Source organism: Perca fluviatilis, chromosome 10 (genome assembly GCF_010015445.1).
Source record: "Perca fluviatilis chromosome 10, GENO_Pfluv_1.0, whole genome shotgun sequence".
Lineage (NCBI taxonomy): Eukaryota > Metazoa > Chordata > Actinopteri > Perciformes > Percidae > Perca > Perca fluviatilis.
The window spans coordinates 26348494-26492672 of NC_053121.1; the positions used below are offsets into that span (position 1 = coordinate 26348494).

General features: G+C 39.8%; 8 protein-coding genes and 1 long non-coding RNA gene across 11 annotated transcripts in view; 5 read left to right on the forward strand and 4 right to left on the reverse strand.

The window, feature by feature from the left end:
* The first annotated feature begins 9308 nt into the window (after nt 1-9308).
* Nucleotides 9309-70471, forward strand: glra4a (glycine receptor, alpha 4a). Of its 2 annotated transcripts, XM_039814480.1 has the most exons (10): nt 9309-9618; nt 50547-50677; nt 54614-54681; nt 56070-56293; nt 57911-57993; nt 61333-61470; nt 61823-62037; nt 64343-64492; nt 66112-66222; nt 69501-70471. In XM_039814480.1, exons 1-10 carry the CDS (start codon nt 9551-9553, stop codon nt 69810-69812), a joined length of 1500 nt encoding a protein of 499 aa, XP_039670414.1. In that variant the 5' UTR covers nt 9309-9550; the 3' UTR covers nt 69813-70471. The 2 variants fall into 2 exon arrangements, with proteins under 2 accessions (XP_039670414.1, XP_039670415.1); XM_039814481.1 differs by lacking the exon at nt 66112-66222.
* A 32819-nt stretch (nt 70472-103290) lies between these two features.
* gla (galactosidase, alpha) lies at nt 103291-109419 on the forward strand. Its single transcript, XM_039813373.1, has 7 exons — nt 103291-103541; nt 105702-105876; nt 106689-106863; nt 107174-107265; nt 107770-107931; nt 108482-108679; nt 108928-109419. The coding sequence occupies exons 1-7, from the start codon at nt 103381-103383 to the stop codon at nt 109258-109260; spliced, it is 1296 nt and encodes a 431-aa protein (XP_039669307.1). The 5' UTR covers nt 103291-103380; the 3' UTR covers nt 109261-109419.
* An 89-nt stretch (nt 109420-109508) lies between these two features.
* Nucleotides 109509-112239, reverse strand: rpl36a (ribosomal protein L36A). Its single transcript, XM_039813376.1, has 5 exons — nt 112114-112239; nt 111342-111447; nt 111125-111192; nt 110896-111018; nt 109509-109600 (listed from the first exon to the last, which is right to left on the reverse strand). Exons 1-5 carry the CDS (start codon nt 112114-112116, stop codon nt 109580-109582), a joined length of 321 nt encoding a protein of 106 aa, XP_039669310.1. The 5' UTR covers nt 112117-112239; the 3' UTR covers nt 109509-109579.
* A 555-nt stretch (nt 112240-112794) lies between these two features.
* On the forward strand, nt 112795-128077 carry btk (Bruton agammaglobulinemia tyrosine kinase). Its single transcript, XM_039813380.1, is given in 18 exon segments — nt 112795-112907; nt 116761-116919; nt 117062-117166; nt 118428-118509; nt 118759-118884; nt 118990-119054; nt 119144-119349; nt 119808-119870; nt 119978-120032; nt 120167-120246; nt 120560-120687; nt 120903-120974; nt 124923-125094; nt 125314-125533; nt 125704-125768; nt 127119-127237; nt 127358-127515; nt 127637-128077. Coding segments are annotated over 17 exon segments (1929 nt in total). The 5' UTR covers nt 112795-112907; nt 116761-116778; the 3' UTR covers nt 127709-128077.
* Nucleotides 122118-123074, reverse strand: LOC120566756. The gene is made up of 2 exons (XR_005640459.1): nt 122769-123074; nt 122118-122669 (listed from the first exon to the last, which is right to left on the reverse strand). It is a non-coding gene; the product is annotated as an uncharacterized LOC120566756 (long non-coding RNA).
* Nucleotides 128078-128302: 225 nt separating the features above from the next.
* Nucleotides 128303-130367, forward strand: timm8a (translocase of inner mitochondrial membrane 8 homolog A (yeast)). Its single transcript, XM_039813378.1, has 2 exons — nt 128303-128533; nt 129703-130367. Exons 1-2 carry the CDS (start codon nt 128423-128425, stop codon nt 129862-129864), a joined length of 273 nt encoding a protein of 90 aa, XP_039669312.1. The 5' UTR covers nt 128303-128422; the 3' UTR covers nt 129865-130367.
* Nucleotides 130368-130397: 30 nt separating this feature from the next.
* Nucleotides 130398-135270, reverse strand: zgc:101583 (uncharacterized protein LOC494104 homolog). 2 transcript variants are annotated; one of them, XM_039813375.1, is made up of 6 exons: nt 135154-135270; nt 133957-134089; nt 132892-132948; nt 132495-132585; nt 131832-131992; nt 130398-131713 (listed from the first exon to the last, which is right to left on the reverse strand). In XM_039813375.1, exons 2-6 carry the CDS (start codon nt 134087-134089, stop codon nt 131079-131081), a joined length of 1077 nt encoding a protein of 358 aa, XP_039669309.1. In that variant the 5' UTR covers nt 135154-135270; the 3' UTR covers nt 130398-131078. The 2 variants fall into 2 exon arrangements, with proteins under 2 accessions (XP_039669309.1, XP_039669308.1); XM_039813374.1 differs by lacking the exon at nt 135154-135270 and adding an exon at nt 134348-134469.
* Nucleotides 135202-138338, forward strand: mars2 (methionyl-tRNA synthetase 2, mitochondrial). Its single transcript, XM_039813372.1, has 3 exons — nt 135202-135511; nt 136122-136456; nt 137021-138338. The coding sequence occupies exons 1-3, from the start codon at nt 135226-135228 to the stop codon at nt 138197-138199; spliced, it is 1800 nt and encodes a 599-aa protein (XP_039669306.1). The 5' UTR covers nt 135202-135225; the 3' UTR covers nt 138200-138338.
* A 340-nt stretch (nt 138339-138678) lies between these two features.
* Nucleotides 138679-144179, reverse strand: part of med12 (mediator complex subunit 12) — a 30308-nt gene continuing 24807 nt past the window's right edge. Inside the window, exons 34-42 of the mRNA XM_039813379.1 lie at nt 144116-144179; nt 143847-143988; nt 143003-143217; nt 142670-142744; nt 141255-141484; nt 140882-141044; nt 140194-140469; nt 139193-139274; nt 138679-139086 (exon numbers count right to left, since the gene is read on the reverse strand). The exon at nt 144116-144179 is cut by the window's right edge and continues 302 nt beyond it. Of these exons, the coding sequence (XP_039669313.1) occupies nt 139049-139086; nt 139193-139274; nt 140194-140469; nt 140882-141044; nt 141255-141484; nt 142670-142744; nt 143003-143217; nt 143847-143988; nt 144116-144179 (1285 nt within the window). The 3' untranslated portion in view covers nt 138679-139048. The remainder of the gene's footprint in view (nt 139087-139192; nt 139275-140193; nt 140470-140881; nt 141045-141254; nt 141485-142669; nt 142745-143002; nt 143218-143846; nt 143989-144115) is intronic.

Here is a 144179-nt window from a genome sequence, read left to right on the forward strand (position 1 = left end):
GTGCAGTTACGAATCATACTTCAGAGACTATGTGAACTTCAGAGCATCCATGATGGATCATAAATTCCTTATTAATTTGAAAAGATGAAGGACATGGGTTGAATAAAACTCTAAGTATACAAAGAAATGATGGCACTGTATCTCCCATAAGACCAAAAAGATTCCTTGGTGTGAAGGAAAACTACAACCAAGAGGAAGATTTCTTAACTCTTCACTGCTTGTGTTATCTAATTAAAATGAAATGCATTACCACGTTGCTTTGCATTCTATTCATTTCTGTCACATACTCACAACAGCAACATGAAAGAAGCCACAGGGCACCTTATTGTTGCCTGCACTTTTTTCCAGCCCTGCGAGTGTCACAGGCATAACGTGGAAAATGGGACAGCCATTGAATGCTCCTTCAAAATCCACTTCAACCCAAATGAGTCGCACAGATGCTCTTCAAAAACTGCGATCTTCAACAACCTCTAATGAGCTGTCTCACATTAAATAAAATAAAAATGTAAATATTTCCTCCAAGAAATGGTTCCACAGCCAATTAAGTACATTTGCCTCAGTAAGTTAAAAGGAGAACAAAGGCAGTATAGAGCACCTTATTTATGGCTGCTGCAGGTTCCTGCCCCATAAAGCTGAGCGCAGCTGCACATTCAAGTCAACACATATAGAATTGTATTTCATGGTTACAACTGTTTGATACAGCAGCTTGTGTGTCATAAAAGACGTTGCAATTAAAACCCACCATCATAGTTGGAACATGACACAAAGCATTACAATGGATCTATGGAGGATGGTGGGTGAGTTATGTGTGTGGAAAAAACACAGCAACCAAGCATGCTGTTTATTCTTGGTTTCTGCAAACACTATTGAATGCCATTTACATGGACGTGTAAGTGTCTATAGTTTAACAGGCAGAATCTGTGTTTTTGTAACCATACACATTTGAGTTATATTCACAGATGTTATTGAAACATAATTGAGCACTTTGTTTCTCCGGCAATCATAATGTAAAGTTGATTTGTTTTACTTAAATGCTAAAGTAAACAAACCTTTTAAACAATAACTACATTTAATTTAAATATCAAAATACGTTGTTGCCCTCTAGAGCACACAGTTCCATCACAGATTGTTCCATTAAATTGCACATGCATGTGTGTTCATGTGTGGGCCTTCTTGTTTAAAGACAGCAGTTGGGAGGTATGGTCATCATCGTCGTCATTCCTATCTTCAACACGAAAAAGAGGAACGTGGTTTGGTGCCTCGAAATAGAAGGAATGGAAATGCAGGTGCGAGGGGTTACATGGTGTCCAGTTTGCCATTTAGTCCTGCTTCACATGTGGCTGGGGTAAATCATCCTGAGAGGCAGAGACAGTCTCCTCCTGAAGCTGGAAATAAGGCTGTGAGAGTGTAAAAAGGGGCACAGGTGGCCTTTTCTTGTTTGAGAGATGGAACAGAGTTGCTGTTTACGTTTGAAGATCTTATCTCGAATTGAGCAGTGTTTGCTTTACTATTCTATGCAAGACCAAAGCACCAGCATCTGTCAACTTTAGAGGAATGTACCACAAAGCACTTGTTGTTGTTGCTGGAGGAAAGTGTTCCAAACAGCAGGCTATGTTGAAGACGCACACAGCAAAGATACAATAAATCATCGCTTGTTCAATGCCTACTATAGCATGCAAGACGGAGAGCACTGGAATGCAAAACACTAAACGGAGATCCCATCTATCTTGGATCAGGCCTCCAAAACATTCACTGGTGACCTTTCCCTCAGTGAACTGCCTAACCTGTGTCTCTATATCCATGTCTGTCATTTAAGTTTAACCTTTTATTTCCATTTTAGTCTGTCAAGCTATTGTAGTACTGTAGTTTAATATTACAGGCCCTCAGTCAAGCTTTGACCAGCCTTTGTGTAGCTCGGTGCAGGTGTTTGGCAATATCAGCAGATCCCGCACTCCCCTCATTGGAGTCTAGACTGGCAGAAGGCAGGTCAGAGAGAAGGAGCAAGGAAACAACAGGACATACTATATTTTCATTTTTATTCTATCTGGGTTAATGCATCTTCGGTAGAGTCTAGAGAATGCAGCGTGAGTTTTCCTTATAATTATACTCTATGTCAATCAAGTGATAAAGGCTGTCTGCCTCAGTGGAACTTTGAGTTAGAGCCAGTGAGGTGAATTAAACTGCAATAATGTGTTATTTTTCTAGTGCTTAAAAGGCTTGTGTTGAATGTGTGGGGGCTTATTTTGATATATTTGGCTATTATTCACTCCCCAGTTTCATGGTAGTAATACATGAACATGGTGATACTGCTAAAATAGCTTTACAGCAGGCATTCCCATGTGAAGGATTAGACAGTAAAACGTGGGTAAGTAGGTTAGGCCAAAGTTTAACCAGGAGGCAGCCCTGCACAGCAATGGATTACAATAGACAATAATGACATTAACTTTGTTTTCAACTCAAAATCTGTGAACTAGATAAGTTTTAATAAGGAACTATTTTAAAAGCTGTCTCATCACTAATTCTTCATTCTTTGTGAGACTAGTATTATCATTGTTTTACTGTTTCTCTAAATTAAGAATGCTATCACAACTGATAAGATGACCGAAAGTACAACATTTTTCCTTTAAAGTAATAGTTGGACATATTAGGGAATATGCTTATTTGTTATCTTACAGAAAGAATGAGATGAAAAGATTGATAGCACTCTTATGTATGCTAAATATGATGCTGGAGCCAGGAGACTGTTAGCTTAGCAAAAAGACTGGAGCATAACCATCTGCTGGCTCCAGTTTGATATTCATCATATTTATTGATTGTCACATCTAACTCTCGCAAGGAAAGCAAATCATGTGTCTTCAATCAATTAGTTTTAATTAGTTTATTTCCAACAATTTCAAAGCTTAAATTTGCAGGAAAATGTATGTCTTTGTCACCTTCCTAAAATAATTGCCTAAGTCATTTTTTCAGGTTTTTCAGAAAACACAAAAAATAAAACTGCCTAAGTCACATGCTTGACAAAGGCAATTATACTAAAGGTTTAGAATCACATGACCTGTTCAACTGAGGATTTAGGCAATTTTACCAGAGATGGCCAGCACCATGAGGAGATGATTTAGGCAACAAAATCATTTTTGTTAAAAGTCATTTTTTCAGGTTTTTCGGAAAACACAAAAAATAAAACGGCATAAGTCACATGCTTGACATAGGCAATTATACTAAAGGTGCAGAATCACATGACCTGTTCAACAGAGGATTTAGGCAATTTTACCAGAGGTGGCCAGCACCATGAGGAGATGATTTAGGCAACAAAATCATTTTTGTTAAAAAATGACATAGGCAATTATTTTAGGAAGGTGACGTTTATATAACCTTATTACAGCAACAACATTCACCACACAATGTAAAACACCACATCCATGTTATGTCATGTTTTACTCGACGAGAGGATACACATCAAATATGTCTGCACTCTAGACGAAAGTGTTAAGAATCTAATTTTGGATTAAATCAGCATGAAGATGAGGCTGCATTCTCACAAACAGATACAAAAGTTGGTGTCTAATGCCATTTTTCAGCCAGATTTGTGTCTTGTCCACAATCTAATCATAACAATTGAACTGCCCAAAGCAAAATCAAACCCTAAACCTCAAATAATACTAGTGGAAGTTCCTTTTATACACTTTTTCTCCTCTCATAAGTTCTTTGAAGGAGATTGCCTCTGAATGGAGGGCTGCAGTGCTGAAGTGAACTACGTGCTCATGAATCATAAAACAGTCTTTGACTACCACTAATATGAATAACATGTAGAGCCCCTATTGTGTTAAACTTACTTTGACATTGTAATCTTGCAATAATTTGGCTGACTGACTCTGTATTGCCTTGTCATTTCCTTTGCGGCTACCGTGTCCGTCTGTCAAAGCCTATCAGCTTTCTATTGGATTGACTGTCTACTTTGGTTGGCTGTACAAATTGAATGGATGCTTTATGCATGCAGACTGATGGTCATGTCTATCTGGATTATTTCTTTACTTTATACATCAGTGAAGACCTGGGGAGGGTCATCTCTACACATTTATGTAAACACGGTGGATTCATTCCTGTGTCACACATCTAATCAAGTGTTTCACAACTTTTGACTTTTCTCCTGAATAAAGTTGGTCTGAAGTCAAGTTTTTGGAGCTGAAAACATGATTGAGCAAACAGCAAAGGCCATGAGGATTAGGCTGCAATGGGTTGAGTCCCATAATTATGTATGAGGAGGTTAGATATGACCAAGCACGTTCTTCATTGAATGGTGTGTAGTTTGTGAATAGGTTTATCCTCGTAACTTTTAGAATACCTTATCAAAAAGATTCAAAACACTTATCTAACACTGCCTCGTTTGACGTATAAGTCCACAGAAAACTACAGTACATGATTTAAGGTCCAAGCATTGAAAAATGAGACCACAGAACATTTCAAAGATCGTATCAAACCAAAAGTAAAGCCTTAATCAATGAATCTAATAAAAGGAGCAACAAAGAAAAAAAGGTTTAGCAAACTAAACAAGATAAAAACTAAATTAAATTCTTTTTAAAATCGTACTGTATTGGTTCTGCTCTTTGTGTGTTATTGTACTACATTGCAAGTGCATTTCTGAAGCACTTAGTAAGTGCAATTTTTTATGTTTTAATTTTAACAGTCAGATTTTATGATTATCAATAGTACTAATAATACATTTGATTTAAAGCACCTTAGCAGTCACATAATGCAAGGACACTAAATTAATAAAATGCTTGGCTGAAAAGCTAAGTCTTAAGTCTAGATTTATAAACAAAACTCAGGTAAAAGATACTTTTTAAACTCAGAATTAAACGCGACAGAGAAGAGATGAAAAACATCGTTAGCGTCCTCTAACATCCAGAGACTATTATGACTATCGTTAGAACAAATGAGTCAGTGATTTGTGTAATTGATTTATTTTTATGAATTGTTTTATCATACTTAAGGGAAATTAAATATTTTAAAATATGTTTACTGACCATTTTCTAGTGGATATAGATAACAAGCACATTTGCCACCTTGCCAATGACAACACCTTGACAATATAGACAAATCAACATTTACAGACAATATGCAGATACATTGATGGAAGAGGACGCTTGTTTCCAAAGTCCTATCAAATCCAGACAGCTGAGACACAACAAGAGAGGATGGCACCTTGACCTTGTCTCTATGTAAGTTTCTCTAAACATTTTGAGGATAATCACATCTTTAGGCCATAAACAACATGGACCACTGCACAGAGCTTTTCGTATTCACCCAGACCAACAGCCATGCAGAATGTTATTTACTCTGCAGCTGAGGATAAGGAAGAGGTTAGGCCACAAACTACTGCTCCAGCCGCAGGTCAATCCCTTAAGGGGGGGGCACCAGATTGGGATTTTGTGCTAGGCTGAGCAACCATTTCTCGGGGACTAAAAACCTCTGAGGTACAACTTAGGCAGCTAAAAACCACTTTCACAGCAAATGCAAGAAAGCTGGACACGATGACAACATAATGGATAGCTGATAGTTGGAGAATTACATAGAAATGTTCTCTCTATGGGAATATTTCTAGTATAAATCATGGTGTCAGGATCTTTCTTTCTTTCTTCACAGAGCATGGTCAAGTAACGAAACAAGCCTATGAGGCAACGTGGGGAAATATTAGAGCCAATCTCAAACACGGTCTCTTCAGGTTACTGTGTTAAAAGGTCAAGTTTGGTATATGACCATGAATGAAACCGAAGCATGGCTCGTGGTTATATTAAGGTAGGTTGGTCAAAGAACACGTTCCATTCGGTTGTAGGGGTTAAAGGGGAAAGAGGCTGAGTGATGACCACTGTTGGAATCTGACCTTTCATTGGCAAGCCACCCATCAATATACAAATCTGAGATCAGGGCAGGTTAAGAGGTTATGGAGTGACAGGCAAGATAAAAGGGTTGAGATTTTCAGCATTCGCTTCAGATATCACTTATTAGCAGCTTATTTTCTTTATGCAGAGTTGTTTATTTCCATGTTGAGACATTTAAAAACTTGGAGGTGTAAGTGGTTGTCTGGACCGACACATTTCTTCATTACCGGCAACATGGGCACTGTAGTTTATTAGGGAGTCAACCCCACATACACTGTCCTGCTGCTGTAAATACTCACTAGCAAACCAAAGTTGTATTAATCCGCTGATGAAAATAGTCCCCAACAAATGCACCATTTACTCCTGTTTGAAGAACTTTTGCTTTTTGAAAAGTGAAACTATGTATTTGTGACGTTTTAAAGGAATAGTTTTGTAAATATATTTGTTTACCTTCTTACCGGTAGTTAGATGCAAAGATTGATACCACTGTTCAAAAGTGTAAAAACAACACTTTGTGGTTTTATGGGGGAATTATATACACTACACTATTTCTTGATCTGGTACAGTCAGTCTTGACTTCTACTACAGTGGATAAAGTCTGCCTGCAGCTCATAGCAGAGCCAAAAACAAAAGCAGCATTTGATTGATACAGTATTAATAAAAACTGGTATAAATTAATTATCAGAGTGAAAAGTCAAAGAGGCTTATGATTTTCAGTCCTTAATAAGAGATAAATCCAATACATGTTTCATAGCCATGCTTCACTGAAGGAGGAACAAGCAGATTGAGTAATTGTGTAAAGCAAAGGTTAATCTGCTGTGTCTGCCCACATAAAAGAGTGACACCTCTGCATGCCTAGGAAACACTGGATCTGCTAGGGGTTATGCACTCGGGAAGACAAATGACAACAGATGCAATTTGATGGTCGGACCCTGTGAGTGATGTGTCACAATGTGCAACTGCCCTGTGATCTCTAATACGCAGAGACTTTAATGAGTCCTAAAGTGCAGATACACTGATCCATAACCCAAAACACATAGCGGGTGTCTTTTAGACATGCAGTATCAGATTGCTGCAGAGATTTATTCAACATATTCCCACAAATAGAGTGATTATGGGAATACTGTATTAGAGACATCCCAATGCTTTGAAAAAGCTAATGTAATTCTTAAATAGGTTACTGTTGAAGTCAGTGAATTAGTGACAAGTAAAAGCTACATTTTTGTATAGTCATAAAGGACTGATAACTACTTGTAGGTACTGTTAAAATCAGAGTGACTATACTGTATGTACCAATAGCTTTTTCTCTGATATAAAATATACCATGATTCAGTTCAAAAAGTGGTGGATAGGCGTGTGACTTTCATGATGCGGCCCGGAATTGGAGACGAATCTGCAGCAATTTTAGTAGGCCCAATCAAGTCCTTATGCATAGGATTTGAAAATGTCTCACTTTAGTGACTACTAGTGGTAGTATCATGAAATAGACTAGGTCTATATTCCGCCTGGTTTAAAACTAAACTTACAACAAGATACACAAGTGACTTCAAAACAATAAAAAAAATGAATGTTTCAATAACTACAGTACACTTCCACTAATACTGAAAAATAAATTTCCTTAAAAGTTACATGTTAACATATGTTTTTTTACCACTTGGGGGCAGTGCTACAAGTAGAAAACACACCACTGACATTAGCCTTCTAATGGCGCTTTTCCATTACATGGTACCTGCTCGACTCGCCTCGACTCTACTCGCCTCGACGCGCTGTGCGTCCGTTTTCCATTGCAGATTTTAGTACCGCCTCAGCGTGGCTGGTCGTCATAGCGACTGCCGTGGGCGTGGCTTAGTAGCGTTGCTTTAATGGCTTTTCCCCGACTCATTTCCTGGTTTTCCGTCTCCGTAAACAACATGATATCAAAGAGATAGTTAACGTTTACTGCTCCAGATTTCCCACCGTGGTCAGAAAGAACTGGGGAGACACTTTGTTTCTCTCACATATATATGACTCTAGAGTCGCTACTCGCTGCGGAGATAATCGCCGTCACTCTCTCACTTCTCCCTTGCTCACCAGCTCCCCACACACACCAGCACACAAGTATAAACATCAGGCCACGTGTATGCTACGGAGAAAGCTCTGCGTGGAGCCTCTGGCAGCAAAAAAACACCGCTGGCTAAACTATTTAAAAATGCCGTCTCTCGCTAGCAATGCAGTGATCAGTGACGATTCTTTCCGACCAGTCAGCAGCCTGCAGGATTTCACGTCACCTTTTCGGCTCGCCTCAGCTCGCTTGGAACCTCGACTGAAAAGAAAAAAAGTATCTGTTAGCAGGTACCAGGTACTTTTTTTCGTAATGGAAAACCAAAAAAGGCGAGTAGAGTTGAGGCGAGTCGAGCAGGTACCATGTAATGAAAAAGCGCCATAATATCACATGCTAAATGTTCTGTGTTAGTGGGGCAATTGCCTATTTAAAGCTATAGTGCGTAGTTTCTGTCGCCCCCATGAGGAATACTAATGACATCAATATACTAATGACATCAAAACTGTCGGTGTCCCCATGATACGAGCCTTCCGTGATCGCGCACCGCCCCCACCTCTCCTCCATGCAGTTGCTAGTAGCCAAGGAGGACACAGAGGATAAAAAAAACAAAAAAAACTTGATGGACTGGGATGACACCATTTTCTAAACATAGCCACACTGAGAAATACAGAGAGAGTTTTGTGGACCTGAAAGTCTTAATTAGCTTTGTATCAGCTGATTTAGCGATTGCTTGAATGTAACAGACGTTCGATAACATAAAAAAATTACGCAATAAAGCTTTAAACGTGCTGCAGACAGCTGCAACATTAGCATTTATTTTAAGTTGCGTTTCTGTCCACCTGATTAATGTAAGCCCAATTATCCACTATGTTCACCAACTTCTTTCTCTCTAACTTAGTCTGTCTGCCATTTGGAGGTGCACAGGTTGTGCACTGTGGGTTTATCAGAGCTTTTTCGCTCAAACAGTTGCCTGCTGCGGCTTAAAGGAGAGTTGGAAGTGACTCAAGAACCCCCAAAACTCAAAAGTTAGATTAATTTAGAGATAGCCTACTGATTCAATCGACAACAAAACTCTACTCTAGGCTGCATGGTGTCCTCCTAACTTAAATGTTTATTTGGATGTGTTTCACTCCAGATTGGTCATCACCAGAATACATTCAACACTGCAATTTAGCTCATCATCACAGCAATCACTCCCTCCATCCTAATTAAGCCTAATTACACATGAGGCAGCCATCAAAACGAAAGCTACCATTCCTTTAAATCTTCACCCCCTTTTTTAATTTTTTGATGTGATGAAGGAAAATACACGAGAAAAAAAATAAAAGCAGGCGAAAGCATAGAAAATACACACACTGACACGAAATCCGACACTCCCTTCCAACACAAGCACCAACACACTGACTGACCAGTGCTGTCCAGCCGTCTGAAGCAGTGAGCCTGCTGTGTGCAGCCCTCTGGACTTGGTGGGAGGGGGAGAAGTTTCCCCAAAGACAAGCTTGGATCACTGAGAGAGACGATGCCTTCCTCCTTCAGCCCAGTCTCACAAGCTACTCTGTGGATTTGCTGATTTCCGAAATTAATTTTTCTGCCAGTTATTCAACGGGACTGAGGAGAGATTTTAAAGCAGAGGATGCTCCCACAGGTCATTCGGATTCTGTATGTCTTGTCTTTCTGCTTTTTCCAAGGAGGCTTTATCAGGTGAGGCGCACTAACATGTATTATTCTCTCCGTGTGTTTGTGCGAGTTATTTTCTCTTATTGTCTCCTTGACATTAACTTTTCGACCATCAGCGGCGACGCTATACTTTGCTGTTCACATCACATCTGTCATGTCATAGACTTTTTTTGACTTGATTTGTACGCAGCTCTCTAGATAATTATCCGTTGTTTGTTGTTGTTTTTGTAATTCCTGAGGCGACGGAACGGTTTAAAGCTACCCTTAACTAATGTATCAGGTGTTGCTGCCATTTAATAACATGTAATTGAATGACGAGGAAAAAAAGCCTGTTAAAGAGCGCTACATGCGAGAGGTCGTGGGCAACAAAATAAAATCCATCATTTTACACACAGAGCAAACTAGGATCACTCAACTCACAATACAAAAAAAGAAATCACAATTTAAAATCATGGTCGCAGTTTGCAAACTGACAGCACATGCACATTAAGTAATAAGACTCCATGCAAACAATTTACTAAGGAAATACGGCAACAAATATCAAACCTTGTTTTAAACTACCTGTGGAATTGCCGCTTGTATTGCATGACTGATTGGTGGCTTTTGGGGGAGGTTAAAGGGTAACGTTAATGTAAGATATTTTATAGGGTTCATTAAAAATTTACCAACATGTGGGAAACATCCCATTCTCTGCTTGCTTACTGAAACCTGAAGAATTTGGATCCTTGTTTTCAGAAACAGCAACACACCACATGTCTATTTCCTCCCTCATTATCTCACACAGACCATCCACCAGCAACCAAGCTCCCTCTTCTCTCTTCCTTCCTCCCCCTCTCTATCCTTCTAGGTGGCAAACACTTTTATTTGCAGCGAACACTTTCCTTATTTCATGCCCTGCCAACCTCAGGTGTGAGCGAAAGGGAATTAAGATCTGCATAATCCTGGAGCAGAACAGAGCTGTGACTCTGTGAACCCAGGGGCGAGGAGAGCAGCTCTTATCCTGGAGAGCAGTCAACTGACAGCACCTCCTCTCAGAAATGATATGCTCACCTACCACCCTCTCCCCTCGCCACGTAGGGAGAGAGCGAGAGAGGCAAGGAAGGGATCGAGGAGAAAGAGGAGGGCAAGTGTAAAAGACAGGTAGAATGTAATGAAGGTGTGGAGAGGAAGGGGGATAGATGGAGGGTGAAAATGGGAATGGAGCAAACTGGGATGGAGAGAAATTTGAGAGGGCGATTCATTTAGCTGGAGGCGGCGTGGAGATTAGTAAAGTGAAGGATGGGGCCGGGAGATGGAGAGAAATGGTTCACATAGGGAAGAAGAGATGAGATGCAGAGAGAGAGAGAGAGAGAAAGAAAGAGAGAGAGAGAGAGAGAGAGAGAGAGAGAGAGAGTGGGTGGGTGGGGGAGAGACAGGAAGTGTTGTTAGAGATTTGAAAAAGATCGTCACGTAAAATAGTGCACAAGCTGGATTGGTATGATATGTTTCGGACAGGATGGTAGTCGACAAGAGGAAATGAAAAACAGGAATGAAGGGTGTAATAAATAAAGTTCATAGCATAGCTTAAGAGTGTGGTGGCTGAAGGGTTACGAGATCTGTGTGTGTGTGTGTGTGTGTGTGTGTGTGTGTGTGTGTGTGTGTGTGTGTGTGTGTGTGTGTGTGAAAGAGAGACTGTGTTGTATCTTGTATTGTTGCAACACTTAGAAAGAAACCCAGAATTCTGAACCTAACCTGCCACCCAGTTTAGCTGCATGTGTTTTTTTTTAGAAGGTTTCATTAAGAGACTTCTCAAGGGAGTAATATATTACAAAATAAATTAAAATGGGCGCATTTGTACAGTCAAAGTGTTCATTTTATGGCCAAATTGAGATGTTGCATTGGGTTTATTCGTTGCAGTGTCCACAGGCTTGTTGCAAGCTTAATATGTTTCACTTTTCCTCACGATTGCCTGCAGTCGCTTGACATTTTGCTCCTGATTGGTTGCATTTTTCATGCATGTTGTTAGGCTACATGTTACTGGTTTAGCTATTTCAGTGGTTTACATTGCGATCCTCTTTGTTTTTCAATATTAATTAGTTTGAGGCTGGCTATGTTGAAGTTAGGGCTGGGTATAGGACAGTGTTGTAATGTAACGGAGTACAAATACTTCGTTACTGTACTTAAGTAGAAATTTCACGTATCTGTACTTTACTTCGCTATTTAAATTTATGTCAACTTTCACTTTTACTCCACTACATTTCCTAGATAAAATGTATACTTTTACTCCGTTATATTTCCAATAAGCATCTTCGTTACTCGTTATTAAAAAATAAAATTAGAAGAAATGTGTGCGACTGCAATAAGGGAGGTTTGGCGAATCACTGCTCCTAGATTGCATTACGCACGCTCCGCACGCCGCGCGCTCTATTTCAGCGCTTGTTTGTTGCTAAAGGAGGAGGAGGACGCACAACTGAAACCGCCACGAAAGCACGAGCCCCTAATGGAGGACCTCCCGTTATCGTAGACGACCACCCCGACGATAGCGGTGAACTCGGTGAACAGGGTAGTGGTGAAGATAACGTCATACACCCGTGGCCGTATTTGCAAGAAATGTTTCTGTACATTGATGTCAGCTCTAAAAGTATGCTGTTTGGTCTTTAAATTTAAGAGAATTGTGCCTGAAAAGTCCTAGAAAAGAATGTGATTTGATGAGTGAGATTAAGAAGATATGGAAACCCTGAATATGCTTTATGCTTTACTATAAGAAAGCCACAATAAAGTTCACAATAAAAGTTCTAACCGCTTGCTTTAAAAAAAAAAGAAAATTACTTTTGATACTTAAGTACAGTATATATCAGATACTTTAAGACTTTTACTTAAGTAATATTCTAAAAGGTAACTTTCACTTCTACCAAAGTCTTTTTCTAGTATGATACTTGTACTTTTCCTCAAGTATTGCTTTCTAGTACTTTATACAACACTGGTATATTATATGATTAGTGCTGAAGAAGTCAAAGTTCTGAAATGTTAAATGTTCACACTGTTGGCGCCAATGTGGATGTTTTAAATTTTGGTGAAGTTGCACTCCAGGGCAGTAGAGGGCACAACACGGCTACGGTGGTGGCACTCACTATTACACATTGTAATAATTATGTTAACACCTGTGCTTTTCTACTGTGACAAGTAAAAATCTTCAGAGTTGTACATCAACATGCTAAAAGTGTGGTGAATTGAACGATTCAGTTTGCAACTTATGAACTTAAACTGTAAAACCGTTCAGTTCGCGACAGTTAACGACGCCCACACACTGTGTTTATTTATTTATATCTTTTATTTTGAACATGTAAATACAATACAACATCCAAAGAAAATAGTAATGTAAAAAAAGAAACCGTTGAAAAAATTATAACTCCATAATTTCCAGTACTTAAAGACCTCTATTTACACATTCAAAAAGGAGTAGGAAGAAATAAAACGTATGTACTTCTACCCCGTTATACTCTTTCTTTCCTATTAAATTAAATGTGTTAGCTAAAAACAATAAGTCAACAGAGATAAAACATTTGTAATCAATGAAAATTCATATATTTACCTATAAACAATAATTATACACATACTACACATTATTCAATGTATGCCCAAATTATTAATTAGCTGTATTTATCTGTACCTCTGGAATATAGTTTTTTTGAACATCTTTTTAAATTGGATTGGTTTTGCAGCACCCGAGGATTTATAGCACCCAGCATGCCGGTGTTATGTCCAAGACTGTTTCCCCGTCGATATGCGTTTACCTATACTCATATCTAAACAAAACACTAACCACAGAGGGAAACATAATTTTAACAGAAGGGGAACACTATTCAACCAGGGAACAGATTTCAACACAACACCTGTTTTGAAAAAATGAGACTGAACCGGACCGAACGTCAGCCACATTGCCAACGAATTTGAAACGACACATCGAGTAATTGAGCAGCTTAGTTAAAAAAAAAAAACTAGTTAATTTTTTTATTGTGTGAACTTTGAGCTATCTTAGCTTAAGTATGAACTTGCACAACACTGAAAATCTTAGCTGTGGAAAATGCTTCTTAGGCACATAGATATTTGCAGCAAATGGCTATCTGGTGTTGTTTTGCCTAAATGGAATCAGCCATACAAGAAGTTTGACTAAATAAAAGTCTAAAACTTGCAATTTATTTAAAAATTGGTAAATACCTGATCACTTAACACAAAACAAGATAAGGGATCTGACCAAACATCCAATGTCAGCTTTTGCTCATTACATGGCAGTTTTTAATTTAATGTTATTGACACATTTTGATCAGAACCAAAAACATAGAGGTGCGTAGCCCAGCCCCGTTTGACGTTGTGAGCACTCAGTTGGAGACTATAAAACTATGTCTCCTTTTTTCAAAACTCTACACACAATTCCTAAAACTGCACACACAAAATGCAAAATGCCTCATATCTCCTTAGAAATGAAACTGCATTCAAAATACCATAAATACATCTCAAAATGAAGCATTTGCATCAAATGGCAAACACTTTTTTCATAATATTAAATTTTTGGATATACCATGTACACACTGTTGTTCTAAATCTAAAGCTCTTTTGTCGTTCATAGGCTTATATCTATATTTACAATGTTCTAGAGAGAAAGTCATCTGCTGAGAGGGGTTGAAAAGTGCACTGTAAAAACAATGTAATGTTACAGTAAAACATTAAATATTGATTGGGCAAAACATTACGCTTGTAAGAGTAGCACAGTGTTGTATACAGTAGCATCAAACAAGAAAACAAAAGTATAAACATATGTAAACCAAAGGTATCATTTTTAGAATACAGTTTTTTCCAACTGCTTACACACAAAATCTTTTCATGTCACACGATTTTTAAAACCTCTCACTCAAAGTGCAAAACTACACAGCAAATCTCCAAAACCATAAGCTATTTCTCAGCCTTTCACTCAGTTTTCAATTGCATAAAACACTTTTTTCAAAACATTAAACACAATTCTCTACCTAAGACACAAAAATCTAACAAGAAGTGACTTGCTATCCATTTCTAAACACAACCAATCAAAAATGCTACACTTATTTACCAGGGCACACACACACACACACTCCTCACATGTGCAAACACATTATGTCATAACTGAACACTAACCAATCATTGCTTTAGTATAGGCCTATACAGAGGCCAAAGGTCAGATTACCTGTTTGGAACAATGGATGCCAGCAATAGACAGAGAGCAAGAGGAGGAGGAGGGAGAGACAGGGGATAACAACGAGGAGGAGGAGGAGGAGGAGGGAAGAAGAGTAAGAAGGAGAGCCATTTCTGATGAGATCAGGAGAGAGCGCCCATCTTGAGTAGCTTTACAGGTGGCGTCCATACTGCATGCAACTATCTAATGACTATTTCAGCATTACAAATCAATCAGACTTTGTTGTGCACAAAGTGCATACAATTCTGCTCCCCCACCCAACCACAAGCACGCACAAACACTCACAACACACACACACACACACAACACACACACACACACACACACACACACACACACACACACACACACACACACACATTCTTTATTCTAAAAATGATACCTTTGGTTTACATATGTTTATACTTTTTTTTTCTTCTTGTTTCATGCTACTGTATACAACACTGGGCTACTCTTACAGATGTAATGTTTTGCCCAATACATATTTTCTGTTTTACTGTACTTTTCAAACACTTTCAGCAGACTACTTTCTCTCTAGAACATTGTAGATATAAGCCTATGAAAGACAAAAGAGCTTTAGATTTAGAACAACAGTGTGTACATGGTATATCCAAAAATTTACTATTATGAAAAAAGTGTTTGCCATTTGATGCAAATGCTTCATTTTGAGATGTGTTTATGGTATTTTGAATGCAGTGTTTCATTTTGAAGGAGATGTGAGGCATTTTGCATTTTGTGTGTGCAGTTTTGGGAATTGTGTGTAGAGTTTTGAAAAAAGGAGACATAGTTTTGAAAACGTGTGTAAGCAGTTGGAAAAAACTGTAAAGAATATGTGTATGTGTGTTTGTGTGTGTGTGTATGTGGGTGTGTGTGTTGAGAGTGTTTGTGCGTACTTGAGTGTCGGGGCGGGGGGTTGTATGTTGGAGGGGGGGGCAGAATTGTATGCACTCTGTGCAAAACAAAGTCTGATTGATTTGTAATGCTGAAATAGTCATTAGATAGTTGCATGCAGTATGGACACCACTGTAAAGCTACTCAAGATGGGCTTCTCTCATGGTCAATCCGTGGTTGATCACATGATGAATAAGTGTGGCCTTGATCTCATCAGAGATGGCTCTCCTTCTTACTCTTCTTCCCTCCTCCTCCTCCTCCTCCTCCTCCTCCTCCTCGTTGTTGTCCCCTGTCTCTCCCTCCTACTCCCCTTGCTCTGTCTATTGTTGGCATCCATTGTTCAAAACAGGTAATCTGACCTCTGACCTATGTATATATATACTATACTATACTATACTATACTAAAGCAATGATTGGTTAGTGTTCAGTTATGACAATGTGTTTGCAAATGTAAGGAGTGTGTGTGTGCCCTGGTAAATAAGTGTAGCATTTTGATTGGTTGTGTTTAGAAATGGAGAGCAAGTCACTTCTTGTTAGATTTTTGTGTCTTAGGTAGAGAATTGTGTTTAATTTTTTGAAAAAAGTGTTTTATGAAATTGAAAGCTGAGTGAAAGGCTGAGAAATAGTTTATGGTTTTGGAGATTTGCTGTGTAGTTTTGCACTTTGAGTGAGAGGTTTCAAAAATCATGTGACATGAAAAGATTTTGTGTGTAAGCAGTTGGAAAAAACTGTAAACTCTGATTTGCAAGCTCCTCCATCTGGTGTGGAGTGTCATTAAAGGGGTGATAGAATGATTATATAGGGTATTTCACACTGTTCCTTATGGTCTCCTAATGGGGTATGTAACATTGGTTGGGCTTAAAAATGGCCTGGTGGATATTTTATTGCCCCTTATGCATCCCTGTGTTTTGGCCCTATTTGTAACAAGAGCTTTTCTTCCAAATATGGTATGCTCATGAATATTTAGATGAGCTGCGCGCTGATTGGTTGAGCGACTTACCATACACACACATTAGAGACGCACGCTGATTGGTTGAGCGAATCCCCAATACACACACATTAGAGAAGCGACAGAATCTCATATTCCAGACACTGCAATGTTTCCTTACCAAATTCACTTCTGAGACTTTTTTATGTGAGAAATCAACTATATAAAGCTCAAATATGGGCCGTTTTACCAAAATTGATGGCTAATTGCAAATTTGGTAAGACTGTGTGTGTCGGGGTTAAGCGGGGCGGGGCTGCCTGCCGCCGGCCTGCCTTCCGTCACAGACCCCGGCCTGCTGTGAGCTCGATTGAGCTCCGTTACGGCTAGCAGCCCTGACAGAGCTCCAGGGCCTGTGACTCCCCTCTTCCTGCTAACTAAATTGCCCGTTGTGTGAGAGTGAGAGCGCGGTCAGCAAGCTTGTTACACCAGCAATCTCTTACCACATGTTACACACATGTCACGCCACTTATACAACATCTAACTAAATGTCTTATAAAGCTAACAACGGTGTCCAATTTCAAGTTAATGAATATTTGTGAAGACTAGGTGTTTCGTCAGCTGTGACTGTCCCTTCAATCCTAGCTGTGTGTAGCTAGCTACAAATCACGGATAGTTAGTTTCATTTTCGGCCTAATTCGAGTATATTTACAGTTGGAATTTCATCATGCCAGTTATACAACATCTAACTAAATGTCTTATAAAGCTAACAACGGTGTCCGATTTCAAATTCATGAATATTTGTGAAGACTAGCTAGGTGTTTGTTTAAATAACTCAACACTATTATAATTACACACATTATAAGATTAACTGGAACCTGTGGTAAGAGATTGCTGGCGTAACAAGCTCGCTGACCGCGCTCTCACTCACACACACCTGGCATTAGGAAGAGGGGAACTGCAGGCCCTGGAGCTCTGTCAGAGCCATAGGCGCGGGAAGTAGGGTGCTGGTGCGGCAGCACCCTTTGTTGGTGGCAGCACCCTTGTTGTCAAACTCGCGATCAAGCCCGTATTACACAATGGGCATTAATCATTATGGTGATAATTATCCAATCAGAATAAAGTAAAAGTTGTTTAATGTAATGATTGGGAGAAGGCGCATGCACTGTGTAGATTGGCTAAAGATAAAGGTGGGTGGGCATAGAGCAGGTTGTTTACATCGCACTGAATCAAGATCAGTTTTCTAAGAACGAGTTGAGATTGAAAGAGTGGAATTAATTTGTAACTGATCCCCGGTCAGATTGGGTTGTATCAGCGAGTGAAAGTGTGGAAAAGGGAGAGAAAGATGCGGCTGCTATAAAAAATGTCCCGCGAATAAATAGCTTTTTAAAAAGAGCTGGGAATGACGAAGAGGAGGATGTCGAGGAGCTAGCTAATGTTAGCTTGGAAGAATCGCTGCCTTCTACCAGCTACACTCAGCCACAGCTAACGGTAGCTAACGTTAACTTTAGCGAAGTTGTTGTGGAAAAAGACAGAGATGAGGCCGGTCATCAGCATTACAGAACAAGGTAATAGCACCTCAGGTACCATCATCTCTGAAGACCCTGCACTACGGGGACCGATTACAGAGACCGTCCGGGAGGAAGTTATACCCAGAGGGATATTAGCCTTTCAGAATCGGCGGCTAAATATCCAGCATCTCGGAGGGGGGACGAGGCTGGCGGCAGAAAGACCCGCTCTCTCACTAACGAGGCACTGACCCGACACCTTCACCACGGTGAAACGGTACCACGGGAGTGGATTCTATATTCACTGTCCACCGGAGACATTTATTGCGTTGCCTGTAAAGTTACCAACACACAGCAGCGCATCTGTAGTAGGGTTTAGCGAGCTGCTAGAGCTGGACTTAGAGGATTTGATCTGCGACTTTGCAAAGAAAAAGACAAGAAATTAGAACTTCTAAAGGTAAGAGCTATTATGCTATCTGTAAATTGAGTAGGTTAATATAATCTGTTGTGACCGTGTGACCAGATAATGTACATATTTTGTTTAGTTTATTGAAATGCCATGCATATCAGACGTATTGCATAATAATTTTGTGATGCTGCTATAGGCCTGTGTGAGACTAAGTTGTCAAGTGCAGTAGCCTATATGTTGGCTTTTGCAGTTTGTGAAGTTGCAGCTGACTAAGTGACTGTTATTTTGCAACCCGCGCCAGCTGTGTTGTGTGATGGTATTGTTGTATCTTCAGTCAATCACGTTTCAGAATTACTATTGTGCTTTCTGCGTTGGGTGATTTTAGTGAGTACTATATCGCCATAGTCTTGAACCATACAACGCTTTGGTATGATTTAATTAATTGTAACACTGTCTTGTGATGTGTGAGTCAGATGGCAGTACTTGGTTTATTGAACTGGAAAGGCATACTTGACGCCTGCTCAGCTGGACTAGTCATTCATCTTTTTATTATTTTTTATTCGATAGTGACAGTGGATAGACAGGAACGGGGGAGAGAGAGAGGGAATGACACGCAGGAAAGGGCCGCAGGTCGGATTTAAACCGGGCCGCTGCAAAGGAATCTTTTGACCAGTAGTGATTGGCATGTGATTTAGTGCCTATATAGTTCGCTGTGCAGTACATAGCAGTATGTAGCCTACTTCATGTGGGGGGGAGGCAGAGGAGAGTTGTTCTCGCACCCCCCCCCCGCCAGCACCCCGCACCCCCTGCTGGAAATGACTTTCTCGCGCTCTGGTCAGAGCAGCTGCGTTTGGTAGTAGTCCATTAGCCCACAAAGCGGTGACTTTGCGCGGGTATGAAGTGCCATGGGCTGCCAGCCGTAACGGAGCTCAATCGAGCTCACAGCAGGCCGGGGTCTGTGAAGGAAGGCAGGCCAGGCAGCGAGCCAGCAACACAGGCAGCACCGCTGCTGAAGTCCGACACACAGTCGGACAAAATTTGCAATTAGACATACATTTTTGTAAAACGGCCGATATTTGAGCTTTACATAGTTGATTTCTCGCATAAAAAAGTTTCAGAAGTGAATTTTGTAATGGAATATCAGAGATCTGCGTGACCTAGATTCAGAAGACTACCTCATCTCAGGTCAGTTGTGTAGCCTATGTAAATGTTGGGGCGTGACTGTTCTCTTAATACACCCACGGCTGTGACAAAGGTTCCGGATTTTGAGATGCTTACATAAGCAACTAGCTTTGTTGAGATTTGCCCGTTTTCAGCGGGAGTTTCAAAATATGAGATTTTCATAGTAAAGGGGTGTTAATGGGATTTTGAGCTTATATGTATGTCCTATTTACCCACCGAACTGTCGTTATTCAACTATGACAGGGTAAAATCGGTTTTGCATTCTATCACCCCTTTAACACAGTGTTCACAGTGGGGTCTTAAACTGCTTTTTGGATTTGTGAAAGTTTGAGTTTGTTTCTGGTACACTGCTGCCCTAAGAACATTGAAAGACTTTTGTTCACTCTATTCGGAGGAGTTTTAGAAACTCAAAATGATCACACATGCTGACTTCACCAGTATGTGGAGATCACAACAGCGGGCAAACAAATTGTGCAAATGTATCCACACCCTCTGGTCATCTGATGTGTGTCTGTTCATTGGAAAATTGAGAGTGAAGCGTAGTGAACTGCATTGAAGTGAAGGGCATAGAATCGCATCAAGGATTCCTGCTGTCCTTGCCTCCAGTCAGTGAGAAATCATGAGTCAGAACTGCAATTATCAGAGAAGAAGTCTTATCGTTTGATGGAGCTGGGTCCTCATACTGTAGGCTTGGTTATTGGGTGTCCACTTGATAGTGTGTGTGCATGTGTTTGTGTTGTGTGTATGTGAAAGAGAGAGGTAGATTGCAGGGGAGGCCTATATCATGTTACCTTATCCCTCCCTGTAACTACTTTGTAATTAATTAAGTAAATAATGGCTTTATTTAAAGTCATCACATCTTAAAGGAGAACTCCGGCCAACTTTTACGTTAATCTTGATCGCTATAAATATGCGAGTACTCTCGATAGAAAAAAAAACCAAGCCAAATCAGTGCTAGCAACACGGAGTTGCTGCAGCCATGTGTAAAGCTCTCACTCAGCTAAAACGGCAGTTTTGGGCGCATGTTCTAACTAGTGCCTTTGTGCCTCTTAACAGAGACAAAATGCAATTAAAGCTGCAAGCAGCGTTGGACGGACCCTCGCTCCTCTGCGCACATTGAGGTTACTGGCGTACGCCACTCCTTGCGACCGCGCATTTGCGCGGCACTCAGACACCGCAAATCGTCACCAATGAAAAGGGAACTCCCTGCTGAGTTCAATGATAGCTCACACAAGACTCTACGTCATACAGTTCATTAGCTGTGAAAAGGGGCGTGGCTAAAGCATAGGAGGTGGTCCAAACCATCACCAATGAAAACAGAACTCTCTGTTGAGTTCAATGATACCTTACACAATAGTGTACAAGAAACGGGTCATTAGTTATTAAAGCGGCGTGGCTTAAGCATATTGGGCGGGGCAAACCATCACCAATTAAAAAGGAACTCTTTGCTGAGTTCAATGATACCTCACACAATAGTCTACATCAAACGGGTCATTAGTTATAAAAGGGGGTGTGGCTAAAGCATAGGGGGCGGGTCAAACCATTACCAATGAAGAATGAAGTCTCTGCTGAGTTCAATGATACCTCACACAAGACTCTACCTTAAACGGTTCAAAAGCCATAAAAAGGGTGCATGTCCTGAGAACGTGGGCGTGATTAAAGTATTGGGGGGGGGAGGGGGCTCAATATCACATGTAGACCACACATAAGTTTCATGTAAATTGGATGATGTTTGTCATGTAAGGCTGATTTCCTGTTGCCAGCGGGGGGCGCTATGACCAAAATTCACAATTTTTTAAGTTTTGCAGGGGGTGCCAGCAAGCCATTTATGTGCGCCTATTCCCGAAACCCTTAAAATACGTACATTTTCACCAGTCTTGATGCGACCGCCAATTTTGGTGAGTTTTTGAGTATGTTAAGCCCCTCAAAAAGGCGATTCATTTGCCAGAAGAAAGGAAGGGAAAGGAAGAATTCTTTCAGTTTCAATAGTAATAATTAAATAACTAACTAAAATGTCTGTGCAACAGCAACAGGACCATTAAAGGAGCATTGTGTAAGTTCTGAAATTTCTAACTGTTACTGACACCAGTGGCCGTTAGAGGAACTGCAGCCAGTCTCATGCTCGTTCTCGGTGCGCACGCTCGTACGAGAACAAACAACACAGGACTTTCACGCCGGAGACCGGGGATCGCGCCCCGCGTGTGGCAGTACCTTTGTCGGCGTGTCCCACGTTTGACGGTTCCTTACCCCGTTCTTTTTTTTACCTAACCCCAACCGTCGCTTTGTGACGTTGCTTCCCGGTGTCCTGCGAGTAGCGGCCCGTGCCGTTGTTTTGGCGCGGGTGGCGCCTCATTTTTCGATCGCGGTAGCGCCCATGCCGTTGTTTTGGCGGCGTGTGGTCTCATTTCCCCAATCGCGAGTAGCGCCCATGCCGTTGTTTTGGCCCGTGTGGGCCTCATTTCCCGATCATGAGGGGCGGCCCATGCCGTTGTTTTGGTGACGTGTGCGGCGCCTATTCTCGATCGTGGAGTGGCGGCCCATGCCGTTGTTTTGGCGCGTGTGCGGGGCCTCATTTCCCGATCGCGAGTGGCGGCCCATGCCGTTGTTTTTGGGGCCGCGTGTGGCGCTCATTTCCCGATCACAGGCGGCGCGCCATGCCGTTGTTTTGTGCCGGCGTGTGGCGCCTCATTGCCCGATCGCAAGTGGCGGCGCCGTTGTTTTGTCCGCCTTTTCGCCTCCCCGGCGTCCTTTTCCGGCCTCCGCCTGGAGCGACCCTTTTCCGCCTCCGGCCGTCCTTTCCCGAAAATTTTTTTCTTTTAAACTTACGAGGAGTTCCTGTGGGTGTGTGGATTGTGCTGGAGGCTGGTCGCTTCTTTCTGTCCGTAGAGTCCATTTGAAACACTAGCTACTGCTAGCGATTGCCGCTGTTTACTAATGGCTGCCGTACGGATGTAAGCCTAAGCAGAGCCCAAGTAGACGAGAACGCGCATGACGTCACATTTTGTGAATTTTCGCGCCAATTCGGACCCGACTCCTCCACACACAATTGAGCCTACAGGCTGATAGAGGCAACCGTGGTGGACAGTCAAGGTGTCATTCTTTCTATTACATTATGGTTGGCTCATAAATGTACAAATGAAAACTCTATCTTAAAGATTTTTTAAAGTAAAAACCTACATATAGCCCCTTTAATGTGACAACAAGACTCAGACAATGTTTAAATTCACCTGGCTAGCTGCCGTCAGGGATGAGTGTGTTGTTCAGCCAGGCTTTGGTAATAATCATCACGCAGCAGTTCCATGTGTATTTGTAGCATATATATATCCTTTTTGTGTGCGATCGATCTGGCGTTGGTGAGTAGGAGACTTAGAGCAGCTGCTTCATCTGCCTGTTGCCCCTCTGTCTGTCTCGTTCTTGTGAAGCTAGTTCTTCGTCTGTATACTCGGGTTCGAATAAATAAGGATGACCATCAAACTCAAAAGGCTCTTCCGTGTGTTGTATATCTGCTATAGTCTCCATAGTTACGTTACTCCAAGCTTTTTCCCTTGTGAACACCTCCGCTCTTCACACACTAAGCTCCGAGCGGCACACTACTGTTTACCTTTTCCTGCTACAACTGAATTCCCACGGGACAGCGCAAGGCTACAGCTAGCCTTCAGTAACACTATTACTGTGCAAGCCACAGACATAATTTATCCCGTTTCCATGTAGTTACATAGTCACTGATATGGTCATAACCACTACAGTGCTCAATTACCTATTTTTGAGTGGGAAATAAACTAAACTTTTTCGCCGCTAAGGCATGATCTGTCTGGAGGACATAGCCAGACCACCGGGCACTCTGTTGATTATTATCGGGTCCTGTTCATGTTGCACAGACATTTTAATTGCATTTTGGTTTGGGTCAGTTGCAGAATTATCAAAATAAACAAATTATATTACATCTTTGGAGATGAACATCATTCTCTAGTCCAGTTAGGGATTTAACAAGGAAAGTTATTTTCTACTTTAAAGAAAAGTAGAGACTTTATTGCTTAGTCATGTTCCGTTTCTCATATCTGGTTATAAATATGGGGAAATGTTTTAATGTACTGTCACTTGGCTTAAAGGAAAAATCCAACATGAAAGTTTGTTACACTGATTTTTAGTCACTGAACACACTGTTCAAAACCACTTGGGGTTTGCATTTCAGTGTCCATTTAGTTTCTTGTAACCCCATAGAAGCCCAATTAAAATGATGTAATGCCACTGAGATACTTTCAGAGTTACTGCAATATTTTAGTGCAACAGAAAGATGTTCAACTATATAAACAATCATCTTCAAATGTCAAATTTAAGAATCAAAGAAAGTATTCTAGACTCTCCAGTTTCTACAAATGTCCCAAAATCTGTGTTTAAGGCTGAGAGCTCATTATTTTCAGTTTAAAATCCCTGTTAACGGTCTCTTACTCATACTGCCAGAAAGCAAAACAACTTTCAATGCATTCTTTTCCAATTAAAATGACGAGCCTTACTATGAGTCCATTTAAACCCCATATAAGCTGCACCCCATATAAGCTGCATTATATCAGCAACATCTTATAACATAACAGTCATTTTGCTCCCATGTTTAAGCTTTTTTCCAGCTACCGCACAGTTTTAAAATTTCAGTGTGTGAAGTGCAGACAGAGTAATATGTTTCGGGACTTCAGTGTAAAGTTTTCTCTGCAAAGAAGTCTCCCTGCGGTGGGGAGCGGATTTGAGGGAGTTAGCTAACGTTGGCTTGCTACTTCCACCCACCTAACATGCCTTCATCCTACCAAAATGAGCCGAACAAAGGTGTCACTCTGGCGATAGCAATGTGTTTTACTATGATGTGACAAGAGGGGGTGAATGAAACATTAGGTTGTTACATTTAACTTATTTAGAGGCCGGCCGGCTGGCTAGTTAGCTGGATCGTCTAGCACCAACCACGGTTCAGAGAGGTCTAACGTTACAGTCTTTATATTAAATTTCACGTTAACACATTAGTTCTAATTTTAAAGTTTTTTGACCGCTCTTATGTGTATTGGATTGATCAGGTGCGATTTCACAGTGGTTTGTTTACTTTCCTCACTGCCGTTTTCAAGCTGAATAGCCAATCAGATGGATTGGCTATTTAGTCGACAGCTGACATGTTGAATCAGCCAAAAAAAGGCCAAAGTAGGCAGACACGTGGAGTAAAAGCTAGGGCGACCCAACTTGGACCGATGGCCAACATTGCCTTGGTGTGTTAGGGCCTTTAAAGAGCAAACCTTTCATTGAGATAAATTCATTCCAGTAATCTCTGCATGGCAAGGAGTTGACCAATGGCAAACTGACTTCATAGTGCCGTCCTTTGAAGAAACACTGAATCGAAGTATCCAAAAATGGAGGAAGCTAAAGTAGCTTATTAGCTGCATTGCAGGGCCATTTCCCATTGTAACTATTTTTGAACCATAACGGAATGTCTTGATTGGACGTTTAAACAACGGTCATTCAACGTCTCGTTTGCTGTGGAAATGATGTACTATTCGGAGAACATCATAACAGAAGCCCAGTACAGGAAAATTAAGAAGTTCAGAGAGCTATTGAGACTGACTAGCACTTGCATGTCCCTAGGTAACCCGTTCTCACTCGCAACTCTTAAAATACTGACGTTTGGTCAGTGGCTCTTAGCATCAGATACCGGCGCAAAAATCACCCTTTAGCGTCTGTATGGGACGCACCGGGCAGAGCAGTAAGATGTCGTAGTATTAAGAGCAACAACTGTAGCGAGTAGGCTGTATCTGTACTCTACTGGAGTATTATTTTTTGATGAGTTCAACACTTTTACTCCGATACATTATTTATGTGCTGCAATGTTACTCGTTATAACCAATCACCGTGAATTTGGTGCGACTCGCAATTTTGACCAATCACCGCAACTTTTCCGCAAATTTGACCAATAACCAGAGTTTTCCGTGACTTCAACCAATCCCAGCAGTCCCACGTGCCAGACTTTGTATCAGTATGTGACTCTGAGAGCCAATGACCAAGTGGGAGTGAATTCATTTCCTTGTTTCTGATATGAAGACGAGACGTACAACAAAACATACAGCGAAAGACCGTGCAAAACAACGGTGGCTGCAGGAAAAACAGGAGTGGAGACGTACAGGATGACCATTGAGGACAGCTACGCTCGTTATTGTAAGTGCAATGATAAGTTAAAGTCCTATAAGTACTTTATCAAACCGTATGAATGTGTGTCCCAGGCCAGGTTAGGAAATTAACTAACAATGTAAAGATCAACAAGCCACTGACACATATGTTCAAATTTGATTCATTCAATAAATTCTTATTTTTTGTCTTAAATCCACCAGCCATTTTCATATTATACCAACATTTGCAGCATGCTGAGCCTTTTTGGTAAGGTTACTAGGAAAACTCAGCCCAGAGTAATTTTATTCTCCCCAAACAAGTTTCCTTTTTAGGATAATAAAAACAAAAATTTGAAATAATATAAACAATATGATATTCAAACTTTTGACTGCTTTCTTTAATAACTACTGTACATAACACAATACTTGTACTTTTACTTTCAGTACTTGAGTAGTACATTTTAAAATAAACTACTTGCAATACTTAAGTACAAAAAATGTTGAATACTTTACTACTTCCACTTAAGTGTGGTGCTTAAAGAGCACTTCAACTTCTACTTAAGCACTTGTACTTTTACTCAAGTATGGGTCTCTAGTATTTTATACGTCTGCCAGTGTGTCACTAAAACATACATTTTGTAACCCCACCCACGATCTTTTCCTTAACCCGTTCTCACTCCCAACTCGTAAAATACTGATGCACGGTCAGTGGTCCCAGACCCGGAGTGTCAAAAATTGACGCCAAGAGTACCGACCTAGAGCGTCTAAATATGACACCCAAGGGCTAGATGCAAGTCCCGAGACCATCAAAAAGTGACACCGAGGGTCCCGACCCAGAGCGTCAAAAAGTGATGTCAAGAGTCCCGACCAAGCGCGTCTAAATATGATGCTAAAGAGACTTTTTGCATCAATAACAAACGCCAAAGGCACCTGACCAAGCGTCGCTGTTTGACAAGGGTGAGAATATGTTGGCTGTTGCACTCAAGTGCATCAAGATGGTGCATCACAAACTTAAAGTATGTAATGTAAAATGAGTAAGGGCTTCCTACGGAGAAAAGTTAATAAGCAATAAATAAAAAAACAAAACTATGTGCTTAAAACATTCATTCAAATGACTTGTATCAAAATGGTTTCTTTTGAGGCCCGTTTTAAAGGGGAACTATGCAGTTTTTTTTAGCTTAATTTACCTTAAGGCCCGGGACACATTAACCCGATTATCGGCCGTGGGACACTCTGGCGAGGTCAGTGACTCAAATCTGTTCAGTGTGTCCCGTGCCGTCGTCCGTCTGGGGGGCTGTCGGTGTTCATTTTGGCCGACCTGACATGTTCGGTCGGCGGCAGGGAAGTAGGGACTCACCCGGAAATGACGAGCGCAATGAGGTGACTACAGTCTCTCAAAATCTGATGAAAATCTTTTAAACTGACCTTTGTTGAGCTGAAATGAAGACAGATTCAGCAACTGCATGGCCTATTTCTCTCTTAAAATGTTTTCTGAAACACGTTTCAGTGAACTATTTTAGTACAATATGAGATCGTATTCTGAACGGCCGCCATGACAGTCTGGCTGTCAATATCCGGAGAAAACAAACCCATGTGACGCGTTCGTCCAATCAGCTGCCGGTTTTCATTTCTTGGGCAACATTACAGATTAGCGCCGCCTGCTGTTATGGAGATGTATTACGTCTCGTCTCCACGCGTCTTTTTGGTCTGTTCTGTGGCAGTTTTTTGGACCTCGGGGACGCGACTGATCATATCGACGGGGTTTTCTGTCAACGGTCGCCCATTGGCTATATGTGTCCCGGCCTTATCTGAACAGCTTTGGAGTCATTGGAATGGTTATATGACTGCATAGTGCCCCTTTAAGAAACAGCCATTAAACAGCAGAGAGATAGTATTCCTCACAGGAAACACTCACAATTTAGCCAGTCCATACTTCAAAAGTTTAGTTGTTGGGCGAGGACACAGTCTCTCTGTGATAGATTTTAATTAAATTCTGATGGTAGTCCCAGCTGGTATATGGAAATATCTGCAACAGCAAAGTGATTTCTGGAGGCTAGTACACAGTAGAGGGAAGAGGAAAGCAAAGATTGTGGGCCTTCATTTTAAATGTTTCACAACCAACAAGGAATTGAAAATGTGGCGTCTCCCTTACAAAAAAATGTGCATGTAAAAAGCTTGGGTGAGAAAATTTCCACCTGTGAATTTGATTTGATGAGCAGCGAAAACTTTTGCATACCAGTTTAAACTGTAATTGTTGCATCTAATCAATTAGTGTCACACGTAGCTGAAGATAACTATTGTAAGATTAAAAAAAAGCTCATAGAAAAAACAAACATGCAAAAAAACAGATATGCTTTGAAGTCACATGCAGTTTTGAACACAGCAGTGTAAGAAAAGTATCAACTAAATGTTACTAAGATTTCACCTTGAGTTAGACTGTCAAACACGTTTAGGGCTTTCTTATCCTTTTAAAAAACAACAACACAGGAACTCCCTGTGCACTTGGCTGATACACAGTGTAGAGCAGCGAGGAGTGCTGACAAAAAGGAAGCGTGAAAGAAGGACAGATGGGATGTTTACGTGAGTTAATGACTAAAAACTGAGAGCCAAGCTGGAGACAGTCAAACAGACGGTTTGCTCCCCACATCCAGCGGCACCACGAACATAGTGGTATACTTATCAATGAAATATGAAGACGACGAGGGATACAGAAAAAAATTCATCAAAAGATAAACAAAGAGTTTATATTTTCTGGTAAGCTTTAAATTCCAATGAGGATGTGTTGAAGATTAAATTGCTTGCTTGTAAATAAAAAAAAATAATAATTCAAACAACTCATTTTTTATTCTGCTCGTCCTCAAAGGAATGTCAGGATTTGTTATCAACAATCTACAGTTGGTTTAATTTTTACAGTTAAAGTCACTAAAAACACTTGCTTTAAGCAAATCTTCCCTCCTGATTATGAATATTTGTCATGAGCAATTTTCAGTGGAAAAGGGAGTTGAGATAATGTATATTTATTTGGTTTCTCTGTGTTTGTAGACAAATGTCACTATTCATCCCTATTCTCTCTTTTCTTTTGAGAATAGGAACTTTATGTGGACATTGAGAAAATGCAGAAATCCTTGGCCTTTACACAACTCTCATACTACAAGAAAAACCAAATGATATGCCCAAACCCTAATCCCCATCACAGTTTCACTGTTAGTAAGGAAAAAGTTGCATTGCTGTCCATGGGTTGCTCTGTGTATGAGGCAGAGTAGCCTTTTTTTATTTTGAGAATGGGAACTATATGTGGAAATTGAGAAGATGCCAAAATCCATGGACTGCCCCCTAAGACATGTATGCCTGTGTTGGGTCTCTGAATAGATGACTGTACGATTGCACTTGACAAAAGGATATAAAAAGAAGTTTAAAAAAAAAAAGAAAAGAAAAGAAAAGTGAGTTGGTGAGCACACATACTTGGCCACACAGTTTAATTTTCAATTCCTCACAAGAAAGCAGTGTCTGACACAGATCTGCCCATTGCTTCAGCGGACATTAGATTTGTGTTTGGATATATGGTGGTGGTGACAGCCTACTGATGGTCTCAGCAGTCGGCCAGCGCCTTCAGTGTTAGGCTGAGATTGTTTGCTGCCCATTTCAATCAAACCACATATGACCTTTCGCTGTTTCTGTTATAGGAAATGTGCATAACAACCTCCTTTTTATTTTCACTGAGATCCGGATGCTACTGACAAAAACAGTTGCTTTGACCTCAGGTTGTATATCCTCTGAAATGTGCCAATCAACGTTTATCTTATTAAGAGTCACACCATGAGTTTAAAAGCCATAGTCATAGACATCTTACAAATAATCTATTTTTCATCCTGAAGGAGAAATGTGTGTCCCTCCCAGGTTATTCTTTGCCCACACTAAACCATGCGTTTATGACATGCCTCAGCTGCCAGCCAAATTCAATACCCCAAGCAACTGAATAATACATGCATCATGAAGTGTAACTGATGGGCATCAGCATACCTGCCAATACCTGCTTTTCAACATCCAGGAGATTTGTGCAGGGGCATGGTGGCGCGACCAGGGGGGGTACTGTTAATTGTACTGTAAGTGTTAGTGTTAAGTGAGTTCAGCTTGCATCACGTTTTCTGCTTCTGTCTGTCCTTTGTGCATGTGTGCCCTTATGTGCCTCTTCTGCGCGATGGTGCCGGTGTGTTTTAATGTGCTGGGTAATGTCATTTTTCCCGCTGTACATTAAAATCAATGCGACACACCTTACAAAAAGCGTGGAGATTGTCGATACGACAAGATGCATGTAAATTGTTGCGCCCAACACTGTTGAAATTTACGGAACACCGCCTTCACCTGCCATTTTTATCGGCTCGCTTTCGGGTCTGACTCTGAATTTTCCACCAAGGTTGCCAGGTTGAGGTGACAAACGAGTTGAAAATTGTATATGGTGTGTGGATTGTGTGAATAGGATGCGTTTCATACAAGATCTGGCAACTGGTCAACATTAGACAAATATTTGTCAGATTATTTATAAAGGAGTTTTGGCCATGCAAATTACGGGAGTTTCCCTGGAGAAATAACAAACCAGGAGAGGTCCCGGACATAGGGCTAAAAAACGGGAGAAACCGTTTTATCTACGCATATATGTTAGCCAGCTAATGCTAAGCTGGAAGAGTATTAAAATGCAACATTGTCCATTGGTCATGAAGGGAACCACCAAAACCTCTCAGGCATTTATTCCCAGAGGTTAAAATCAAATGTGTTTTATGCTTTTGCACCTAATTCGTTTCATAAACATGAAAAAAAGGTAAAATAAAGCATTGAGTTTAAATGTATCACCTCTTGGCCACAAACTATTCTAGCCTGCACACTGCAAGTATATTTAATCCAAGATAAACCAAAGAATCTGGGTAAGAAAAGAAACATTGCTAATGTATGTCAAAAATACATACAAACAATATTTTCATTTTAATATTGGATTAAATAGAGTGTGGTCTAAACATACTCTATCTGTAAAGTGTACTGAGATAACTCCTGTTATGATTTGATACTATAAATAAAATTGAAATTGAATTAAATGACAATGTATAAAGTGAAATGGGTAACTAATAGTGGCAAACCACAAAAAATTATCCCCTGACTCTGCATTTCCCCTCAGCTCTATGGAGCCTTTTAAGCATCTTTTAGTTCATTGTTATGGTTTTATAGCTTGTAACTTTACTGTTCACGCCCACCGCTCATTTTCACCAGCATCATTTTTCAGGTGCAGGCAGCTGTTTTCAGTGAAAAAGCCCTTATAAACCCACTGCATACTATTTGCCCTGCACTAAACAGCAGACAGAGAAAAATAGCGATTAGCTGGTCATAGAGTAGATTCTCTGCCCGAACCGGGCTATCCTCGGGCCGGGCCTGGCCGGGCCAGGCCGGGTCCTTGATCAAGCATTTGTGTTTTTTTAATCATTACTTTATTAGCCTTATTTGGTGGGGAGCAAGCTATATGCCTCTCCAGCTTCTCCCGTAGCTCTCGGTGTAGCCTATGTCCTGCACTGACTTGATTGTGAGGTAAAATGTGCTACATCGTGTCTCCCCCATCTGCAGCACTGTTGTCGGCCAGTGCGTCAGCATACAGACCATGGCGAAGGACAGTATTAATTAGTGATCAAGACAAGAAAGTCTCCTATATGGTTCCAGGGCTTTGATTATGTTGCTGCCTTGATCTGTTACCCACACTATTCGGCTGAGGGAGATAGGGTCTTACGTTTCTTCATTCGGATCTATTTGCGAGCCATTCCAGGCTCGGGCTCATAATTACAGTTAATGTCTCGGGCCAGGCCGGGCTCGGACACAACGTGCACAGGCTCGGGTAGGGTCGGGCTGGATTTTTGGGCCCAATCTAAGCTCTAGCTGGTCACCATAGTGCAGCATTTAGCAGCTAAAGAGACAGATGTTTTCATCAGGAGGCAGGGGTGACCAAAACAGAGCTTTCAGGAGAGTGAATAATTTACTTGGACACAACCTTGAAATGCAAATGTTTTAGTTTGAATTTCTGCTCCTCATATGGCTTTGTTAATTAATCAAACAAACAAACACAACAAATACTGTTGGATCAGTATTGTATGCATAGGCTTTGGATCTGACAAGCTTTCAGTTAAATGTACATGGGCATTTGTTTTTTTGTACCTATGAGGGAAGACCCATACCACAGCTTTTATATTAGCACTGCAAACTTGTTTTTACCACTACTGACAATGGACACTTTGTAGTCACAACAGGTACCGTAAACTTACAAATTAAATTGCTCCGTTTATAAGAGGAAGAGCAGGCAGATACTGTAGCTGGTGTGGGAGCACTGCAAATGTGCAGGGTTCAAGTGGATTCACTGGGGGTTATAAAACAACAGTTGTGCCTACAAATACATGTGCTTCTTTGTTTCAACATATTTCACTCTGTACATAGATCAAACGAACGCAGCATAGTATGCAGGTCAATAGGTAACAAAATATGTGACCTAGTGGCAAGATGATGCAATTAAGTGGACCTCTCCACTCTTCTTCAGATTGAAATGGCCACTTATTGACTAGAGCAGCACTTTGGCTCTGAGGTTCACTGCTATAGGTCATTATGTTCTCTGCAATTAGGAACATGAAGTGGTGGCCCATAATGAAACCCTCCATCATGTCATTATGTCTGACCATACAGTCCATGCTGATTAAACTTTCGGGAAGAAGGAAAGTCTGTCCTACAAAAACCAGAGCCCATAATATATGGTTGGACAAAAAGAAAGAGCGGGCAGTGAAGTCAAACTAAAGCTCTGCTTTGTAATTGAATCAAAACTGAACCATTAACTGAACCATTAAGAAGGACCATGCTGCTATAAATCAGTAACTACAAAGGCCTGTAATTTATCAGCCAAATACTGCAGGCTAAAGCTTACAGTAGTAGAGCACACTGCACATATTAATCATGAAGTAAAATGAACACGTCAATCAAACCCATTGGCTTTAATTTTGGTCATTTTGACGGTTTTATAAAAAATCTAAATTTGTCCATAATTGAAATTAAACTAACTCTTTAACACCCGCCATATTTTGGGGTGGCGTGCCTAAATTAAAACAAATGTACTGTTATATTATGTTAGACCCTTGCAATAAATTTTGACATTAAAGGTACAATATGTAACATTTCTGCTTTAAAATGTCTAAAAATGACCATACCTATGTTATATATTTTTATGAGTTGTGTTCTTACACTATCCCAAATGTTTCCACCAAATGTCAAACCCAGAGAAATCTGTTATTTTATTTTCAGACACGGCACGTTTCCTTTAGTCGCCCGTCAGTGGCGTCATATAACCTTTTCACCCTCCAGTTACTCTAACTTCCGCCGAACACTGGCACCAAGATGATACGTTCAGGAGTAATTGTAAATCATGCAATGTCACAGAAAAAAATACTTGTAACCGTAATACGCTTTTTTTGGCCATAAAGCATCATTTTGTGATTAATTACATCCCACTTTTTACACAGTAATACAACAGATACCTTATTTATTTTGAAAGTTCAATATTGACAAGTAGCTAACATTGATGCTAATGCTTTGTGGGTAACATTATGAGATTACAACATCATTCAACACGCTTTAGTATGACTGTTTCGACCACAGTTAACAGGACTGGGCCAACCCACGAATAACTTCACTAGCAACGTTAACTGTATAGATAGACGAATAATCTAATGCTAATTTAGCCAGCTAGAACACCCCCGTCTGTCTGCCTCACCTCCGGCGCAGAGAGACTCAGTCGGGGATGACAGCTGACAACAGCCCCGGGACATATAGCTAGCTAGCTAGCTATCGTTAGCCCCCAGTCAGCTATCAGCCAGCTACTTTTATTACAGCAACCCCGCGCCAGAACTTATCTCCAGTGCCGTGGTACTTATACGCCAACGGCAGTTTAATTAAACGCGGGAAACGGACCATATCAGACCAGGCACCGAGTCACAACAGCGGCCATCCATAGAGTTAGCTACATCTCCGCAGCGCTACCGGGTGTGCTGCTGAAAATCTCCTCCCTGCCGAATTTCTCCCCTCTTGCGTTAAGCTGTCTTTACGGTTAGCTAAATTAACCTGACAAAAGGTGAGTTAAGCACCAAAACGAAAAGTTAAGATTACTAAAAGTGAAGGGGAGATAATTTCCGGGCAGCTGGGAGATGTTCTGCTGCGCACAACCGGCATCGAACGTCCTGGCTCGCGGTCGCGGAGATTCCCCGACAATCCCCACCCACACCTGTCTCTCAGCCTCGGTTAGTAGCTAGCTAAGCGTAACAAACCCCGTCCGCCCCGGTGTTGAAACGATCCAAAAGGTGACACTGATATGTGAAATATTTTGTGTTTTAGCTGCTGGCTACTGTTAGCTTGCTGGCTCACGAGCTAACTGGTCAGCTACAAATAAAAATCTAATCAAGAAAAACGTAATTATGTTGGGGAAACTGCAGCTATTTTATTAGAATGAATACACGTAACGTGAATAAACTTGAACGGGTAAACTCGTCCGTGAACTGATGCATTCTAACTGGCAGCGAAGGTGTTTAACACTTAAAACTCCCATAATTCCACGCAACTTCCCAACGTCATCAAAAGTCCAGTTTTACCGTCCATTGTTTTGGTTGAGAGACCCCTAGTGGCAGAAAGTTACATATTGTACGTTTAAGTTTTAAAAGAATTATGTCATTTTTGGACTGCTTTGAAGGCACAAGGATATACATCATAATCTCAGCTGTGAATTGTACCTGCATTATTTTACAGTAGATCAGTCTTTTTAAAAAATAACTACAACTTACCGAAAACACAACAGTCTAATATTTCATCCAGTGCATGTTGTGCACATATAAATGTGACGTTTTATTATACCAGCAGTTCTTTAAGGTTCTACATGTGCTTGCAGCCCATCTTTACTAAGGGAATTTGGGGGGAAATAACATAAGATATCACAGAAAAGCTGGAATTAAAAAGACGTTTGTTCGTACTATTAACATTATTTGCAATGGTGCACTTACTATAGTCACTGAAGAGCATTCCTATGTAACGTAACATCTCACTGATTAAAACAGCCTGTGTGGCTTATGTACTGTACACACTTTGATCCTCGCATAGTAACACCCAGGTCACTCATGTAAGGAAACAGGCCGGGCTGTGGTGAAAATAAAAGCCAAAACAACAAATAAAATCGTCGCTCTTCATCCATTTTACTCCAGCCGAGGTCACACATGACCAGTTTAGCAGAATTTGTCGGGCGGTAAAGGATGTCAAAAGGGTCGTTGAGGGGGATTACAGCTGTGTTCGTAAAATAACACAATGGCAGTAAGGGGGTCTCTCCTCTCCAGGAGCATGAAATGAGAGTGGTCCATGTTGGGACACAATGCAGGAGCCTGTGTAATTCACTGAATGAAATAGTTTCTGATGTTAGGGCACACAACTCTCACACACTACAGGAAGAACCAAATTACATGCCCAATCACAGTTTTGCTGTCAGTAAAGAAAAATGTTGCATTGATGTCCATGGTTTGCTTTGTGTATGAGGAGGTATGCCTTTGAAAGTTTACCTTATTGACATTTACAGTAGCTCTCTGCACTGTAACAGCAAGAGATCCAATAGGGTTTTCATAAAAATAGCTCTGTATTGATGGTTGGACATACTGTTGGTGTCCATTATCTGACACTTTCTGATATAAGTGGGCTGTTAGCCATAAGTGGGCTGCAGGTGATCGTCTTTTATACACAGTGCAAAGCTGCTTCAAGGGTAAAACACCACAGATCACGGTGTACTTCCACAAATCACTTGTGCTCTGACCTCTGGATCACTGGCAGAGTTTTTCTCCCCACATTAGTGAGATGACTTTCCTTGACAGGTGACGTGCTATATTAATGATATAGTGTGCTCAAGTGAAAATAAAAAAAGCTGGACAGTAGCCGAACCAAGATTTTCTTGGGAGAACACAACAGTTTAAGCTTTAAAGGTTGTTGCAAATTTCAGGTTGCATTGGTGCACAGCTTCTTAGAGAGAATGATTTAGAAAAAAATGCAGCTTTGACTAGGACTCTACCAAGGATGTTTTCTCATAATTGCTGTCTGCAATTTACAACCAATTGCACATAAGGTGTAAAAGATTTGACATTGTATCTCCTCCGAGGCTTATTATTTCATCATCTGCCATTGAAGCAGAAATAAATCACTGTCTTTGTTGATTCCTAGAACTGATGAAGAGATAAGTAAGCCTCATTTTGGAGAAAGACCATTAAATATGCATCGCATTTGACATGTTAAACCAATTTAGTAAACCTAGTGAGTTTAGTCATTTACAGTGGGTTATTTGAGACCAGCAATATAATGTCATTGTAAAAAAGATTGAGTTTCTGCTGCTATGCTTTTCTATTGCAAGTGTGTATGTTATTTAGCTTTTTTTATAGTTATGAATGGTTCACCACATGAGCAAATGTCTGGGGCAAAATCATACACCCCTTGTTTTGCACCTCTTTTAATTAAGTGGATGGAAATGGGATACTAAACCTATGGCAGGGTTTGCACAAAATGTTTGAGACTCTGAAAGTAGTCTGAGCCATATTTATCTTAGTCAATGAGATCCTATCCTGAGCCTTTAATTAACTCATCCCCCTTTTTTTATTCAATCAATGGCCTGCCAGGCATTTGTCTTCCCCTGAATGGACAGATTCATGTAAGTTGTTGAAATAATGTTAGTGGGGCCAGGCTGATAATCATCATATTAACAATTGCTTTATTAATTAACAGTTTAATGTTTAATAGTAATACTTATAATTTATCACATATTTATAGGGAGTAATAGTAGAGACTTGTATAAGTAATTGATAATGAATGATGGTGTTATATTAAGTTCATGTGTCAATTTTAGAGTATACATAGTTTTTACTGTTCTACATTAAAATAATTTAATAAAACAGGCTCTCATGCATGTATTTGATTTTACAAGGGTAGATGTGAATAAAGATGGTTTGCCACCTTTTTTGACTTGCATTTGTACCTGCATGTGGTGAGGTCAAAGGTCAATCTATTTAGAGTTACAGTTCAGTATTTGAGCATGTTGGAATTCATAGAGTGTGGTCTAGACCTACTCTATCTGTAAAGTGTCTCGAGATAACTCTTGTTATGATTTGATACTATAAATAAAATTGAATTGAATTAGAGTTAATATTTCGATACTGGTCACACCTTCTAAAGTTAGTCTTCACCTATAACCTATTGACATGGTTCACATACTCTAACTGTGGTTTGTTAAGTTGATGAAGTTCAGCTGAATTTGGACATATTGTTATTGCCACATCCAAGACATCCTGAAAGAAGCAGAACCTAATTGCTGTACACAAAAAATGAGGCAACTCATGTGTTGAGTTGGCAGTACAATTCATTAAAGCCCTTGTTCGGTGAAACAGTTAAAATTGTCATTTTAAGGTAACCCTAATATTTCAATGCCCTAGTCTTAATGACGTCACATTTTGAAGTCACATTGACAGTGAGTAAAGATTGTAGACATCGTGGTCAGGAAGAATCTGCATGTTATGGCATATTACACCAACAAAAAACTATTCCAATCCCCAGTAAAACCTGGAAGGATTTACTTTGCTCTTATACAATGGAGTGTGGGGGTATTGTTGCAATATTGATTGCAAATGTGTGTGGAGAGAGGTGATACTGTATCTCAATCCGTATGTACGGCAGATTTGTGTACAAGAATCCCTGAATGCGTACTACATTAATTTTTAAATGTGGATTAGTCAGTCCTTCTTAGGAGTTTTTTTGTGATTGTTGCGGGCAAAAATCCTTGATTATTCGGCACGTTTTCTTAAAAAATGCGATGGAATATGCGGGATATTTATGCAATTTTATGCGATGAAATTGCGGGAACTTGCAAAAAATGCGGGAACTTGCAAAAAATGCGGTTTGATGAAAAAGAAAAGAAAAAGTGATTCCGCCCAACAAACTTAATTTCCAAAAATAGTTTACAGATATTCAGTCATTGCAATAAGTAAACAAATAAGATACAAAAATATATACTATATAATAATATAATATTAAAGTAAAAATAAAAGTAATAGTCTAAACAGAGGGAAATAAAAGATACAAAAGAGACAGACTTTCAAAAATCGTTAATAATATAGACAGCAGGAGCACTTAAACAAAGAAATTTGAGTAGACATCAGATATTAAGATAGCTTTCTCATTGGATACCAACTAAAGAGACTCAAAGTACAACCTCCAACACCCTGCTTTTCGATGATGTTCACGTTGCGTAATTACGTCACTTCATAACGTTCACATGGCAACAGGGGAAAATGGCTGCTCTTGTGTGAAGTAAACGCATTGACATATATATTAATGGACCAATAGACCCCGTTGCTCTGGACGGAGTGACCAGTTAAGGCTATTAGAAGCACTTTTCCGGTGATGGCCAGCTTTACTGCGCAGCCTCCAACTGACAGAGACAGCGTAAATGTGACGTGAGCAACGTGTCTGAAAGTTGTAAGTGTTCTGGTAGCTGTGCCAAGAGAAATCTCAATCATTCCCAATCTTACATAGACGGAGAGTGTAGGTATATGTAAGGAGATAACATAAGACAGGCTAATATTTGCTAACTAACATGCTAGTTAACATTAGTAATTAAACCTAAACAGCTAACGTAGTTCGAAACTGCTCCGCGAGCTTCTCCTGTACTATACGGTAATTCCTCTACCGTGCGACAGTAAGTCACTTGGTTATGACACAATCGTTGGCCTATTTTTACAAAAAACTGCTCTTACGGAGCCATAACGTGAGATACAAGGTAATGGAGCCTTTTATACGTTGTTGTGTTTCTTCGAACTAAACAATGGACAAATCGAAGTCTTTAAACGCTTCGGATGTAAAGTTATTCTCAGTCAAGTGACGTAAAAAAAAAATGGCGGTAAGCGGAATGCTAACAGGAGGTGATGGCCAGTTAGCAACAAAATGGCGCCATGATGGCTCGAGTTCTGAAGCGAAGCTTACCCCCTTGAGTAAACGCAAAATTTTTTCAACTTTCTGCTAAGATATATGTGACTTTTTTGCAACGTAAATGCGGGGATTATGAAATCATGCAAGCGCCACATATTTTGCGCGGAAATCAGCAATTTAAGCGGCAAAAGTGCGGCATATTTGAAAAAAAGCGGCCTCTGCATTAATATGCGGACTTTGGCTGATTATGCATTGAATTATGCGATCGGATAATCGCGTTTTTCTGGAGGGACTGATTAGTGTGTAGATTGTGTGCATAACGTTAGTGGGTGTGCAGTCCAGAGAAGAGAAAGAGAGATATGAAAGTAACAGTAACATTATAGCTGTGAATGTAGCAGTGTAGTGTGTACAGTTTAGGCTATTTGTCAGTGAATAAATCCTACAACTCCTCAAGACCTAAGCCACGTTCCCTGGCTTGCTTGCCACCTGATTAAATAAAAGGGGTTAGCCCCGAAGTTAGCGAACTTCGGCACAGGCTCACTAACTTAAGGTGGACTACATTTATAATAATTATCTTGAATACAGATAGAGTGCTCTTTACATAGGTAATCTGGCTAACCTGGCATTTGCCTCCAAAACTGTCACAATACAGCTCATCCTTACATAATTTATGGTCACAAATGTACCAGCATAATTACACAAAACCCAAAATGTGTAGTCTATTGTTATCAAAAGGTAAAAACCAACTTCTACCTTTAGATGTAGTGAAATTCTACCTTAGCAGCATGAGTGAAATGAGAAACTAGCATTTCACAAAGCATTTCTAGGCTGCCTCCCTTGTGGGTATGATTCAGAAAATCCCTGGTAGACCCAGCTCCATGGTGGCTTTGTCATGACGCTGTTGGTTCCAGCCAGCAGCTTGATCAAGCGAAACAGGCCAGCGGCTATGCCTACAACTTCCTTCGTCCTCACTGTCATGTCCAAAATATGGGTCATGTAGAGTGCATCGGCTGTCTTTGTGTGTGTGTGTGTGTGTGTGTGTGTGTGTGTGTGTGTGTGTGTGTGTGTGTGTGTGTGTGTGTGTGTGTGTGTGTGTGTGTGTGTGTGTGTGTGTGTGTGTGTGTGTGTGTGTGTGTGTTTTTTTGTGGGAACCATTTTATGTATGACAATCTGCTTTACCTCTTGTGGGCTGAAACATCACTTCTCTATACAGATTGACAGCAAAACCCCAGTAGCTTTTATTTTTTGGTTTAAGGCACAGGTGAACCATAACTGGGGTCAACCGCACACTGACTCACCCGTTGGCCCTTGGCTTTCTCATGCCTCTCTTTTAATGCAGTAACTGCTATGGTGCCATGGTCCCTGGGGCAAAATGAGAAAGCTACCAAACCCTATTTCCTACATACGTAAGCAGCAACCATTTTATAACTATAAGGGAGTAACCAGAGGAAGGTTTGAACTGTGGAAGACTTAGCAAGGGCTAATACCATATATAGAAGGGAAAACACAATTGCATAAATCGCTCAAAGCAGTTAGAAAAATGGCTAATAGGAGAAAAAGATTATCGCAGTTGGAAATGACCTGTGGGTAACAGAAAAACAAACATATGCTATCAGAGGATGTGATTTATACTGCAACTGATGGGAGCCGACACCTCTATCCATATAGGTGCATTTAGCAAATGGAAGACGTTAATCATCACAGTCATGCAGTCTACAGCTTCTAATTACATGTTCACTGTACACAGACTGTTGACTACTTCTGTAAGAATCCAGCTGGAGAGATTTCCCACTGGCCTTTAAAACTGAAGCAGGATGGGAGGGCTGGGGGATGCAGAGCCCCAACATGTGGAGGCACACACAGCTGATGAAACCCTCTTTTTATATACTGAAAATGCATATGCACACACACGCACACACACACGCACACACGCACGCACACACACACACACGGAGTACATGGAGAGATAATTATGAGATAATATATATATATAATATATTATATATATATAATATATAATATGCTGCTTCGACCATGGTGTTTATACCCCCTGCATGTGAACACAGCAGTTCAGCTTTCAGCAAGGTCCATAACGGAAGCATAAATTGGCATGCATCAGCTATGATAGCTTAAAGAAAGCACAAGAAGTGTTGGAGGTACAGATGAAAAGAAGATAGATAGATAGATAGGTAGGTAGGTAGGTAGGTAGGTAGGTAGGTAAGTGTGTGTGTGTGTGTGTGTGTGTGTGTGTGTGTGTGTGTGTGTGTGTGTGTGTGTGTGTGTGTGTGTGTGTGTGTGTGTGTGTGTGTGTGTGTGTGTGTGTGTGTGTGTGTGTGTGTGTGTGTGTGTGTGTGTATATATACATATATAGTATATAGGCTTGGTTCCATTTGCGTGAGTCTAGAATCTATTTTGTTAGATCAAAAATAACAAAATGGACATCTATTGTAGCACTTTACAGTGCCCAGCAACATGACAAAACAAACCTAAAGCTTATGTGGTGAGGAGTACTGTATGAGGATACTGCCACAGACCATCTCAAGCCCCTAAGCATACACATCAAAGCAATCTTTTGCAGTCAGTATACTCCCTTCTCTCTATCAGAAATCCTGCTAGCTCTGTTTCACAGAGACTGACAGGAGGCAATCCGTGCTGATATCAGATCTTTAACGTGGAAAAGGTGGCCTGAATACAGAGAGGCTTAGAAAGACTTCTGGAAGATGGGTAGGTCTGAGGATGCTCTGTGCTAGATTCATCTCCCTTAAGGGGAAAGGTCTGTTCCTCAGGTTTATCACAGAGATTGCCATTTAAACTGCCACGGCTGGAAACCATGCGTTTGTTTGATTAAGTTTCGGGGAGAGCTAACAGGAGGTAAATGCTGAACACTTCATAATCAGGTAAATACACATTTCTTCCTCAAAGTTCGGTGTTTCTATGCTATACTCATTCTATACTATACTCATCATTTTTTTCTTATTCAAATCTTGGTGGCTTGTAAAAGTTATATTCAGAGAATTGGGAAGCTGCTGACCATGATGATCTGTTTTTTCTTCATTGTTTTACACAGTGGAGTAGTAAAGACAAGTGATTCAGTTTCACTAGGATGTAACAATGAGCACACGTTAGAGGACATTCACAAAAACAAGGCTTCTCAACTTCCCTATATTGCTCTGCTGGGAAGTGTTTGAGTTAAATTCACAATGAATGGCATGTTGGTTATGGGGCATAAGGATGAGCATAAATCCACTAAGGGCTCCATTTACTTGGGTTTCAAGGATTGATGTGCAATGAAACTATAAGGCCCAAAAGCACACAACCACCAATATCAGTGACAATATCAGATCAAAATATAGGTTAAAGGCTCAGATTACATTACTACAATCCTGGTATATGAATCAAGCATACAGCATACAGTGAGCTCTCATGGATCTGACATTTCTGCAGTTTCTTAGATTCCACAAGTTTTAAATGTAAGTATATTTCTGAGATGAGCACAAAAAAATGTATTTGCTAGATAATATGTGTGGCCTCAACAATGCATCCTATCATGACCTTTTCACAGAAGATGTGGAAATGATGGAGTAGGACTGATTTTCTAAGTCACTAAACCACAATGTATAAGAGTGACAGAGATTAGTTAGGGCTGCATGGGAAAAGCCTGGGGTGGTAGTTGGAGTTCAGTGTATAAGAAACAGGCCATCATGAGCATAAATCTGTCATCAAACCGCAGCTCATTGTGTGCCCTTGTCATTACTGTGGCACAACCAGGGAAACATATTTTTTGCTGGGTAGTCCAGAGATGTCAAGTCTCACTCCCACAAGATTAAAGATTGCATTACAATTAGAATGCATGAGCAATGGCGCAGAGTTGTGATTTACTCTGTGCTAGCATGGATTATTCTAAATTATTAAACCCTGGGGTTTGCATTAAGACAGCTAAATATACCTTGACAAGAAGTAAATTCTACCATTAGCATTGGCTCATGGCTGAACTAATTATGTTTTACTACAAAACAAAAGATCAAAGATAACAGAGGATAACAGAAATAGTTCAAAGATAGGGATGCTATTGAAAGCAAGCCTAGTAAACACTGCCATATCTAATGGGAATGCGTCCTCTGCCATTATTTAAAGTTTGCTTAATCAGCCAACTATCTTTGTTCTTCTGTACTTTCAGCTGTTTAGCCCTTTGACTCTTTGATCCACACATATACTGAGGTGTATAAAAATAGTAAGGTTGCTGAAGCCAATTTAATATACACTATGTTATATTGTATATAACTATTCTTCCACAGAACCAATGAAAAGACTAAACCCAACAATAAATTGGTCCTACTAATAAGTATTGCATGCATATACATTAGTATTCCTATGTACCGACCTCCATTTTATTTGTCCAAAAAAAAACATGCTGACATGTACCCTCATTACGATGAACATGGGTGCCATAATTTATGAAGCCAAAGTATATAATTTTGTAACATTTAAAATTATTAAGTAGAAAGTAGCAAAAATATAGAATGTTGGCTGCCTTATCCTTGAACAAAAGCAGGAAAACAGAATGCAGCCCATAGTCTTTAAAAAAAACTATATCAGTATATTAAGTCTTTTGCTACTGCATAATGACAGATATTGCTCTACAGATGGAGGTCATATGCATCTAAAAAATTCAGTAGTAATTTCAAATCCATTCAGCTCATATGTTATCTATTTTACATTGAATATGAATATATGCCCTGTAGGCTTCTCCCATGACATCATAAAACTGTGGAACAATTTAGAGTAATCTGCCTTGCAAAGGAGACCTCTGACTGGAGGCTTATTCTGCACATCATTTCACGTCGGTCCTACTAAACTTTGACTTATTGTTGATATACAGAAAGTGTATTGAAGTGTGTCATTATGTATTTTGTCATGGAGTTTTACATTCTGACTGCATCCATTTTGGCCCCTATGTGTTGTCTAAGTATGTTTTCTATCCTCACAAATTCTTAAGTTGTGATCCATGTCTCCTCTTTTCACTGGACATCCAGATGTGGTTTACTCGTTGATGTTAGCCAGGCTCAGTGAGAAGGTTACTACTGTAGACAGCCCTATCAATGTTTCCATACCTAGAGGTGTCACTGTGAAGGCGTGACAGTGGTCATGTCATTGACGATAGATGTGTAAGGATAAATTGCAGTGTGCTCCAAATTTCATTCCCCATGAGCCTATTGATCAAAAGGGACAGCAGTAGCCATAAGCCATCACATACAGCAGTGTGAAGACAATGGGCTGCACAGGTCATGACAAAAAAAAATGACATGTCATTGGATTACCATGAAGCAAGCTGTGGTTGAATGTACTTTAATAAAAAGGCCTGTCACAGGTCAATACGTATGGTTTGGTAAGCCTGATTGAAAGTTAAAACCCCTCCATTCCGCCTCAAAGTAAGAGCCCTTATATGAGAGCAATACCTACAGCTCAAGTGGATGTCAAGGGCAATTGGACAAGTAGGAAATTAGAGCAATGTGTTTCAACAAGCGGCAAGAGCAGTTTTGTTCTGTTTCCCATTATGCTAATGGCAGTAAAAAGTTAGTATGTTCATGCATGGATGTCTAATGGGCCCGATATCCCCCCTTGCTTCCTATTAAGAAAACAGTGAACAGCCATAGCATGATATGATGTGCTTTTCTTTTATCACCAGCTTCTTAATAAAAAAAGCAATTACAAGAATATGTTTGGACTCCATGGGCAGAATCCCATCCCATCTAATTAGAGCTGTTTTTCTCGGTTACTTCTGAATCTGAGTCTTAGTGAGGTTAAACAGAATAAGATGATAACTTACAGACAAAAATGCTTGTTGTTTAGGTGAAAACCAATCAACCAGTCTTGTGGACTGAAGGTACTGTATGTATAAATTAACGTATATCTAAAAGCATTAGAGCACTAGCAAGTATTTATGTTAGTCCATATTTGTATTATATAAACTGAGGCTTTATGTTGTAAGAAATAAAAGAGGATGCAGGGAATTTTGTAAGATGTAAAGAAAAGTTGATCTCTTGCTGACTTTGGCCACCCCCACCCCTCTCTCCCCAGTCCATTTATGTCCACTTACATTTGAGCCTTACGTACTGTATACAGAATGACAGCTCCTTTTCTTTTACTGTGTACGGTTATGTATTCATTCTAACTAAATTATATATTACACCGAAATGGGTACAAGTTATGCTGCCTTTCAATCCTTGCCTTTGTACAAACATACTTTTCATACCTTAATAGAGGCTTCTGAATGATGAGCTGCTAAAATTAGCTTACAGGATCCAATTACAGACTTCGTATTCTCATATTGCCAGACCTGTGTTCACAGCGCTGTGTCAGCGACAGAGTATGGTCTGGCTACACCGCCTGTCTACTATGGGATACAGGAAAAATGCTCTGGCTTGTTCGTACTGTATTCTTTTTTAAACCAATCACAACCATCCTGCTTCTATAGCGGAGATGGTGAGAGGGGAGGGACATCCAGTGCTGGATGACAGGCTTCATCCCAGCAATGTACATCCGTTGAGACAGACTACCCACTTTGTGACTTTAAGTCATAACTGGAACTCAACATGCATGTCAACTACAAGCTGCAAAAAGCCTAGTATCTGTAGGAATTATATCCATATTGGACAATTCTACATACACTTCATGATTTAAATCCATTGCCAACATTCAGTGCCAATGCAGGAAGTAGTTCTGAGCCAGAGAAGAATTGATGTTGTTCTTGTCCGTCGCTGTAGGGTTAGGTTGCACACATATATAGTGTGTCTGGACCCACTCTGATTAGGTCTCTTTACCTGATCATTATGGATATACACCTATTCTATAAACAATGTTTGCCACCAAAAACTGGCTATTGCTGAAGGAGCATTTTTCTGTGAGGAAAAATTGGAAAGAAAGGCAACCATGGTCATGCATCCATGTTTCCAGAAAATGACTGGATGCTGTTTTCCTGAACCGTTGGTCATGTGTACACATGCTTTGATTAAAATGAATGGCTGACTGAATTTTTTGCCTAAAGCCAGGTGGGGTGAAACGGTAATAAAATGCAAAGTCATTTTACAGATGAGTTGCTCATGTAGTGGCTTTCCGTGGTTTATCTGCTGACAGCACAGCCTTGACAGGTTTGTCACAACAGTGTTTCCCTGTCATACAGTAGCTGTAGACTGCACTAGTTTGAGTTTGTGAGCACAGACTATCCAGAAATACTGAGTTTTTAAGTCTGTGTGGTTACTTTGCATGTCTATATTTGCAAAGGATGCCAAGAATAAAACCATGTTTTCAATGTCTATTTAGGATTCTCCTCAGTGTAAAAATAAATCATTTCTGAGCAGCTGTTTAAATTCTACATTTGTATAATCACCTCTGTTACTTCTAAGTGTCTATACACAACTATGTTTTAGCGTTGATTCAGCTTTGCTGTCAGAGCCAAATAAAGTCACTTACTAACAAGAGTGTCTGCCAAAACTTGCTCTATAGTGGAAGGAAAGAAAGAGCTGTTACGTATTCTAGACAGCAGTCTGGCACGGATGCTCAAATGAAAGGGAGGTAGAGGGAAGTAAAAGGTCAGGCTCATTAAATGTCAGCAAAGAGCATCTTAATAATTGAATCACTCAGACAAAGAACCACATAATTTAGCTTTGAGAGCTTTGAGGAGCCACTTGCAGTCACACTTGTAGTTTTATAGTCACTCAAAACTGCAGATATAATTTTAAGATTGGCTGTTGTACAGAAGATTAACCTCAAAAGACCTAACGTCCAAAAACAATTGCATAAGATATACTACACAGTATATTGTTTACCAATGAAGACATTTTTCAGGGGGCATCCAGTTTTGTCTTTTTTACCTGCTGCACTGCCTTATAAACCTGTCAAGAGTCATCCCTCTCGATGCAAATTTAAAACAGATGAGTTTGTGCCAAAAATGTAAAGATAACAATCTTGGGCTGTTTCTGTTTCCATGATATAAGAGCCACCATTGAAGCATCACACCATACACAATAGTGAGGAGTCCAATTAGAAATGCACGAGGGTTGATCGAGAGGTGATGTAAGCCCTGAGGGAAAGCAGAAATCCACAGCTCCTCCCACTGCACAGGGTGAGAAGTTCAGCTGTAGACCTCATCATAAAGAGTTCACTTAAAATAGGATTACACTCTGAATAGCATTATGCAAGAAAAATAGTTGTTAGGCAGAAATCGAAACAAAATGTTCATATAATACGAAATGTTGAATTTCTGACACTTTGAGATGCATGTAGCAGATTATTAAATACAGTTGTTCCTGGATGTGAAGAACTTGTCTTTGTGTTCCTAAATAAAGAATTTAAAGATAAAAGCTTTTCATCATGAATCCACCCAGAACCACAAAAAAAGAAATGCTGCAGATTTAGAGAATATTGCTACTGGTAAACAGACTGGTAGCTACTGTTAAATGAATGAGTAGTGAATGGTTAACTAATGATTAGTTACTGATTAATTTAACAGTAGCTACTAGTCTGTTTACCAGAAACTAATCATTAGTGCTTGAATCACAGTCAATCAGTTACTAACCATTTGTTCCTCAGTAACTACATTTTTGTGTACCTTATTGTAAAGTGTTACCAAACAATGACAAAGTAAAGCCTAAATGTAACTGTTCCATAATGCATGTTAAGACCTTATCTGATCATAAACTGTAAATGCATACTGTGTGCGGACCATTGTGTTTGATCAGTATCAAGAGGCGTCATAGAAATAACAAGATGTTTTGCAGCTGAGGAATCTCTTGTTTCATCATTGTTTATTAGCATCAACAAGCAGAGATGACTCACAGACAGCTCTACAGATCCAGGCTGCATTTCACTGGAAATTGCATTGGAAGTGTATGTGTTAGTTAATAGTGTTGACTTCAAGTACTGACTCATGAATGAACAGTATAGTTAACCTTGTCTTAAGGGCTAGAGTTGCTGTGTCTTGGCTTTGAGGGAACTGAGTTCTGTAACTGTAGTGAACCACCTTTATGATTTTCACACCAGAAATGTCACATAATGGACTTCTCTCATCAGTCATCAGCTGCCTGTGTCAAAATACATTCACCAGTCTATGCTAGAACATGCAGTTGTTTAAGAGGCCCATTCTTCTTCTATTAATATATCTTGAAAACTATGTTTATTGTCACAATCATTTGTCTCTGAAAGCTTGTGACCAACTGTCAGAGAAATCACACTTGAGATCAAACACAATATTTTATTGTTGTGTAGATTCATAAAACAAGCACAACCCAAGACAGAACGTTTGTTATTAATGGCTTTCTATAAGTGTAAGAGTCTGACCATCAATCCATCTCCCTGTGTACCTTTGTGAGTTTGTAACTGGGTGTGTGGGAGAAAGATGATATGAGTACCAAGGTACTATAAAATCATCAACACTAGAGAGTGGACTTTAGCAATGGAGAGGGGACCAGTGAGAGTTGAGCTTTATAATGTGAGAAAGACTGAGATGTGGGCACAGCTCCTCTGGGAAAATCAACAAAAGGTGCAGGGTGCTTGTGTTATTTTTAGTCCTACAATACTAGTAGTGTGGCAACCATAGACTGTATATTATTAATTAATTAATATTAACAGTCTATGGTGGCAACAGGGATGGAAACTATTGATATGATTAGCATGGGCGTACATTTCATCTAACAGATGGGGGGAACAATAAACAAATACAATTTCTTAAGAGCAATTATTGAAGGGGACACAAATAGTGTGTAGTTGTGGAACTCCACTAAGTAGGCTGGCAAAGCTATTTTATCCACTTTAAACATGATTTTTTAAAGTGGATGAAGTGATTGTTTTCTCTAATACAGCTGATGCTAAGAACTGAGCCTCCTAGCAAGCAAGCTAACTAACTAGCTAGCCGGCCACTAAATTAGTAAAGTTTAACTTAATGTTTCATTCACACACTTGTCACAGCGTAGAAAAACACAACGCTCTCGCCAGATGAGTGACAACTTTCTTCGGCTCATTTTCTATAACCTGTGTGTATTATGAAAGCACGGCGGGTGGAATTAGCAAGTTAGCTAACTAACAATCCAACAAGCTACCAAACAAGCTAAGTAACTTTATAACTGCTAACATAGCAGACTTGTGGAAAAATACATAATTTTGTCATGACTAATTTATTAATGACTCAGCATCACTTGTATTAGAGAAAACCATCACTTTATCCGTTGTTTATAGTGAATAAAACAGCCTCGCCAACCTATTTACTGACGCAATTCGTTCTCTCCCATTTCCCACCAGACTTCTGTGCACCTTAATATAAAGGGAGAAAATCAAGCAGTGAACCAAACCACTGTGGGTTAAGCAAACTTTTGCCCAGTTTGCGTTTGTATTGTTTTACTACTTACTGAATTATTTGAAGTATTTGTTGCTTATAATACACAGCGTGGTTTTAATGATATTTTGGGGGGTGGGGGGAACTTAGATGGTGTGGGTCCTGGACAGACAGTCAATTCAGACCACTGAGGAATTGATCTGAGATTGGGAACCATAGACCACTGAGGAATTGATCTGAGACTTGGACACTTCAAATGTAGGTGTGTCAGTAAGCAATCTAATGACCAAAATTATCTTTTTAAAGTAAACCTTCTTAAACTTATTGTTGCTCAATATTCTGTGGAGTAATTCTCAAATATCCCCCATATTTAACTATAGCTTCATAATTATAACACAGGGAAGTAGTCAAAATGATAGCCATCACTATAGCTTCATTCAGAAACAATTCCTAATTGTTGCCTACACGACTAAAAGTGGAAGATTGCTTAACTCAGCTTTACTCTTGAAGTATATCCTCTACAAATTCCTTGATCCAAAAGCCCCTGGCAATACCTTTTTATGTTGCTCTAAATACAGCTAAGAGGCTGTAAGATGGGTGATCAGCGACTAGCTACACCTACTCATGAGAACACAGGGCATCAGCAAAGCTGTGCCTCGGAGGGGATTAAACCAGCCATCTGTACTTCGGAGTTTCAGATCATGACAGATTGTGAACTGTTAACAATTGTATCAAGAGTGTGGGGTGCAATCAGCTGTGCTACAGCAGGGGTCAGTAAGAAATCAAATACATTGCAAACCTTAAAGAGCATTTTCCTTGTTTCCTTATACACTTCTTTCTTTCTCTCTTTACTTTTACTCTGGCCTGTTGGTGATTCCTGTCAGTAACTGCCTGAGCCTCACTGGAACTTGTATCAACTCCTTCCTTTCCCCGGTGTGACATTCATAGCATTACAATTGAGCCATCAATCTGTCAAGCCTTACTCCTGCTAAGCCACGAGCTGTGGGAAGCACAAGAGAGGGACAAGTTTACCTCTGCTTCTGTTTTGCTTCTCTGTAGTTAGGGCCTAAAAAACTGTAAATCTCAGACATGTGAAATAGATATGCTTTTAGTTGCCAGCTGAGGCAAGTCATTCATTGTCATTTTTCACACTCATTTTCCCAACCACCGCTGGGTATTTTTTTGCTGATGACTGACTTGGTGATAGCTGTTGGCTTTTCATTCTGTTGGATTTTCATTATTATTATTTTAAGCCTGCTACCTCTCATACCACACACACTCCTCTGCTGTTTCTCAAATTTTCTCTTTTCTTTGTCTTTGTATTTGATCCCCCCATTCCCCCTCCCTGGGTAATATCAGACTGAGCTCCTGTAAGGAGGAGATAAAGCCCCCCGGCAGGGCAGGACCAGCGCTGTCGCCCTCAGACTTCCTGGACAAGCTCATGGGGAAAACATCAGGATATGATGCCCGCATCAGACCCAACTTCAAAGGTACGATATATGCCAAGGAAGCAGACCATCACAATAGTCCTCAAGAAAACAAAGCTAAATAAAATAAAACAAAGACCAGTGGATCTGTGCTGTGAAAGCTAAACAGCTGACCATTCTCATGTGTATGTGCTGTATGCTATTCCATCAGAAACTATGATCTGATACTGAGATTTCTAGCTTCTCAGTATAAATATTGCATCAGCTTGTCCAGTTTTTCACTTTCACACACAGTGGTGTAGTTTAGTTTTATTATAATTATAGTGGGTATAGTGTGATGTTGACTTAATTAAGAGACATAATATTTGACCATACCGCACAAGCACCCTGCATCCCTGTCTCCACAATTATGTTTTGAAGGAAATGTAATTGCTGTCTGGAGTAGGTTTACTGGTAATGTTTTTTTGGTGCTACATTTTTGTACCACACGCACAGGGAGTGAGTCCTTTGTGTGTTAACTCTAGGCAGGGTTTTTCACAGTTTGACACTCTCAGCCCCCTCCTTAGACATATTATAAACAACTGCAGCAGTGGCATGTGTTCTCTTTAGAGGAAAATTTCTAAAACCAAAAAGAGACATTTTTTTATTTTATATACGTATTTTGGTTTCATGACAGTGGCGTAACGAGCCAACACCCCTATGCAGGATTATCAAGGCGGGCCCCTCTACTACAGCACGTGATGATGGCGCAATGTCCATGAGTAGGCTACCATAAATAGGACAGGATAGGATCACAGAGACACAGCATATAAGAGATGAGATGACTGACAAAATCAGGAATAGCCTACGCGCACCACAACAACAAAAAAACACTGATGAATGCGCACCATAACACATGAAAAAACACACAAGGGCAGTCCTTTCAGGATTTCACGGCCTTTTTTTGAGATTGTTGCAGCCCAAAATGCCTGATTTCACGGGAGCTTTTGTAAAAAATTGCAATAAAAGTTGCGATGTCTTTTGATGTGTTTGTTGAAATGAAGTTGCAGAAGGTAGTGAAAGTTGCAAAAAAAAGTTGCAATTTTTTTTATATAGTTCTTTAAAAATAAAAAGGAAACTTGTTTTGGGGAGAATAATAATTATTACTATTAATTAATTACTCTGGGCTGAGATTTCCTAGGAACCTTACCAAAAAGGCTCAGGATGATGATGTTGGTATAATATGAAAATGGCTGGTGGATTTAAGACAAAAAAATAATAATTTATTGAATGAATAAACTATGAACATATATGTTGCTGTCAGTGGCTTGTTGATTGTTACATTGTTAGTTAATTTCCTATCCTGGCCACACACATTCATACGGTTTGATAAAGTACTTATTGGACTTTAACTTATCATTGCACTTACAATATTGAGCGTACAGTAGCTGTCCTCAATTTAGGTCATTGTGTCGTCTCATCTGCGTTTTTTTCCTGCATCCACCGTGTGTGATTTTGTGTGTGTGCGTGCGCACGTCAGTCGCGGTGGAAATGGAGCAGCAGCCCCACCCGCTGCAGAGAGCCGACAGTATTGAAACAGCAGCCGCTTCAGTGACTATATAGTGAAAAAACGTTACAGCATACATTGATGTTAAAACGTGTACAGGTTGGCAGGACGGTCTGAAAAGTTTTGCATGGTCTTTTGCTGTATGTTTTGTTGGTAAATGCGAGATGTTCGAGTCACACACACACGTCTCGTCTTCATAACAGAAACAAGGAAATTAATTTGACCCGTTCTCACTCCCGCTTGGTCAGTGGCTGCACGTGGGCCTGCTGGGATTGTCGCGAGTAATGCGATAGGGGGCCCCGGCTGTCAATCAATATATTCCAGTGATGTGGGCCCCTGATTGGTCCGGGCCCGTAAGCACCGCTTACCCTGCTTAGCGATAGTTTCGCATCTGTTTCATGATGGTGCTCCCTAGTTTTGCATTGCTAAGTCAGTTTGCAGGCTATATAGCTAATTAGCTGCTCAGCTGCAGCACATTAAAAACAGCATGTAAATAATACATTAATTAAAAAAGGTGACATTATTCTTGACAAAAAAAAAGCACCAATGGGATTTTAGCTGGACTTTAAAAACATGACCAAGAGTTATGAGGAGCGTCTCTTTTCTATAATTTCTAAGTGGATTTATGTTTTTTTATGCGTGATGGATAATGATATCCTCGGAAGTGTAATGAATCTATAATTATGTGTATCATGTCTGTGTTTAGATTTGACTGAGTTATGACTCACAGACTGAGACATTTTTTTGATGCAAATTCAAAGCAATCAGGCGCCAAGGGGTTTAAAGTACCATCATTGCATCCATGAGCTGTGTGTCACAGCTGCTGCTGTTGCTCCAACTGCTGACAGTGTTGATAAGCAGGCAAAATAAATGAGCCAAACAAAAAAAACTAACTTCCTGTTGTTTGTAGAACACTGGCTTGCACCTGTCCCTTTTCCCTCATGCAGCATCTTTGCCTCAAAACTCTCCCTCCAGATGCACACCTCACAATTTGAAAATCTGTTTAGGCAACAGCTGCACTTTGGTTAAGGTTAGGAAGAGATCATGGTTTTGGTTAACTGTTAAAAAGTACATACATCTTTTGTCATAAGTAGGCCATGCAGTAGGTGCTAATGACAGGATGTTGTATTGCGAGAGCCACATCCAGGATATTCTAGGGGAAAAACAAACTAAATAAGTTGTGAGTGAAAATTTTGCAAATACATTAATAATAATAAATAATTCACTAATTCGCTGTTGGAAAACAGTAGCATAAAACGTAATTCCAAAAGTCAGGGTTGCACACTGATGATATTCTCGGACACCAAAATGTGGGCAGACGCATCTCTGTGACCTTCCTTGCTCTTAGTTTTAACAATCCCAACATTATCGATTTTAACACAATTACACTTAATGGTACATTTTGTAGGAATTTCTCCCATCTAGCGGTGAAATTATATTTTGTATTCAAACGACTAGTGCTCTCTAGCGCCTCGCTTTTTCAAATGTGTGTTGCAACTGCGGTAGCCGTTCTATACTAAGAAGCTATGACATGTCTTCCAACAGCGCTTCATCAAGTTCTCGCTCGGGTGATGAGGTTTGTTATTTCAAATGAACTGCAAACTGCATTGAATCAGTGTGAGCATGTATAAGTAATTACCCTTATAATTTAGACCGTAACATTGACTTACCTGTCAAGAAGAAAGCCGGCAACTTCAGTGTCCCTTTGAAAGTCTTTCTCCGTCATTAGCTCTTTCCACCTGGGAACGGCTACCCTGATGTTTAACCTCGTGTTTTGAATTTGCCAGTCAAATTGCCTTTTTAATTCCCTTTTTCGCTTTTTTGGCGACGAGGATTCCCTCTCCTGTGGTTCAGCATAAGTATGATCCTCCATTATGAACTAAAGTGCAGTGCAGGCTTTCAAATTTGCCAGGGCAGTGACAGGCGTCTCTCACTGATCTCCTTCTCCATTTCAGCTGGTTTCAATCACCTGACGCTGGCTCTGAATGAAAAAGCCTTGCTAGTGCTTTATGTCCCTCTCAGCGATTATATTTAGTTTTTTAAAATGGCGGAACGACATGGAAGCCTCCTTGGACTTAGCAGTCTAATGTAAATACAGATAAGAAATTCTTTGGAGGATAAGATATTCACATATTTATGAATGAAGACATTGATTTTAGCTAATACAATACTTAAAACACTACACAGTGTACCTTTAAAGAAATGCTTGTGAAAAATACTTTCTCCTAGTGTCTTTAAAGAGCAGGCTCTTCAACAGCAGAACTAGAGCTTGCATGACTGTGTTGCAGTAACATTTTCAGCCACAATTACTGTATTGGATCCGATGAAACTTGAAGAAACTGCCTGGAATCTTGAAAAAAGCCACAGTAGTTTTTTTCATGTGGTGTTATCTCATTAATCCCATCTGAGGAGAAAGATGTGTAAATGCAGTCTGTTTTTTTTTCTTTCCTCAGGCCCAGCTGTGAATGTCACCTGTAATATTTTCATCAACAGCTTTGGGTCCATCACAGAAACTACAATGGTAAGAAGATCTTGGAGATTTCAAATGTTTCACTCTGAAAAACAATTCTGAAAAACAGTATTAAAAATATCACTGTAGTTTATTTGTTTCTAAATATAATTATGGATTATGGTTTGTATTGGTTTAGTTGTAGTAGTCTTAAAACACTCCATCCTCTTTCTGTCCTACCAACTTCTTTGCTAATCCACTCAGTGCTGAAGCCGTTCCCTCATTTCTGTTTCCTGGAGCTTAACAGTGCAACCTTCAGAGACCAATGGGTCACTGACATGCTGATAATGAACTGTCCACTCTGCAATTAAAATGAAAAATTGAGAAAATGGATGAAAAGGGATATAGAAGAGGCGACGAGGGGTTCGGTGAGAAATGGCTGTCCTCAAGTCTACATTTATGGTGTTATAACTGCTGGGTCAGCACAATGCAGCAGTGAACTGTTTAAAGGTGTCTTAAGGGTCAGACCTCCAGTCAGAACAGCTCAGAGAACGACAACACTAATGATGTCATTGTGTTCGCTGGTGAAGCATGCGTTTCATTCTGATAAATTAAGTGAACAAGCAAGAAAAAGGAACAATGTGTAATGCCCAAAGATGAATTTTAAATTAATTGCACAAATTGGAATTCTACTGAATTACTCATGTATGCTGGCTGCAGGCAGGGGTGATTATGTTCAGTACTTGTCCTTGGTATGGCTTGCATTGCTAACCCTCTGTTCACTAGCAGCACATGGCTGCAACGATTGACCAATCCGTATTCAATCGGGTACTTTAGCTAAATCTGTTGAATATTGTGAGGCAGGGGCATTTCAACAAGAGTAATGTATTTATTATTTGGAACCACTAAGGTTACATTAAAATGATGGATCATCTGTAATAATGTTAGTGTGTGTGCACTATATTATTATTATAATTTGGAGGTGTAAAAGTTAAATACTGTAGTACTTATATTTACAGAAGCATTTTTAAAGCACATTTAAATCCCTTTTTTAAAAACTTACAATCAAAATGTTGATCCTCCATTGTGAACAGTACACCCCACATCAGAGTGAAGTCATGTCCTTGTCAATAAGGACATGAAGCACGATGGACACATGTAGCCTACATCATGGTCCATTTCTTTGTCATGTGGATTATATCATTGCATATGAAACAAAGGAAAAATACATTTTGTAGATTAAGACTTTAGTTAAATTCCATCCAAGACTGTTCAAAGTTTTATCATGGTTTCATCTTCTATAGAGTAAAACAGCTTTGTCCATCTTAAATTTATTATCAGTTAGAATGGACTCCAGAAACTTCTCAAATCACTACTGCAGAATGATCCACTTCTAAGATCTGTACTGCAACCTTCCCTGTTGGTTTATTTTCCATTAACTACCCTGAGTTCTTCCACAGGACTACAGGCTCAATGTATTTCTACGGCAAAATTGGAATGACCCCCGCCTGGCGTACAGCGAATACCCAGACGACTCCCTTGATCTGGATCCATCCATGTTGGACTCTATCTGGAAACCTGATTTATTCTTTGCAAACGAGAAAGGAGCCAATTTCCACGAGGTCACTACTGATAACAAGCTACTACGGATTTTCCAAGATGGCAGCGTTCTATACAGCATTAGGTAACTACAGATATTAATCCTAAATCTTAAAGATTGGAGCCGTTGAGTACTGTTGTGGCCAGTTGAAGATCCTTCTCGAGATGAGGCTTCATTCAACTGCTTCGATATAATCTGATTGTTGTTGCCTTACTTTAAGAGGCTGCAGGTAAATAAGTTGGTTTATTTTTGAATATTTTTTAATAGAAAATTCTTTAAAATTTACTTTGAAAATGAGCAGCCTTTTTTAATAAGATGAAAATGGACATAAATTTGTATCTCAGTACAGACCGATTGGGTGGTATCATTGCCATAATGACCTACATATTGTAATTTTGCTATGCCTTTGAATATGTCTGTACTTTAACAGTATATGATCAATACGAAAGAAGTGACGAATGATACACATAAAAGGTGGTTTGTATGATTTTAAAGAGGTCTGTTTGGGAACATTTCTGCCATTTAAAGTTAGGAAAACTAGTGCAACTCATGTCTGGTCTAAGCAGGCAGATTGCAAACAAATCCCACTCAAACATGAGCTCTGACCACACTTGCAGCAGATTGAATTGAATTGCCAATCACACACCCCTTACTGCATCTGGACAAAATGCACAGAAACCTCAAGTGGAATATGTGCTACTTTAAAGTTTGTTTGGTTACAACACTCTACACCGGATGGGTGATTTGCAAATGGCTTAACTATAGCATAACAACATATCTTAAGTCTCTACTTGCGTGTCAAAGGAGTTCCAATTTTACAATTTACAAAATACATTTACTTGAGCAAGTCTTCACACATAGATCAAACAATTTTGTGTGCACTAAATACAACAATGAATCCAAAGTCAGGAATCAATCACTTAGATATGTGTAGTTTGTTCTTCAGCTGGTGAAAAATATATTATGTCATCATAACATAGTAGAAAATGAGTGCGTATGTGTATAGTCTACTGCTGGCGGCTCTTGTCTCACCTCTAGGCGATGCATTACAGCAGGTAATTACACCGTTTTCCTCCAGTCTCTCTCTCTCTCTCTCTCTCTCTCTCTCTCTCTCTCTCTCTCTCTCTCTCTCTCTCTCTCTCTCTCTCTCTCTCTCTCTCTCTCTCTCTCTCTCTCTCTCTCTCTCTCTCTCTCTCTCTCTCTCTCTCTCTCTCTCTCTCTCTCTCTCTCTCTCTCTCCTCTCTCTCTCTCTCTCTCTCTCTCTCTCTCTCTCTCTCTCTCTCTCTCTCTCTCTCTCTCTCTCTCTCTCTCTCTCTCTCTCTCTCTCTCTCATTTTTTTGAAGGCTTAATGCATCAACACCACAACAAATAAAAGTAGGGATGCCTACACCAATTACTTTCCCATTACTGTGGTGCTACAACTAATCAAATGGTAGAGTAACTCAATACGTTTTCCAATCTACTCTTATTAAAAAGGAAAAACTGTTTTGTTTTTTCATTTGTCCAATTTTACTGAATTGCACACATAGGCTACTCCTGACTCCCGTTTCATACTTTGCAAAACAAAGCATGATTTGTTTCATTGTCACACTCTTATCGTAATCTGTTAACCTATTTGGTGTCTTTTCCTTGAGCCTTTTTGTGCCTTTTGACATCCCCTATTGCTCCTCTTCTTTCTTCTAATCTGTTTTTCTATCTCAGGCTGACTCTTGTCCTGTCCTGCCCTATGGACTTGAAGAATTTTCCAATGGACATTCAGACCTGTACGATGCAGCTTGAAAGCTGTGAGTCTTCTTCTTCTCTATGTCTTCCTCTTGTCTCACTTACCTCTGATTTCTACCTTTTGCCTGGCTTGCAAAGTGCCTAATCTTGCTATATTCCAAGAGATAGGAACTTTCGTGACTCTACCTGCGTTTCATTATTAGGGTTATATGCTGTGTCCATGTGGAGAATGGTTCCTTATGTTTTGTAATTACATCTCAAGTTCCCCAAAACCAATAATACAAGAGCAAAAGTGCAAGGAATGGATTTAACACAGTTTGTCTGCTTTGACGTAAGGCACAAAAATTTGCATGTCAAGCTTACTAGTTTACTAGCCTACCTACCAAAGGGTAGCTCTTCCTACATTAAATCAACAAGCACATCCATACTGTATTATTTAACAGTGAAACATAGCCTATTTAATATTTAAGACACCTTAACAATGTTCTTGTTTTGAAGTCAGTTTAAGTCAGCTGTAAACATTAAGTCATCCAAAGACCGTGTTTTCAACCAATTTATGATGCAAACGTTAGCCATCTATAACTGACTGTTTGGACAAAATCAACACCTGCTATGTACAACGGACTGTGTTTGGACCAAATCAACACTTGCTGGCGTTTAACGAGAAGCCTGCGTTTATCTACCACTGTCTGACATCAAAGACTCATTGTTTTGAAAATTACTAAGAATAAAAAAAATATGCCCCCATTTTTATTGTAAACTGCATGTAACAGAAAGCTTAACAGTTATAATGTTAGGAACAGTAAGGGATGGTGGGGCTACCAAACAGTCAGTTGTTTACAAATCTTTTCTTGTTCACATTTACTGTACATCTATTTAAACTGGAGTGTTCAAGAAATGTACAAAAAGGCATTTGAAGCCTTTTAAAATGTTATTACATTGATAAAATGTAGGAGAATAATAATATTCTCCCCTTTTAGTCTACCCTTGCCTTTAGCAGAGATATCGTCTGTCCTTATGAAACCAATTTCACCAAAGATATAAATAATAAAACTTTAATTTTGTGTCCCTTTTATTATATCTGACCCACCCCGTAGACATGACCTAATTTCCTGTCATAGGGACAAAAGAATTTAAGTGTAGCAAAAGGGAGGAAACGGAATGAGCACTCGTACCAAGTCACTGCATCTTTTCAGAAGCATCTCTCACAAATGACTAAGTCAAGCTGAATGCTGGTATCTCTACCTGCGTCTTTATCTGATTTAACAAGTGAAAGAGGTATTGGTTTGTATAAACTTAGTTACTCCCTCTTTGTACAGGAGGCAGCATGATTTATTTCTACAAATTAACACAGGGACCAACACAAACAAAATCCAATATATTTAGCGCAGAACATACGTCAGCCAGCATGAAAACAAAAATATAAAAGACCCTTTAGGAGTGTAAGGGAGGTGAATCAGACAAACAGATTTGTGCTTAAAGCAGCAATATGTGTATGTGTTTGGGTAACTGTATCACATCATACTGCCATTACCGGAGACGTAATCATTTCTGATTATAGGTGAGGATACTTGGCCTTGTGTTGACAAGTGCTAGTACACCACCCAAGGGTGTGATCACCTTGGCTAGCTTGATGTTAAGAGGACATTATAGGATTTACTGCCACTACTGGAGCTGTGAAACTTGAAGCAATAGAGAGGCGGGTAAAAAAAAAAAAAGGAGGTTATCTTTGGGGTTTGAGAGACCCAAGGCCAATCTTCTTTTCTGGCCTTTCATGCCACGGGCTTAAATAGATATATAAATAGAACTAACAATGCAATTCTGCCTTATTCTGACACATCAAAGTCCCATATATGCAGCTTATACCACTTCGCTTTGCCTTGAGCCATTTGGGTCCAGCGACCTCAAATCCACTTTGTAACTTACACCATGTGTGAAAAGCAAGACTAAGAATGTAAAGCATAACCATGGCTGCATTAAGATAGGGACTTTCATTAGCTTTTTAACATGAAAAAGAAGATGGCTTGTGACTAACAGTCATTAGTCTTCCATGCTGAGATATTTCAGACATTCTGCCTCATAAATTAAATTTTTCATTGCACTTTAAACATTGTCAATTATGTTTTAACGCCTCTGAGCTGTAGCTGGCTGAAGAAAAGACCATTTAATTATCTTAGGAAGGCATTGGATTGGTATTCCCCTTGCTTATCAAAGCAGGATGTGTGAATGACAGTGAATTATCCTCATGAACAAGATAAGTGTGTTTTAGTTGTTGTTTTCCAGGCGTGTGGGCAGGATAGAGGATAACATCTTGAATAATTGATGTCTTTGTTACTCGGGCCCTAAAGATCAGTATTATTCAGATGTGCAAGAAATTCTTCGTCGATGTTGCATGCATTTTTAATATACTTATAATCAGATAGCTGTGAGAAGGAGTGATTTGCATTCAAAAAGAGCAACCGTGTGTGGATGCAAAATCTTTATTGACTTACACTGAGTGATTTACTAAACTGTGTATTTACTTGCATAAATAAGTATATGCCATGCCATTATGTTACCGTTTTTGTGCATTACTATTATTGCATACTCTAATCAGCTCAGTACATGTCAGCACATACAGCATGTCCCACTGTCAGATATGCTCCTCATGTCCCCCCTTTATTCTGTAACCTTTAAGCAACCACAGCAACATGACTGGAGCTGTGGTGGGTGACCTTTACTGTGACAAACATGATGGCAGAGGGTAGCTGGTAGCTGGACAGATGGGCAAAAGCGACGTTATATTACCACAATCTTCCAAGTTTCATTCCCTCTCTCTCTGGGTCTCATTATTAGCCAAGGTTTCTGGAGGTTCCTCATGCACAGGTGTAATACTATGGTAACAAGATCCCAGTTAGAGTTGTGGTGTAGGACAGAAATTAGGTTAAGAAGTAGGAGGAAGAAGGGGATGAGAATCACAGCAATAGAGGAAAGAATAAGAATATTTAACAGCTAGTGCAGTGGTGCACTTGATCGTATGCAATATTTAGAAATATACAGCAATTCTCACCAGCATGTTATTATAGTCTGAGCAGTAACATTTTAAGCAGTTTATAAAGATTTGACATGTCTGAGAGATTGTATATTAGAGATTATAAATAAGACTAAAGAGCATCTTATCCCGTTTGGCAAGTTGATGTCATTTTGAAAAATGTATGCCATGGTGAAATAATGACATGCATAATCTTACCAAGGTATAACAAAATGTCTTAAATTATGTGCAAGATGCATGAAAAAATTAATAGGAGAATTCAATAGACTTTTCAATATAATCTAAGCTAAAGCGAAAACGAAAACGATGACACATTTCTAACAATTTCTCCCTTATTTAAATATCTTGTCTTTATGCTCTCTGTTCACAGTTGGTTACACCATGAATGACTTGATCTTTGAGTGGCTGTCTGAAAACCCCGTTCAGGTGGCTGATGATCTCACTCTCCCCCAGTTTGTGCTAAAAGAGGAGAAGGATTTGGGCTACTGCACTAAGTATTACAACACAGGTACATAATGAATTCCATACATGGTGTTTCGAGAAACCAGGGACCCCACACTGAAAATCCAAATTGTAATTGAATGCTTCAGCTTATTTCTTCTCCATAGGCATGTAAAATGAGTTAGTTATGCTATAGAGATTCAACTACTACAAATTGAACACTCTACACTGTTGGTTCTTGTTGGAATTTTACCTATAACTTGCTTTATGGTTAAAAGAACAGCTCAACCAAAATGTAATTTTACTACATCTTTATCAAATATCTTTATCATTTTCTATTTTGCCATTCCAACAGTGTAATAAAAAAAAAAACAACTATGCTCTCGGACAGTTGAATGTACTATGTCATGTGCCTGCAGGTAAATTCACCTGCATTGAAGTGAAGTTCCATCTGGAACGTCAAATGGGCTACTACTTGATCCAGATGTACATCCCCTCCCTCCTCATAGTCATCCTTTCCTGGGTGTCTTTCTGGATAAACATGGACGCTGCACCAGCCAGAGTGGGTCTGGGCATCACCACTGTACTGACGATGACCACGCAGAGCTCTGGTTCAAGGGCCTCTCTGCCCAAGGTGAGTATAGTGACCAAGATGTATGAGGGCTTCTACATAGGGGTAGGTGCAGGGAGAGTATTTATTGAGAAAACTGATTAACAAGAAGTCAAAGATGCAGGGGATGAATTCCCGTCAGGGCCACATGCTTTTTCCCCCCATCAATTTAGTGGGGTTGTGGTTTTAAACCTGATATTGGGCTGTTTAAGACATGTCTTGCTTACTATAATGTATGATCTGAAACTCAATGGAGCACAACGAAAATAAACGTTCTCTGCTAGAGAAATTTAAATATTGGTCAGATAAAAAGGTAACTGTAATCATATGCAGTTATTCCTCCAATAAGCAGTATGTGTGAGAGGATATAGGCATTACATAATCAGCTCAACAAAAAGGTCAGTGACTAAATCCAATAAACCCATTATGGCCAGAGTTTGAAACTTGTTCTGACATTTTGCTCTGACATATTACCCCAAAAGTAATACATGATTTCAAAATAACATTACCTTTTGTACCCGATATATCCTGACAAGGCCAACCCAAAAGCTCCAAGAAAGAAGTGACAGTCAACATAACCAGTATACCTTTTGCAGTCCTCAGTAATCGCTCCTCTAAAGTTGGGTAAAAGAGGCTTTTGGAGGGAGCTTTGGAAAAGGACGACCTATTACAGAGTATTTAGTCATGAAATGCTGACTTTGTATGAGGCAGTTCCTGATTTAGGACAAAGCTTGAGATTAACGAGGGAGCAGACAAACGAGGGCCAGGTGGGGTGAGGACACTGGCATGTGAAAGACATGCAGGGCACACAGATCCCCGGGGAGAATGTTAGGAAGCAGGGAGCGAGAGATACTGTATAATACAATCATGACGGTAAATAATTTTTTTCTGGTTGGCTAAAATTGTTTTAGAATACCTTTACAATAGATGACCGGCCAACAGTTTAACCGAAGTTCTAAATCCGTGCACATGGTATATTATAGTAGATTGCTGGTAACCATAGCAACATCACTTTAGCCTGGTGCTACATTACCAGTTAACTCTTACTGATGGTTGGAGTTTGACTGAGTTTTGTGCAAAAACATTTTTTAGCTTTACTTAAAAAAAGTTAAAAATACAACGTTTCGGTCTTATACCTTCATCAGGTACCTGATGAAGTGTGCGGGACTTTCTCTAAGCTTCTGATCTGCTACGTTTGATCATATCCTACGCGACGAAAGAGGTGTTTTCCCCGCACAGATTTAACTAATGTTCCCGACACTTTATGGCTTGCGACCCCTAAAAAAAAAAAAAGACATGTCTCCACACAGGTTCTGGCTATAGTGTGGATGTGAGTCATTCCAACTTAGATTGTTTCATTAAAAATAGTTTTTAGAAGCCTGAAAAGGTCAAAGTATCCATTATTTGACAAGAAAAAAAAAAAAACATTTTCTTAAAACAAGTTAGAAAATCTGCAGGTACAATGACAGTTTCAATCTGTTGCCTATAGAAATCAACTTCTTTCCGAAAAAGAAGAAGGCAGGTTGCTGCTCTAAAAATCAAGAAAAAAATACTTTAAAAATACTTTTACATTACATTTACTTTTACATAAGATTTACATAGGAAAATATTCTCACTGCACTTGCAGAGTTTTTTTTACCTGCTTTTTAAGGAGGTTATATTTTAGGTTACAGGCAAAAAACACCAAAAACGTGATAGTGAATATAATAAGGTTCTAGGTCTATACTTAGATTTTTGGTCGTCCAGCTACTATGTTTTCCAGTGGCTATTTCCTCTGTTCCTGAACACTAATGGTTACCAAAAATGAATTAACTGCCTGAAATATAAAAGAGAAAGTTTTTTTTAAAGGACAGGGGTAACTAAAAGTATTTCAACCAGTATTTCAACCAGTATTTCAACCAAACGAAAAATGTTAAGCGAAAACATAATTAGTAGCTAATAATTGGCATCTTAAAAATAAGAGTAAATGTGTTACAGCTGGAGTAGGAAACTTTAATGCAGTGGAAGTGATGATGTAAAGATGGCTGAGGGGTTTCCAGAGTTTTACCTTACTGATGACACACGCACACAAGCACCCGCGAGCGCGCACACACACACACACACACACACACACAGGCCTGGGCTCCGCTCAAGTCTTGAGCTGTGACCTGTCTCATGGCTATGTGTCAACTGCCCACATCCCACTGACTCATTACAATTCTAGACCATTCCAAAGATGTGTCATTACGTGCCAGAGTTGAGGAATGTGTAGATTGTGAAGAACCTTCAGATTATTTGTTAGCCTCATTGATTGGCTGTTGATGACTCTGTGACCTTGTCTGTTTCCCAGGTGTCCTATGTGAAGGCCATTGATATTTGGATGGCAGTGTGCCTTTTGTTTGTGTTTGCTGCCCTGCTGGAGTATGCAGCAGTTAACTTTGTCTCAAGGCAACACAAGGAGTTCATCAGGCTGAGGAAAAAGCAGCGGCAGCAAAGAATAGTAAGTGTATATCACACACACACACACACACACACACACACACACACACACACACACACACACACACACACACACACGCCGATTCTAAAAAAGTAAGCACATGAAGCACACACACACACTCCAGTCCTTGTCAGCCTCTATAACATTGATTTGTGCCTCTTGTTATTGTGGGATGCTATATATTCAGGAACTGACAACATCAACACGCTACAGCTGGCTGTCATATTACATGAGGCAGATCCACTCATTTTAGTTCAACTCATTTCCATGGTGAGCACTGACCTGTGAAGAGCCTTTGTGATCCTTTTTCTCCGTCACTAAATTTGACACAGAGCAACAGCCTATCCTACCAACCCTGTGGCAGTGGGATGCCCTGCATTCACACAGCAACACTAATACAATTCTTTATTCTGACCTGTTGTGGTCAGTGTGAGACTGCTTTCATATAATATTTAAGTTATCCATAACATATTCATTTGCATGAGTTAATATGGCAAGCTAGCAAGCACCAAATAACTATTTTCTTTAGATATGTCTCTTCAAATACTGATATCTTTAAATACTGGTATATCTTGAAAGTGTTCTTCTGTACCATATTTTAATAAGGCATGCATTAAAGCCCCTTAAAAAAAATTGCCCTTGAAAAAGAAGGATATATGAATGTAAGAATATTTTTGGGGTTTCCATGTTGTTTAAAAATTCACAACAGCAATCTTACTGGGTCGGACCTTGTAACATTTCTGTATCACTTTAAACATCCCTTTTTTAATCTTAGCATAATTTTTCATCCAATCATACATCCCCTAAATCAGGTACATATCTTGAAAAACGATTATCAAGGCAAACAGCTTGTAAATTGACAAATAAAAGCGTTCACAGAGAGGTGAGAGACCTTGTGTGATACAGAAAGGTTTGTCTCAAGAGAAACAGACGGGACATCTTGAAAATCCCATTAAACAGCTGGGTAGCTTCCCAGACTCATGGCAAAGTTCCCTGAAAAGGTAGAAGAATCCAGCAGATTTACCGGGCAGCATGCCCTTCTGCATCGATACAGGAGAGAGAAAAGGATGGTCTGTAGAGGAGAAGACTTCCCCTGTCCACATCAGTTGCACAATTACTCCCTCTGAGAAGTTTGGGGTCACAAACTATCCATTTGAAAGGTATTGACGCATGACCTGATGTGTTGTTCTAGCGAGTGTACAAATCCCAGACCGACGAGGTTTAATCAATGCACCTTCAGCTTTGTGTTTGACATCTCTGGTGTTCTCAAAATCAAACACCTAGAGCAACAATATCCACACAGCCTTCGAATTTACAGGAATAAAAATAGAGCTTCCATTTATAATATTTACAGAAATAACTTGAATTGGCTCCTTGAAGATGATTTATTCATCTTCAAAGCCAGTTCCCTAAACTAACAATTGCAGAGAATGTCCTGTATTATCGCACTCACAGAGCATCTGCTTGAGTTTGTTGGCGCGGATTTGAAGTTTGCATCTTTAAATTACATTATTTTTGGCATGGCACATTTCTCCTAGAGATGATCAAACTCTTGTTTTACAACTAAAGATGAAAAAAGGAGCAATAACTCAATTTGTCCACCTTCCTTTCCAATGGAGGGGTTTGCCAGTCAGCCTGGGAGTGTCGAGTCGTTGCGGAAAGAGAATGACATCCCTGGTAACAACTCAACCTACAGGAACCTGAATCAGCACTGCAGCGCCTGTGCCAGGGTAAAAAAAAATAAAAAAATAAAAATGGAACCCTATGTCAACCCTGACCTTCAAACCTATTTTTTGTCGATGCTTTCAGTCTTTCAAATTGATTGTCTTGCAACTTTGACTTCAAACCTGAATATATCCTGGCATCTCTCCCACATCCAAACCCACTTTGTGCTGATTTCACCCTGTCCCTAAAGCCCCTCTCTTTCTGACCTTGTGCCCTTTTATACTAACCGTTACAAACTTGGAATTCTTGCTCTTTACTTCATTCTTTCCCAATGTGTAACCTGTTTTTAAGGCTAATTTAAATTCAACATACATTTCCTCTTCTTTTACTCTAAACTTTTAATCTCCTTTTTTTCAGGAGACTCAAAAAAATGTTGGTATTAACTAAAGACACAACAACAGAATGAACTACAAAATTGGATGGGATATGCCTTGGTGCGCATCCCAATAACACTGGCTAGGTATTAATAGCATTAGCTGTTAGAGCCTAATAAAAACTGAATGTATTGGGAATATGTGTAAAGGGCAGTGTGAACATGATGTTCACACTGAGATTCTGTGTGTGTGTGTGTGTGTGTGTGTGTGTGTGTGTGTGTGTGTGTGTGTGTGTGTGTGTGTGTGTGTGTGTGTGTGTGTGTGTGTGTGTGTGTGTGTTACATTAAAATTCCCCTAGGCTTCTTTTGTCTAGTTAAAATAAAACAAAGGCATCAATGTAATAGCAGCATAGTATTACGAAAGTCTAGAATAATTGTTTTTATTTTCTTAATAATCTGACTAGTTTAAAGAAAAGAGTTCAACATTTTGGGAAACAGGTTTATTTCACTTTCTTGACAACAGTTCGATGAAAAGATTGATACCACTCTCATGTATGTACGTTAAATATATACAGCCAGCAGTCGATTAGCTTAGCTTAGCATAAAGACTAGAAACAGTGGGAACAGCTAGCCCGTCTATGTCAGAAGGTAACAAAATCTGCTTACTAGCACCTTTAATGCCAGGATCAGACGACACCAATGAAGCCCAATTTTGACCCGACAGACACGTCGCAAACATTCTGAGTCGTGCCTGATTATGAGGGTCGGGACTAACGAATGTGTGTCTTTACCTCTTAATCAAAGATCAGCGATCTAACGTCTGGAATGCTTCACGACCACAACGCAGAAAGTCTAGCATGTCAGAATTTGTAGGAAGAGAGAGTGCTCGCCCCCCAAGAGAGTGCTCTCTAGTGCACATATGTAAATATGGCAAAAAGAAGGAGAGACACTACTGGGGCCCGTTTCAGGAAGGAGGTTTAACAAACTCTGACTCTAACCCTGAACTCTGAGTTGATTTACCCTGAGATGGGAAACTTGAGTTTTCGGTTCCAGAACAGCTAATTTGAGTTGGTTCAATCAACTCAGAGTAGTTTCACTCAGAGTTAAGCGTGTGCACCACCACTATAAAAAAGCAGCATAAATGGAGCCATGATCTTACGATTCACCATGGTAACCATCATGGTGATTATTAATTATCATTTAGCTGTAGAATCCAGAAAAGAAAAACTCAGATCGTCACTGATCACTTTCTGAAAACAGCCAACTCCACAGTAACTTTCACATTGTGCTCCGCGGAGAATAATCAGTCTCAACTGATCTTATGCCAACAAATCATGTAGCTGCTGCTGAAAGCACAGACGATGAGCACCTATTATCTTTAGAGACACGCACCATTAGACTTTAGTACCATTTTATACAGTCTATGTTTAGCACATGATGTACTTTATCGTTTAGGACAGAGTAGAAATGGATAATTAGGCTATGCTAGAAGAGCTACAACTCCCTATCCCCCTGTTGTATGGTGCAATTTGTCATTGGGGTCACAGATAGTCAGTAACTATAAAATTACTCACAATCCGGCAATTGTAAGGAGGAAGTTTATAGTAAATGAGGTTTGTGGCAAAGTCTTTAGCTTAACAGTGAAGGTGCAAGCAAAGGGCAGTTAGCAGGGATCAGAGGAAGTTTTTAAAGGACTAAATGAATATGATGTGCAGTAACAGCCAGGTGGAGACAGGTGTGAAATACATTAGTAGCACTGGGCCTTTGTGTCTCACAGCCAAGTCTGTCCAGCACTGAGATGCGGAGTTCGGCAGAGTACCAGAGAGCTGCCAGGGTCAGTAAGAGAAACGGGGGATGCGGAGATCAGAGCTGTTCAGGGTCCTTCACACTGACTACTAATCATCCAATTTAGATCCCACATCTTCACTTTCCCCTGCTAAAGTGAATCTCTCAAAGTGTCAGAGGGCTGTCAGAGTTAAGCTGCATATCTATTAATATTCTCTTCAGAGGGCGGGAACAGTGTCTCATTCACTGTACAAAAAAAAAGTGCCCGCCATTCATCAAAGCATAATGCCAAGTGCAATTTTTTTTGTCGGGGTTGAGATCATGACTTTTTATTAATAGGCATTTTGAAAGGTCTATCATTCTGCAACTAAAGGAGAGATAGAGGTTAATTTTTTGATTAACTTTTAAAATTATAATTTATTTTCTTCCTTCTAATGATGATGCCCTCAGATTCTTTTCTTCATGTCAGAGAAACTTCAAAAAGCTTAATTGACTGAAGTTTATCTGAGACTAGACCTGTTTTACTCCTAATTTCCACTGGTTGCGGAATAGCTCCGCTGCGGAACGGCTCCGTGCTCTGCTGCGGCCATGACTGACAGCTAAAGTCACGAGGACCCACGAGATCTCGCAAATTCACGTAGAATAGAACCATAAAACCAACAACAGTTTGTTTCCATTCAGAGGAATAGAGGGGAAACAACTCTGTGCTGGGTTTTCAAGGTGTAGTGCAGGGAAATATGATAAGATAGTCACAACTTAAGAAATGGATCCAAAATGTTTTTGTTATCCAGATGGTTAGAAGAATCTTTGCGTGTTGGACGATCATGTTGGTTTTTCGATGCTTACCTCTGTGACATGAATGTACTGTAATGGTAACACATGAGAGGCACAATCAGAATAGGATTTATTGCTAAGTAAGTCCTTCTCTAATTCTGATACAATCTGGGCTTGTACTTAGCTTTCACACAACCACTGACAAATTCTTTACTGCATTTAAAAAGCTTTATCCCAGAATTGTGATGCTTTTTCTTCTGCTCTCACTCTTTTGCACTCTGCTACCCTTTTGTGCTGCGACACCCCACACGCATTTGGGAATCAGCCACTGAGAGGAAATGTAAAAAAACATTAGCTAATTCTTGTTGACAGCGAGAGGCCAATCTGTTTTCCCTATGCTTGACTCCACAGGAAGAGGAACTTGTGAGGGAGAGCCGTGGCTTTTACTTCCGGGGTTATGGACTGGGTCACTGCCTGCAGACCAAGGATGGTACCGCTGTGGAGGGAGCCACTGTGTTCACCACCCCGCCACCTCCGCCTCCTCCTCCTCCTCCAGTTACCTTTTACGACGGAGGGGTACTCCACAAGCGTTTTGTGGATCGGGCAAAGCGCATTGACACCATATCCAGAGCAGTCTTTCCCTTGAGCTTCCTCATATTCAATATCTTCTACTGGATCACATATAAAGTGTTGCGACACGAGGACATCCATCAAAATTTGTAGAACGCTCTCTGCCGACCCAAGTTGCTACATTTTAAGTTTTTTTTCTTCAGAACCGAAACTGCCTGTCAGATCTACAGTACATTACAATGAGGAAATGTGTCAAGAGGCTTATCTGCTTCTTAAAACCATTGCTAAAAAACTGTGTGCTCAGGTGCGTCTTCAGGATCTCAGACGAAGAGCTGAAAGACAAGGTTAAGCTGTGTGCATTCAGGCTAGTGTTGTTTGTAATTTGCCAACTCGTTTCGGTCTTGGTTTGATTCGTCTGGATTACAACAGAGACAAAACACCGCTGGTACTTGTGGGTTCATGACCTTTGTTTGAAATGATTAGAGTTAAGAGAATACAATGTTGATCCTGCCTGGATAACACATACCGACTTGAATTTTGACACTACGCATCTTTGAATGAATGTTTTTGAAAATTCTAAAGATTTAAGGTTTTTTTACACCTTTAGATTATCTAATGGGTACGAATGGGTGCGGGGTAAGGAATGGGTCTTTGATATTTATTCAATAAATGATGATAATTCAATTAAGATTATATATATATATATATATATAAAACAGTGTATAGAGTGTATATTAAAGAAGCTGTTCATTAAACTGCACAAAGCACAAATATGTATTTCATTTTGTCTAAATTTAAATAAATTGTTATTCTGCCAGGAAACCAGAAATTATTTATTCCTCTTTAAGCTGAAGATTCGGGTGATTACTTTAAAAAAAAAGGATGCAGGGGTCGTTGAATTCAGTCACAGAAAAACTGCATCACTACTTTTCTATTTCAGTCCTTAAATAGACCCCATCAGCTGCAAATCCCAAGAGGGAAGGGAAAAACCTTTAACCGAAGGTAAAAAATCAAACTCGACAATAAAACAAATTGTAAATTCTGCAAGTAATCAGTTCACATCAGTGGTTCTGGGTCTGTAAAGCTCTTTTATGATGGCTGTAATTGTTAGCGTTGAACCTTACACTTGCTTAAACAAATCTGCTAGAAATCTGGACAAACCTGTTGAGAAAATTGCAAAAGAGCTGCCATTTCCTTCCTGGTCTCAGGAGTGGCTTAAAAAAGGTGTGGAAATGCAGGGCTGCATCGCCAGCGAGGGAGGACGAATGGTTTTTTTTTAATGGGAAATCAGAGGGTTGTTTTATCAACTAATGAGTTTGAAAAGGACTTGGTGTTCCACTGCTAATGACAATGAATTCAGAGAGGCAGCTGGAGCCTACTGTCTTTTGACTGCAATCCTAATCAACTCCTCTGTATTGTATGGTTCCCCAGGTAATGAGAAAGTGTGTGTGAGTGTGATTTTAAGCATTCCTTTGTTTCTACTTCATCAATATAACATTAGAGAGAGGATAGAGATATTTTTAAATGTATCCAGTGTTCCATATTATCTTTTTGAATCACAGCCTACAGAACTGAGATAAGGGGGTTCTGTTGCATGGTTTTAGCAGGGTTGATGCCATCTATGTCTTTGGAGCATAAATAAAGACCTATTCATTGCCACAGATAGCTGATGGTTTGCAGAATAGGACAGAATGGCATGACATATTAACTAAAGTCCTTCATACTAAGTAGATTTATAAAAACAATGTGAGGGCATGCACATGTCAAAAAGACTGGCTGTTGCTTGTCACTGGCACTGCTTTACGCATCGTTTAAGTCCCAATTCTAAAAATAAGCAATTTCAAAATTGAAAACCTTGGATTGGAGCAATAATTTTCCTAAAACCACTGGTAGAAAGGACCAAGAATGGTAATAACCTTCAATATAAATAAATTAATAAATACCTTCATAGATCAGTTTTAACCCATTAATATGTGCAACTTTTGGGTTGCCAGGTTCTGAAAATGATATCCTTCTCCAGCATGACACTTTGTCTGATTATCTCTTTGACTTATTATTATTTATTATGTATAGTAGATGACTAGATGGCTCATTGGAAATAGGAATTAACACTAAATTGAAAGGATAAGCCTGAGCCAAAGTCATGTTTTTTTTTTTTTACAGCCTGTCAACACAAAAGTTGTTCTTTTCAATAGCTTTAATAATTTGTAAATGATTAACCAACTATAACAAGAGGGTAAACTTGCAAACCCTATTTTTTCGTGGTTATTTTCTTGATTAATCAATACTTCTATAAAATGTTTTAAAATGGTAAACATTCACATTCAAAAGTTGGAACCAGAGAATTTATGTCTCAAAAACTCACATTTTTCTAGTCTTTCATTAGAGCTTTAAATGTTTCAATGTAAAGATCTAAACCCCATTTGTGACACCACAAAATACAATTATCCCAGGCCCAAAACAAAGAAGCAGTATCATTAGTAGGAATATCGCCAGCAATCACTAAACTCAGTGATAGCATTGTTTCAATAATACAGACAAAACCGCCACGTTTGTGGCAATATAAGAAGCTTTTCTAAATTCCCTGACTGGCGCGCTAAAATAGGCCCACGATTTCTGGCACATAATTCTTCATCACCTCTCCCAGTAAACAGCATGTCCCCTAAGAATGTGTATAATTTCAAGGACACAGGAAGACTAATGGATTCCAATAACGTTATGCTCTTCACTCTAAAAATCCCAAGAGTGTGATGATGACTTCAACAAATATACCCACACAACGCTCAGCCTATCTCCTGTCACAAGGGACCAAAAAGGCACAGCTATCAAACCGTAATCTTGAAAAGTAATCCTCCAATGGAAGGACAGACCTAAATGAGAACATTAAATATCCATTGCTCTACAAACATATGTGGCGCTGTGTTCTGTGTAGCTGCTTATTTGAAGACTTCCTCTAAGGATCGCTTTATGTACATCAGATTGAGTATAAATGAGCATACAATGAGCAGGAGAGAATATAATGCGCATCTTGTAGCTGCTGGTCACCATGTCCAAGGCATGCCCTTGCTCTCTCCCTCGGGGGTAATCAACATGCTTTCCACCATCCTCATTTCAACTGAATGTCAATGGTGCCAGAACTAAAACTGATGTGTGAGCTTTAAGAGAGCAGCATAAGACCTGCAATCAATACTTGCTGTCCCCTAGAGCCACCAGCTTCTTACCCTTCCATGCACATAAACATATACGTAGACACAAGCATAATACTCTGCAATGTGTAGGATTTTCACACTCAATGAACTTTTAAAGCAGCAATCAGCGCTACATTGTATGAGCAGTTATCTTTCAGTGGTGGGCTTTTCTCCTCGGTTGTTTAAGATTTCTTTTCTGATCGGTTTATAAAAAAATATATAGTCCTTTATCATCTTAAATAAAGCCAGAAGCTTATTACATCAACTGAATGTGGTGATGGTTTTGGTTGAACTATATTTTAAACATTTCCATGACTATCCAGCACCATAAACAATAGGTACCACAATATTACAGTTGTAGTGTAAAATACAATCTGTAGTACCAAACATTAGAAATATCCCTGCATCTCTAGGTAACTGCACCCTGGTAGTCGACTGCTGGGTGAAGAAAAAGAAGCCGAGGGGGTAATTTTGGTTTCTTTTGACAGTGATGTATTAATGAGACAACGCTACACATGTCACCGTCAAATATATGATTATAAACAGAGAAAACTGCTTGCTCCACACAGCATTAGGGCTGCAAACATTGTGAATGTCACCCAGTAGGCTATGTGGAAACAGATATTGCACTGTAAATACATCTTTTTCTGTGTGGGTAGTGTTAAGGTTTAATGCAAATGTCCTGTCTATCCTTAATGATCAAATTCTATAATGCTAGGACATGCAATAGTCTACTTGTGTTTGTTTGGTATCCAGTAGGATGTGCAGTATATTAGTGATGAAATGGTGTAATGGTATTTGTATCTATACATACATACATACATACATACATACATACATACATACATACATACATACAGCAATCAATCGCACATTTGTAGGGGAGAATTCGCATCAGCTTTGTGCTTGGCCATCAAGTGGTATTTCAGACTGGACGTGCTGCGATGATAGCTCAGTTCACAACGACAAAACACACAGATCTCTTTGGTCTTGTCAATGGAACCATTTGGCAACTTTTTAAAAGTAAACTTTCCATTCAGAATCTTAATGGCATCTATTTCGGCGTCTCGCGCTCGCCATCCACTCAAAACGTAACGTTAGCCTACTACTCTTTGGCCGGCTCGCAAGCCCAAACAAGTGTGTGCGGCGTGCCTGTTGTTTGGTTTCCGGTCTAGCTAGATCCAGTGTGGTGTTGTAGTTTTTCTAACGTTACTAGTTGTTGCAATAGCATGTGAAAAAAGTGTTCAGTGCAGGTGTTCAAGTCAGTATCTAAAATAAATCACTAGTCTCATTTATTCTTAGAAAATCTATAAACTCAGTTTATATCTCACCACATGCAGCACATGAATTCCAAAGCAAAGATTTCACTCAAATCTTTGCAGTGCGACTGTGTTGTCTGTAGGCCAACTATAAATCTACACCCCTTATTACAACTTTCTGCAGGATTATATTTACATTATAATACATCCTCTACATGTGGGTAAAAAATGTCATCTTAATTAAATATAAAACATTAATTCACAGTGTTGTTGCAATTAATAGTTTTCACATTTGCAAATGCAGACCCCCCAGCTTGTCAGGCTGGAAAGAGATGACTGAGTATTCAATGATTTTTCTCACCCTTAGCTAAGCAGGTGTCTTTTAATAAACAGTGTTTCGTCTGCAGATACACAACATTATGTCAAGAGAGTCTCTGTCTCCGTCTCCTGAGAATCAAGAGTTGAAGGCTGAATCCTACAACATCGCTTCGAATAACATTTGCTGGAAAGCAGGAGTAAACACTTTCACATGGGAAGCAGAGGCTGAATAACATAATTACTAGGTAAGGTTAAAAGGTAAAACCTGCAAATACAGACTATATTGGTCCCATATTTTAGAGTTCTTCGCTATTTTTCAAACGGCAGCGGCAACATTTGCATTTGAGCATACATTGCAGCTATAGGTACCACTCAGCCCCATATTACAGTTCTGAAATGGGTAATAAACAGTGTTGTGTGTAACGTAACTACTTTTTCAGGTAAAAAGTAGTGTAACGCGCTACTACTGAAAATTTGGTAACGAAACGTAGTTCCTTTTTCAATTCGCCGCAACGTTACTTTTCCCAGGGACCGATTTGACAGCGACACTGCCTTCTCAGCTGCGCGCCCACAAGCTCCACACAGTAGTGACACATGCCACTACATCGCTGAGGACTGGCGGTTAAATCGACCGTCCTATAAACAGAGCATGCCATGCAGACACAAAGCTGACAACCTCAGATGGATGCGGTGGAGATGGGCTCATACATAGGCTACACGCAGCGGACCGCTGTGGACTTGTGTCGGTCGCATCGACACGCAAGGATTTCCAGAAAAGAGGCTGCATGTGTCTACAACAATGCACAGACCATCGTGGCTGCACGCCCGGTAGTCGATACAGACATTACATACACTAACACCGTGTAACACCGATGACCTGCCAATGTGTATTCAACCCGCGCTGGACTCGTTCATAATGAATCAGCCTTCACTCTGTGAGTAGAGAATCCAGTCTGCAGTATAGTTAGACACTTCACTGATAAACCATAGATTGGTTTTATGGTCAAAGATAGTTTTTGTATGATTAACTTCAGTCTCTACCTGAGAGACGTCTGCTTTTAAAAGTAACGTAAAAGTAACGAGCAATGTAAAAAGTTACTTTCCATAGGAGTAAGTAAAGTAAACTAAGTAAAGTAATGGATTACTTTTTTAAGAACTAACGAATAACTTCCCCAACACTGGTAATAAATATTGAGCAGAGCGATGACAAACTGTAAACAGTGTACGAGAGTTATGCTTGAATATGAAGTCTTCTCCCTCGTCTATAACAACGTAATGGCACACTGGAATAGGACTTCTATATTGACACAATTTCCAATGAGTTCAGAGCCAGTCAGAATGCCTATACCAAAACAGAAATCACATGCTAGAATGCATCAGTAGGTGAATGTGAGACAGAATTGTAATGAGAGAGTACCTTAAGACACATTACCAAACACAAGCCCTGTAGCCGATTTATACAGCAAAAGCTTTACTTAAGCCAATTAAGAGTATTGCTGTCACTGAATGCTTTATAACTTAATGATGCCTAAAATAAAGAAAAACAATGTGGAAGTCATTTACTTTCACCTCCGAATGGTCCCCAAGCCACGTAATATGTATGCAATACACTTTTGTTCAAAATATTCTTCAAATGGATAAGAACAGCCATTTCTTATTGTCCTTTGCCTCGTCTGTTTGGGCCACCAATCCCAAGGTTGGTAGCTCAAAACAACAGATAATGGATGGTACGTAGAAACAATGTTGTAATCACATTCCTGAAGCTGACGCATTGTGTTGAGAAAAGTGTAGACAGGGTGGTGATAGTAAGAAATACAAAAGCCATTAAACATTTCTGCTGTTCTTACATCTACAGCAGCAGTTTAAAACATTACACTAGATTTATTCTCTGAATTCAAGCTATGTCGGCACTTTTTACACATACAACACATTCTGTAACAACACTTAACATAGCAAATGTAAGCAAACATGATGCTGAGAAGGGTTGTCACTCTCAGTCCTCTTTCTTTGCATGAGTCAAGAAGGTTGGTGCACCATAGCCTCAAGGCACCTAGGTTGTTCAATTCATGACCTTTTTCTAACTTGAATCATATCTACAAATCAGTTTCTTCAGGTTCTCTCTCTCTCCATTTTTGTCTAATTTGAATAATAAAATCAGAAAACATGCATAATCAAATGACATGCTTTCGAGCTCACAGCAGGGGAAACCTAGATTTCAAGCAGCACTGAAGAACTCATTGTGTATACTTCTACAGAAAATTCTGTGTGGATTCATTTCCACTAATCCCTTGCTGCACTTCTACATTTCTGTAATTCCAACATCTGAGAGGAGCCCTACAGCTGTGAGGACAGCAGCTCGGGGGTTTACGTGGATAACGGTTATAGACATATATGCACACTGGGAAACAAGGAATTAGTCCCATCTCAATCCTTGTGTAGTAAGAATAGGCACCAGTCGGAATTATGTCAAACCCCTTTTCAAAAGTCACTTGCTGTAGGAGATATCCAGAATTTCTTGGGGAGAGCTTAAGCTGCATGCATGCATGCAAGCAATCGATCGATCAATCGATCGATGTCAACAATTCTTCATACAAAATGCCAGAAATTGTGTAAGGGGTCACTTTTAGATCAACATAGTGTATGTATAGGCATCTGTACAAGGCAGAAAACGTGTTGGACTACAGGTTTAAGTAAACACTGTGCCTTCAAGATATCCATAGATCTTAAAGAAGTGTTTCAGTAAGTTCTAGAAGATAAATGCAATTATTAAATTTCAAACAAAGAACAAAAGGAAGGGTGATACAGTTTTAGTATTAAGTCCAGAGATCTAGCTGATGTATAAAAAGCAGTGGTAAAAATTCTACAAAGTAAGATCAGTATTTGGGTTACAGTAAAAAAAAAAAATGATGTTGTGTTTATGTAAATAAAGTACTCTCAGCCAATATATTGTCCTAAAAACCCAGTAACTCCATTAGCTGCAACAGTCAAAAGCTTCTAATGCATTGATGCACACATGCTGCAGTAAAAGTACATTTACTTTTGATACATTTAATGATTGTACTCCTGAACTTGTACTCATGTAGGATTTTAAATGCAGGTCCTTTACTTGTAATTAAGTATTTTACATTGTGATATTGGTACTTAACTAAATTAAAAAAAAGGACCTGAATTCTTCTTCCACCACTTACAAAAACATTTTAACATTAATTATTTCTCCTTCCTGTACCTTCACTTCATCCCATTTCACCTCTCTGCCCAGAGAAGTGCAGTGAAAAAGTCTTCAGGTAAGTAGCCAATGGCCTAAGGACAGACATGGAAAAGGAGTGTGGGCATGTTTGTTGGCTTGCTGGCTTCCTCAACACTGTGTCCATCCCTCTTCTACCTCTACACCTCTGCTCCTGTTGCTATTTAAGTAAACAGGGAATTTTCTCTGCGTCCTTTTCTGCCCTGTCCATCAGACACGACTCACATTCCGGTTAATGCCCAAGAGAGCAAACAAGGGAGACAGCTCCAAGCCTTTTTCCTCTGCTGCTCTGACACTGATTCAGTGCTGCAGGTTGGCTGGGAGAGGTGAAGGAAAATAATTATTTCCATGGGAGGCGATGTATGCATGTGCACACGCGCGTACATATGGCTGTGCGTGTGTGTAGTTGAGACAGCTAAATGTCTTCTTGGCTCCTTACCAAAGAGAGAAAATAAAGATCAAAAGAGACAAATAGGTTCTTTCACTGCTCTCAAATAGCGATCCTTACTTTAATTGCTTTACCTCTGTTACTCTTTGGCAGTCCAAAATCAGATCTTTTGGTAGTTTTGATTGTGTTGGAAATTTTTCAAATTCATTTTCGCACACAGGCATAAGCACAGCAAGCATCCAAAGAAATGCCTTTTCAGTTCGTTTGGGGAATTACTTTTTACAGCCAATTTCTGTTACTGCAAGAAAATATATATCACAAGAAATGGAGGAAAGAAAACATTTTCCAGTAGGCTCTTTTTCTCCTGTGGCCGTGCATAGCTGTGAGGATCTTACGAGCTTGGTTGATGCAAGTCTACAATGCTTCAACTCAAAACTCTTACCTCTGTGCCGAGTTCACTCTCTCAGTAGTGCATCAGAATAAAAAGAATGAAATATAAATAAATAAAAAAGCAGTTGCCAAAAGGCTGCAGTCAGACTTCTACACCATTTCAAAAGAAGATCACCTCAAAATGGCTCCCCTACTTTTCAAAATGGCTGCATTTATTTGTGCACTTTTCACTGCTTGTAGTGTATAGGTTGTGACTAGATTGCATTCAGTCTACAGTATAAAAGAATTCTTATCACAACTCGAGTCTGACTTAACTGCCTCTATATCTGCCCACCCACAGAGAAACTCTTCATGGCATTTGGTGCAGTACAAACGCACATTATGCGACTCATTCAAAGAGAGATGAGGGGCCCAACAGTGCATGGCTATTACAATGTCTCCTTCCAGTACTTCTTTTTCAAAGGCTTTATAATAACTTACCTTATCAGGTGGTAGGTCTTGGTAGGCGTGCTGGGCCTCTTTGGACAAAGGCAGCAGTGACTGCAGCTCTTCTGACCAATGGCAAATTTCAGGTAGCCATCTTGTCAAACACCGGTCAGTATACCCCATATCCTCTTGTTATTTTGGATATAGAGAGCTGATACATACAGACATGAAGTGTGTAGTCTTTCTAATTATGTATTTTCACAGTCTTATACTTCAACAGTTGAAGAATAAACTGACTTTCTTCGGTTGAAAAATAATGTTTTAAAATTGACGAACATCATATTTGTAATCCATGGCTCAATTCAAACGGGATCAAAAAATAATTATTATCTCTCTATTGACTCTCGTTCATAATTTTTTCGAAAGATAGGTCCCATTGGCCGGAAGTACAAGGATGTGACGTGACTCTCTATATAAATAGTTGGAGTCCTGGGAAGCCACTGCCTCCTCCTACACTTTCTGTAGTCAGCCAAAGTGAACCATTTTGTTGCTGTTGAGCAAGTCCAGTAGTGTTTCCTCTTCCTCTACATGGTTGTGTTCAGGCTACATGAGTTACTGAAGTAGCCCCTGCAGACTCTGTGTTGTTGGTCCTTACAGGCCAGGTAGGACTGGTGTATTCTCCACTTGTGACACATCCAGAGTTCTTTAAAACATTAGAACAGATAAGAAAAGCAGCACAACTTAACAGTCACCAAAACAGTCTTAACTCTTCTCAAATAACTACTAATATCTTCAAGTGGATTCTCCAAAACACCATGTTCCATTGTTTGGCAAAAGGCCTCAAGTCATATACAAAACCATTTTTGGTTTGCAACTTGTTGCTCTGTCACATGCTGCCTCACCAACTAAGGTGAGCTGCCCTTTATATAACCCAGGAGCAATCAAGGTAATCATCCCACAGTGTGGACTGATGGTCTGCTCCTTTAAGATCCAGAATAGGAGGATCCAACATGCTGGTTAGTGGAGACCATCCCTAACCACACCCAGTTTAATTCTGCTCTGAATGTGTCACAATATAGGTATATCTTAGGCAGATGCCCCAGAACCCACAATTCCACACGTAAATTTACAATATCTTTCAGTATCAGTATATCTGCCCATAAGTGTGAGAATCATCAAACACACATGATAAAGTATTCATTACATTGCTTGAAGTGGAAAATGTGTGAAGTTAATAAAAATGTACAAAAGTGGACAATCCATTGTCAGTAGGCTGCTGAAGTAAATCTCTCAAGCTGGTCGTAATATTTACAGATTCATTTATAAATCTTAATCTAAATGTTATTATATATAATGCCAAAAAACAGATGTAATTTCTTCTCTGAAGGTGACACGGGCTGTGACAATTCAAAAAGGTCATTTTCTTCTGTGCTAATTAAAAGCACAGGAAAGAAAAAACCCTTTGTTAAATATCACGTATCTCAGAGAATGCCAAAGACAGCATGATAATGAATGCTTGTGATGTCTCTTAAGGTTAGCCTTTCCATCTTCATCTGGCTTGTTTTCACTGGCAGGTCAAAAGCAAGGCTGAGCCTGCAGGACCCTGTCAGTCTGATAATTATTCTACTTCCGTTTTGCACTGAATTAGTATGCAAGCAAAGAGTTTGACCTCTTACATCTAATATACATAATTTATATAAATAATTTCATAAATTCAGGTTTTATTCAATAATAACTAGAGACCATCTTGTGATGGGATCACACCAGCCTTGACGCCAAATCGAGCCAAGGCCGTAAAGTGGAGGGGACTCTTTCCCTACTTCCTACCCTCCTACTTTGGGTGCCCTTGGTCGGACCACACCCATTTTCCAACTCATCCTCAATTACACACCTGTAAAGTTTCATGACTGCATGTTGCAAAGATAAACACTTGGCAACGTACTCAAAACCACCTCTGTGGTAGTTCCTGCTACAGTAGGTGTCTCCAGGGCCACATTTTGCCATGATGATACACACACAAACACACACACACACACACACATAAAGTGTTGCTGTTGCAGCTGGTAATAAAACTATATGCTGCGTGCATTCTATTGCCATAATTATTTAAACCTGATTCATTAAATACCATTCTTAAACTATAAGCTCTCAAAAGTGTTGTTTTGTATTCAAAGACATCTGGGTAAGAGTTTCAGTAGTCTCCAAGGGTTTTACTGTTATGCATACAATCTTTTTACAAAAGATATCATTCAGACGTAACTTAGGGCATATATAGTCAAATAAGCAGACAGGGTTGCCAGCTGAGTTTGAGAGGTGATGACCCCCCCCCCCCTCTCTCTATCTCTCTTTCTGCCATTCTCATTCTCTGTAGAGGCATGATTTTTCCTGAAAGGGATGCAATTGTTTTATTAGTTTAGTCTTTTAGGTGCCTGAGATGGGGATTTTTTTTTTTTTCCTGAATAGGAATGGTTTTTTGTTGTTGAAGTTTTCATTCATACAGACCTGAATGCTGAACTTTGCATGCACATGCCCAGGATAAATTATGTAGAGGACCTCTCCTCACTGACTCAACACCGCCAATTATGGCATCTTACCTCAAGCCCTATACGGGCTAATACATCACTGGCCTCTGACCGTTATCCATGGTGAGGTGAAAGCAACATCAGAAGCATTTTCATTGCTCTCTTGATCTCCTGCAGCGATGTGATGTGAGTATAGTAGTAGGTCTCCCAGGCCTAGCCTTGCTGCCATCACATCTGATCCCCCACTGTTGGTCTTCCCCCTTCCTGCTGAGGTGGTGATCTGATGTTGCTAAAGGATGATGACCTCTTTTTTTCTACTGTGTCATGTAGCCACCTGAACTTTTGGAGGGACTCTGGCAGTACAAAATGCTTTTGATGAGGATAGGATAGTCAGTGATCACAAACACCTCCCAGACATGGTTGAGAGGTGACCTGCCTTTGCAAGGTGAGCTAGTGGTGTGTGGACTTTGAGGTTGAGTCGTAACGCCACTCTGCCTTAACTGACAGATGTGTCATTGGTCCTGTAACACTTCAGCCTAGTGATAAGTAGATCAGAGTGTGTGGGCAAGAATCAGACACTGGACCACGGCAGCCTCTGTCAACATGGTGATGTTTGAGCCACCTGAAATAAACATCTCAGTCCGGACGCTCACACTACAGTTTTAACTGTCGTCTAGCCTGGTGCACTAAACTTGGAATCCAACTATAGAAAACTGCTACACTTAGTTAACGACTGAATCAGAGAAACAAACACTCCACTCTTAATCTGCCTCTTATCTCACTAAGCAAATATGCCGTTTACAGTTTAGCCTACCATGCCGTCTTTCCACTCTGCTCGTTTTTTCTGCATTGTTACCATGTGCTGTTGGTAATAATGGTTTTATGTAGAAGAAGTCGAACAACCAGAGCTCAAAGTACCACAGTGTATCCCCCTCATACTCATAACACAATATCAGACCTAATTGAATATTGAATTGTTAAAAGAGCTTCTGCTTCTCTAACGATAATAATAATAATAATAATAATAATAATAATATTTTATACTTTATTAATCCCACAAGGGAAATTACAATGTTTTCACTGTTGTTAGAACACACATTACACACAGGCCTGAAATGCATGTTATGAATGAATGAATGAATGAATAAACATTCAAATTAATTGAAATATACACATAAATGCTCAGTACCTATTCATGCACAAACGGAGAGATGTGTGAATGAGGGGTCTGCAGCAACTATAAAATAGCTGAATTTTTACACAATTGTTTCCCTTTTCTCCAGCTTCTGATTGAGATGGGTCTTATTGGCGTTTATGCTGTTGACATGTCAGTGCCACATCAGTGAGTTCAATAAGCAGGCTTTATCTCAAGTCTTTTCATAGGGAGTTGTCCTATAGTGTTGAATAGGCTTCTTGTGATGGCCTGAGCATGCACATAAATTTCAGTGAGCCAGTAAAGCACCTTTTAGAGGGCTGTGATCAGAGAACAAGCGTGACAATGCATAACTATCTATATTAAGCATATTCAATAGGAATCATTCATTTCTCAAGGATAATAAAAGCAATGTGCTACCTCGTTCAGCATCTTGGAAACAATAAAAAATAATTCTATTTCAACTTCTTTCCTTTGAGCTATGAAACCCTACAAATGCTGATTATCTAGACTACAGCAAACCCAACACATCCACTAAGTCTTGTTGCCTTGGAAACAAAGGACCTGCTGAGAAGCCAAGAGTGAATAATAATCTGTGAGATGTGGGGATGGGATTGGAGGGGAGGCAAGCAATATATGGGGGCTGAATCATGAAGGTGTGTGTGTGTGTGTGTGTGTGTGTGTGTGTGTGTGTGTGTGTGTGTGTGTGTGTGTGTGTGTGTGTGTGTGTGTGTGTGTGTGTGTGTGTGTGTGTGTGTGTGTGTGTGTGTTTGTATGAGCATACATGATGCACAATGCATATGCTTGTGCTGGAGTGAGGAGACTTTGGTGGTTGAAGAACATGCACCAGGAGCAACAACAGCCAGTTGAGCTTCTGTGCTCTTCCATGGCCTTTTTTCTTCTTCTCCCTGCTCTAAAACTCACATCGTCATCGCTATGAGAAGTCTCTGCAGGAGCTCAAAAATAAACATCACATCTTTCTTTGTTACGTCTGTGTGAAGCTTTGCACCACAACACTCGGGGTGGACTCAAAATGTGAAAGACGAGACTCAGCAGGGGATGCTCAGCAGGTGCCACCACACCTTTATTATTTACTGTCCTTTTCCTGCTGAGTAATGGTCTGTCCCATCCAGTTACCCCCCACTACACACACCTCATCCAATGTGTACCTGCATGTCCAAACTTGCATTTTTCCATTCCCTGTCATTGCTTGTGATATATAGATATTAAATGTATAGTTGACTGTCATAAAATGTCCTTACCTAAGACCATTTGTCAAACGTTCAACCCTGCTGTGAGTGCTGAAAGCTTTACCACATTGTCCCAAAGATTTCCTGCTTCATCTATACTGAGAGAAAAATATTTCAGAAAGTGTTAAAACTGACATTTCATTTTAACAAGACATTAATATGTACTTCAACATGACCCTTGACCCACAAAAAAGACATGAAATTGCAGCTCGTTATTTATAGCTGCACTAATCAATATGTTTATGTCAACAATGGATGCAACGACGATGTGTAATGTAAAAGGGGATCATAGTGATTAACCCACAGATGATCATCACCTGACTCTGCAGCTTCCCTCAGCTCAATCATGCGCTATACCGTCTTTCAGCTCATTGTTTTAATTTTAGTGCCTGCATCTTTACTATTTTGTTTTACTTTCAGTACTCTCGTCTTTCCCTGCAGCAGGAAGCAGCTGTTTTCAGTGGGAAAAGCTCTGATAAACTCACAGTACACAACAGCAACAAACAGACAAAGTTAATGACTAGCTAAAGTGAACATTGCGGCAGCTATGAGCAGCTAAAGAGTCAGATATATCTTTCTCAGGAGTCGGAGACCAAAACAAAGTGAATTTCAAAGTGAATATTAAACTTACATTCACCAGGTGACCAGAAACACAACTCAACTCAGGTGTGTGTAAAAAAATATAGTTTACTAATCTCAATAAACAAATTTCTGCATATGAATGCAGAATCTGTAGGTAACGGGACAAGATTTTGGTATCGGAAGCGTTCTGGTTTCCATTTGTAGTCTGAGTAGTATTGACCAATCACGTTTGAGCGGCATTTGGTTGCATGCAGGTAAACAGTGTGGAAAGCAAAAAAGGTGGAATGCATTAGCTGAAATGCAATCTTGGAACCCATCGCCTATGGTCGGACGATGATTGAGCTTTTAATTAGCATTAGCTTTTTTTTTTATTGTATCTGCATTTATATACAGATATCTGTTTATAGAAATTAGCCTGGCACACTGATAAGAAATTCTTGGATGTCCCCTGGCTACACCAGAACCCCCAATATATTCACTGTTGCCCCTAGAGGCTAAATCATCACTAGACCGATAGCTGATGGGCTTTGAGATTGACACATTTGCAATAAAGGTAAAATATGCTGTATTGGCCTGCATATATTATTTTCTGGAATTTCCGTTTTAAAAATTGGGTTTCGTCTCCTACAGAAAGTGTTGCATTATGGGTTGTTTGTAGCCTTAATGTTGCTGGGCTAGGTCTTCAAGTTTGTTTATAGTGAGTCTGTTAGCACTAAGTGTTTTGTCAGTTCAATCTACAGTAGTTTCTGGAGGCTTGTGTACCGTGTTTTGCTGCCACAGAGGAAATAAATTCATGACGAGTGAAAACTAGTCCAAAGCCTCTCCCGACGTCTCTTTGCTGCAAAAATAGTCTGAATAATCTGTCAAGCAGCCAAGAATTACCACTATCACAGATGATATGGAGCTCAAACAGACAAATAGACAAATGCTAACTCTCAGAGAAAATAATTCTGCCTGCTTCAAGAGCCTGACAGAAGAGTGGGCGAGTAGTTATGTGGCTGATAGACAAGCTACACAAATGTGGGATTTATGTTTTGCTTTAACGGTGTTATTTCACATTTCACATTTATCAGAGAAAAAGCATTAAGCATGACGACTACCTTCTCTTTGGATTAATGCTATGTCAGGGAAACTTTCCCAACAGGACAATTGTGAAGTGTGTTGTCGCTTCAAAAGTCTATTTCCAAAAAACAGCTGGTTGAGAAGGGGGAGTGGTCTAATGATCAGATTTGTCTTATATTCCGACCAACACAGTATATCAATGTTGTGTTTACAGTTTGTTCTTCTGCTGCCAAGTGGCCAAAAGGAAATCCCTTATTGTAGCTTTGATCGTGTTAAGATCTAAATGGTAGGTTTAATTCTAAAGTAACAATGTTGGTTAATTATGTATTGCATTTTGTATTAGCTTCATCTTTATCTCTGACTGTAGCTTATTAGAATAACACATTTTTACACCACTTTTGGTTTCACCAGGGAAGAGAAGTAAAATGCTTTAAATGTAGGTTTTTAATGTTGCAGTTCTGATAAAGAAAATGTTGTGAAGCAAAGCAGGCTGCAGTTATTCAAGCTCAAATAATGCCAAAATATCTGTGTATGTCTTTTTTTGTTTTGTCTGCCTCAAATAATTAGATAAATTATGATGCCCCATGCTAAAGTGGGCTTCTAATCTTCCAAACCAGTTGGGAGTAGTCCTTCTTCAAACAACTTTTTAAAAACTCAGAGATGCACACACCATTAAAGAAAACATTTTGCTGAAGGTAATAGCAGTAACAACCTTTAATCTCTGTGCCCAATAATTAAAGAGCTGTGAATTGGCTTTGCTTTGACCTACCAATTTCTCATTAGCATGTAATATAAACAGAACTAAGCATTAACATTTTAGCATCTTCCAGCACACAGAAAATGATTCTAATAGGTAAAAATCTCATTTGAATCCAATTATGCCTTTGCCATTTGATTCAAGTGTTCCTAAAGCTTACCAGTCAAGTGTAACAGGAGTAATGAGCTGAAGCCTCCCTTTTATCATTTTAGAGATTTCACAGGTCTGTAAACAATGGGGGGCATTGGAGCATGGGATCATGGAGTTGCAACCATGGGGTCTACTGAATGCACAGTGATAGCAACCATCGGTATAGTGACATTAACAATGTTTTCTTGAGAAGATCGTTCAGAAATTCACAGAGAACCTGTATTGTATTGCTTACATCTGTATTTCTGTCCATTAAGGTTACATGTGGTCTTTTTCTGTCATAAGAGATAATGTTACTAGTTCAACTAAGGGGTTAAATACAACCTTGTTTCCCCCTTGGCACTAGTGCCTTCTGCATGACCAGATGGAATAATATGACTTGATAACCTATTCCCCTTAGGCTATTGCTTATTTCCATCACCAAATAGAGCAATATAACAATACATTTCATGTGATAATAAAGAAGTAGAATGGTGTGCAAAGCTATTTTTTCAAAGTGCTCTAGGCTGCTAACCCACCCATGGAAATCAATTTGCAGGTTCGTTGTAACCTGAGACATATTAAACTCCTATATGGATTAATTTCTTCTGGTATTACAGAGGCAGTGTCTCAAAGAAAACACAAGCTGAATTTTTCAACCTAAAATGAAAAATTTAACAGAACGTACAGCATAAAAAAAGACAAAATTAATTAAACTCTTTCAGAATTAGTGGGAAGTCCTCAGCTACAAAATGGAGCACATTAAAACTTGAAGGTCTTTAGAGCATTGATAAAACCAACTCAACCATGTACCAAGCAGTTTGCAGCTTTATTAAATATATATATATATATATATATATATATATATATATATATATATATATATATATATACATGTACATGTTTAAGTTTTCAAGCTGCAAACTGCTTGGTACATGGTTGATTTGGTTTATCAATGCTCCGGGGGGCATTTATGGCATCACAGTTTATCCCTTTTAAAAGGTCGCATCCATTACACAGATGCAACATGTGAACCATGAAACATCCAGTTTTAACTTATAAGAAGCTTGACTTCATTCTCACTTAATGTATGGCAAGAGGACTTGTGTAATGCCCATGGATATATTATATGTTGCTATTCTACTGGCTGTAAAAAGGACTAGCAATCAAAAATAACCTGCAGATATTATAGACTCTATAAGGGAGAAACAAAAGGTCACTCTGTCTGGAACTTACACAGCAAAACTGGAGAAGCACAATGAGTGGCAGTGATGGAGGGCCTAAATCCTGCTCTCAGCTATTCAGCAGTTCAGTAAACACTCTTTTCAGGAACAGTAATGAACTGCAATTCAATCTTAATGTGTTAACACTCCAAAAACAATTAGTCACAAAGTGTGTATTCCTCAAAATAAGTAAAATTTTTACATATTGGGATGTGATGTCACCTCTTTTTTAAAAGCAATTTATTTTAACTTCAACAAGACTAATAGCTAAATGCTAACATGCTGATGTTTAGGAGGTGTTATTTCCCAGGTTTACCATCCTGCCATCCAAATCCACATCCACTACGTCACATATTAATTTTAAGTAGTGTGTTCACACTGCAAGTGACAAATTGAAGTAGGCTATACTAAAGCAGACAGCATGCATAATGAATCAGTAAATGTTCGAGTGTGCCATTGATGGACACTATTCTCCCACAATGCTATCACAATAGAAATAAAGTTTTATGAAGTTTACGTGCCAGTAGCTTTCCAAAGTTGATGTTTGATTCACATCTGACTTTACACACATTGTATCACTTCCTGTTATTACAACACTTCTTTCCTGTTATAGAACAGTTGAGTATGTTAATATTTTGTATACAAAAACAGTATACTATGATGATTAGTGTATAATACATAATGTATAGAAATAGTTTGTAGTGTGCATTAGGGACGCAGCTCTAATTTTGTATGTTAATATTTCCTTAGTACCACTTAACACAAAGTAAAGCTGAGGCTGACAGGAATAAAATTAGTTTTGCAGGCCTTTGGTCATAAACCAAATTATTGGACAAATTTATATAATCATCAAAGTTATTACAGTTCATCCTGATGGTGATATGAATGTCTATACCATATTTCATCCAACAGTTCACCCAAAACCATAAATGTCAACCTCCTAGAGGCACATGTCAGGGAATCACCAAAGTCATTAGAATTGATCATCTTCCATCCATCCATCCATCCATCCATCCATCCATCCATCCATCTTCTTCCGCTTATCCGGTGCGGGGTCACGGGGGGAGCAGCTCCAGCAGGGGACCCAAAACTTCCCTTTCCCGAGCCACATTAACCAGCTCTGACTGGGGGATCCCGAGGCGTTCCCAGGCCAGGTTGGAGATATAATCCCTCTACCTAGTCCTGGGTCTTCCCCAAGGCCTCCTCCCAGCTGGACGTGCCTGGAACACCTCCCTAGGGAGGCGCCCAGGGGGCATCCTTACCAGATGCCCAAACCACCTCAACTGGCTCCTTTCGACGCGAAGGAGCAGCAGCTCTACTCCGAGCTCCTCACGGATGACTGAGCTTCTCACCCTATCTCTAAGAGAGACGCCAGCCACCCTCCTGAGGAAACCCATTTCGGCCGCTTGTACCCTGGATCTCGTTCTTTCGGTCATGACCCAGCCTTCATGACCATAGGTGAGGGTAGGAACGAAAACTGACCGGTAGATCGAGAGCTTTGCCTTCTGGCTCAGCTCTCTTTTCGTCACAACGGTGCGATAAAACCAACCAACTGACATTGCAATTTCCGAGATATATTTAAAAAAAAAAACAATCACCACTCAATCAATACAACAATAAAAAACAATATGACTCAATATTGGTCTAAATGTGGACGCACATCTTTCTAATAAATTAGGTGAAGTGGGTTGATGTCAGGCAGGTGAGTGTGAGGCAGCAGGAAAAGGACCCAAACGCGATCTGCCTCGATAGTCGAGGCAGATAGAGACAGTTCAATAATTTAATGACCAGGGGAAGATACAAAAATAAGCTTGCAGACACAGGTGGGTTGAAAGGCATGTGCAGGTGGCTCAAAAGCAAAGAAACATGGCAGCAAAGAAACTACAACAATCTGACAACTGACTGGAAATAGGGACTGGTGTATTTGCTGCAGAACTGATGATGACACACATGAGGTGCAGGTGGGGAGATGGCAGGAAAGCTTAGGTGAGGGGGATGAGGTGATTGCAGAACAGATGGGAGTGGCAGGTTCGGGAATAAAAGGAATGTCTGAAGGCATCTGGTGAACAGATAAAGCATAACACTGAAGGCGTCTGGGAATGTGGAAATATGTCTGAATAGAGGGACAGAGAAGCAGAATGAATCCACACAATTAAGGTGGACATTGTGAGTTGGAAAGATTTAATGGAGACTTTATTATTAAAGGAGACTTTTAGCAGAATTGTATCTGTGTCCTTTATTCATCTTCTTTAACTTCAATGGACAAAGACATGATAAATGTCACAGAACAAGACTGAAGGAGACGCCAAGTAGACAGCCTCAAAATATCCTTCAGTAAGTGTCCTGCATACTGATCAAACAAATCATGGATTTCATCAGAAATGTACTGCCTCTCTTTGTTTGTTATTGATTTTGCAATGCACTTTGTTTACCAGCCATAGCACACAATACACAACTCTATATAACTATTGTAGACAATGTGCACAATCAGGTCTCCACATAGGATTAATCCTGGCAGATCCAGGCTGCTTTTGTAAGTCTTTGTGTGCTCCCAGACTTTTTAAGGACTACAAACTGATGTATCGATCACGCTATTAAAATCTATTTTTTCAAAATATACTGAGTGTAATGTTTAAGGTCTACAACAATAGTATGATGTTTACGACAGTGACGTTTTGCGGTACGACTGCTGTTATACGTTGGGTATAGAATGTTGGCACCATTGACATATATATAATGGACCAATAGACCCCGTTGCTCTGGACCGAGACCAGTGAAGGCTATTAGAAGCACTTTTCCGGTGATCTCTTGCTTTACTGCGCAGCCTCCAACTGACAGAGACAACGTAAATGTGACGTGAGCAACGTGTCTGAAAGTTGGAAGTCTTCTGGTAGCTGTGCCAAGAGAAATCTCAATCATTCCCAATCTTACAGAGACAGAGAGCGTAGGTATATGTAAGGAGATAAAATAAGCACAGGCTAATTATTGCTAACTAACATGCTAGTTAACATTAGTAATTAAACCTAAACAGCTAATGTAAGTCAAAACTGTCTGCGAGCTTCTCCTGTACTATACGGTAATTCCTCTACTGTGCGACAGTAAGTCACTTGGTTATGACACAATTGTTAGCCTATTTTTACAAAAACGTCTGCTACGGAGCCATAACGTGAGGTACAAGGTAATGGAGCCTTTTATACATTGTCGTGTTTCTTTAGAACTAAACAATGGACAAATAGAGTCTTTAAATGCTTCAGATGTAAAGTTATTCGCAGTCAAGTGATGTAAAAAAAAAATGGCGGTCAGTGGAATGCTAACAGGAGGTGATACCTTTGTAGCAACAAAATGGAGCCATCAGAGGTTCGAGTTCTGAAGCGAAGCTTACCCCCTTGGTTGGCACTAAGCCCGCGAAGGTAGTTGGTCAGTATTCAACGGCTGTATGTATGTGACCTACCCGAATATGTTATTATCCCAGTAAAGCATACTAACTACTCAACCTACGTCTGGTCATTTCAAACACCGAAACGGGAACATCACATTGGCAACGAGGATAAAAAAAAAAAAAGAAGACGAAGAAAGGGACGTTGCTCACTGAAGCGGGAAGACGACAAGGAGCTAGTTCGAACACTAACCTGAGGAGGACAACAGACGAAAAAAAAAAAAATGTCACTTGGGAATACTGTTGCTCTGCCAGCTTTTGATACCGAAACGGATCCGAGCTCAGTAGGACCACGCTGGACAAAATGGATACAAAGGTTTGACAACTATATTACAGCAGTGAACATTACTGGAGATGCTAGGCAGAAAGCATTGCTACTGAATTTGGCAGGAGAGCGTGTGCATGATTTCTATGACACGTTAGCAGCAGAGCAAGATAAGTTTGCAGATGCTAAGCAGAAGCTAGGCACGTATTTTGCGCCTAAAAAGAACGTCCAGCATCAAGTATATATGTTCAGAAAAGCAGTGCAACAGCCGGGTGAAAATCTAGACACATCAGCCACGAAATTAAAGCACAGTTGATCCAAAGCTGCAGTTCAACCAGGCTGCGCAGAAGAGCGCTCAGAGAGCCCGACGACAGTCTAGATGATTTTCTTTACTACGGGAGAACGTTGGAACTGTCTGAGCAAAAAGCAGCCGGCATGGAGCAGAGTGTAGCTGCATCAGTGAATGCAGTGCATCAGACCGGGCGAACAACTACCAGCCGACGCGCCGGGAGAGCCAAGCCCAACCTCCAATGCAGGAATTGCAGAGGAAAGTATCCACACGACGGAGACTGCCCAGCAAAAGGAAAAGACTGTAAAGCATGCAGGAAGCTTAACCACTTCGCCAAGCAGTGCAGGTCAAAGCAAAGAACGCCTGGAAAGGACTATGACACAAAACACAGAGACAACAGTAAGCAACACAGAATGCACAAGAAGGTGTATAACATCACCAGCACAACACAGAGTACCAAGGTTAGAGTCTGTGTCGACATGAGACAGGCCAACACTGCCATTCAACGTGAACGCCACATCACTCCCACCATGGACGACGTAATTCACGAGTTAAATGGAGCTACAGTCTTCTCCAAGCTCGACCTGACTGCCGGTTACCATCAGCTAGAACTCCACCCAGACAGCAGGTACATCACAACATTCACCACACACCTTGGCCTGAGACGCTACAAGCGCCTGAATTTTGGGATATCTTCAGCGGCTGAGGTGTTCCAAAATGTAATCTGCCAGACTCTGCAAGGCATCAAAGGAGTGAAGAATCTGAGTGATGACATCATCATGTACGGTAAAACACAGAAAGACCATGACGACAGCCTCAGAGCTGTGTTCCAGAGACTGAAGGACAGAGGGCTCACACTCAACAGAAAGAAATGTGAGTTCAACAAAGCTAAACTCGAATTCTTTGGGTTCATTTTCTCAGCTGGTGGAATCTCAGCTGACCCCAAAAAAGTTGCTGCCATTCAGCAGGCTAGTGATCCACAAGACCCGACCGAAGTCAGGAGTCTGCTTGGCATGGCGAACTACTGTGCTCGCGTTATCAAAGACTTCGCTTCCATCTCTGCACCACTACGCGAAAGACAGCCTGACCAGCAACACGGTAATGTCATACTTTGATCCAGCCAAAGACACAGAGCTTGTGGTAGATGCTAGTCCAGTCGGCCTAGGTGCTATTCTCTACCAAAAGAATGGAAAAGGAGAGAGGCGCACTACAGTCCCTGACAAAAGTCTTGTCGCTTGTGTACAGATTGACCTGAAGTGCCGCTGAAATATATTTCTAATCAAGATGTTTTTACAAGAAATGGCTCATTTTAATCCCAACAGCTTTAGTAATAATGTTTCAGTGCAAAACGAAACTGTCAAAAAGTATTCTAATATTCACAGCTTGGTAAAGCCCATTGAGTAAATTTTTGCAAAGACATAAGTGTTGTCGCCTTGTCATATGAGCTTCACCTGTGACTAATAATGGATCAATTAGGTCTCAGGTGTGTATAAAAACAACCCCAGTACACTAGACCTTCACATCAACTGCAACTAGACCTCTGCAAACATGCCTAAGATTCACCCTGAGACTAAAGTTTTGATTATCAAGAGGCTGAAGACCAGATCCACTGCTGATGTGGCAGACACCTTCAATGTGTCTCAGCGTCAAGTACAGAGGATAAAAAAAACATTTGAAGACACTGGAGACGTTTTTGACAAGCCCAGGTCAGGCAGACCCCGCAAGACAACTGCTCGAGAGGACCGTTTGTTGGTTCGAAAATCCAAGGCCAGCCCATTTTCCACTGCAGCAGAGCTCCACGAGACCTGGTCACCTAAAGTCCCTGTGTCAACCAGAACAGTTTGTCGGATTCTGTCTCGAAATGGCCTCCATGGTCGAATCAGTGCCCAGAAGCCAGCACTAAACAAAAGACAATTGAAAAACTGTGTGGCATTTGCCAAGGCCCACAGCCTGCTAAAAGGATGGACGCTGGAAAAGTGGAAGAAGGTGGATTTTTCAGATTAATCTTCTGTTGAATTACACCACAGTCGCCGCAAATATTGCAGGAGACCTACTGGAGCCCGCATGGATCCGAGATTGACCCAGAAAACAGTGAAGTTTGGTGGCGGAAAAATCATGGTCTGGGGTTACATCCAGTATGGGGTGTGCGAGAGATCTGCAGGGTGGAAGGCAACATCAATAGTCTAAAATACCAAGAAATCTTAGCTACCTCTTATATTCCCAACCATAAAAGAGGCCAAATCCTGCAGCAGGACGGTGCTCCATCGCATACTTCCATCTTCACATCAAAGTTCCTCAAGGCGAAGAAGATCAAGATGCTCCAGGATTGGCCAGCCCAGTCACCAGACATGAACATCATTGAGCATATGTGGGGTAGGATGAAAGAGGAAGCATGGAAGACGAAACCAAAGAATATTGATGAACTCTGGGAGGCATGCAAGACTGCTTTCTTTGCTATTCCTGATGACTTCATCAATAAATTGTATGAATCCTTGCCAAACCGCATGGATGCAGTCCTTCAAGCTCATGGAAGTCATACAAGATATTAAATTTGGATCTCACAGCACCACTACTTAATTTGCTGACATGTTTTTGTATTTGCAGTAAATTTGTTCAATTTCTGTATAGGCGACAAAACTTTTGTCTTGCCAAAATTTGACCTTTCTGTCTTGATTAAATGATAAATCTTTTTTCAGTGAAACTAATTTATTTCAGTGCATTAAACATCATTTGGGAGGGTTTTAGCTTTTCATATGAGCTATTTCTAACACCAATTGATTAATTAAAAGTCAGGTTAATAGCAGGTGTTTCTACAAAATAGATAAGCGACAAGACTTTTGTCAGGGACTGTATAGCATACGCCAGCCGTGCTCTCAGCGACGTAGAAAGACGCTACTCACAAACTGAAAAAGAAGCATTGGCCATTGTGTGTAGTTGTGAACACTTCCACCTGTACCTGTATGGCAACCCTTTCATCCTTGTAACTGACCACAAAGCCCTAGAGGTCATATGGAACAACCCACGTTCAAAACCACCTGCAAGGATCGAGAGGTGGGGACTGAGACTACAGCCCTATAACTTCAGGGTAGAATACAGGAAAGGCGCAGACAACCCTGCTGACTACATCTCCCGTCACCCCATCCTGATGCAGACAAGCGACAGCACAAGAGCAATGAAAGTAGCAGAGGAGTATGTCAACTTTGTGACTGAGTACACCACACCCAAAGCTATGACTCTGACTGAGATAAAAGATGAAACCCTAAAAGACCCAATCCTGCAAAAGGTTAGTACCCACATCAGAGACAACACATGGCACAAAATCATGGGCGACACACCACATGCTGCAACACTGAAAAAGTACAAACAGATCAGTGGGGAGCTCACTGTGTCTCACACCGATGACATCATCCTGCGAGGTACAAAAATCGTCATTCCTACATCCCTTGAGCACAGAGTACTACAGCTAGCCCATGAAGGACACCAGGGCATTGTAAAGACTAAGACATTGCTCAGGTCAAAGGTATGGTTTCCCAACATAGACCAGAAAGCAGAACTGACTGTTAAGAACTGTTTAGCATGTCAAGCCAACACACCTGTTACACAGTCAGAACCTCTGAAAATGTCAAGTTGCCAGAAGCCCCCTGGCACAACATCAGTGCAGATTTTTATGGCCCACTTCCGACTGGAGAGTATCTATTGGTCATCATAGATGAATACTCCCGCTACCCAGTTGTTGAAATTGTGAGATCTGTCTCAGCCAACACAGTCATCCCAATCTTCGATAAAGTGTTCTCAATGTTTGGAATTCCCAGAGTCCTAAAAACAGACAACGGGCCTCCTTTTAACAGTGAACAGTTTTCCAAGTTTGCAGGCCATCTAGGTTTTCACCATCAGAAAATAACACCTCTCTGGCCTCAAGCAAATGCAACATCAGAATGCTTCATGCGTACACTTGGAAAAGCAATCCGTGTGGCAGAAACACAGAGTACCCCATGGAAACAGAGACTCAATACATTTCTCCGTGAGTACCGTGCCACACCACACAGCACCACAGAAGCATCACCTGCAGAACTGTTGTTCCAGCGCAAGATCCACACAAAGATCCCATTAATCACCACAACCTGCAAAGACAATGCGGATCACACCATCAGAGAGCGGGACACAACTGCAAAAGCAAAGATGAAGTCCAACTCAGATGCGCGCCGGCGAGCTAAACCAAGCACATTCACCCCTGGTGACAAAGTGCTTTACAAACAACCCAAGCACAACAAACTCACTACCCCATTCAACAGCAAGCCATACGCGGTGTCAGAGGTCAAAGGCTCCATGATCACAGCGACCAAAGATGGACATTCCATAACAAGGAATTCTTCCTTCTTTAAAAAGGTTGTTTCTGAGACAGAGAATGTGCTCACAGATCCTGATGAGGAGAATGAGGACACCGTCGTTGTGACACCGAGGTATCCCTCTCGAGTCAATCGCCAGTGCCCATCTTACCTCAATGACTATGAGCCTGTTTAGAGAATGTCCACATTTAATCCAGCAATAGATTAATCTAAATGTTTTTAAATGACTGTTCTGCCTATTGTATTAATCCAAATGTTTCTGAAGGACTGTTCTGTTTCTTAAAACCATTTACACCACGATTAGAGTTACTGTTCTTTTTGATACCGTTAGTTTTAAGCACACTGATGAGTTACCTGAATGTGAGTGTTTCAACACAGACCTGAATTATATGTCTATACTTTGTACTGCAGTGTTATAAATGACAAGTAAGATTGGTATTGCAGTTAGCAAGTAAATCAGTTACATATGTACAAGGCAATGGATCTGGTTGCAAAAGAAAAAAAAAAAGAGTGTTGTAATGTTTAAGGTCTACAACAATAGTATGATGTTTACGACAGTGACGTTTTGCGGTACGACTGCCGTCATACGTTGGGTATGGAATGTTGGCACTAAGCCCGCGAAGGTAGTTGGTCAGTATTCAACGGCTGTATGTATGTGACCTACCCGAATATGTTATTATCCCAGTAAACCATACTAACTACTCAACCTACGTCTGGTCATTTCAAACACCGAAACGGGAACATCACACTGAGGTACCGTCCGCCGAGGCTCTGTAACTCTCTCTGCTGGGGTAGCTGCTCCTTAGATCATAAGTAATAATATTTCAGATGTAATCACTAGGAGACTATTATTGAACACCTTGGCAAGTGAGTAAAATCTTAATTAGGTACATCATTTCCATGACAGAAATGTGATAAATGTTTGATGTCTGGGCATGAGAACAGAGGACACTGAAGCTTCTCTTTTCTCTTAGAAGAAACAGAATACTTAAATGGTAAATATGTTTGAAAAGAACAAACAGGAGCAACAGGGGTGTGTCTTTTGATTAAACCCTTTAGCTATAAGGCAGTGAATAATATATTTGGTGAATAATTTATTATAAAGGTTTATTGACAGACTTGCACCCAGCACGTAACCTTAACATCTGCAAGAGAGCTGCAGAGAACCAGAAACTAAAGTGATGACAATTTCTACATTTAAAAGCGAATTAATTCTCTGCCTGCTTTATGTGTCAAACGTAATGTCAAATAATTCATCAGAGACAGACAGAGCATCACTCAGGAGAGAAAATGAAGAGCTGGTTAAATATATTTAAATAAAGAATGCATGACAGCTATTCTATTTTACTCAAAATGTCTTAGTGTGATGGAATACAGGACATGAAGCTACTGTATATACTGCAACATGAACTGTTGTTGAAGCAACCCATGGTGGACCCCCTCTGTGAGTCGAGAGATTTAATCTAATTCACAGAGCACTGAGAAATCCGTCTTTGCACTACATGCTTCCCAGCTGTGAGCATCTAGGAAAAGTATAGGAAAAAGGAGATATTAGTGAACACTTCACTAATACTTCAGAAAAATTCTTTTCCACAACATCTAGGGCAGATAGATTTAACATACAGTATGTAGGGTAATTACATTAAAGCTATGTGCACTACATTTATGACTTTCTAATTACATTTTGACGAGTGAGAATGAACCATTGAGAATCTAATTACAGATAGGCTATCTACAGTTCAACTTAATGGTCCATTCGTACTCGTCACAATGTAATTAGAGATATCTTAAATTAAAGAATTTCACTAAATATTAAATTCAAATTCTATATGGGGACATCTGGTGGTGCAGTGTTTAAGATTCCTATCGCTATGATTGCAAATCCCTGGTTTATATCAGGCCCGGTGACCTTTGCTGTACCCTCTCTCTCTTCCCTTGTTTCTTTTCAACTGTCCACTGTCAAATAAAGGCAAAATTAACCCCCATAAAAAAGATAGACGGATTGACTATATATGTGAATATTGTCGCAATAAATACTAAATTAGTGTAATAATATCTGTGACGTCATTATACTGTATATATTTAAAAACGATTCCTGCCAGTAAGATTGTCATTGCACATATTTTGAGAATATCTGACTGGTCACATCTTACTTATGACTTAATTATTAAAAATGCATTTTGCTAATTTTAAGTTAAGTGAAACCTTTAGCAGTATACAAAGTATGTAAACTCTAGCCCTAGGAAATCAGAGAATGTGAAATTGTCTTCAACTCATTCAGATATGTAAAATGAAAAAAGAATCAACTGCACTAAAAAAATATATCATCAATTAACAAAGTAATTTACAGGTCATATTAGCTTATTACCAAAAGCCATTTCTCATTTTCTCAGTTCAACAAGGACCTAATTAAAGTAGCAACATCAGCACACATAGGCTCCTTCCCCTGTCACAGTCACATAAACAACTTAAGCAGCTAATTACAAGACAATAAATGATGTTCCGCTGAGGGTTTGTGAGCCATACAGTGTTGTCTTTATGGAGGCACAACTTATTGATGACATTTGCTCATGCTGTCACCTGTCCCTATAGATCAATACAGTAATGGAACTCCCTGGCAGAAAGGCACACCATAACACAGCTTTCCCTTTCATTTTATCCCCATACACTTCATAACAAAGTTACCAACATAAGTCAGCCATGACAGCCTCTTCAATAATGTGACACTGGTGAAGAAAGGAACATGATGTATTGGTGTCAAAGCTGTGGGGAGCCATAAGCCAGACAGAAAGCACGGACTGCCCATCTGTCAACAATCTCAATTAACCACTGTACAGATAGAGGCACACGGCTCTTTTATGCAGCGCTGCGAAAAAAACAAGGGTCTCATTCACAACGGTGGGCAAGATCCTATTTTTACAAAGAGAAAACTGTGTATTCAAGTGAGCTGGATTGGTCCATCCATCAGGGGGGGGGGAGTCAAATTGAAATCTGACATTTAGAGTCCCAACGCCTTTGCTCACTGACACTGATATGAACCATAGCAAGTGACAAATTGTTTGTATCGGGCCTGTCCCTGGGTGAAGCCTCTGATAATGTTTAGGGTTGAAATAGGTCCCCTTGACATTTCGCAGAAAGGTCAGGTTTTGTGTTCATTAATGCAGGGGGGATGAGGATTATTGTCATAATCTGGGTTTGTGCCAACTCATGAATGCTGCCTCATTTTTTTTCTTTTTTTTGACTCCTTTCAATATAAGGACACAAGAAGTCATGCACAGCAAGGGCAGACTGACAGGAGCAAGATCACAGGAGGGCGCTTTTGTTGAGGCAGTTTGCTGATTCAAATAGTATCACCTCTGTAAAGTTTCAACTCGTGTGTGGCACTGTGCAAATGTCCAAATAGCTGGTTTGATTAACAAATAAGTAATATGCAGCTGTCTCCTTAAATTTCAACAAAATGGCAAAGTAGCCTGTTTGTTACAATAAAAACAAATCTCATCATTCTCTCTGCGTGTGTGAGAAGATTGATAACAATTTCACGAGGAAAAACACACAGGATTAATTGGGTTCTGTAAGCAAAGGGTCCGTTTACAGCTAAATTAACAAACCTATCTTTAAATCATTTAACGTCTGAACCAGACAAATTAGTGCCTTGGATCCAGAGCTAATAAACAGCTTGAAGCGGCGTCGATATGTACATATAGTCCTACAGTACTGCTGATAGCGTGTGTGGCATTTTTGATGAGCCTGGCTCCTCAGGGAACAGTGGGGCAAATTGGGCCATTTTCTTTCATTCTTAGTCTGTTGGAAAGCGAATGCAAATAGACATCCAGCGTATTTGCCGTTTTGTTCACTTACAGTTGAGGATCTTGCTTGAAAACCTGACCTTATTTTGGATACAAGATGATAGTTCACTTTTCTCTTTAAAAGCCCTAATGAAAAAATACTAGTAGTATTATTGGCCTATGTAGGAATACTACTGAGGCTTTTATTTGTGGCTCCCAACATGGCTGTATTACCAACCAATCAGACAGAGCAGGCAACTGCTACAGGGCCCTGTTGTGGCAATTTTGTAACCCGCTCTGACAACGAGAAACAGGACAAAAATCTCTTACACTATTGTCACACGTATAATGCTCAGAGCATGATACACAAGACAATGGTTAGTTTTGTAAAGAATTTACGTGTTTCAGAATCTCTGAAGAAGGAAAGGCTTCGGTCCAGATGAAGGGTTAACACAAAGATTTATTAACAAAATAATAAGTCAAAATACAGAGAATTACGCTGCAGCGGGCCTTGAAAATAGTTGTTTAACCCTCAAGTTTCCACATCTATTTCGCCCCAAATCCCCGTTGCCCCCCTGCTTTATTCCTCCAATCACAGGGGCGGTTACTTTTCTCCTTCGTGAGTAAGAGCCTTCCTCATAGGCTCTTCGTTGGCATGGTGACAGGTTGGACGCATCTCGTTGGTTTCTTCGCTGTCCAATTAGGAAGGACATGCCCTAAACTCTGCCCCCTAGGGGTCATTTTCACCCACAGATCAATAGGCTCTATCATGCAGATGTCAAGTCTTTACAAGTTTACAGGAATTAATTCTATTGTCCTAACCCAGACTAAGGCACCAGGAGGTTGGAGACTGAAAGAAGCAGAAGGTTATTTCCTGCTGTGTAGGAGAAGGATTCTCTTTATATGTTAATAGTTGGTTTTAACCTAATCTATCTGCAAAGACAGGAAGAGAGGGGGAGAGAAAGGGTCTGTCTTTACCTATTCTTTACAGAGACAAAAGGTGAGGATTATGATAACAAGATCTGTCTTGACCTTAGTGGTCATTTAGATTCAATTCCTATTTTCATAACCTGGTTGCAGCATACAATTTATTACTTAATACATAAAACATACATGATTATTAAAATCAGCATTGTTACAACTGTATTTAACTCAACAGTTTGTAATATGAACACTGATAGGAAACTGTTCTCTCTCTTTACACCTTGGCTTGGTTTCTTTCAGTTAGTTTCTTGCATACCATTGTTCTCAAGATAAAAGGGCTCATAAGCCCAAGGTCAGGATCTTCTGATGACATCCAGGTGGGCAACAATGTCTTAGTGTATGTATGGCCGAGATTCATTCAGCCAAAGGTTACATTGTGAATGATTCAGCATGATTACAGTTTTTTTCAATTGCTTAAGTACAATTTTGAAAACAGGGACAGTCTTTTTCAAAACACTACACCCAATTAGCACAACCACACACCCAATTAGCAGAACACCTCAGACCCTTTGCAAAATGAAACACTCTTGCAAAAACTATACACTAATTTATAAAAAACATATTTTGTTACCATATGAAACACACACGTTCCATATGACTTAATCCTGTTTTAACCAGTTACACACTGCTGTTGCTAACCTAAAACACTTTTAGCAATTCTACTTCTCAGTGATTAGAGTACTGTAAATTAAGTACACAGAGAAAGTGCAAATTTACAATAAGTCCACCACACACTACACTAGACCAATGCTGCAGACTGAGGAAAAAATAATTTATTTCTCTCCATATACCCAAATCAGTCAACATGGAGAATCACAACAAAACATGTCCCAGTTTTCATGCTACTACAGTAGTGTGCATAATACTGTTAGCTCAGCAAACAACAGACAAACATAAAATATTGTATCCAGTACAGGTTACAATCACAAAAATACACAGAAATACACAGAAAAATACTAGACATTATCTCTTCGCCTAGCTTGATCTGGCCAGAGAATTTCATCAACATCACAGGCAAACATCCTCATTGGCAAGACAACTGTCTTGAATGTCGAATCCATCCTTGCGCAGCTGCGGCGTTGACTTGGTCACAGGCGTCCTCCATGGCCTCAATGAGGGGTACCTGAGCCTGGGGCCGGAGATCGTAAACCCTCGCATGAATATGGGCCCCCTTCCTCCTTGTCGTTCTCGACCCTCAATCCTCAAATGTCACAGGGAGGATTATCAAAAGTGCTGATATGGTGCATACAATGAGCAGCTGATTACTGTAACTGTAGACAGATTTTCTTTTACCTGTTTCCTTGTCGAAGGACAGATGCCACTGTATATCTACTAATATTTGTCTGACTCTTAGTCCAGCCTCCCTCAGCGTCAATCCGTGGTTCACAACATGGTCCACTAGTGTTGCGCAACTTTCATTTGATAAATTTGGTCCTCTTCTTCTTTGAGCATATTCTCCGGCTTCAGGTCTTCCTCTTCTTCTACCTCCCCCTGGCCTCTACCTCTGGGTGGGCCTCTTCCTCTTCCTCTACCTCCTTCTCCTCCTCTGTGGATTCTCCCTCTCACTCTCAGTCTTCTTCTTCTGACTCCTTCCATTTTGGTTGAAGGCAGGTGAACTTACCTGCTGCATTTTATATAGTGCTTAAACCTGATTGGTGTGTCTACAATTAAGCAATCATGTGTTTGCATACCTAGTGGCTGTGTTTAACCAATTGGTTCATGGGTGTGTTCATTTGAAAGCCTTTGCTTTGAAATTGCAAGGAAATGACATCATGATAAATTTCTGTGTCAAATGCATACAAGTGTGTTTAGTGTTTTGCAAATCACTGTGTGTGATGTTTTGCAAAAAGTGTGAAGCTGACAATGTGCTTACAGGCTAGTGTTTTGCTTATTGAGTGTAATGTTTTACTACTTGTGGGAAAGTTTTAATTTTAGTGTGTAAGCAATTGTAAAAAACTGTAAACACAAGAGAAGATAACATACAGGTGTTTGATCAAACACTATTTCCCTTACAGCTTGAACCTCCAGAGACCCCCAAAAGCCACAGGTTTATTGTGTGGCTACTAGTTTTGTATTCGCTGTCCAGTGAAAACCATCTATCTAAATGTGTTGATTTAATTTTTTTTTAGATAAACTGAAGGATTAAGCGTTCCTTTACATTTAAGACCATTCTCCTACTTAATGAGCTATACAAACACTAGATGCAGCTCATTTTTGCTCTAGGAACATATAACAGGTTAATCCAGCAATGTCTCAATATTATTAATTTATTTTATGGTATTTTACAGTAGGCCTATGTTTATTTTGTCACTGCATGAATTTAAAGTGTTGTTTAAATGTGTTTAACATCCCCAATTTTACAAACAATAAATAAAACTGAATATGTATGAATATTGTTCTAATTTCCTCTGTTGTTTTGTTGTTTTAGTGTTCATCTTGTGTTCAAATCACGAGACATGATTACCGGTATTATTGCTCTGTCATGTCATGTCAGCTGACGTTTTCACCTGACTCCATCACCATCAGTGGAACTTAGCGCTTCCTTGTTTGTAGTGAAATGCTATTGGACAGTTGCAGACGCATTTTGATTCTAGTGGTCCAGATGTACGTCAGTCATCCAAAGGGGGGCGGGCTGAACACGTTATACACGAGGAAATAGATCCAAATTCAAACACAGTCGCTCATTGGCATTGTTGTGCGGGAAGTGTCGAGTTTAAAAGTAACAATGTGCAGGTCCGTGTGTGTCCTCGCGCTCCTCGTCTTAATCAGCCCAACTGCTGAAGCGTTGGACAATGGTCTGGCGCTCAAACCCACAATGGGCTGGCTGCACTGGGAGAGATTCATGTGTAACATCGACTGTGACAAGGACCCCAATAACTGCATCAGGTAAGAGACATCAGAAGAACTGCGGTGATCATGCGCAGTCTGACATGATTGTGGGCTTAAAAACAGAGGGAAAGCAGTCGATATGACTGCTTACTCAAATCTTACTAACATGGTCTCCCTCAAATATCTCTTTTATAAAAAGTCTGTTTTAAAATCACATAAAACTGATTCAACATTTAAAAAAGCTCTTAAATGTAGCCTACGGGAAATGAGAATATGGGATTTGTTTGCATCTAAACTAACTTGAATTTAAAATCAAAAAAGAAAAGAAACACATTGGTCTCACACAGACTGTTAATATTAAGTAATTCATATTTACAGTCATTGGTCTCACACAAAAAAATATGATACTTTCTTGTTACTTATCTCATGACATGGCCATGCTTAACAATTATTTTCCATGTAATCTTTATTTCATATTTAGGACATAATGTGATTATATTATATTTACTTCATCATTGAATTGTACTGACTCAGAACGACTGACAGTGAGAAGAGAGACACGTGATTGTTTAAGGAGTGAACATTTGATAAGACAGGAATAAAATGACACCACCTGATTTAATTTGCCTTTATTTGTTCTTTGGGTTAAAGGCCCTCGGAGATAATGATGTCAAGTGTAATGCAATAAACTAAATTAACTAAATGTAATAGTACTTTGTAAACCAAGAAACATAGGTACCTGCACACATTCCAGAAGCATTAAACGAGAAATCTGTAAGGTAATATGGTAAGGTCCAGGGATGAACCAGATTATGATGACCAGATAATGTAAGACAAGCAAATGCAGCATCCTCTGATTTCAGAAGCCATAACCGGCAAATATTTGGCATTTTTGCTTGAAAAATGTTGTGTCATGATGACACTTAACCAATCATCAAAAGAGTTGCTGATTAATTTTGTGTCAATTGACTAATGGGTTCATCTCTCAGAATTATGTAGACTGCATTATTATATTGCACAGGCATCTTAATTCATTGGGAAGGTTCAGGTAAAACACTCCACTGCTTGAGGTTACTTTATCAGTCCCGTTTTCCTCATTATTATTATTATTATTATTGTTAGATGCAAAGTTATAATTAGGGCTGCAACTGATTGTTTTCATTATTAATTCATCTGCTAACTATTTTTCTTTTAAAAAGTAGGGGAAAAGTGCCCACCACGTTTCCAGAGCCCAAAGTTACATCTCCAAATAGATATTCAGTTCACAAGATATTCAGTTTACTCTCGTATAAGAAACGTAGCAAATCTCCAAATTTGATGCTACGTTTACACGTGGCCGGCTATTTTCATAAACGGACATTTCAACCTCTACGTTTTCAGAAAAGTGTTCGTTTATATGTACCCATGTATATATGCCGTCAATGCCGTCAAGAGCATGCCAGACCTGTAGGTGGCGGTGTAACTAGAAGCTCAAGCCTACGTTAGCCAATCAGAATCCCGACAATAGCAACAACCGCAAACAATCACGTCCTCTTTCTCTCTCTCGGCTACCTAAACCTCCGTTTATCTCAGTTTACATGCAAACGTGCAAACAAAGATTTCCAAAATCTCCACTTTGGCCGGAGTTTTTAGAAATAATCGTTTTCTGTGATTAAAAACGGGGTTTTCGTGTAAACCGCAGGAAAATATCTGCGTCTTCCCTTCGTGTAAACGGGGCCTGAGAAGCTGGAACCAGAAAATGTTTGGCTTAAACAATCAAGCCGTTATCATCATATTTGCAGATTAATTGTCTTATAATTGACTAATTACCTAATTTATCGACTAATGATTGCAGCTCTAGTCATAACTTCAAGTTAGTAAAGTCTCCTTTTTGTTTGATGAATGCAGAGCACTTCAGACGTATTGCAAGATCTTGCAAGTTCCTGTTGTATTTTAGTGATTAGTGATAAACAATTCACTTCCTGTGCACAGCAAAGCTTTTTTTTCCACCAGGAAGAGCTGGCCAACAAAGCATTTAGAGCACCAAATGTCAGCCTGTGAGTTGAATTGTTATTGTGTTCTGTCAGTCGAAAAATGAATGTTACAAAAACTGGCATTTGTTTTTTATGAGAATAGCATGTATTTGTGTCTGCCATATTTCTCCTGCACATGACATTGAACACGGGCATCTTAACTGATACTATCGGCCCTGCCTGTCTCCTCCTGTTGCCCTGGCAGTGAGCGTCTGTACATGCAGATGGCAGATGTGATGGTGAAGGAGGGCTGGAAAGAGGCCGGTTACGAGTACGTCTGCATCGATGACTGCTGGCCCTCCCACCAGCGCGATGCCCAGGGCCGCCTGCAGGCAGACCCCAAAAGATTCCCGGGGGGCATCAAGAAACTGGCCGACTATGTGAGTAGTATAAAAGAGGCATGGAGACGAAAAATGCCATACTTCCTTCATAAGTTCATAGAGATCAAAGAGAGAGGGGTTCAGATAGACTTAAGGAAAGCGAGAATTCTTTCATTTCAGTTATTTCACCAGCTGGAAGGAGCAAAATGAGATTATGCACAAGGCTATGATATGTTATTTTTTCTAGTTTCCAGTCTTTGGACTGCATTATGAATAGTATACACAGTTATATAATGGTAAACAATGTCATATTTAACACATATTCCCCTCTTATGTGATTACATGGGGTGCAGTGCTAACGAATCTGTGGTGCAATGCGTCCAAGCTTGGAAATCTTTGACAAATAAAAAGTTTGGGAACCCCTGGTTAAATAACTCTAGAAATAAACATGATTACACAGTCAAATTGCTCATCATTATACATACATCTGAGCCGACCTGCAGTTCTTTACATAATAGAGGGGAAATGACCAGATGTGGAACCCAGGTCTCAGATTTCATACCGGTTGAAATGCAGAACCTGGAGAGCCAGGGGAGATGCGTAGGCATATATTGTCTTAGGTAGGAGTACGCTGTCGTTCAGCCTCTTTGCTACGGACCACTATGACAGGCAATTCCTACGCAGGCAGCTCAAATGTGATGTTCACCAGGAAAGGGATATATTTGGGCCCACTAATAAGTCAGAACTGTGTAATGTAACAGAAGCATCAAGTTTTTAGCTGTGCAACATCGCCACCTACTGGTACCTACCGAAACCCTGCCAAGAACAAATCTGTAATTGTGAACTAAATAAATGTATTTCTCCGTTTTAAGGTCCATTCTAAGGGACTGAAACTGGGTATCTATGCAGATGTGGGGAAGAATACCTGTGCGGGATACCCTGGCAGTCTGGGTTACTATGAGACAGATGCTCAGACGTTTGCTGACTGGGATGTAGATCTGCTCAAATTTGATGGCTGCTATATGGACTGGACCTTGGTTGGAGAAGGTGAGCTTTAGTAGCCTACAATTTACAGTTACAAACATGGTCATGCTGGTCCTGGCATAGGCTGTCAATGTAGTCCCTCATTACTGCTATGTTCTTCCCCTAAAGCAAATGTTATTTTAAAAAAGCCCATTGATATATATGTAAATAAACTTGGAAACATGTTCACATGACTTAACCTTTAAACTGCATCTTTATAAATGGTCTGGGTCCATTTCTTGGGTTCACCTTTAATTAAGAACCTCTATGGACTTAGTGGACAATGTTTTTTAATGGGCTATAAGCTAACACTTTATGATTTGTTTTGGTTAAGGCTACGTCAACATGTCAAAAGCACTGAACAAAACCGGAAGTAGTATCCTGTACTCCTGTGAGTGGCCTTTGTATGAGTGGAAGTTCAAACAGGTGAGAGAGCAGTTGTTTTGACTTTACCCTACTTTAAATTAGGGCTGCAACAATTAAGTCGATTTATTTAAAGCAAAAATGCTAATCCCTCTCTGTTTCCAGCTTCCCCAATGTGAGGATTTGATGCTTTTCTTTATCATATTACATTACATGTGGCTTTTGTCCAAAGCAAATTACAATAAGTGCATTCAACAGTAGGCACAAGAGCTAGATATCATCCACAATTAGGACTGAATTCCTTTTAAAACAAATAACGAAAAGCATGCTGAGTGCTACAATGCAAGTGCTTAGAGATGGGAAATTATAATGGGACATTTTTATTATTTTCTGTTAGTTGCAGTCCTACTTTAAATCTCAACATACATTATCGATCTCTGGTCTATTTTCCAACATTCTATCCACACAACAATAATTGTATAAAGAATTCTTATTAATGATTAGCAACTGCTTGATGACACCATACATTATGTTATACGACATCAAAGAGCCTTTCTGTGCCTTCAGCCCAACTACACAGCCATCCGCGAGGCGTGTAACCACTGGCGCAACTTTGCTGACGTGTACGACTCATGGAGCTCTGTCAAGTCCATCTTGGAATGGACTGCTTCTCATCAAGACATCATTGTCCCCGCGGCTGGACCTGGGGGCTGGAACGACCCCGATATGGTATTCTACTCTGCTTGAGCTCTTACACACTTCTCTGTTTGACCTAAAACTAAGCATACAACCAGTGGCCTTCAAGTACCAAGCTGTTTTATTATCATTTAAAAAATTGAATGAAACTGAATCACTTGCTGCATTTGAAGATTGAGTGCAGATTTGTAGGAATAGTAGAGATAGATATACCGTACGAAGTCACAGCCAGCAACTGACAGACTTAGCTTAGCAAAATTACATAAGATGTATCAATATATTTCCAAAAAAGTCAAACTATTCCTTTTTAAAAGTACTTTTTTTTTTTAAGCTTTTGTATTTACTTTTTTTTTAATATAGCCTATAGATTTCAAAGTCAGATTTATGAAAAAGTAGTTTCATTACAGTAGACACTGTAGGATTATTCACTCCCATAAAAAGGTTCAGCTAAATTTATGGTAGTTTGTCATGTATAAAAACACTTGTGTAAAACAATTCTCAACAGCAGGATGTTGTACTGCATTCTGTCGGTAAACCTGAATTGCCCCGTTTTCATATTTATGACATTGGTCCATTTCTCTAGCTAGTGATTGGGAACTTTGGCCTGAGTCATGCCCAACAGGAGTCTCAGATGGCATTATGGGCCATCATGGCAGCCCCTCTGCTCATGTCTAATGATCTGAGGGACATATGTCCTCGCTCCAAGGAACTGCTGCAGAACAGACACATCATTGCCATCAGCCAGGACCCACTGGGCAAGCAGGGATACCGCACTGCCAAGGTGGGTGATAGGAGACACAAAGCATCATCACCACCTACTGGACTAACAGCTGTCAGCATTTAAAGTACATTTAGTCTCTAAAGAAATGCTAAATGCCTTGTGGTGACTTTGGCAGAGCCTGTTTGACACACACTTATTAGGAAAGACCTTTGCGAGATAAATAAATGTGGGTGATATCAAAGCAGTAATTGCAGTAAAAAGTATGGAATAGTACTATCATTGCCAAAATCAAACAACTTGTTCTACAGGTGGACAGTTTTGAGGTGTGGGAGAGGACTCTGTCCCAGAACCGACTGGCCATCGCTGTCCTGAACCAGCAGGAGATTGGTGGTCCCCGAGGGTTCGTCATCAGAGCGGCTCCTGGCTGGAAGATCTGTAACCCCCAGTGTGAAGTCACACAGATCCTTCCTCAGTACAAGGAGCTGGGTGTTCAGACTCTACATACCAAAATGGTTGTATCAGTCAACCCCTCAGGCACTACTCTACTGACAGTCACTCCCATCGGCAGCGACATTACAGGGCTTAACAAGCTGTACTGGAGGGACTTATCTGTCAAACGTAAGCACACCACCACTTTGTAGTCCTCAGGTGGTTATGCACTTTATCTGCTTATACCATTGTGATTGAATTATAAAGAAGGTAAAGTGTTTTATAGTCTAGTTTGCTTGAATCAGCCTGGATACAATTACAGTACACCTGCTACCTTTTTATCATGTTGAATAAACTGGAAAATGTTGGAACACTTGCTGTGAATTGTCCAGACTTGGCTGCTAACCATCTTAAGAGACAAAGCTTGAATTTGACAAGTATAGTGAAACACAGGCAAAGGAAAGGGCTAAAGTATGTTTTAATACATTTATTGAAAATCGTGACAACTTCTCCAGAAGACTAGCCCACAGTTTAGAACTGGATGACCTGGCCCTGTAAGAGAACAGATGAAACTTGAGTTAAAATGATGCTCAAACCTTGTTTTTAAACATACCAGTATATTTATCAATGATGGGGTTCACTTAAAATTCTGATTGTAATTAAAGAATTTACTATCTGACAATTATGAAACTTGTATTACATTTTAATAAAGACCAACTGTTTTTTGTTGGCTATAACACTACAAAAAGGCATAGAAGTATAACTATGAAGTTTAGCATATTTGCCATGTTACTCTGCTCCAAACATTTATTTAATGTTGCCGTCCGGTGGGTAAAGAGGAATTAATGATACAAAAACAATGAAATACACCACTATGCTATATCCTTTGTCCATTCATCCCATTATAAAATCACCAGGATTCACCACAAGCTTATCATGAAATTACACTTAACTAATGCTAACAAATTTTCCTTTATTCCACCAAAGGGACTGTCTTGAGTAATGAACTAGCAATGGTTCTTTGGTTTGCATTTTCAGGTGGTAGTTACACTAAAGTAGGCCCCAATTTCCCCTGAAATGATGTTCGGTTTGACCCCTACATAAATACCCAAGCATTTAAAGATTAAAAGCTATAAACCACCTACACCAAGTTTTATTAACTCAGGATTAAATATAAATGCAAAGTTAAAACACAAGATTGTGTTGTAATGCAACACTGACAATATGACATAACTGCAGAAAGACCCAGCAACTATGGGCTTTTTTTTTTTACAGTTTACAGCATTTGTCCCAATACTTTTAATTTGAATATGGTATTGACTCAAAGTAGAACTGGCCCACTTATGAGCAATCCATTAAGTTGTGCAACCAATGTGGTTGTTCCAATGGACCAAAATAATCTCCAATTTCTGCTAGTATACAGAAAGTGGACATAACATTACTACATACTAAAATCCCTGCAAAATAGTTTAAGGGATATAAACAGTGGCTAGCATTTTATTTATTGCATTCTCATATGTAATGTTTACCACCGTATAATACAGGCCAATTCAACACCACATGCCTCTTGGCGAAGACGATTTCAACATCTCAAAGTATTAACATTTCCAAGTAAATTGTCAAGAGGTTACACGATTTTTAACTTAAATTTCCTATGGATAGTTGTCAGGATTATTAGGAAGATTTAGGAAATTATTCTAGGGTGCACTGCATAGAGTCTGACCAGAGAATTAAAGATTGAAAAAAAAAAAAAAAAAAGCATATAAGCACTCACTCATGAAAATACAGCCAACAGTGGAAGCGCACATGCAGACACTACTAAATAAGATTATATCAATGACGCCTACCTTTCTCTTCTTGTCACCACCCAACTCGAAGTGCTTGCATCTCTTGATAGCCAGCATTCTCTTGGATCTGCAGTTGGGCTCTACACACTCAAGCCTCAGCACAATCTTCTTTGTGGTCTTAGCCTGAAAAGACAGTACATCATTGGGTCTGATTTCTCACACACACACACACACACACACACACACACTACTTGACATGATAGACAAAGTACTAGAAAGCTGAGCTTACCTTCTTCCTGAAAATTGGCTTTGTCTGTCCACCATAACCACTCTGCTTTCTGTCGTATCTCCTCTTACCTGCAGAATAATTACAGTTGAGCTACATTTCATGATACAACTCATCGATCCATCCATCCATCTGTAAAGTTTGGACATACTTACCATTCATGAATAAGTGTCCAAACGTTTGAATGGTACTGTAAATACACATGAATAAAAGGATTTACCCTGTGCATAGAGGGAGTCCTTTCCCTTCTTGTACTGGGTAACTTTGTGAGGCTGGTGCTTCTTGCACTTTTTGCAGTAGGTCCTGCGGGTCTTCGGGACGTTCACCTGGACAACACATAAGATAAACCTTTTAACAGAACTACGATCATATTAACATGAAAGTGGCGAATGACATCAAAAAGTCACCATTACTGGATCTGAGAGACAACTGCCAACATTCAGCGTTAATTTGGAAAACTAGCTTGCGAAACGTGGTGCACAAAGAGACTAAGGTTATATTAAAGTTACACCTTTATTCCTATTGTGTCATGTGAACACATTTTAAAATGTGACGTTTACGGACATAAGGCTCGTGTGTTTCGTTACAGCCTTACAGCCCCGGTCAGGGTAACATGTTAGCATAGTAGCTACGTAACGTGCATTTCGTGCGAAATGTGTTTAAACGTGTAACTCCGCAATAATGTAGAACATGAAAAGGCTCTTGTTCGCTATAACTATTACTTTGACATTTAATGTTAATGTATCTTAAAAGAAATGCCGGTTAAATAGAAGTAACGTTACGCTTTGCAGTAGCATTTCACCTCTAACACAACAAGCATAGTTCAATCACAATCTAAAAGCGTAAAATGCACACAAGGTGACTAATACTACCATCATTGCGTGTATCAAAAGATTGTTAACCTATCTAAGTTAACTAGACACAGAACAGATTATTTAATCGGCAAGATTGAGTTAGATTCTGTAAAATGTATGCGTGAAATATTTTCATACCATGGCTGCGTCCCGATGCAGAGGAAAAGAGAAAGGTTGAGGCCGGAAGCAGTTCCTAATGTAGGCCTCAGCGGTGAGCGGTAGATGCTAGATCGGATCCGCTAGATGTGTCGACGTCACAAGATGTGCCTCGTGGCCCGCCTTATTCTGCCTTATTCTACCTCTGATTGGCTTACCGTGGTTTTCTTACCCTAACCCTAACCAATCTCCACTCTCCATGCCTAAACCTAACTACGTCGAACATTCAAGCAGATCCGATTTAGGATCTACCGCGGTTGAGCGGGCTCTTCCATAACCGTCTGCCCCCTAGCGGCGGCACACACCAGGAGGACAACAAAAAAAACAAAGAGCTCACATTTAAGTCAATGAAGGAAGTTATCACTTTATTCTTTGTAAAACACAATGAGTAGACTTTCTAATGCCTGCAGAAGTTATTAATTATCAGTTTGTTTATCACTTGTCTCTGCAATACTCAAACTGGCAGTTGACTTTATAAGAAATCCCCTTGAATAAAAATTAACAAGTTTAACCATATTCACGACACAAATATTGTCCTCTGTCACTGTTAAACCCGCTTGCACTTATCACCGAAACTGTCCAGAAGGCTGATATGAAAATGAGCAGAAAAAAAGGGGAAGTTAGCAGAGTCGATTCCTCTCTGTGGGTGGGTTTAACCTTCTTGCATCACAGACTAACACACATTTTATGGAAGGCAAGCAACTGAGGCATGTCACCGCTTTAAGCCTCAGCATCTGCAGTTGTCTGTCTGATGTTTGACTTTTTTGGTTGTCTGGGTAAGTGTCAAAGCTCTTTAAATATATAGGATGTAAGGTCAAGAAGTATTTTAACTAATTTCTTAATTAGCTCTTATTAAGAACATATCTGAATTAGTTCTATTCTTACTTAAGTATGAATGATAAAAGCATGAATGCATTTCATTTAAAAGACTATGTACAAAAGTAGTAGTCAGTATTATGTAGATTTGTGCAAGTACTAAATTAAAACCCATCAACTTTTAGTTTGTATGCAAATCCTAAATGAAGTGTGTACTTATCACAAAATTACAAATATAAAGTCAAACAATAGTGACATTATCTGCTAAAATGCAAAGATGTTATACTTGTTTCTGAATGTTTTGTCAATGATAATGGACTATGATGTACTTGGCTGTACTTTGCATGTCTTTTAAACCTTTGTATAGACATGTCTTGCTGCACTATAGTGGTTTAGATGTATGATGGGGCTATAATCAGATAGTAGTTTCATGTGGTTACACTTCCATGCATGACAAATATCTTGTATGTTCTGAATTAGTGAGCACATTTATTACAATTTAAGTTTCCCTAAAATCGCCTATATTTACATGCATTACAAGGAATACTAATTACTATTTGTGCATTCTGAAAATTGAACTCTACAGAGCGCCACAATGTTAAACTGATGTGGTGTCCTAATATGTGTGTGAGAGTATTCTTTGTGGTTAGATTTAACTCTTACAACTGAGCCCCCATGTCACTCTCTTTTTTCTCATTGTCTCCATCTTAAATGCAGACAAACACATACACACACATTTTCTTGCATGTACCACTTATCTGTCAGGAAACGTCAGGAAAGAGAGAATCTTGACAGGTTCCTGTTGAACCAACTCTTTCATGATATAGTTGTGTTTGCTGTGTCATATGTTGCAGACATCACACAACAAATATGAATAATTGCATTCCATCCAAATACACAGGTTCCTCAGTGTTTATAAGTTTTTGAATTTGGGCCTTTTCATTTTAAAACATGATGCACTGCCTTGCATGCACGTAGGCATGTGACACAGTTGGCAATATTTACAGGTTACAAAAAGCATCTCTCTGATGGCCACCCAAGTAAGAAATTATGAAAATATATCAAATATATATGGTATCTTGCGATTGATGATTTTATGAGATTGAAAACGGTTATTTTAAGGCTACACTTTGGCTACTCTTGACTTTTGAGTTGCTGAAAAGTAGCCTTGTGTACAGTAATAAGTGCATTTTTAATAGAGTTTTTGAGCCCAATGTCATAACAGATAATCCTCAAATTGATATACATAGTTTATAGAATTTCACAACCAAAGAACACACACTCAACTGAGAGGATAAGCATTAGAAAAACCCTTCTCTCTGCAAAGTGTTAAAGTGTCGTGCTGTGCAGAAACTACATTTAGAGTATTGCAAATATGTTTAAGTTCAAGTGGGGAAGCGATGTGTTAACAGCATCACATGTATGTAACATACATTTTGAATGTGCTAATGCTAACTGCATTTGAGAGAAAGAGATATAATAGGTTGAAGTGCTGCAGAGCACTGGGTTCCTTCTCCCTTCATATTGCAGTACAACACTGATGCAACTTCCCTATCAGTTCGTCTGTGTCAGCCACTGTGCGTCAACTCCCTTAAAAAAAAGACAAAAAAAGTCCTGTTGGCCATGATGATACAGTGAAATATGGGCATACATTTTCAGTCAACTGGCTCCACTCGATCAGAGAAAAAGAGAGAAGGGGTGGAACATCAGTGTGTTGATCATCCATTATCAGAGTTTGTTGACCTCTATACTGAAGTTAGTGATGTGAGAAAACATTAGGCGGCGAAGAATGAGGAATGAGTAAACAATGTTTCACGGAATGGGGAACACTGCTGTCTGTTTATGACAGCACAAACAAAACCAATAGGTATTGTCAGTCTAGTGTGAAGAAATGTCACACTCTATAGCAGCGAGTGACAGAAGCTTCTGGTGGTGTTATAGTTACAGTTCAGATGATAGAAGGAAGTGCTCACAAGCTGAAAATAGGCTGAGCTGAAGTGCAAACACATTCCAAAGAGACTAACAGACAATTAGCATTCAGCTGTGTGCCAAAGGGGGAGTTTGTGTATTTTAGAATAATGTGTTTTTTAGACAGTGTTTGCTGAAAAAAACATCTGTAAATTGTGCTTTTTGCTTTGATGTAATTCTAGTTCTGCGTCATACATTTTCATGATAGGTGATACATCGACACTCTGGCCTGTCACTGCGGTATCTTTTGACATTAACCCTCTGTAAGGGCATTTTTAGATATCTTCTTGAATTCTCATTTTAAGAGTATCTGCATATAACCTGATCCCTATGTGTTTCCTATTAAAATGTTCCGAACAAACTCAGCTTTCTGTTTAGCTATGCCCTAAAATGTTCCAGAGCAATGTACAAAGAGATAATTTGGCCCTAAAGCAGAAATATTTCTCAATTCTCGTGTGATAACATACCTACACTCAATTGTTTTGGTGCTTGAAATGAGTTTACAAAAGTATTGGGTTCACAAAAGTAGCATAATATATGAATACAATAGTAAATACATGTCTAAAATAAAATTTTGTAATATCACTTTTTGAGTTGGAGCGTTGTCAAACATTGCTTGGAGTCGCCGGTGTGTCTATCTTCCTCAGAGGAATAAATTGGGATAAATTATTCAACATCTCAAGGAACTTTTGTGTTTTTCCAAAATGTGAAGATATTTAGAGCGTATATTTTTGTTGTTTTAGGAATGAGGCCATGTGTTAGTGCTTTTACAGAGTCTACATTATCCTCATCCCTGAGCAGACATTAGTGTTTCAATTAGGCCTTGTCTTGTTTTGGAGGTGCAGGTTCCAGTTCAGCACAAGTAGTCAGCAGGTGCAGTCTTACAGCCTTTTTCATTTGCCTACTTATGCAGGTCAAATGTAATTATGTGTGTGAGCAAATTATGTAAGCGAGAGAAAGGTAGTCTTGTGATAGTGTATTGTTTGATATCTTTTATGATGAGTTCTCCAGTAAACACATTTCGTTTCAAATTTTCTGAAAACACCAAAAACCTAGCACAACAAACATACATTTTAATGTGTTACATTAACCAAAGGAACTTTAGTTCAAAGTAACTGCATTATCAACTGGGTTGCTGCCGTCAAGCCAGTTACAAACCTCTAAATTTATGTGACATGAAATACAATCACCAAAAACTTTTCGATGCAATTTTGTTGTGTTCTGAAGAATCTGAGAAGTGGAGGGACAATACCAACCAGTGATATTAGAAATACATAGTTAACAAGGGATTTGGTGGAGACACCAAAATCTCCCACAGTTTCCCAGCACAAAAGCATTCAGGTCACTGAGCTTGCGTGATGATGACCAAGATACAGTAGCTGAGGGAAACAGATGTGAAACAGGGGGTGGGGGGGTTGGAAATGAATAGGATGTTGCAGGCAGGAAAAGCAGGGCTTATGCAAACTAAAGGTAATCACATGCTGATATGTGCTCGCATTCATGCTTCATCCCGTGCCAGATCTTTATTCACACGTGATGTAGAGGCATTGCTCTGACTCTATGAATGTGTGTGTGCATATTGACTTAAATCCTGTTAAAATACATGTTTCAAAGGAAATAAAAACACAGAATAATTGCATTCGAAGTGCTATAACCCAAAAGGCTGCCTATAAGCTAAGCACAGTGATAATGGGTGAGTCAGTCACAGTTCTCAGTAAAGCGATTATTGCCTGAGTCGAGGTGTGAATGTGCTGTTCATTGCTGTTCTGCCACAATGAAAACAGCCGGGTGTTACACTGCTATTATGCTTTACAAAAGTATTCATTATTCTTTGTTCCCATGTAGATTAATGTTGACTGAATCATGTCAGACAATATACTGGAAGAAATCTTCATTAAACGATCTCAGCAGAAGAAGAAGACCTCCCCTTTGAACTACAAGGAGAGATGGTTTGTTCTCACTCAGGAAAAAATAGCCTACTATGATTTTGATTCTGACAAAGGGGTACGTATATATGGAATTACAGAAAGACTTTGTTAAAATAGCATCACATTTTTCTCAGCTTAATGTTTGCTGGAAACCTGAAGAGAAATGTGCAGCTACTGCACACCTGAGTTACCTGACTGTTTCCTCATCTGTGACACAGAAGCGAAAAGGTTTAAAAGGATCAGTTGACATCGAGAAGATCAGGTGTGTAGAGACAGTCCAGCCAGAGACCAACTCCCCGCAAGAGCGCATGTATGCTTTCCAGGTAGACATTTTTGTCCATTTACTTATTTAACCTCATTACAATCAAGAAGATTACAGACACAGCTGCAACAATGTGTGATATTGCAGCCATTTTACATTATCATTGGCCTAAAATCAGGACCAAAAACTACCAAGTTTTGGCTTTCACTCCTACCTCTATGCTAGTGTTAGTGTTGGAGATGGAAAGTGTTAAGATGTTTCTATGTCCCAGTATCAGTCACTGTAGTATATTAAGGAAGAATGGAATATATTTCTTATTTGATAGTGTTTCAAACCCGTCACTACTATGTAGAAGTTGCGATAAGCAACATATGGGAGGCCTATAACACAAGACCAAGTTTTCTCCTGGGCAGGCAAAAGTTGTCCAATCCTCCAATAGTTAATAATGTGAAAGTCCATTGTTAAGAAGTGAAACTATCTCTCACACTCAAATGAACTAGGGGCTTTCAGTGACTGTGCAGGTGCACACGTGTTAAAGGGTAACTTCTGTATTTTTCAACCTAGACCCTATTTTCCTATGTTTTTGTGTCTGAAGTGACTGATGGGAGCAACCATTTTTGAAATTGTGCAATGTATTGTTAATGGGCTATTGCACACCTTCAATTTACATCCACTAAAAGTGCTTATTTTGCCACTGACATGCTGATATTATTATTCGAAGTGTCTGACATTATGGAAAGGACCACTACAGAGGTCGAGGTCGACCTTTTTGTTAAAGAGTAAGATCTTTTGTGTTTAACATGAAACAACCCCAAAATCGCCATTGCCAAACCCACCAGACTCCATTTAAATAAACAGTCACTTTATCATCGTGAAACACACTTTAGACAACATCGATAGAATCCAAAGGCCATCTCGGTTCGTCTTTCCACTGTTTGAAAAATCACCACTCTGGTTTGGTTGAAATAAACCGATACTTTTTTGGTTGAAATAAACCCCTAATTTACCCATTTATATGTGATTTGGTGATGGAGCTGTTTCTGGTTTAACAAGTGTCAGACACTAAGAATAATAATCTGAGCATGTCCGTGACAAAAAGAAGCACTTTTAGTGGACGTAAATTGACAGTGCACAAATGCTTCAACAGGTTACATTGCAGCCTGTAGCGCTTCTGCCGTCTGCAGTAGTCTTGCTCAATACTGGACTAATTTCAAAAAATGGTGTCTGTACTGTGCTAGTAAGTTAAATAGAAAATCACCCAATGTCTTTGACAAAAAAACAAAAACAGCTGATGGGTATTTTCTTTTTCATTTTTTCCACAGATCATTTATGATGAGGGGCCGCTGTACATCTTTGCAAAGACTGAGGATATACGGGCTCAATGGATAAAGAAGCTGAAAGAAAGTTGGTATATGCATACAAATGTACAAATGTATCTGGTGTTTATGTGTCTTGTCAGCCAGACAGTTAAAGCATATCTTATCACCCAGTGCATGCACAATAGAGGAGCTGGGTGCATATGCAAATGAAAGTGTTGATTTAATGTCTTGTATATATGTGTGTGTGTGTGTGTGTGTGTGTGTGTGTGTGTGTGTGTGTGTGTGTGTGTGTGTGTGTGTGTGTGTGTGTGTGTGTGTCCATACTTGTGCATAGTGGTGCGCTTCAACAAGGATCTCATGCAAAAGTACCATCCTTGTTTCTGGGTGGATGGGGTTTGGCTGTGCTGCCAGCAGGAAGTTAAACAAGCAATGGGTTGCAAGGTGCTAGATAATAAGAACGGTGAGAACGAGACTTCCTTTGGTTTGACATTGGCAACAATCGACAACTAAACTTTAGCCTATGGCTTAATTATTTTATTCATGTATTAAATTATGTCATTAATAGGCTTTACATCTAAACCATCTCGGCGAAGGGGATCCAGGAAACCTCTTCCTCCTACACCAACAGAGGTATACACACAGTCCCTTTCAAATAATAATCACTGATTACCGACAGTCATTTTTAATAATACATTCACAAATCTTATGTTTTTGTCCAGGAGAAGTTGGTTCGGCCTTTACCTCCACAGCCTCCTGAGCCACCTTCCCCCTCTGTAGGCATGACTGTCATAGCAGAGTATAACTACACACCAATGTCACCCCAAGACCTGGAGCTCAGGAAGGATGAAGAGTACACCATCCTGGAGATGTCTGATCAGAATTGGTGGAAAGCCAGAAGAAAAATAAGCTAATCAACTTGACTATTGTACAGACATGCATCCACATGAAAAACAGTGGGAGAAGAGGTGTCCAAGGTAAAAAGATTGCAAGCTCCTTGCTTGCAAAAGGAGACATATTCATTGAGGACTTTGAGATGCAAAGATTAAATAAATTAAAACAAGTGTATAAAGAGCAGGAGACAGCACTAAGAGTAGAACTGCATAATATGTATACCGGTATGAATGTGTTTTTACTGTATTTGACCAAATTCATTTTCTGATCTACTCCATTCGTAATGCCATATAAATAAGAAAATACATTTTATAGCATGATCATTAAAAAGAGATTTAAATACTAATCAACTGTAATTTGGATGAATTCAATTTGCTTATAGAGTTTTAGGAGCTAGAATTTGTGTATGAGATGCATCTAGTGTTTGTGAGTGCAATATGTATATTTGTATACATTTTGAATAAATACAATGTGTTTGGTTTTCTTTTGCAGAAATGAAGGATACATACCTTGTAATTATGTTGTGGAAGCCGAACATGGGCTAGAAAAATTTGAGTGAGTGTGGGCACTATTGTACTGCCTCTAAATGGTCATTGTTTACTTTATTATAATACTATTATAAGTTACTTTAAAAAAATTATATACACATTTATGTTTCACAGCTGGTATTCCAAGAATATGAACCGTAGCCAGGCAGAGAAGCTGTTAAAGACTGAGGTAAACTCAATGACTGACATGCACAATGTTATAGGAGGATAGCTTTGAAAATGTTGTGCACCTACAGATTAGTCGAATTTGGCTGGACTAAATTAAATTTGAAACTTACGTGATGCTTGTGTGTTGTTTCCCAGAACAAAGACGGAGGCTTCCTGATACGGGACTCAAGCAAGGCCGGGAAATATACTGTGTCTTTGTTCACTAAGGGTGGCGGGTGAGTCAGCTCAGTGGTTTAAAACACTGCTATCCTGCAATACTGTATCCACTGGCTCCAGTCATGTGTGAACGTATCAAAAGAAGAACTGTTTGTAATGAAAGCGGAAACAGTGGGCCACACAGGGAGAGAAATGTAAATTATTAATGCAAAACCTGGACTTATCTGCCTGCAGAACTTTTTCATCACAGGACACTGTAAGACTGAGCTATCTTGTGGATAAGGCTGAAAAGATACATGATAAATGATAAGTTCCTGCATCAATGAGAACATGCGACTAAATCTACCTAAAGTTGCTCTTTTCTCTCCACAGGGAAACTAGTGGAAGCTGCAGACATTATAACATCTGCACCACTGCACAGGGCCAGTTCTACCTGGCAGAGAAGCATCATTTCAGCAGCATCCCAGAGCTCATCAACTACCACCAGCACAATGCAGCAGGTTGATACAGTAGTAGTGAAATTATTTGATATTTGTCACACAACAATATACAATTAAAATGTTGTTGTCATAGCAGGGGGAAAAAAGAATCAACAGAGAGGGGAAGGCAACAAATTATAGGCACAAAAACAAGATATCAAAAAATGTCAACATTCAAAGTCTGTACTTCATACAGCTCAACTTGACCTTATAGGTTTTGTTGTCTCCCTCACTAGGTATGGTTAGCAGGCTGAAATACATTGTTTCTAACCGGGCACGGCCTCCATCAACAGCAGGGCTTGGCTATGGTAAGCATGACTATGTATCAATATACATAATTAATGTATTCTCTTGTTAATCATAATATCGGGTGATTAACCTCTGATGACTGATTAGAAATGTCTCAGTGAGTGCAATTTATAAACCAGCAATTCTCTGACCCTGCATCTATTAACATAATGACCATCGCGTTTCAGCATTGTTGACAGCACCATTTGTTTAAAGTAATGAGTCCCTTGAGTGTGAAAGGAATAGTTTGACATTTTGGGCAACAAGCTTAATCACTTTTGTGCCTAATAGCACCTCTAAAGCTCATTAATTAACATGTATCTTGTTTGTTTAATCCAAACAAAAAAATATGTAAAACATGGTTTTACAGTGGGTCATGTGCAGGATTATTTCCTGGAGTCTTGAAGGTTTGTTTTCTTACTTTGTTGTATGAAAAAAAAAAAAAAAAAAAAAATTATATATATATATATATATATATATATATATATATATATATATATATATTAGTAAGAGTCTTTTTGCTAAACTCAGTGGTTGGCCATAGTTTCATATAGATATGCACACTAAAAACTCCTGGGTCAAAAATAACCCATTAAAGGACCAACTAATTTCTGGGTTATTTCAACCCAGAAAATTGGGTTATTCTTTTTGACCCAACTTCTGGGTTAAATACTTGACCCAAATCTTGGGTTAAAATAACCCAACAGTGTAGTTAATATAACCCAAACTTCTGGGTTAAATACTTGACCCAAATGTTTGGTTAAAATAACCCAACTTCTGGGTCAAAAGAACAACCCAATTTTCTGGGTTGAAATAACCCAGAAATTAGTTGGTCCCTTTTTAACCCAGGAGTTGGGTCAAAAATAAACTAACTTGGGTTACTATGCCAGTATGCCTTAATTCAGAAAATAAAACGTTATTTTACATTATATTACACACTTTAAGCACTTTTACATTTGTATTGCATTAAATTAAAATAAAATCTATATAAAAAAACCACACACTTCCCAGTGGGCATTTGATGACAATTTAACATCAATATGACATCAAACATTGACGTCAAAATTACGTCAAAATGTATTGACATATTTTGATATAATTTCAATGTCAAGCATCACTCAATTTCAACCTAAATGTACAATGACTGACAACATACACATAGATATATGTGCAAATTATTTAATTTATGTAAAACTTAGACATTAGAACATACATCATGTATCATGTATTGAAGTGGTGCAGTGGTTTCAAAATGTATCAGCGTACAAAATCCCAATTCCTGTAGGGCATGGCTAATGTACATAATGTTGTTTGTTTTTCTCCCATAGAAACCATAGAATTTTTTTTGTGTGCATCACTGTATTTGATTAATATCACTATGCATCTTATCAAAATGCTATAAAATGCCCCCCCTCCACTCCCTCGTGAATCTGTGGCTGTGTACCTTTTAGTCTGGGTTACACAAGGATGGCAATATCCCGACCCGTCATAAATGGTCCTGAAATGTCGGTAAGAACCCATAGTAATGGAATATCCATGTTGTTTTATTCATAATATGTTTGGTAGATGTACTGTATAATCCAGCTCATACAAAAGCAAAGAAAACAAACCTTATTTTCCGGTGATTCCCGTGTGCCTGAAGACGTTTCCCACCACACAAGTCAGGTTGAAGCACACTGGCATGTTCACGAGACTTCTCGGGCCTTCTCTGTTGTCTGTTGAGGAAACACAATCACAAAACACAGAGTGAGGTCTGGTGTAACAGACATAAATGGACTGAGTCTTTAAAGTACATATCTTAGAGTTTTACTTACATTTTGCATCCCCGCAATAAACTCCCTCTCCTCCTCCATGTCCTGAAGTTCCTTCTCCAGTCCTGAGGTCCCTGACTCCTGGTAGGGGGCAGGGGTTTTGTCTTGGAACTGGAGGAGGACTCAGGCTTGCGGGAACTCTTCCTGGTGGTGGAGGAGGAGGAGGAAGCTTCTGGTGACTCCGGTGATGGCACGGTGTGGGTGAGGGCCTAGCGGAAATGGTCCCTCATCCTCTTTGACTGGGCCACGTTCAGGCTGAGGGCGTAGAAGCAGTCAACGGTGGCCATGTTGTGGCACATAAAGGTGACCACCATCTTCCACTGCTCGACAGAAGGTTGTTCTTGACCTTAAAACAGTAGAAGAGAAAAGATTGCTACTGTTAGTTAAGCCAGCAGAGTTTTAATGAAATCCAGCATGAACAGATAAGTGACTGAGGAGAACTTACATGAGCAGACACAGCAGTCCTCAGGTCAGTGAAGTTGGGGGACCTTTTAAGGCCCATCTCCGCCCACGCTATCTGCAGGTGGTGCAAGAAGTTTTAGCATGGGCCCTTCCCAGCCGTGAAGAAAACCAGCTGGTTCGGTGGATTGTTGGCCACCCACAGCTGCAGCCAACTCTCCAGCCATCGAAACTCGTCAGTCTCTAAGAACATTTGAGCCACCCCAAAGGACTTGTTAGTCTTGTGTTCCCTGATCTGCAAAACACAGAAAACGGACGGACTCTTTCAGAGGAAACATTAACAAAAACAACAAACTCACAAGCAGTGATGACAATAGGACACAGAGATTTTTATACTTACAGAGATCACAAAACCCTCATCGCCAGGCTTGTGCGCCTCTGCGGCCTCTTCGACCTCACAAACCCGGAGGTTACCGAGTACCCCCGGGCAATGACCGTAATGGAGGCTGTGAAAGCCGCAAAGTAGCCGTAAAAACGGTACCGCAGCGACGGTGTGTGGTTCTCCTCCAGGGCATCTGAAAGGAGAGAAGAAAAAGTATTTCAGTACACGAAGGGGAAGAAACACACACAAACAAGGACACATCACTATGCACGGCAGGCTTCTGTTGGAGATGGACTATTTTCACTCTTTTGGAAAGAGGGATGCACACTACCCAGCAGGGTGGGGGAGAACCGGTGTAACACCGGCGATTTGTCAGTATTACATTTTTGCATTTTTTATTTAAAAGGAACTACATAAAGTACTTAATACATAACTTTTAGTAATGTTACACAAACAATTAAAAATACATGTAACATGGAAACGTGAGCATTCAGAATAGGCTACATGATAGCTGAAACAAATTTTCCTCCTTTTTCTGCATGTTCACTTTTCAGCAAGAAAATATTTAGTAATAATAATGTTTTATTCATAAACGTCTCCTTAAACCGAGCTAGCTAAATCAATGTTAGCTACGTTTTAGCGTGCTAACATTTGTCGTAGCATTAAGGCATTAACCTAGCTAGCTAGTCAGCCAATGTAGCATACAGTGACTCAGATACATCTTAATAAAAAAGAAAACCGATAACTTACTTCCTTAGCTAGCTAGATAGATAACAACGATACAGCATTGACATGTCTCCATTAATGACTCCTTTGAAATAACTTTAATTAAGTGAATGTCAGTTACTCTTCATAAACTAGTTAGTTAAATTACGTTAGCTAATGGAACGTAAGAGTTTATTCTAGAAGCACTGTTTTAAACAAGACTATTATTATAAAATCGTTAGACTATTTTTAAACTAAGCTAAACTTATACACATATGATATGATCTTATGTAATGACCATGTCATGACTGTGTGTGTGGAAAAATACATTGGAGAGAGAGAGAGAGAGAGAGAGAGAGAGAGAGAAAACCAACCCTATAACCCAGGTTACTCTTTGAAAAATAACCCAGAAACCCAAACAACCCAGGCATTGGGTCAAAATATTAGCCCTATAACCCAGAAAATGGGTTACTCTCTGAAAAAATAACCCATAATTTTAACCCAACACAAATAACCCAGGAGTTTTTAGTGTGTGATAGTGGTATCAGTCTTCATGTCTAACTCTCAGTAATAAAGTGAAAAAAGGGGATTTACCAAAATGTAAAACTAATTCTTTTATGTGGATGCTGCAAGTATAAAAGTGCTTCTCCATTCTCTTTTGTTTGCTCCAGGTGTGTGGGAGATTGAACCCCATTGCCTCACCTTTATCAAGGAGCTGGGCAATGGTCAGTTTGGAGTGGTGAAATATGGAAAGTGGCAGGGCCAGCACGACGTTGCCATTAAGATGATTAAAGAGGGCTCCATGTCTGAAGATGATTTTATAGAAGAAGCCAAAATCATGATGTAAGCAAATTAGTAAATACATAAATGAGTCTGAATTTGGACTAAGCTGACACTTTAGATCACGCAGTTGTGACACTTGAATTGACTGCCGTTGAAATCATAGTGAATATTTTGTGTGCAAGACTCATAAAACTGTGTGATGTGTCACTCTGGGAAGAGTAGTTTAAAGTGTGAGAAAACACATAATACTTAACTTCCATCTCCTTTTGCTTAAACCAGGAAGCTTCGCCATGAAAACCTGGTCCAGCTGTATGGCGTGTGCACCAAACAAAGACCCATTTATATAGTGACTGAGTTCCTTTCCAATGGCTGCCTGCTGACGTACCTCAGGGAGGGCCTGAAGCAGCACCCAACAACTGTCCAGCTCCTAGAGATGTGTAAAGACGTCTCAGAGGGCATGGCCTATCTTGAATCACAGCAGTACATCCACAGAGACCTGGTGAGAGACATAGATCTACTGTAGTATGTACAGCTGTGCGACACAAATCCCTGTACATTTCTAGATCATTGTATCATGCTATGTTGTGATGTACTGGGATAAAGTATTTGGAGATAAGTAAATGTTTATGTTTACAGTTAAATATAGAGGGCTGTTTGTTTTGTCCTCAGGCTGCCAGGAACTGTTTAGTTGATGCAAATGGCACCGTCAAAGTGACTGACTTTGGACTGTCAAGGTAAAAAACTTTACATGAATTATAGGACACAGTTGATAAGCAGACATATTAGCTAGCTAGTTGATAAATTGTCTACTTCCACTTTATAAACAACCATAGCAGCTAACGTTAGCTATGCTGTAGTGGTAAGTTACTTCAGCGATGTTTAACGTTGGCTACATAACGTTAGCAATATATCTTGTGTAGAATCCAGGACCGGCAGGGCAGAGGGAAGTGTCAGGGAGCAGAGACAAAGTATTTAGATGAAGTGAGCTGGTTTGACCATGGAGATGGGATATGCTCGCTTAGCTTCACCGCAGTCGCGTGTGGCCGTGCACTAGCACTAGTGCGGGTAAGAGGTCGAGGGGTGTGGCGATGACATCATCGATATGGACGTATTCGTATTCGCCGTCCAAACGAGAGCCGTTTTAGAATTTTTTCACACTGAGACCAGGTTTCAAAAAAGTGCGTTTTCAGGCAGTGCGTTTACAGGATTCGTTTGGACGGTCGGCCCAAACGATGCTAAACATGTGCGTTTGCACAAAAAAAGTTTCCGTTTGGATGGCCCCAGAGAGGCACGTTGGTAGGATACATACTAATCGGGATTCAGAACCAATCATAGCACAGAAACAGCTCTCATAACAGTAATTAATGACCTCAAGATAAACACTGACTCACAGAAAGGAATTTTTTTATGTTTTGGTAGCTAGTTTTAAATATACAAAAAGAAAAATCTTCTTTGGGGTTTCACAAGGGTCAGTTCTTGGACCAATGCTCTTTAATCCGTATATGATCCCACTTGGTATTATCATAAAGAAACACAATATATCCTACCAATTGTATGCCGATGACATACAGTTTTACATTTACTTTCCTCCAATGATCTCAGCTCTGTTATCAAGCTAGTAAACTGTAATAATGATATTAAATGCTGGATGTCTTTAAACACTTTCTACAGCTAAATACAGACAAGACATTCTCATTGTTGGTCCTAAAAATCATATACAAAAGATTTATTTACACCTGGATTCACTGTCGCTGAAATACAGTGAGCAAGTAAGAAACGTCGGCAATGTTTTTGATGCTGATGTCAATTTTGAAAAACAGATCACCAATATCACCAAAACAGCATTTTATCACTTAAAAATATATCAAAACTTAAACATTTCTCAATTGACTCTGAGGTGCATGCATTCATCTCAAGCAGGTTAGACTACGCTATTTTACAGGATTATCCGAACAATCAGTAGGATGCCTCCAACTCATTCCAAATGCAGCAGCCAGTACTGCAGTTTTTTTTACATGTGGTGTATTTTTACATTGTGGTATTTGTAGTTCTACATCTGAATACTCCTTCCACCACTGCCTTAGGTATGTCTTAGATGATGAGTACACAAGCTCAGCAGGTTCTAAGTTTCCTGTTCGCTGGTCACCTCCTGAAGTCCTCCTCTACTGCAAATTCAGCAGCAAGTCAGACATATGGGCATATGGTGAGTAAAGTATATTTTTTAATTCCCCACTGCATTTTTGGTCAGTTATAAGTGTAAACTATGAATTTCCATTTGTATTAAAGTATCATAACCACACTAACTATGTCTATACATATTTAGGGGTTCTTCTGTGGGAGGTGTACACTTTGGGACGGCTTCCGTATGAGCGCCTTAACAACACGGAAATAGTGGATCAAGTGTCCCGGGGCCTGCGCCTCTACCGCCCCCAGCTGGCCAATGAAAAGGTCTACAGCATTATGTCAAGCTGTTGGCTTGAGGTTAGTACATTTTATATTGAGGTGTGGGCCTCAGTAAAGATTGGACAATGACCTTGTACAGATGATGATAGTTTATAAAAGTATTTTCTCTCTCTCACAGCCTTCTTTGTTTTGTTTTCAGAAAGCAGATGACAGACCCACCTTTCAGGAGTTGGCGCTTACTGTTCAGGATTTGCTGTATGAGCTCCAGTAGACTGTAGAACAGTTGATCCCCACAGATCAGCATCTCCACTTGTCCCTGGAAAGATAACACAATCATTTCAACAGCTTGAACATGGGACTGTGCAGCCACACTGAGATCCTCTGTAATGTGAATATATGTATTGTGAATGTCTCTATAACTCACTGGTAAGAATAGCCTATATATTAGATTATTAGAAGTACAGTCCTACAGGCTAGCATTTAAAATGTGTTTATTTTGTTGAAAGTCCTTGGTCTTTATTGATCATGTGTATTGTATTCTGTGGAATCATTGTAAAATGTAGAGACCTTTGCATTTGGAAACAAGCTTTGTGAGAACATATATTGCACAAATAAAAGCCAAGTATGCCAGGCTTTAAAATGACTGAAACATCATGTGAAATGAAAATGACAAAATATTGGATAGCCTAAATCTGTTGTTTTCATATTGTAGTCAAATATAATATTTTGTTAAACACTAATACTTTCGCATACGTTGGTATTAGATGTATTTGTTTAATTAAATTGTATATCATTAATTGAATATTGCTGTTGTGAAAAATTACGTATCTATGATGACGAATGCCGTCAGAGGAACGCGCTCTGTGATTGGTTGAACCACTTCCTGTTTCCTGTCGACCATACATACACGTGAAGGTCAGCAACAGAGCCATAAGGCATTCATAATTGGAAAAATATTGCTCTTTCGATCACTTTTTAGCAAAATATGAACGGCCAGGGAGCGACCGCAGACCCTCAGCTTCAGCAATTCATCGAAATCGAGTCTCAAAAACAACGATTTCAGCAGCTGGTGCATCAAATGACTGAGGTTTGCTGGGTAAGATCAACTTTAAGATATAGCAATGCAGCTCTGCAATTTGCTTTTTACATATTTGTCTACAGCTAGAACTGATAGCTTGTTTGTCTTGTATTGGCATAACAGTTGGAGAAACGTGTTTTGTTTTCCGTGGTCAAATAATTATATTTACAAATGTAGACATTAGGCTACATTTTGGACCCAGAGCACTCCACCCCGGGATTTGGTCATAGCGGTTCCTAAGCAAACCTAATGGGAAAAACAAAGCGTAAATTGTACCTGTTATCAGCTGAAGGTTATCTTGATCTTCAAATGTCTTTGTGACATTAGAGATGTCTACTCTTTCTGCAACGATGAAATGTTTTACGAAACAAACGTTTAACTTTTGTATTTGCCTAGACGACGATGGCCATAACGTTACCCCGCGCCGCGGAGAAGAGTGTAGGTCCACATATTGGATTAACACGTTGGTTTCGTCCATGGCGAACATTTTATCATACCGGCCGGAAAGCAGACATCCTTAAGATCACGAAAATAACCCAACCTTAATATTGATGCCGTTTTCGATCTAATTTCCAAGTTTGGTTTGGAGTGTATCCCCCTCTGTTTGTAATTGTAGAGTAGCGTTTTCCACAAAGTAACGCTCAACTGTAAGATTACCAGTACCTGCTGCACCTAGGGATGGGCATCGTTTGGATTTTAACGATTCTGATTCCAATTCCGATTCTTCCTTTCGATTCCGGTTCTTATCGATTCTCGATTCCGATTCTTTGAGTGGTGGAGTTGAAACGGGTTAGATGCTTATTTCACAAATAAGGGGAAGTTTTATTTTGATTCATAGGTGGGTTGCAGTTTTACAGCTTTTACAATGTAAAATAAAGCCAGACTATAGCTCCGCTTACTGTGCTGCACGGCTCCAACACAACAAGCTGCTACGGAAACCAAAACTTGCGCATATTAAATTTGCAACCTATGATCAGATTTGAAACCAAATCCTCCAAACGATTCCGAACGATTCCAATAAAGAAACGATTCCGATGGAATCGTAATTTTTGAAACGATTCCGATTAGGAATCGGTTCTCGATGCCCAACCCTAGTTACACCACTTGTGCTAAGTGTGTTATACTATTTGTAATATACCTATTTGTATCATCTGTTGCACCTTGCCTGAATTGGTCTCTGTCTCCAGGAGAAATGTATGGATAAACCCGGACCAAAGATGGACTCAAGGACAGATACGTGCTTCGTATACTGCGTGGAGCGATTTATTGACACCAGCCAGTTCATCCTAAACAGGCTGGAACAGACTCAGAAGAGCAAGGGTCCATTCTCTGAGACCATATCAGACTAAAAACTGTCACTGAAAGGACTGACAAGACACATGCACACAGCCCCTCCTCCAAGACGAAGCCGTTTGGTCCTGACACAGTTGTCTGTAAAGAAGTGTCCCTTCAACTGGAAAACAACATTGTTCCTTTTGATACAAGTGCCTCAAATTAACACGATTTATGGATGCAGAAGTCGAGGGCGTCCTCCAAAGTGTGATAGGAGTGTTGCAAAATGCCTAGATCATGGTTTGTTACTAGCAATGACCTCATGTTTGCTTGTCAAGTAACTACTGGTCAAACGGAGCTTGAATGTGTTAATATCCACTGTTGTTAACTAGTGGGTGAAGTTTAGGGGACTGCAGGAAGATGGACACATCTGGGACATTCAGCTTCAGCCAGCTGTTTTTGACAGCCACAAGTACTTCACCACACACGCTGAAATTTAAGAGTACTAACCGATTTCTTAACCGAAGAGAAGAGGCGTGAGATTCTGGACTGTACATATGCAATAAACAATGCCAAATAATTCTGTCTCTTTTGGAAAAGTGTAGTCAAGTCACATTGTAGTTTTGTTTTAATCATCAAACACACAAAAACGTTAGTTACATCAGGTATGTTACAGCTTGGCACATTTTGGGAATTATTCCACACAGGGAAAAAACAATCTTTGGTGCAGTTTGTATATATGCGATATGTCTTATATATGATATTACGGAGTTATTACTCAAACTTGATTGAAATGCATTCAGGCAATTTTTTTTTTTTTTGCTTTCACACTGGTCACAAATCATACATTTGTACAATATATGCTGGAGTTAAAAGTGCAAACCTACAAATAAGGTTATTGTTTCCAGTAACAAGGCATAATCTGTCATGCAGGCTAATATTACACCAATTCATTTTTGTAACTTAATATAGGCCTACTGTTAAAAAAAAAAAAAAAAAAAAATGTAAACAGCAGTGCAACAAACATTCACAATGATAAATTATACTTCTGATTTTTTTTAACTAAAGAGGTCGATGTACTATAATGTTACAACTAAAAATGTAAATGTAATATTAAATTAACATTATGCTTACTTTAGGCAACTTTGTTCATCCAGTGCTGCATTGTGTAAGACTCAAAAGTCAGATTTATTAAACTAACTGTACACACATTGTAAGGCTGTGATGTGCAGTAAAGCTTCAGAATTGCAATTAGCAAATTTTCTCCTTAGTGACAAGGCTATTGGTCCTCCTAAGGAGCTATCTGGTGTGTAGCCCAGCCCCCCTTTGAGTTTACTTCTCTGGGCAGTTTAAGCTCATCCTGTGCTTGCATTTCGTGGTTGGGAAGAGCCACATAAGGCTGTTGCCCCCATTCAAGGCCCTGAGAACCCTTCCTCAGGTAGAGTGGGAGGGAATCACAGCTAAATGTAATGTCCTTGAAAGCATGGAGGAGGAAGATCCCTAAGATGATGGTGAGGAACCCACTAATTGTTCCCACTATTCCATCCGCATTCATCCGCAACCATTCCTTGAAGAGAATGGCTGAGCAGGCCATGACCGATGTGGTGAAGAAGACGTAGTAGATGGGAGTGACTATGGAGGTGTTGAAGATGTCGAGGGCTTTGTTCAGGTAATTGATTTGAACGCTGATGCAGATTATCAGGCATATGACCAAGGACCAGAACAGGGGTTCCTTCAGCACTGCTGTCCCAGCAAACAGCTCCTTAATGCCAATGCCCAGGCCCTTGACACAAGACACAGACAGGGAGCCAATCACAGAGCAGATCAGGATGTAGACCAGCACATTCTTCTGTCCAAAACGTGGAGCCACAGCAAAGATAAGAACCAGGCTGCTTCCAACAACGCACACAGCAAACACAATGAAACCTAGTGGGAGCATTTAAGAATGAGTTAGTACCCTGAAAATAATCTGTCCAACCCTTATCTGGGATTAAATTTTCACAGCATGGTTAATGAGATCACACTGATGAAGGGTTGGTTCTACCTGGGTCTCGGAGTTTCTCAGCCATGGCACTGAGGGAGGCAACCTCCTCTTCTTGCGGGGCATGGATCACCATCACCGTGGAGCCCAAGATGCACAGCAAACAACCAATCTTTCCATGCACGTTCAGCCTCTCATTCAGAAAGTAAGAGGAAAGCACGGCACTGGAAGGAAAAACAAATGATGCAGATACAGAGTAAACACAAATGTTGCTACAGTACTACATATTAAAAAGGATAAGTCAGGTGATATCCTATATTTGTTATTGTCATTAAATATGTGTCACCAGGATTGTGTACATGGGATTTATTTAAAATAAACTACCAGCGCCCATGTTTCTGGTAATGAGCGAACATGTCCCTCAGTGCAACAATGGGGCTCAATTCAGTGTTTTGAATAGGAGGTCTACAACACAGATGAATAAGTTATATCAGGCTTTGGCGATACAGAGCATAGTTTATGTGGGATCAATTTATTGTTGGTTTTGGTCTTTTCATGGGATTTATTGACAATAAGAAAGAATATAGAATATCACCAGACGTTAAGTTTCTGGAGGGCTAGAATTATCTGTATCATACTACGCCAATGTCTGATAAGTCTTGATAACATCAGTGACATAATGGAATAACTGCAAAATGAAACTCTGAATGAAAAAAAGGCAAATACCTTACAAGTACACTCAATGCTCCAAGAGGAGTCACCAGTGTGGCCGGTGCAAATGCATATGCAGCGAAGTTGGCAGCCTCTCCAGTTCCCACTAGAATATAAACATGACAATCAGTGTGTACAAATTCATAGCTGGTGCAGCTGGTCAAAGGTTAATAGATTATTCACTTCCAACCCACATTTGCAAATGTGCTCTATGGAGGAATGTGCACTTCAAAAATATGGTGTGGGTGCTGCATCAACTGCCACATCACCATCAAAAATACCAAACCCACAAAAAAAAACAAAGACCACAATGTTTCTGCACATGGCTGTTAAGGAGTGTCACCAAGTAACAAAAAAACAGCTAACCATGTCACCCATTTTACAGAACTAAGTCTGTAAATCCTTCACTTACTTGAAATCAGTCCTGCCCACCACAGCCATTCCTTCAAGTAAGCATGTCCCCCTTGACCTGTGAGATGCAGAATACAAAGCTGAAGCAGATGCTGTAGTAACAGTTACAGATTTCTCACTTGAAAATAATTCCATACATTCCATAAAATTTTAAATTGGAGGGTCAGTAGCTTCTTTCACCAGGAACACACTTCTTACCAACCTTTCCTTAATCCTAAAAAAAAAAAAAAAGTCCTGTATAGAGTTATTGGCCTTAAATGTCAGGTTTACAGAGACCTTGTGATACTTACATCTCCTGCCAGATCATCTAAAATCCATGTGTCAATCAAGACATACCTTCTTTCCCAGTGATATCTTTAAAGTGCCCTGTATCTTTTACAGTGGTGGAATGTACATTAACTCAAGCACAGTGTTCAAATACTTGTACTTTACTTGAGTATTTTCATGTTATGCTACTTTATACAGTATATACTCGCTAAATTTCAGAAGAAAATACTGTATTTGTAATCTGACAGGCAGTATCTACAGTATAGTTACTTTGCAGATACACATTTTACATGCAAACATATAACCATCTTACAAAACGTGATGTATTGTTGTAGACTAAACTATCTAACAATATATAAAGTAGTGAAAATTAGCTGAAGCTACAACAGTAAACTGTTACTTACATGGTAATGCATCATTACATAAAGATAGAGCTGCAACAATTAGTCAATTAATCAACTGACAGAAAATTAATTTAAAAAAATGATCTAGCTCCAGCTTCTCAAAAGTGATGATCTGACGCTTGCTTTTTTGTAATGTGATTTGTTGGATATAAACAATTAATCCATTCATCAAGAAGATAATGAACAGATTAATCGATAACTAAAATAATTGTCCGTTGCAGATAGTGACAAGGGCAGTTCTGCTGCATAATGAGTACTTTCACATCTGAACATGGCACTTCCATACTGCATACAAATTAGTTAACTAACGATAACTTCTTGGATTTGTGTATTTCTTCCACCACTGACCTGTTAAGTTTGCTTCTAAGTTTTAATTTTGATAAAGCTTACAGTACCTGCTCGCATTGAACCCTTGCTGGCCAATCGCAGCAAGCCTTTCTTCTTTAAGATGAAACTTGAACCGATAAAAGCACTGGAGCTCACAGCCAGAGACAGACCGATGTAGAAGTCCAAACGGTTAACTTCCATCTGAAATAAAGGAGAACACAAAATTAGCTACATTTCTGTGTGTACTTGGCTAGCTAAAGATCTGAACTTTTCATTAGTTGTTACACCCCATGTTTAACATCACATGATAGGCGGACTCTCTCTCTCTCTCTACTGAGACGATGTTGAAATTAGCTTTTTAAACGGCTAGAGATAACAAGACATTGATATCTTACGACTTCCCTAACTTAATTATGATTTAGTTAAGTAGAAAACACTTTTACTGACGCTTAAACTTACAGTTTGTAAAAGGTTTTACATCAGTTGTCACGTCAACGTCGTAATCTGACGTCAGGAAAGTGTAGCAGCTGATTGGTTGGCCGCGTGGATGTGGAATGTATGTGGTTGGCATACTGTCTATGGTGGTTGGCCGTCACCCCGGAAATTGGGAGAGGCTTTTTTTTCCCTTAGCCCTTTTTATAGCCCTACCATCTAGTATTTTATATACTTCAGATCATGTCTAATAACCTTGGAGATTGGGAAGTTTCTTCTTTCCCAACAAAAGTTATATCAAATATTTTCTAAACCGTCTATGTTTATATGTCACTCCCCTGTTCTCCAATTCTTCTACTATTCCAATAAAGTTATTAGAAAAAAAAAGAGGCTTCCCTACAGCCACGGGCTTTTCCCATTGACAGTATCTGGCTTCTCCTGTAAACAATCTGCTGCTTGCCTTGTCAGAGAAGTCAAGATAGATTTAAAATCTGAAAAAGGTAAATATAACCGATACCTTCGGCAGGACGTTGCAAAGAACGCCCTCGCCATCTGCTTGGTGGTTGGTGTTCGTTGCACTATATGCAGCATTTTGATTGGACAAGTTTATAGAAACCGGAAGAAGAGCTAACCTTGACAAGCGACAAAAACACGTGCTGCTGGATGAAGGAATTAATCTTTCAATTCAATGGTTCTTGCCAATTTAATGGATAACATTTAAAAGGATCACCCTAAGCTCTTCCATTATTTTGCGATAGTAACTGCGTTTCTCCGCTTTTATTTGTCTGTGTGCGGAAACTTAATATTTTAGCTAGCTCATTGACAGCACTTACCAAAGCATTACTGCACTCCCTGGACTAATATCGTTTAGTTGTCTTCTTGTGGGCATCGCCTGCTATCCAAGGATGAGGACCCCTTTTCGGTTTGTCACCAGAAGCTGTAAGGCTGTTCACAGACTGCAACAAAGCTCATTTCTCTCTCCAATTTCAGCTGTGTCGAGTCATCAGAGGATTGCTGTGTTGAGAAACACGAGCACCTATTTCTGCAAAGAAGACAGGAGTTACTACATTACCACTCCCATCTTCTATGTCAATGCTTCTCCTCATTTAGGACACTTGTATTCAGCTGTGATTGCTGACTGCTTACACAGGTACAAGCTACTTCAGGGCTTCAACTCAAAGTTTGCAACAGGTAAATCCTAACCAAAATATACAAAGTTTAGTTGCAATCCCACAAAACGATAAACAACACATTTTAAGTCAGAGGAACCTGAATTGTCATAACAACCAGTGAATTGTATGGCACAAAATTCCCTCTTTACTTCATATACGGACAACATTATTATTATTATTGTCCTTAGTAATCTTTACAAGGTGGATACACTTAATGCCCATTTAAAAACACCTGTCAGAGCATGCCATTGGACTTCATATTCAGTTAAGGAAAGTTACGATAAAAACTATAAAAACTGTATGCATGTTCTGGTTATTGGTTGCAAGTGGTTTCCACAGTCTAGGAACTGAGGTTTTTCCTCCTTTACATTGTAGTCATTAAAGGTTACACTAGACATCTGTGCACATACATATCATGTATGTAAATATGGCATTCCTAATAAAAGTGATGACAGTAGTTGCTGGTTCCAGATTCTCAAATATGACATTTTTTATGTTTATATATGTCTTATATCATTCAATATCTTTGGGTTTTGGACTGTTGGTTGGACAATTTGAAGACATCATCTTGGGGTCTGGTAAATATGGATAATAATTATTATAATACACCCTATTATTTTGCATTTCAGGCACAGATGAACATGGCTTGAAAATCCAACAAGCTGCTGAAGCTGCAGGAAAAGATCCCCTGACTTTCTGCACTGATGTATCTGAGAGATTCAAACATCTCTTCAACAGCTGCAACATATCATATACAGACTACATAAGAACCACTGAGCAGGCACACTGTCAGGCTGTAAAGCATTTCTGGTCAGTCCTCTGCAACAAAGGGCTCATCTACAAGGGGAGTTATGAAGGCTGGTACTCCACCCAAGATGAAAGCTTCCTAACAGCGTCGCAGGTGGGCGATGCTTGGGACTCATCAGGGAAGGAGATCAAAGTATCCCTGGAGAGTGGCCACAAGGTAATTCAATCAAAATTGGAGAAAAGTGTGATTTAGTCCAGACGGATGAGTGCAAACTTCACTCCACTGATTTTACCCATTTAGGTCTTGTAAGGGTTATATCATTTTAAGATTAATCATTTATAACAGAGTGGTGGCATGGGGTTGGAAAGACATGGTTGTTTACATGGCAGAAAGGGTCTAACAAAAAGGTGTCATTGAGTTGCATTATGGCACACGTAGAATGTAGTGTTATTTTGTTTTTAGGGACTAAAACTCAGGATATCTGACTCTGATGCCATGATTTTGAGCAGTATTGTTTTTAATCCGTCTCTCAAGTTCCTAAACTTTATGAAAGTACTATAAACTAGCCTGGCTCTGGCCAAAGCTTAAAAATCTGCTGACCAGCACCTCTAAAGCTCACTAATTAAAATGGTTTTGATCATCTCACCTACAGTAACTCTTGCCAAGAAAGTAAGCGTTCTTTCCAAAATGTGAAGCTATTCCTTGAAGCATCACACCTACACAGCTTGTGCAGTTTTACTTCGTCAACATAAGTGCAATCAAATCTCCACTATTTTGCAGGTGGAGTGGATGAAAGAGGAGAACTACATGTTCCGTCTGTCTGCATTTCGGTCTCAGCTGCTTGACTGGCTCAGAGGAAATCCCCGGGCCATACAGCCTGAGCGTTTCTACCAGGCTGTCATCCAGTGGCTGCAGGAGGACCTTCCTGACCTGTCAGTCTCCCGCCAGAGAAGCCGCCTTCAGTGGGGCATCCCAGTCCCGGGTGATGCTGAACAAACCATCTATGTGTGGCTAGATGCTCTGGTGAACTACCTTACAGTAGCTGGCTATCCAGATAAATGCAGCCAATGGTGGAACGTAGCCCACCACATTGTAGGAAAGGACATCTTAAAATTTCACGCCATCTACTGGCCAGCTTTTCTTCTAGGAGCTGGACTGCCGCTGCCACAGACGATATATGTGCACTCTCACTGGACAGTAGGAGGAAAGAAGATGTCTAAAAGTTTGGGTAATGTGGTGGATCCTCTTGTACGCTCACAGATGTTCACAACGGATGGTATGAGGTACTTTCTTCTGCGTCAGGGTGTCCCAGACTCAGACTGCGATTACACAGACAACAAAGTTATCAAGCTGCTCAATGCAGAGCTTGCTGACTCTCTGGGTGGTCTGCTGAATCGCTGCACCGCTCCAGCTCTTAACCCAGCTCAGGTCTACCCCTCTTTCTGCCCTCAGTCCTTCCCAAGTCAACATGGAGGCAGGGCTGTGGTTGAAGACTACAACATGTTGGATGCTGTGAAAAATCTCCCTGCTGTGGTCGAGCAGCACTATGAAAGCATGCATGTATACAAAGCTCTGGAGGCCATCAGTGCCTGTGTGAGGCAGACCAACGGGTTTGTTCAGCGCCATGCCCCTTGGAAGCTGGATAGGAGGGACAGTAAAGACCAGCACTGGCTAGACACAATCATACATGTCTCCCTTGAATGCCTGAGGATTTATGGCACACTCCTCCAGCCAATAGTGCCAGAGATTTCTAACAAGCTGCTGTCAAGACTCGGGGTGCAACCAGGCGAGAGGAGCTGGGTGGATGTGAATTTCCTGCCAAGGTATCAAGGAATGGACTGTCCCTTTGAAGGGAGAGCGCTAGGATCGGACTCTGGAGTGCTTTTTAGTCGCTTGGAAAGTCAGAATATAGATAAACAAAAACCTAAAAAAACAAAAAAGGCAGAACATTTGAAATGAAGTTTTTTGTTTCCTGTACTGTGTTTCATTGACATCTTTTTCACTGTTAGTTTTGCTGTAAACTGTCAGGGCGTCATTAATGTTATTTGTAACACCTGTGCTTTTTCTTATAAAGTCAAGTCAAAATGCCTGCATTGAATAACACCTATTGTAGTAAGGTTACAGACAGTCAGTAATGCCATGCTAAATTACGACAGACTGAAAGTACAAGTGAAAAAGTTGTTTTATCACTACAGTAATAAGTCGGAGGAAAAATGTCAATCACATCTCAAAAGATGTAAAAGTTACTCAAAACACAAGCAACTATAACTTAGCATTAGGAGACTTTGACCATGCCACTTGAAACTGATGTTAGGGATTTCTTTTGCATGACAGCAGCAGTTTGGGGATCAAAGGATTTGCGCTATCACTTGCTCATGAAAGATTTCATTGACAGTTTTTAAATACAGTATACAGGCAACCAACACAAGTACAAGACATAAAAACTGACATGATTTTTTAATGAGAAATACACGAAACTGAAAAAATTGTACAAATTGAAATAAAATAAAAAAATTGCATTATTCTTATAATTTCTTGTACTTTTTTTACATAGACGTTTCCATTATTACCTGTTTACTTCAGAGCAGTATCCCTCATTTGATAATCCATAATTACATAACTGAAGTCAAGCTATTTTGTGATCGTTGCCTCACTGGTTCATTGTTTGGTGGTCCTTTTGTGCCTTGAACAGTCTCCCCTTCTAACAGCCTACATGGGACTGGACACATTCATCAGCCAATCTACAGAGCTGGGCCTCCCCACATAATGAGGGCCTATTCTTCAAACACTATATATAAACAAGCACGATCAGTAATATGAATTGGTGCTCTGTCCTGGTTGTGTATCTGAAAAGAGGAGGAAAGTTTCATTATAAACATGAAATTTGTTGTTCACCATTACACAGAGATGGAAACAATGACAACACATAAATGGGGAAAGTTTCTGACTCACTTGAAAGTTGCTGTTGCAGCTGTCTGACCAGAGCTGCAGTCTGCTGCTGCTGTTGAGTCTGCTGCATTCCCTGTCGTGGAAACTAAAATAGAGATACACACATCGTTATTATACGAATTTCTGATGTTTTATCCCATTACCTACTAGTTTTATATACTTAAAATTACTACCAATCATTTTAAAAAATGCATACCAAGTTTTTAGATTTATTCCTGACATTTTAGGCGGCCAATGAAGTTCATTTATTTTAGCACGCTATGAGAATTTAGTTTTCACCAAACCTATAATGGCAACGATGTCTGCAATTTCAAGAGTTAGCTACCAATACAATCTTCATTTACAAGCTATATATGATGACTTTTATTATTTTATTTTTATTTTTTTTAAAGTAGCTGTTTTATTTCTGTCAGAATGTCTTGAATGCACTAACAGGGAGCTTAAAATGATCCCAATACAGTCAATGACTGTAACTAAAGGCATTTGTTGTTCAACTTTTAAATCTCTGCAAGTCGATTTTTAAGTACTGAAATAAATGGCAACTGGTGGCTCCCTAGATTACATTAGTATTTCTATAATAACACTGGCAGATAGAAATCCGGTACCGAATACAATACTTTTTAGGCACTGACCTAAAAAAAGTATTGTGCATTAAAAAATACCTCGTCATTCAATACCCGATTTCAATTCCTAAGGAGGAAACTCAAATTACAGTCAGTGAGCCAATAAGCATGCAGCATGCTTCTACCAAGATCTAATAATGTTTGTGTTTTAGCGTTACACATCGAAGAGGCAGGCAGGAAAAACTCTACGTTAGGCACAGAGATGGGGCTTACGTGGTAGAAGCTTAAAAATAAATAAGATTTGTGCTGTAATGTGTAACGTTGTAATTTCTTTTTGTTTTATGAAATTGGTAGTTGAAAAAAGTATCGCTTAGAAACCAGTATCAAAGTCCCGGTAATGATACCCAGCCCTAGGCCCCCTGTCACCTAGACTGGACCTACCATGGGTTGCTGGGGGGGCAGTGGCTGCATGCCCAGGCCCTGATTCTGTTGCTGGCCTGGTGGTGGCACCGCTGACACCTGCTGCTGCTGCTGTTGCTGTTGTTGCTGTGGAACTTGCTGTTGAGGAGGAACCTGCTGGGGCTGGACCTGCTGCTGCTGTTGTTGCTGCTGCTGCTGCTGCTGCTGCTGCTGTTGCTGCTGCTGTTGTTGTTGTTGTTGTTGCTGTTGTTGTTGTTGTTGCTGTTGTTGCTGTTGTTGCTGTTGAACTTGTTGGGCCTGGAAAGAAATAATGCGTTTGAGGCACAGACTTTTGTTTTGTACCTTTGGTAAAGCACTGTTAAATGAATGTTTTTTTCTATTGGAAAACACTGGGTAGCTTCAGTTTTACACAATTTAAAAACGTGCACACAAACAGCCCCCTATTCCACTTTGCAAATTACTCATAAAATTAAATTAACTTGGGTGCCCGGATAGCTCAGTTGGTAGAGCGGGCGCCCATATATAGAGGTTTACTCCTCGATGCAGCAGCAGTTCTGCGGCCCTTTGCTGCATGTCATTCCCCCCTTTCTCTCCCCCTTAATGTCTTCAGCTGTCCTGTCAAAATAAAGGCCGAAAATGCCCTAAAAAAATTAAATAAACTCAGCCAAAACATAGACCTGGATAAACTAATGATGGTCGAGTAACATACTCTGAGTGCTTGTTGTCGGAGGTACTGCTGCTGCTGTGCTGCCTGTTGCTGCTGCTGTTCTGCCAGCATCTGGTTGGGCCTCAAGCCTGGATGGACACCCTGGCCTCCCATGTGACTGAGACCATGCATGATGGGATTCTGCTGGAGAGGCTGGTGGGCAAACCTGAGGTTTACAGGATGGGAAGAAGACGTATGGTTAGCAATTTTTTTTAATTTTTTTTTTTATAGTTAACATGAAATCAATGACAAAAACTTTGTAACGTAAACAAAACACAGTAACCGTTATGATAATGTCGATCTTTCTGCAATTGGACTTTTAAATGCTACTGAGCAGCTAACAAAGCAGCAGCCTTCCTTGCTACACAATACTGACCTCTGTGTGTTCTGCATATTGTGTGCGTAGCCTGGAGCCTGCTGGTGAACATAACCACTGGGCCTTTGCTGCATTTGCCTAAGAGGATCTACCACAACCGGGTTGGCTCCAGGATGGGTGCCCTGGAAGTTTTGGTTCCCGTAGGAGGAGGGAACTATACCACCACCTTGGGACGGATGCTGCTGCATCCCCATGTGTGATCCGTATGTGGTATAGCCCTGAGATATGTTCTAAACCAACAGAGACAATGTTATCATTAAAACCAAGACAGAGAAGGAGACTATTCTTGATGAATTGATAGTGTCAGGATTATTTATGTAGTAAACCCAAACAAGCCAGGAGGCCTGTACTACGAATCAAGATCAACATGCCCTGGATTTATTTCACTTACCCGGCCTCACCTAACCTAACAACTGCGGTCCCGCATAAGCTGTGTCAGGACGGTGGTTAAAAACTAGTTCAATCAACCCAGGGTTTCCCAATCCAGCTACGCGCCTGTTCACATTTGCACAACATGACCAATCGCAAACTCTCTAATCAAATCAACCAATCAAAATCTACCAGAGCCACATATTTTACATAAGAAGAGCAAACTATAATTCTACATAAATATGAAGAACACAGACACGGTTTTACAGGCAAAAAGCAATACAGTCGCTGCTTCCTAAAACAGGAAGGAAAGCTGGCAAAAAAATATCCGCTTATCTTAAATAACGCTTATCAATAGCACTCCCCATCAGTCAGGCACAAGATCTGACCATAATTACACTTGTGGTTTCCATAAATTGTCGTTGCTGTAGCCTATTATTTTAGTTTCAACCCTGGCAGTGGCAAGCGATCGTGATAGCAAATAAATATATAAAAACATAATTCAAACCGATGTGCGCATTGGCAACACACGGCTCAAGAAGCCGACAAATAGCAGATATGTAATTCCCTCCCATTCAAATCTATATATTTCATAAAAATACCCATCAGGGAATGTTAACAGGGTTGTCGGTCTCTAAATGTTTCAACCTCTCTCTCTCTCTCTCTCTCTCTCTCCTAAGAACGGTGACGAGTATTGATTGGTCAGTAGGCAGTGCTTTTACACCGGTTGATCTCTAGTACCCCGGCGATTGAACCCGGTAACAAGTGATCCACCATCGTGATACACAAAACCCTGGGTTGTTACCTTGTTAACGCCAAGTACAGGCCTCAGGTAAGTGCACATGTGTGAACATATAAAGTTAAGGTATTTCTGTGTGGATGGCGAACATTCAGAAAATTATCAAAAAAAATAAATGGTGCCATGGAGAACGGAATTCAGTTAGCTTTTTAAAAATTCTTCAGAATTAGTGTGTATAAATAAAAGATGTCAGGTGACAAATGCATTTCTTAGAAAAACAAAAGCTAAGCAACAAAAATAGACATACCTGAGATGCCTGCATTGAAGTATATGGTTGGTTAGGTGTTATTTGTCTAATCTGCTGCCCCATCATGCTCTGATTCTGAAAAGAGAAACAACAGGTCAGCAAATAGCAAAGATTCAAAGTCCTCTACCAGGAGTAAAAGAAGATTCTTAGTACCGATTTTATTGGTATTAACTGTTCAATTTAAAACAACCATATCATTCTTCATTCATTAGCATCAGCAATCAAACAGATAACCAACTATCCTAATTCTGCTTCATTTTACTAACTACTGCTTTTGGTCAACTCTACCTGGCTAAAAGGGGTAGCTTGACCTGTCAGTGCAGACTGACTCACCAGTCTGACCTGTAGCTGCTGCCGCAGTATCTGGCCCTGTGGCATGGTAGGCTGGGGCTTATAACCCATTGGGTATTGCTTGTCCATTCCCATCATGCCAGGCATGCTTCCCTGCATACCGGGCATCATGCCTGGGTAGTTGGGCCGGGTGGGCATCATTTTGTTCATCTGTGGGTTGCGGGCAGGTCTGTATGGAGGTTCTAAACCCGGACCTCCTGTGGAAAGAGAAAGGATGTAAGCCACAATTAGAGCTGTAACAATTCCAAATTTTGCTATAATGGTCTCTTTCAGGCAAATTTTAAAATATCTATTCATTTCTTATTTTTTTTTAAAACAAATTAAAGTTTTGAATGAATTCCAGGATAAATCTTTTGTTATATATCACCGTTATGTGACCCACATAATGTAGTAACACAAATACACAGCCTATAAATTAAACCACTCCTCTTTATTATCACACTCTTTTTTTTTTTATCCCCACTTGTCATGTTTGTTGCCATGAACGTGTATAGGGTCAAGTGCCAACAACGAACAATTGAAATATTAATACAAATATATAGTCCGACCAATAATCACTTATATAATTACAATATGGCATATCTAAACAAAATCAACAATTACCATACGTTTTAAGACCTTAGCTAATGTTAGCAATTAATAGTGATTATACAAAGAAACCGCGATTATGTAAAAAAATAAATAAAAATTGACAATTATGTAGCAATTGTTACAGGCCTAACCAGAATCCCAGATGGTATTTTGTTGTTCCAACCATAGCAAAGCTGTTGATGAGTGCTGATACTGACGAAGACGATGACGATGAGAGAATATGCCATGAACTGACCTGGAGGTAGAGGCTGGTTCTGTGTGTACATGCTCATGGTCTGCTGGCTGTACGGTAGCCTGCCATATGGGTGGTTCTGCATCAGCTCAGGTGGCATATTAGCCCCATAGGTCACACCGCCGGGTGTACGGTTCACATAGTCCTAGTGAGAAGAAGGGGACATTTATAACTTTTAAAAATCGGATTCATGTCCAGGAAACAAACATATAAAGAATGCTTGTCAGTGAACTTGTATTTTTCTAAAATCATAAATTATAGAAATAACTGACCTCTGTCTTGGCCGTCGGAGCTTTCTTCTTCTGTTTGGTTTTCTTCTTGTTTGATTCAGAGGGC

Bases quoted from the DNA above. Each gene is read 5' to 3' on its own strand.
- glra4a (XM_039814480.1), top strand. From the start codon at position 9,551: ATGCTCCCACAGGTCATTCGGATTCTGTATGTCTTGTCTTTCTGCTTT. The intron at 61,471-61,822 runs GTACATAATGAA...ATGTGCCTGCAG, and splicing joins CACTAAGTATTACAACACAG to GTAAATTCACCTGCATTGAA. The intron at 62,038-64,342 runs GTGAGTATAGTG...TCTGTTTCCCAG, and splicing joins CAAGGGCCTCTCTGCCCAAG to GTGTCCTATGTGAAGGCCAT.
- timm8a (XM_039813378.1), top strand. From the start codon at position 128,423: ATGAACGGCCAGGGAGCGACCGCAGACCCTCAGCTTCAGCAATTCATC. The intron at 128,534-129,702 runs GTAAGATCAACT...CTCTGTCTCCAG, and splicing joins AAATGACTGAGGTTTGCTGG to GAGAAATGTATGGATAAACC.
- gla (XM_039813373.1), top strand. From the start codon at position 103,381: ATGTGCAGGTCCGTGTGTGTCCTCGCGCTCCTCGTCTTAATCAGCCCA. The intron at 105,877-106,688 runs GTGAGTAGTATA...CTCCGTTTTAAG, and splicing joins TCAAGAAACTGGCCGACTAT to GTCCATTCTAAGGGACTGAA. The intron at 107,932-108,481 runs GTATTCTACTCT...CCATTTCTCTAG, and splicing joins GCTGGAACGACCCCGATATG to CTAGTGATTGGGAACTTTGG.
- rpl36a (XM_039813376.1), bottom strand. The intron at 111,019-111,124 runs GTAAGCTCAGCT...CTGTCTTTTCAG, and splicing joins AGCCAATTTTCAGGAAGAAG to GCTAAGACCACAAAGAAGAT. The intron at 109,601-110,895 runs GTAGGCGTCATT...GTTCTCTTACAG, and splicing joins GTGGTGACAAGAAGAGAAAG to GGCCAGGTCATCCAGTTCTA.
- zgc:101583 (XM_039813375.1), bottom strand. From the start codon at position 134,089: ATGGAAGTTAACCGTTTGGACTTCTACATCGGTCTGTCTCTGGCTGTG. The intron at 132,949-133,956 runs GTACTGTAAGCT...TGCATCTCACAG, and splicing joins CAAGGGTTCAATGCGAGCAG to GTCAAGGGGGACATGCTTAC. The intron at 132,586-132,891 runs GTAAGTGAAGGA...TTTATATTCTAG, and splicing joins GTGGGCAGGACTGATTTCAA to TGGGAACTGGAGAGGCTGCC.
- mars2 (XM_039813372.1), top strand. From the start codon at position 135,226: ATGAGGACCCCTTTTCGGTTTGTCACCAGAAGCTGTAAGGCTGTTCAC. The intron at 135,512-136,121 runs GTAAATCCTAAC...TTTGCATTTCAG, and splicing joins CAACTCAAAGTTTGCAACAG to GCACAGATGAACATGGCTTG. The intron at 136,457-137,020 runs GTAATTCAATCA...ACTATTTTGCAG, and splicing joins CCCTGGAGAGTGGCCACAAG to GTGGAGTGGATGAAAGAGGA.